The sequence below is a fragment of the Prinia subflava genome, chromosome 16 (assembly GCF_021018805.1).
Source record: "Prinia subflava isolate CZ2003 ecotype Zambia chromosome 16, Cam_Psub_1.2, whole genome shotgun sequence".
Classification (NCBI taxonomy): Eukaryota; Metazoa; Chordata; class Aves; order Passeriformes; family Cisticolidae; genus Prinia; species Prinia subflava.
In genome coordinates, this window is record NC_086262.1 from 17,399,089 (window position 1) to 17,541,901 (window position 142,813).

At 51.1% G+C, this 142,813-nt stretch overlaps 2 protein-coding genes across 3 annotated transcripts in view; one reads left to right on the forward strand and one right to left on the reverse strand.

Moving 5' to 3' along the window:
• The window catches only part of ARHGAP26 (Rho GTPase activating protein 26), a 103,680-nt gene extending 81,874 nt beyond the window's left edge, over positions 1-21,806 (forward strand). Inside the window, exons 21-23 of one of the 2 annotated variants that reach the window (XM_063413946.1) lie at positions 15,524-15,634; positions 17,498-17,589; positions 19,290-21,806. In XM_063413946.1, coding sequence (XP_063270016.1) covers positions 15,524-15,634; positions 17,498-17,589; positions 19,290-19,378 — 292 coding nt within the window. In that variant the 3' untranslated portion in view covers positions 19,379-21,806. Of the gene's footprint in view, positions 1-12,691; positions 13,667-15,523; positions 15,635-17,497; positions 17,590-19,289 lie in introns of those variants that run through there. The other variant, XM_063413947.1, reaches the window with a different exon arrangement.
• Positions 21,807-27,083: 5,277 nt separating this feature from the next.
• On the reverse strand, positions 27,084-88,657 carry NR3C1 (nuclear receptor subfamily 3 group C member 1). Its single transcript, XM_063413122.1, has 9 exons — positions 88,338-88,657; positions 85,358-86,546; positions 52,674-52,837; positions 48,122-48,238; positions 43,347-43,622; positions 40,786-40,930; positions 34,977-35,107; positions 32,014-32,171; positions 27,084-31,149 (listed from the first exon to the last, which is right to left on the reverse strand). Exons 2-9 carry the CDS (start codon positions 86,530-86,532, stop codon positions 30,997-30,999), a joined length of 2,319 nt encoding a protein of 772 aa, XP_063269192.1. The 5' UTR covers positions 86,533-86,546; positions 88,338-88,657; the 3' UTR covers positions 27,084-30,996.
• Positions 88,658-142,813: the final 54,156 nt, after the last annotated feature.

Here is a 142,813-nt window from a genome sequence, read left to right on the forward strand (position 1 = left end):
TGCAATCAGTCCCATCCAATTCCCCCAACAGGGTGGCTTTGGTTTATCCTTCAAAGGGGGGAAAGAATGGTGTGTCTTATCACAGAATGAGGTTTGTGAGCCTGGGTCTTGCTGGGAATTGACAAGGATTGGTTGCCGAATTCACAGTTTTTCAGATTCCAAGAGTTGCCTTTTCCTAATGATTTATTTGTTAACAGAAGTTACAAAGGAATTCACAGGATAACCCAGTTAAAGGTGTGTGAGGCTCTGGGGAGCGGAGGCACCGTGCTGTTCCCAAGGGATTAGGTGAACAGGCTGGCACTGAACCAGGGGCTTGTGCCAGTTACAGAGCCCTGAGCTCTGTGAGGTGAAACAGGGCCGAGCAGGGCAGCACTGGCAGCTCGTGACTCTGACAGTGCTGGTGCCATTTGGTGCTTTTCCACAAGCCCAGTGATTATGACAGAATTTCTGCACATGCAGGAACATACAGGGTTTTGGTCTGTGCTGAGCTAAAGGTTGAAATATGGATCCTAAGGGGGCTTATACCACAGGGCAAATATTCTCTGTGACCTCAAAATATTTAAATCAAATGTCTTTAATCCAATCTTTCAATGAGAAATGAAGCATCTGACTTGATTTTATTCTAAGTGTGTGTGGATGTCACTCCCCTGCTTGCCCAGGAGCAGAGGCTGTGCCTGTGTTTTGAGAGCTCCGTGGGGTTGTGCCCTCGGTGGGCCTGGTTTGCAGTGGTGAGGATGAGGAGGGTGAGGAGGGCTGCCAGCAGGGTCTGTGCCCAGCCCTGCCCTGTGGGGCAGGGTGTGTGAATGGTGCCAGTGTGCAGCCGCCCCGTCCCCGCTGCTGCCCAAGTAATGTCTCCATAAAGACACTTCTGTTTGTCCAGGCAGCTGAGCAATGTGGGCTCTGCGGGCAGCCTGGGGCTGTGCCCTGGGCTGGGGCAGCCGTGCCAGGGCTCTGGTGCTCCCCTGGGACTGCCGGCCCTGCAGTCAGGAGCTGTGGCCATGGGCAGGGTCTGGAGGAGCCTTGGGGTCTGTGCTCCTTCAAACACTGCCAAATGCTCTGCTGGCCCTGTGACACCTGTCCCTGAGCTCTGCTTCGGGACTTTGGGGTTTTTCCTTGTGTTCTTCCCAATTTTCTGTCATTCTTAGCTGTGGACCAGGGCTGTTGTGTGGGGGAGCTGTTCGGGAGGGGCTGGCTCCTGGCAGCCCCAGTTTGTGCTCGCCCAAACTGGGAAGCTGCAGGGAGAGGAGGTGGGTAATGTGATGTTCCTTGTTCCTGCTAAGGAGTCCTGGTATTCCTGTGGAAATAACTCCTGTGGGTTTCAGAGGGGGCTCCTTGGAGTGCAAATGTTGAGGTGTGCAGGCCTGGGGCGTTTCTTGGGTCCCGTTTGTGGCTGTGAGCAGCAAAGTGTCCAAGGTGGCCTTTAAATGTGCCAGCTGTAAATTGTGAGCACCATCTGTGAAACGAGAGATGTTTGTTTGAGCTTCTGTTTACAAAAGCCCTTGGCTCCCTGCTAAATGCTCGTGTATCCCCAGGTCTGCTCTGCCGGGAGCTGCGCCAGTTCCCAAATCCCCCGTGAGCCAGTGTCACACCCTCCCAGGCCCTGCTGCTCGTGCCTCTGTGGGGCTGAGCTCCCTCACCTGGGGGCTGTCCCCCTGTCCCCTCCCCGGGCAAATGGGCTCCTTCTGATGGGCTTTCCCTGGAGCACACTCCAGAGTCTCCAATCCAGAGGGAAATTGTTTTGCTGCAAGGCTCAGGCTCTTCCTTCCCAGCCACCAATCAGGCTGTTACGATGGGAATGCATTTATTTATTAGGGCTGGGTTTATTTTTATGGAAGGACTGCTCTGGGCAGGAGTTGTACGGGGTGAGTCAGCAGGACTGCTGTCCCGTGCTAGGCGCTGTCACTGTGGCCAGCCGGGCACCGGGGCCACCCAGCCCTGGGCAGGGATTTGTGTCCAAAGCCGTGCTGGGTCTGTGTCCCTGCAGGTTCCTGTGTCCCGTTGGTTTGTGTGTCCTGTTGGGTGTCCTCATCCTGCCCCTGCAGACAGCACCTTCCTTAGAAAGCAGCCAGGCAGGGGGCAGAGAGTGCTGTGTTTCCAGCAGTGTCCTTCAGCTGAGGCAGGGGAAGGACAAGGGAATGGCTTCATACTGACAGGGCAGGGTTAGATGGGGTACTGGGGAGGAATTGTTCCCTGGGAGGGTGGGGGGCCCTGGCACAGCCCCAGAGAAACTGGGGCTGCCTCATCCCTGAGAGCTTCCAAGGCCAGGCTGGACAGGGCTTGGAGCAGCCTGGGACAGTGGAAGGTGTCCCTGCCGTGGCAGGGGTGGCACTGGGTGGTTCCAGCCAAGGAGATACAAGCATTTAACACCCTTCCCTGTTCATCCGTGCCCCCAGGCCTGCCAGTGTTCCCAGTGCTGGTGCCCATCCTCACCCTCAGGCCCAGGGCACTGGTGGATGGGGCCATGGGCCAGGCTGAGCCCCACACTGCCAGCTCTGGCCCAGGCTGATGCTGCTCCTCCTTCACCCCAGGGACTTGGCATTTAGGGAAATAATAACCTTGGGAAACTTAGATTTAGTCAGTACATGTCTATTTGCATTTAATTTCATTTTCTCACTGACCAAGTATGGCTATTTCTTGCCCTCTGTGGGTATGGAAAGAAATGAGGAGCAGATCTAAGGTCTAGTGGTCATGAAAAAACAACCCAGTTAGTCCAAGGAAGAGTGGTTATTCCCACATAAATAAATCTTCATTAGGCATCCCAGTTAAAATTGAACATTTCTCTTTCCATGCCTGAAAATGAAAGACATTTCAAATATTACTGTCTCCATCAGGGACTTCTCCAAGTGAATGGGAGGGAGCTGTGGGGCAGGGGCAGCACACCAGAGCCGTGGGACTGATGCTGCACCTTCCTCCCATTGCTGTGTTCCTGTGCTCTGCCCTCACCATCCCAAATCCAAGTGCAGCATCCCAGAATCACAGAACCACCGACTGCTTGGGTTTGGAATGACCTTCAGACTCCTCCAGGGACACCTTCCACTCTCCCAGGCTGCTCCAAGCTCTGTCCAGCCTGGCCTTGGACACTTCCAGGGATGGGGCAATGGATCAAATAGGAGAGGGTAGGATTTCTTTTGGAAAAATGGTCTCTTAAAAATGCAGGTAACTTTGACAATTACCAGCTGGGACACATGAAAGCAAAAGCACGTGAGGTGAAGCAAACAGACCTTGAAATGCTGCTGGTTCCTCTGCTGGGGAGCTGGACAGAGCTGCAGGAGAGACCAGGCTGTGCCTGCTGTGCTGTGCCTGCCATCTGTCCTCATGCAGAGGTGAGCCAGAAATGAGTCCTTGACCTGCCTGACCTCCAGTTCCTCTCCCTGTGCTCCCAGGCCCTTGTTCTGCTGAGCTTTCATGGCTCTCTGCTCGGTGGCCCCTGTTGTTTATATTCCTGAAGAATAATGGCAATTAGAGGTGCAGAGGCACAGGAGCGGGTCCCACCCTCATCCTGCCTTCCCGGCAGCCACTTTGGGAATGTCCCTCAGAAATGACATCTCTGGGACTTCTGTTTAAGATATTTGCTCATAAATCAAGTGCTGCTGTCCCTGAGGAACCTGGATTCTCACCCACTCTCCTCCCACCCTGATATTCAGCCCCACTTTAATTTGGAAAAAGGCCAGGAAAATGCACTGATGTTTTGTTTTGTTGTGTGTCACTATCAAAACAGTGACTTGTGCTCAGAGGGGTCCAAATCAGGAGGAATTTCTCCATGGAAGGGGTGGGCAGGCTGTGGAAGGGGCTGCCCAGGGAGGTTTGGAGTGCCCATCGCTGGAGGTGGCACTGATTGCTCTGGGCTGGGGTCAGGGTGGGGATCAGGCACAGCTTGGATTCGATGCTCTTGCAGGTCATTTCCAGCCAAAATGACTCTGGGATTCCGTGTGATCCTCCTGGGGGGAGAGCTGGTGCCCAGGAGGGGTCCCAGGGGACGGTGGTGGCAGGGATGGGGCTGCCAGGCTGCCCCAGAGGCTCCAATCTTGCACTGGGCTCTGAGGGCCCTGAGTGGTTCTCGCTCTAGCAAAGACGTTTCTATTTCACTTTAATTTCATTTTCTGGTTCTCTGTTCAATGAAATTGCAAAGCAGAGCCTGTGCTCGGCGCAGGGGCTCTGCCAGGGCTGGGAGCTGCCGGGTGCATTTGGGGTGGGAGCGTGGAGCTGCGAGGAAATAGGAACTTGATTAATTGCGAGGCTTTGGGCAAAACAAAGCTGTTTCTTCTTCCTTCCACTGCATTGTGGCCGCCTGGCCGGGAGCCACCGCGGCTCCTGAGCAAGCCAAGAGCTGGGAGAGGCGTGCTGGGCCAGCAGAGCAGGGCTGGGGCTCCCTGGGGACCTCCTCTGCTCTGTGTCCCCTGCTGCCCTTCCTTGGGAGGATTGATCCCCGAGCCCCCCGTGTGTGCTGGGCACCCGTGGGTGACTGCAGGGAGCCCAGCTGGAAGCTGGGGCTGGGGGGAAGCCTCTCCCTGCATCCTGCTCCCTGCAGCCATTCTGAGCTCAGCCCAGACCCCAAAACTCTGCTCTTCTGCCTAATCTGGGTTTGTTTGGATGGCCAAGGCCAGCCCCGAGGGGCGGATCTTCGGGCTGCCAAACAATAAATGGCATTTTTGGGGGATTAGGTAAAATCTTGTAATCAGAACAGCCTTATCTAAATTGCTCTTTAAGAGGAGCAGACCAGTTCCCAGCTGTGGTCCTAGGCTGGGACAGGAGGTTTGACACCCCATGTCTGTGGTTCCAGCAGGGTGGGATGGCTGGAGCTGGTGCAGGAGGTGCCCTGGGGGGTCCCCAGCCTGCGTCCCCAACCCAGGCTTTTGCTGCTTGAAGTGTTTCCTTCCAGGCAGGGTCAGGGTGCTCAATTATTTCATCTCCCCTCCCCTCGATACCTCCTCGTGTGGCTGCTCAGGGTTTGCATCTTCTGTGCCTCTGACAGGGGTTGGTTTGTGCTCAGGAGGAGCAGAGATTGCTGCCAGGTTAGAACAGAACCCATCTATCTCGCAGTCCTCTTACTTGAGAAAAGCTCCTAAAATTCCCAGTCTGCTGCTTGGCTGATTCCAGATGACATCACATTCAAACTATCTTATGACTTATTTATTTTTTTTGGTGCAGACTGTTGTGAGGGTGTCTGTGTATTTGTTTCTTTTAGAGCAGTTTTAGCTTGGGAGTCCTGGATCATGCCCGTGGTGAGAAAACTCCGTAAACCAGAGTGATTCAGGGCTCTGGCAAATGTTCTTAAACCTGGCTCATGGAAAACACAAGCAGCAAACTCAGGAGACTCCACAGATAAATATACTTGAGGCTTAGTTGCTGATGGCCATATAATCTTTAAATTTGTATCTATCTATATATATATACACATGTATATGTACAGATTTCAGATAGAAGGTTGAACTTTATGATCTTGGAGGTCTTTTCCAGCCTTAATGATTCAATGAATTCTTTCCCTTGTGCTTAAAGAATCCAGGATTTATTTTCTAAGCATCTGTGTCCTTCCTTGAGGTATTTTAAGATGTGGAAAAGAGTGATGCCTGTGGGCAGGAGCAGGGTTGGTCTGGGGAGGGCAGAGGGAGGTGACAGATCTCCGTTGGAGGTGGGATGTTTCAGGCTGTTTGGGTAAGAGAAGCCCCCAGCAGTGGGGTCCCACCTGCCCCAGCATCTCTGTGCATGCTCCAGGCTCACAGGAGGAAAAGCTGGGATCTGTTTTCCTGCTGTGTGGGCTTTCCATGAGCCCTGGAGTTTGGCACATCCACTGTGCAGAGTTTTAGCTCCTTCGCTTGTCGGTCAGCTCTTGGTCTAGAAACTTTCCACAAATTAAACTTGAAAATGAAGCCAAATACTCTCATAAAACAAGTCTGCAGCCCTGTGGCCAGCCCCATGTGACCAGTGGTCATATATCAAAATATTTTCCCCGGGCTCATCCGTTCAAACAAAGGTAATTTGTCAGGAGAGCCCCGTGCTCACAGGAGCAGGCGCCCGTCACAAGCAGGGATGGCTGGGGGGGCTCTGAAGCCCTGCCCTGCCCTGGCTGTGCTCCTCTGGGGTCTGGTGTCACAGGGGGTGTGTGAGTGGCTGCAGATGGACAGAGGGACAGACAGATGGACAGATGGACAGATGAACGGCCTCTTCAGAGGCTCCACACTCCAGGCCACCCCGCAGCTCCTGCACACTCCCACCATCCACAGCTTTTCCCAGTGCTGCCCCTCAGGAGACTCCTCAGATGTTTCTGCCTTTGAAGAGCACTCTTCTATTTGGGGGGTGCTCTGGGAACATCTAAGGGTGCTTCTCACAAGCTGAATTAATTTAGATTTCCTTGCAAGGGTTCTAAAAAAGCACCTTAAACTTCAGTGGCACATGATGCTTAAGAGGCAGCTTTCTGGAAGGCCTTGGGAAAAAAAAGAGATCTTGCACTCCATTGCTTTCCTAATTCCTGTAATTAGTGTGGAGCTCGCTGCATAGCAGCATCTTCTTCAAAGAAACTGCCTCAGACAAATATTGGCTAGTGGAAATTTTACTTTCAAATAGAGCAGGATTTGAAACCCATCCCAGTCACTGTGGGGGGATGGATGCAGGAATCAAAGATGCTCCACCAAAGCCTTCCCCGGGGCAGTCACAGGCACTCTGTGTGCTGAGCTGCTGCGTGGAGCTCAGGAGCATCATCCTGCTGGCCAGGCCCCTCTTCTTCTCTTTCTCCTCCCCTGCATGCCTTCCCTCCTTTGATTTTGGGCTCCTGGGGTGCTCTGCTCAGCCCCCACGTCCAGCTCTGCTCCCAGCCCCCTGCTCCGTCGGCGTCCGAGTTTCCTTTGGGCAGAATCTCAAGTGTGAGCCCAGCCAAAGCTTTCATTGAGCCTGCTGAAAGCAAAGTGATGGTACATTAGGTCTTCCTGCCACCTATAAATGTCACCTCGGATGAAATATGCTGCAGAAATGGCCGAGTGCGTTCCTTGGCTCCCCTTTTTGCAGAGATCAAATTCAAAGCCAGGGACGTAGCCCAGACTCTTTCTTGTAAAAGTCCTTTGACAGCTCTGGGGGTGTTTTTGAGGCAGTGCTGGCTCCAGGCACAGCACCCAACCCTGGCAGTGCTGGAAGCAGGACAGAGCTCTGCTGTGCCCACAGCTCCAGGCACAGCCCTGGCAGTGCTGGAAGCAGGGCAGGGCTCTGCTGTGCCCAGAGCTCCAGGGCCAACCCTGGCAGTGCTGGAAGCAGGGCAGAGCTCTGCTGTGCCCAGAGCTCCAGGCACAGCCCTGGCAGTGCTGGAAGCAGGGCAGGGCTCTGCTGTGCCCGCAGCTCCAGGCACAGCACCCAGCCCTGGCAGTGCTGGAAGCAGGGCAGGGCTCTGCTGTGCCCGCAGCTCCAGGCACAGCTCCCAGCCCTGGCAGTGCTGGAAGCAGGGCAGGGCTCTGCTGTGCCCACAGCTCCAGGGCCAGTGCCAGAGGGAGCCGGGGCAGAGGGGACGTGAGCGGGGTCTGGATGGGACCACCCTGCAGGGCCACCCTCCCGCACTGCCCCGCTCCCAGAGAGGCTGAGCCTTCCTGGGGGACCGGGGAGCAGGGCTGAGGGCACAGAGACATCGTGTCTCCTCTGAAAGGAGATCCCTGTGCCTCATTAATCTCCTAAATTAGCCGGAGCTGTAAGGCCCTGGGGGTAACCCAATCCCGCGGCCGCTGTGCAGACACTGGTGACAGGGCAGTGCTAAGCTGGGACATTGTCACAGCACCAGAGCTGGCACCAGCCCCACGTGCTGGCACCGTGCCCTGGCCTGGAGTGAGGGTCCTGCAGGGAAGGTGTCGGGGCTGGGCACTGGCAAGGGAACTGCTGGGACAAAGGAGCACTCGGCCATCTTTTGGTGTTGTCTGTGCCAGCACTCGGAAAAGCAGGAGTGCCAGCAGCTGTGTCACCTGTGGAGCTGAGGAAAATCCCTCTGCCTGCAGACTGTGCCAGGCTGAGGGGGGCACGGGGGAGAGGGAAGGGAACCCGAGGAGCAGGGGAAGTTTGTCCCCTTCTTTTGCCATAAACATGCTCTGAGGGCTGGAGCCCCTCTGCTCTGGAGCTGGGCTGGGAGAGCTGGGGCTGCTCACCCGCAGAGGAGAAGGCTCAGGGAGACCCCAGAGCCCCTGGCAGGGCCTAAAGGAGAATGGGAGAAGGTCTTTGGACAAGGGCCTGGACTGACAGTGGGAATGGCTTCCCAATGCCAGAGGGCAGGGTTAGATGGGGTATTGGGAAGAAATCCTTCCCTGAATGGATGGTGAGGCCCTGGCACAGGGTGCCCAGAGGGCTGCCCCTGGATCCCTGGCAGTGCCCAAGGCAGGGACAGGGCTCAGAGCAGCCTGGGACAGTGGGAGGTGTCCCTGCCATGGCAGGGGTGGCACTGGATGAGATTTAAGGTCCATCCAGCCCCTGCTCGAGCAGGAGGTTGTGTTGGAAGTGCTGGGTGGGCAGCACAGCAGTGGGTGCAGCACAGGGAGATTTGGGAAAGCACAAGGAATAAGAAGTGGAAAAATACCCAACCAGAAAGAAGAGAATTGAATGTATTAATCTTTGCTGTATTTGATTACTGGGAAGGGTTCTCCAAGGCTTCATGTCCAGCTTGATGGCAGAGAGAGAAGTTGAGGCTGGGCCAGTGAACTGGGAGGGTTGTGGTGCTCACACCTCCCAGCTGGGCTGCACAGGGAGGGGCTGTGCGAGGGCAGGAGGAGAGTTCTGCTGGTTGGAGCTGCTGAGGCAAAAATGTTATTACAAACTTTGGTGGTTTTAAGGGGAAAAAAAAGATACAAAAAGAAAGAACAGAACTAACATGGCATTTTTTTTGATAAATGTGATCGAGTTAGATTGTTTCAGTGTTGTGGTCTTTGGGGTTTGCAGAAATGTTCTGATCAGCTCTGTAACCGGTGTTTGCAGAATGCTGCAGAGCAAAGCAGCACCAGGCCAAATGGACAAAACAAAATCAGGGAAACCGAGAAAATGCAGAAGATTATTATGCAGTGGCTTTACTTGTCCATTATTCTGAAATCACCTTCTCAGGCCCAAGAAATCCCCATTGTTTTTCCCACTGCTGTGCCCTCCGTGGGCAGTGTTGGCTCCTCGTGCTGCAGGGAGGAGATTTACGTGCCAAAAAATGAGAGTTAGAGCCCATGGTGCTGATGAGGCTCAAAGAAACCGTCTTTGTTTTCTGTTAGGATCTGAGCCTGGAAGTGGCCTCCCATCAAGTTATGTGGGGAATATTCCCTAGCCAGGAATGAATTTTTTATTGTGGGGAATAACCATTCTGGTTGTTTCCAGAAATTGCTTAAAAAGTGAAAGGAGCCTCTCTCCCTTTGGAGAGCTGCCAGCCCGTGGGGCAGTTGCTGTGTCCCTGCAGTCTGTGTCCTCCTGAGGGGGTGGCAGGGCACTGCTTTCCCCCCTGGCTCGTGTGGGGCAGGGCTGGGGGATCCCCATTGCCTTCCTTGGGCCACCCAGGTGTCCCTCCTGGCTCCCTGCGGCCAGAGGAGGGCTTGGCCTGGGGAAATCAGGACCAAATGTCCTCCCTTTGCACCCAAAGCCAGGCTCTGGGGGTGCTGGGGCAACACGGGGTGGGTGCTGCAGGGCTGGACCCACCAGAGCCTTGGGCAGGGGTCAGGGCTGTCCTGCCCCGGGGCAGCCGATGGTGGCAGGCAGCAAGGACAGCGTCCTTCTGTATCCTCAGCCTCCCTGCAGCTCCAGGTTCCCAAAAGGAGGTCACCCTCAGCCACAGAGCTCGGGTTTGGCTGCCTGTGGCTGGCAGAGGCAGCTCGGCAGCGCCCGGGGCACAGGATGTGTTTAGCTCAAATATTTGATCCTCCCAAACCCCCCACAGCCGAGCTGGGAGCTGTGATCCCACAGGGACTTTAATTTCCTTCATTTTCCAAGGATCCCATATGGTTGTTGGGGTGGCAGATGGGAGAGTTTTCTTTTCAGGGGGATGTAAGATAGCAGTGCATTGAATGCCAGAGAGGAGTGAGATTTCTGGAGGGCTGTTGAGTTCTGCTTAATTGCAAACAGAATTTGTTGGTGACTAATGCACCAGCCTTGCAGCATTATCTCATGTTAGAAGCTGTGGCACGATGGAGAAGCCATGACTAAGACACTGGCTCCTGATTTACCAACACTTCCCTCCTAAACTGCCAGTTTGGCTCCCTGCTGCCACATTACAACTTTTCTATTAATAATTAAGAGCTTTAACACAGTTTGAAAGCACTCGGTTCAGCATCAAACCCTCCAGCCTGATTTTGAGTCTGCTGAGAGCCTTTTGGGCAGAGAGGAAGAGGGAGGAGGGTATTGATGGAGCAGAAAATGCAGCTGCTGGACAAAAGGTGGAGTGAGATATTGGTCAGGAATCATTCCCTGGCAGGGTGGGCAGGCCCTGGCACAGGGTGCCCAGAGCAGCTGTGGCTGCCCCTGGATCCCTGGCAGTGCCCAAGGCCAGGCTGGATGGGCTTGGAGCAGCCTGGAACAGTGGGAGGCGTCCCTGCCATGGCAGGGGTGGCACTGAAGGTCCCTTCCAGTCCCAGGCTGTTCTGTGGCTCTGTGTCCTGTCCAGGCTGGTTCATGTGGACCTGTGGCCGCCTCCATTCCCTGCCCTGCCCCATCTCCCCCTGCCTGTCCCAGTGCTGGGACCGTGTGAGAGCAGCCACTGGTGGGTCTGTAGCTTGCTGGTGGTACTGGTAATTCTCTGTTTTAAACAAGCTGTGCAGCTGTTACTGAAATGCTGTTCCCTGTTAAGGTGTCACGATGCTCCCGTCACCTGGAGCTCACCTGGCGGGAGGAGGACACCTGTGCTGGCCCTTCCTGCAGTGCCTGCAGCGCTTGCTCCTGCTGAGAACTCACCCATTGCTGACTCTCTGCTTGCTCCCTCACTCTCTCCAGCACTAGCAGCAGGCTCTGAGCCCCGTGCCAGAATTCTGTACCAAAGCAGCCCTGTCATCTCCTCCCTCTGCACCATCGAGCATCGCCCGTCTGCGCTGGGAATGGGGGACAGCAGCTCCACTCTCCTCCCCAGAGCCAGAACTCATCCTGGGCTCTCTCATTCAAGTGGAAAAGCTTTTAGATGGTTTATGAAATGACTAAAGCAGGGAAATATTCCCACACACGGGAAATCAGCCAAGCAGCCAAGTGACAAGACAAAGCCATGTGCTGCGTGTCATCAGGATTACAGAGGGACACGTCCGTGTTGTTGGAAAGAAGATCCCGAAATCTGTGCTGATGGAGATGAGGAACTGGTAAATGGAGATGTGGGGAAGGTCTGTGCTGAAGAGTTTGAGATTTTTTTGCACCAGTTTGGTCAAGTGATGCTGACCACAGGCCATTTTAGCTGCTTCTTTCTTTAAATGTGTCATTTTTTCCACCCAAACAAGCATGCAGCAACATTACGCCTGAGAGAGTAACACTGCAGAGAATTTAACATCATTTTTCTTGCATGAAAGTACCAAGCACAGGAAGAGCCCTGCCAGACTGGAGCCCTGTAAGCTGCTGGTCAGGGCTGGGGTGGTGCTGCCAGTGCCCAGGAGCTGCTTCCTAGAGCCCATCCAGCTTTCCAAGCTGTGCTAGGACCTGCAGCACTGCTTGAGCTCCATGAGCTTCCCAAACCCAGGCTGCTCCCGTTTCATTTAGGCAACAGAGCCATGGCTGCTGGTGAGCTGCAGTCTTGTCCTTGTTTCAGCAGAGCTGAAGTGCTCTGGCATTACATAAAGCTGTAATTTTCTTTTTTCTTGTTACCTTTGAGAAGAACCTTATGTTCTGCAGCTAGGAATAGATCAGGGAGCAAAGGACTGGGTGGTCCTTGATGTGTTTTACTTCTGTCAGGTACGGATCATGTCAGAAGGGGAATATTGTTGTTTATTCTTGAGGTGATTTCATGAAAGGGCTGGAATGCCTCAGAGGGCTCTACCCATCCATAGCTGTGAGATGTTCTGTGGCAGAAATAGCCCCGAGTTCCACAAAAATAAACAAGTTGTACACATGTTTGAAGTGGAACCCATGTCCTCCCAGGCAGGAGAACAAAGCAGCAGAAGTTGTGTGGAGACCTGCTGAGAGGGGCTCCATGCCTCGGGGCCTGAGCAGCGCCGGAGGCAGCCTGGGCGGAGGAACAGGAATGAAAGAGGCAGGTTAGGAGAAGGGATCACAAAGAAATTTTTTAAGCTCCAGCAACTCCAGCAGAGTCTTGAAACAAGAGTTACTGCTTTTTTTCACGTGTTTGGGCAGCAAACTAAACACCTGCATGGGAAAGGCAGTGTGTACGGCCGGCATGGGAAGCAGGGAGGAGGATTTAGCTCCTAAATTCATTTCCAAGGGCTGTGTTTGCTGGAAGAGTGGGATTGCCGGAGGGACACCTGGAGTGGAAGGTGCAGGTGCCCTGCAGGTGCTGTGGCACCGTGCCCTCCTTGCCCTGGCCGTGCCAGCAGTGCTCCCTCCCTGCAGGATCTCAGCCACTGCTTCCGAGGTGCAGCCGGACCAGCAGCAAGGGCAAGAGCCTCAGGATGCCTTGGGCTACAGACTTGTGGAGTTCCCCCAGCTGCTTCTGCTGGGGAAAGGTCCATTCTCACTTTGGAAGACTAATCTGAGCCATTGCTTTGTTTCCTGCTTCTGATGGGTTTGGTTCTTAGCAATTTTCTCTGTTTTGTTTCCACTGTGCACCCAACAGGAAGAGCCCCTCGCAAAGCCCTCCCGAGTAAGAAGAAGGAAAAAAACCATCCAGCTGACATTTGCTGCCTGCAGGCAGCAGCCAGAACTTTCCCCCAGCCTCTCACCACCTCTGCTCTTTTTGTGAGAAACAAAGGAAATTGGATCCTACAAGAAAACTGTTTCCCAAAACGCCTGAGACCTCGGGATAACCCATTCCCTCATGTGCACTGACACCTCCAGCGAGGCAGGACTCGAGTCTGCAGTCACATAAGCTCAGGAAGGTGATGCTCAAGCAGCAGCTTGAAGATAAATACCTGTATTTCATGGGAGGGAGGTGAACCCTTCCTACCCATCACACCCCAGGGTCTGTCAGTGCTGGGAGCAGCTCAGGTGGTCCTGAGCTGTCCATGGGCTCTTCCTGAGGAAGTGTTCTGGAATGACTTGCAGAGCAGCTCAGTCACCACATTCAGGACCAGCTCAGGACCACGTTCATCTCCTCTGGTGGGCACGGGGTGCTCTGCACACCCCAGTGCACACTGGCATTACTGAACCATTCTCTCCGTGGATTTGCTGGGCACAGAGCATTTTCTTTTGCACCAAGGATCCAAAGACACCGAAATCCTGCTCCAAATTAGTGATAACTTCTTACACAGAGGGGGGGTTCTGGCAGGCTTTTTCCCTGATAACTCTGAGAATCCTGCTGGTTGCATTCCCGCTGTCATGAGTGCAGTTGTGGAGCGATGACAGAGCGACTGGAGGAGCAATGAGAGCTGCATTCTTTTGCCATGAGTTCATCTCAAAAAGTGCAGTAGCAATTTCTAATCCTGGAGCCTGTGCCATTGGATTTTCCTTCCTTCGTGCGGTGGAGAGGACCAGGGTCAGTGCCGTGGCACAGTGGCCATCCCATCACTGGCACACCCAGTGCCATGGCACAGTGGCCATCCCATCACTGGCACACCCAGTGCCATGGCACAGAGACCATCCCATCACTGGCACACCCAGTGCCATGGCACAGTGGCCATCCCATGCTGGCACACCCAGTGGCATGGCACAGTGGCCATCCCATCACTGGCACACCCAGTGCCGTGGCACAGTGGCCATCCCATCACTGGCACACCCAGTGCCATGGCACAGTGGCCATCCCATGCTGGCACACCCAGTGCCATGGCACAGTGGCCATCCCATGCTGGCACACCCAGTGCCATGGCCTCTTGCCCCTGGAGCTGCTGCCCACAGGCACAGTGGTGGCAGGGCTGGTGGGTGTTGGTGGCCACTGTCAGCAGGGCAGGCTCAGCCACATTTTGGTCACCAGCTCATTGCCCTTCCAAGTCCCACCTTGGCCAGGCTCCTCTTGGGGAAGGGAATTGCTTGGCCACATCTTTGAAAGAACTGGTTCCTAAAGGGTTCATTCTGGCAGTGTGGGATGTCTTGGTGACCCTGGTAGCAGCTCCTGTTTGGGGGCAGGAATAGATGGAGTGTCTGGTGAGTACCAATGGCTGTCAGGTTTGGTAAAGACTGAGGAAAACTCATTTTTCAAAAGATGGACAGTTTGGATGATAGCAATGCTAAGGATTGTTTTTAAATCGTGATGGTTATTAGCAGAACATTTTGAGGGTCTCGTTAATAGCCTGCCTGACTGCATTCCCTGTTTTCAGCCTCTGGTGAAGTCATGCTGCACTCACTGCTGTATCCCTTTTCTCTACGTGTGTAATCTTCTGACATAATAAAGGTGTTGCCTGTAATTTCAGAGGGAATTAATCAGTGTCTGTTGAATCCAGTGACACAGCTTCTGCAAAGAGTCCAGCCAAGAGTTTGGCCTTAAGCAGAGATGGTCCAGTTTCCACGGGGAACGCATCCATGTCATAAATATCTCCCCGTGGTGGCACCAGAGGACACTGGGCAAGGTTAAACATTGGTCTGAGCTCCAGTTGGGGTGAGATTCTCCACAAGTTCTGGAGCCACCATTCCCTGAATCCCTTCCCTCTACCCCAGGAGGCCCCAGCTGGGGGATAAGGACATCCTGGGGGTTGTGCCCTGTCCTCACCTCATCACGGACCTGTGTGATCAGAGGTACTTCTCTCTCTCAAGGGAAAACATAAATCATGATGTTTTTACAAAACTTCTTGTTTTTACAGAGGCATTTGCAGTGTGGAGAGGGATTTCTGGTGTTTTATCGGGGTGGAGTTTCTAATCTGAACTGGATAGGGAATACCGGTGTGTTACTAAGCAGAGAAGCAGTAAATGAATCAATCTGGTATTCTAGTAGAATAATTGCTTTTTGGTGAACCTTAGAATGACCTGAATCAAACAGTGTGGAAGGACCCAAAAACTTGTGTGTGCAATTCCCAGTTCAGTAACTCCATTCAGCTCCAGTTGACAGCTGTGGCCTCAGGAGTCAGCACAAGGGGGAAAAGGGATGTAAAACATGGAAAACAAGATCAATGGCATTTTTATACACTGCATGTATGAGCACCACAAGTGTCAGACAGAGGGGGTGGAGGCTGCTCGCAGGCAGCATGAACGTCCAGAAACACCAGCAGCTGTTTGTGGGAGCCCTGGGGGAAGCACGAGGCAGGTGAGTGGCCGTGCTGCCAGCACAGACCCTGGCACACGGGGTGCCAGGACGGGGCAATGGAGAGGGGGTTGATTGGAAGATCCAGCTCTTGTTGACCAGACAAATGCGGATCCAGCCTTGAAACACTTCCCAAGGTCTTGGCACTTCATTTCGTGGCTGTGTCTCCTGCTGGGAATATTCCCAAGGCGCTCGCTGTCGTCGCTGCCGTCTCTGTGTCTGGGTTGCTGCTTGTTGCTGTGGTTGCACGTTGATAAGGTCTCTGGTTATGTCTTGCAGCCCTCAGAATCCAAGCCCAACGTCACCCCTCTCACCGTCCTGGCCCATGTTCTCTGCGCCATCAAGTCCTATGCCCACCTCCTCTACGTCCAGCGACTCATCCCCCATCAGGTCTGTTGCACAATTCGCTTGGCTTTTTGTTGCTTTTGCTGTTCCTGTTTAATTTCCCCGGTTTCCCCCACTTCACTTCCCTTTCCCTTGGCATCCTGCTCGAGCCCTCCCAGCACAGCTGTCTGCACTCAGCAAGAGGGGAGCTTTCAATCCTCCTGCCCCAGGAGAGCCCCTTGGAACCCCCCGAGCCCGGCTGGAGCCTGCAGCCCCCGGGCCAGGGGAGCAGGAGCTGTGCCCGGTGTCACTGCTGGGCTGGGCTTGGCTCCTGTGCTGGCTTTGCTCTGCTCTGCAACAGGTAAGAGGTGTACTGCAAGGAGTAAAGAGCCTTTGGAAAGCTCTGCCATCCCTGCTTCTCTGGCCTCGTCTGGGACCCCAGGAGGGTGATGGACAGGGTAGCACAGGCTGCTCTGTGCCCAGGCTGAAGGTCCTTGGGCAGTGCTGGAGCAAATCATCCCTGGGAGCTGCAGATGAGCCAGCTCAGGATTCCCAGAGCCCCCAGAGCAGGGGGTCAGGCTGAGCTGTGTGCCAGCCCCGTGGGGTCCCCTGTGCCCTGGGGTGCCTGGCACCAGGGCAGGCGCTGCCTGGGGGTCCCATGCCCTTGGCACAGCGATGCCATCGTGCCCTGAGTGCACCCTGAGCCTGAAAATGCCTTCTGCTTTTCATCTGATGGTCTCGAGCGCTCCGTGTGAGCAGTGCCTCCCCGGCTGTAAGGACCCTCTGCAGTGTGAGAATTGTTTGCCCATCCTGGTTTTTAAGTGTTTGGGAGCTGCTGGTGTCAGGCAGCTGGAATTTGGAGAGGAGAGCTCTCCATTGTGGGGCTCTCTTTGCAGCAAAGCCATTCCCAGCACCCAGGTTTGGAGGTTGGTGTGAGGGGAACGGCTCTTGCTGTGAGCGTTGCTGCTTCCCTGGGCTCCTGCAGGGAACTCAGGGGAACTTCAAGTCCTTGGAAAGATAAAAATTGGTAAAACTACTGATCTGAAATGGTGACACCTTGTTCCCCACCCCAGCAGCTCCTGCGGGCACTTCATCACTTCCCTTGGCTGTGTCACAGCTGAGCAGCAGTGCTGGATGTGTCTGGCTGCTCGAGTGGCCAGGGCCAGGCTGGGTTGGCAGTGTCACTGTCACCACAGCCTGGCAGTGTCCCAGCTTCCCACCAGCCCTGCTCCAAAGCTGGGAAGGATGGGTGGGGATTCCAGGTGCAAGGACAGCTCTGTGTGTCTGTGCTGTGGCTGAGGAGCCCTGAGGTCCCTCACTTTCTGCTCTCCTCCAGCAGTTTGCTCCATTCCTGGCTCTCCCTGCTCCTATTCCCTCCCCTGCAGCGTGGGCACGCTGACACTTCCAGCAAAATCTAATGGCTGTTAAATCTTTTTTACCTTCACATACAGGCTCTAGAGAAGTGCAGCAAATTCTTCACGGATCTGCTTGACTTTCTGTTTTGAAATAACCTTCCAAAAGTGCTAATTCTTCCTTGTGAAATGCTCCTTGTGGTTGCAGCTGTCCTTGGATGGGTTTGGCAGAGCAGGGCTGGTGGCAGTGGGTCACTGCCAGCACCTGCTGCCACCTTTGCTCTGTGCCCACTTTTGGTCAGTGATGGCCCCTCAGATACAGAACATTCCAGCTCCAGAGCCTGGAGCTGTCCTGGGGGCTCCTGGCTTGGGCTGGGGCTGTCTGGGCACCAGTGCAGGCGGTGCCAGCTGGGCTCAGGCTGGGATTGGCACTGTGGTGAAACGTGGCTCATCCTCACAGCCTTCAGCCTCTGCTGGTGTCCCCTGGCCCTCCCGGGCAGCCCAGGCTGGCACAGCAGCAGCCCCAGCCCTGTGCAGGCTGTGGGTGCTCTGTGCCCACCCCTGGCCTCTCTTGCAGCTCCCCTCTGCGCAAGGCGCGCGCGCTCTACGCCTGCAAAGCCGAGCACGACTCCGAGCTCTCCTTCACGGCCGGCACCGTGTTCGACAATGGTGAGTGCTGAGTGCCAGGGCACAGCTCTGAGTGTCCCTGAGTGCCAGGGCACAGCCCACTCCCACCTGTCCCACAGGAGCTGCAGCCCCTCCCTGGCTCCAGTTCCCTCCTCCAGGTGTACGGGAGGCCCTGGTGGGCTGTGCCTGCCCCGGTGTTGGCCATACCCAGCACCATTCCCAGAGGGCTTCTGCGAAGGGAGATTAGATTCCGGGTATCAGCACCAGAAATACTCTGGGTGATGTTGTTGTAATGTTTTGTGCAGGAGATGCGAAAGCCACGTGTGCTTTTTCCCTCTGGATATGAGCGCTGGAGCAGGTGGGCTTTGCTCACTCAGGGGCCAGGCTAATGGACACACGTTTGGTGTTTCCTGCACCAAGAGTTTGTGCCCTGTGGAACTGAGCAGCTCTGGCTTAGTTATAATCCCAGTGTAAAGAAAACACTTTTTACTGCTTTCCAAGTCATTCTTGGCTTTTAAATGTTAAGCATTGTCATTTGGGGAGCTGCTACCACAGGCACTGGTTTTGCCCTGGGATGCAGAGGCGAGTATAGCAGAAAGGGGAGGAGAATGAATACATGTGAATTAAAGACAATCCTTCTCCGAAGCAACTCCATAGTCATCTAATAAATAAACATGGTCTCCCCTCTGAGGGCCCATGGGAATCAGAGCAGCTAGGAGGGGAACAAGTTTGAATTAAATACATTATGTTTGCTGATAAAAATCAATGGATTATTCAAGGGAAAAAGTACACAGCGTGTTCCAGTCACTCAGCAGCACAGCCGGGGCTCACGTTGGCTGGAGGACGTGAGGTGGAGCCAGCCTGGTTTGGTGGGAGCCTGGCTGTGATCAAGGGGCTTTACAAACCCCAGCGAAGGCAGAGGGATCTTGGAAACTCTTGGAGCCAGGTTCTAGTTTGAGCTTCTGTGAGGCTGCACGTGGCTGAGCAGCAGCTCGATCCAGCTGGGGTTTGGGACAACACGGGGGCACTCAGAGCTCCAGGTCAGCTGGTGCTCGTGCAGCTGACCCTGGGCATGGAGTGAGGGGCTGAGGCCAGACCTGCAGAGTCAGCCCAGGGAGCTCCAGGAGCTCTGGAACCCCGGCTTCCCACCCTCACGGTGGGAGGAGAGGGTATTCCTCAGCCTGCAGGCGTAACCCTGGCCTGGCTCCTGCAAAATCAGCAAATTTTTGGGAGTTGATTGAATAAAGAAAGGCTTTTGAGGACTGATCAGGTTTCTGGTTGCACACAATCAGGTTGCAGGGTTTGCTTTCCCGCTGGGATTGTTCCCTAATGCAATTTCCCTCCCAGCCTGGGCCCAGGCCAAGCCGGGATGTGCAGAGTTACCATGTGATGGAGTTAACCACGTTCTCCCCAACTTCCAAGAGGTCTTAGCTCAAATCTGGAGGAAGTTTTGAGCCCCTGTTTTTATCCTAAATCCTTCACTTCCCTCAGCCCAGCAGCCCCAGGGAGTATTTGGAGCCTGCAGCTCAGTGCTGCAGTGGGATCCACTTGGTGAAGGAAAGGCCAGGGAGTCCCGTGGGGAGCAGGCAGGGACAGAGCACTTCAGCTGCCTTGTGTTCACAGAATGATGGAATGGTTGGGGTCAGAAGGGACCTTGAAGATCATCTCTAATTCTGATAGTTTCCTTTCTTACAAACTGATCACAATTTAAGGGTCTCACCTGCCCTCCCCTGTCTCCACAGTTCATCCATCCCAGGAGCCTGGCTGGCTGGAAGGGACCCTCAACGGCAAGACAGGACTGATCCCTGAGAACTACGTGGAGTTCCTATAACTGCGGGGTGACAGTGCCACTGCCAAGCGTTCCATGGTATCCATGGGGAGTCCTGCAGGCCCTGTGCCCTCTGCCACTGTGTGACCGGGGTGAGGACAGCCCTGTGCCACTGCTGGGTGTTGGTGTGGATTGGACGTGGCCTCTCCTCCCCGGGCTGTGGGGACGGTCCTGGGGACACAGAGAGATCCCCCACCCCGAGGTGGGCGTGCTTCAAGCCCTCAGCCCAGCGATGGAAAACCAGCCAAGGGACAGCCAAGAGCTCCGAGGGGCCGAGCTGAAGAGGATCCTGTGATCCCAGAGCCTCCCCTGACTGCCCCGAGCAGCTGTGGGTGCTGCCAGGGAGCTCCCCGAGCTCTGGGGCAGGGGAAGGGCTGGGGCTGAGCTCCGTGGTGCCCGGGCAGCCCTGGGTGTGCCCCCTGTGCCACCAGCGCCGGCTCTTGCGGGCGAGAGCGAGCCCTGGGCAGGCTCTGCAGGGCTCAGCCCTGGCAGGGCTCAGCAGGCACCTGCTCGGTGGAGAGAGGATGTTTGGGACCAAACCCCTCAAACCCTTCTTGTTTTCAGGATTTTGATTTTGTGGGGTAGCCCTCAGTGTGTGCGAGGTCCCGCTGCACCCCAGACAAACCCCGCTCGTGTTGTTTGGCTGTTTGGTACCTCCCAAACCCCCTGTACAGACACATCCGTGCTCTGCCGGTGCCCAGCCCTGCTGCAGCTGCCTCTGCCTCTCTCCAGCGCTGTTGTTCAGGCCTCCCCCTGCTTGCAGCCTGCTCCGTGCCAAGCCTGTGCAGTGCTGGTTGTGCCAGGTGAATTATTGCCATCCTTGCGGGGCATTTGGCCAGGATGGGGCTGTGGAGAGCCCGGGACCAGCCCTGCCCAGCCCGGCTCCCTCCTGCCTCCATGGACACGCCTCGAGGGCTGGCGGGCCAGTGTGCAAACCCTCAGCATTCCAGCCCCTTTTGCAGGGGCAGGGTGGGAGAAGGAGCCCTGTTTGACTGCAGAGCTGGGATTTTCAGAGCTGGAATCATATTTTATAAAAAGCAAGTCTCAAAAGAGCCCCCAGCCCGTGGCGGTGGGGATGGATGTCGTGGCTTTTTGTAACACTTTTAAAGACTCTGAGTGACTGAATTGCTCTATGTGTCACTTCTTATTTTTGAAAGGATTAATGTATAAATAGAGTATCTTAAAATATTGTGAGGAAAAGATCTATATTTGATATTTTTAGAAGAGCTGTAAGGAGAGAAGCGAAGGACATTTGAAGCCGATCACCGAGAGGCTCCAAAGCCCCCGACCCCCAGCCTGGAGCTGCTGCTTCCTTCACCCCGTGGTGTCACTTTTAGAGAAGGGAGCTGAAATTTCAGCCCTCTTCACGTTTTTGTCCACACTAATTAAACTTCCTGGGCTTTTGTCTTGGGGAAAAAAAAAAGAGGAAAAAGGTGATCATTTTTTTCCTGCTCTCCAGGGTGGGTAGCACAGCTCATTGCCGTGGGATCACACCCTCTCCATAACACTCTGACTCCCTTGGGAACACTCTGGGCCCCTCACATCGCTGGTGTGGTTTGGGCAGGGGGGAAGTCCCCAGGCTGCCCCGTGATCTCTGCTCTGAGGTGTTGGATGGAGAGGGAGAGAGGTTTGTAGGGATAAAATTCGGTGTTTCCCTGGCATGTTGCTGGTTCATCTCCATCCTTGGATTTTGTAGCCAACTTCTGTGCTATTTCTTGGCTTTCCTGAGGGCAAGGATGAGGCCAGGCTTTATCCAGCCCTGGCATCAGATGGGGCTGGGCTGTATCCAGCCTTGGCTTAGGATGAGGCCAGGCTTTATCCAGCCCCAGCATCGCTCCGTGGCTGTGCTGGGAGCTCGGGCGCTGCCTGGGCGGGTGTGTGAGAGCCCCTCCCTGGGGCTGGGAGCGGGATGGGGAGGGCTAATGGAAAGGATTTTTAAAAACCTTTAATATTTCCTCTGTCAGCACTATTTGTTTGTGTTTGTGTCCTGTCCTGAGCCGCTCCTCCTGCCTTCCTGGGACGCTGCAGAGCAGAGCGAGGGCTGGGGATGAATGGGAATTGCAAATCTGCCAAGAGCCCTCCAAAAGGCTTTATTTGGGGACAGGGTATTTAGGGACCTGCTTAGCAATGCTGTGTGAGCACCAGCACTGCTCTGCCCCCGCCGTGTCCCCACAAAACCTTTCCATGCAGGGTCCCCCCTTGGCTCCTTGGATGCTCCAGTTACTCTGAGACTGGAGTAAATTCCTTTTCAGAGGCACTGGGGAGTTTGGGATGTGCTACCTAGAGAGTTTCTGGGAACAAAAGTCCCATGCAGATGTATTTACAAGATGTCTCCTGGAGGAAAGGAAATCCTACTGAGGCAGAAGTTATTGCTCTTACAGGAGAGCCGGTGGAGTATTTTTTCTTAATTAAAATTTTCCAAAAAGAAAAACTTGTCTGGAACTCTTACTAAATGTTCCCATTTTGGGCCAGCTTTAATACTGTAGTAAACATTGGTTTATTCCAAGAGAAATTAAAGATAGGAAATATTTTTTAAACCAGCGTGACACAGCATTTGATGCTTAATATGAAAGTCATCAGTCAAAATGAAACAAAAGCTGGGTGGTGATGCTGCTGATGGGCAGAGCCTGTCCCGCGGCCCCTGGCCGGTCACTGTGGGCATTAAACCAGAAAAAAGAGGTGGTGCAAGGATGTCTGTCAGAGCTGACACCAGAGGAGTCTCTTGGTGCTGTCCTGCCACGTTTCATGTCAATGGCCGAGGTTCCACAAGTGCACCGTGAGTTTGGTTTGGGTTTGGTGGCAGCTGGATTAATTGGGGTGGGCTGGGCTTGGTGTTGGGTTGGGTTTGGTGTTGGATTGGGCTGGGTTTGGTGTTGGGTTGGGTTTGGTGTTGGATTGGGCTGGGTTTGGTGTTGGGTTGGATTTGGTGTTGGATTGGGCTGGTTTTGGGGTTGGATTGGGCTGGGTTTGGTGTTGGGTTGGGCTGGATTTGAGGTTGGGCTGGGATTGGGTCAGGCTGTGGTTGGATTAGTTGGGTTGGGTTTGTTGTTGGGTTGGGTTTGTTGTTGGGTTGGGTTTGGTGTTGGGTTGGGCTGGTTTTGGTGTTGGATTGGGCTGGGTTTGGTGTTGGATTGGGCTGGGTTTGGTGTTGGATTGGGCTGGGTTTGGTGTTGGGTTGGGTTTGGTGTTGGGCTGGGTTTGGTGTTGGGTTGGGTTTGGTGTTGGATTGGGCTGGGTTTGGGGTTGGGCTGGGCTGGGTTTGGGGTTGGGCTGGGATTGGGTCAGGCTGTGGTTGGATTAGTTGGGTTGGGTTTGGTGTTGGATTGGGCTGGGTTTGGTGTTGGGTTGGGTTTGGTGTTGGGTTGGGTTTGGTGTTGGGTTGGGCTGGGTTTGGTGTTGGGTTGGGCTGGGTTTGGTGTTGGGTTGGGCTGGGTTTGGGGTTGGGCTGGGATTGGGTCAGGCTGTGGTTGGATTAGTTGGGTTGGGTTCGGTGTTGGGTTGGTTGGGTTGGGCTGGGTTTGGTTTGCAGTTGGACTGGGGGTGGCTGGGATGCTGAGGCCGTTTCCTCTTGTCCTGTCACTGGTTGCCTGCAGAAGAGGCCAGAGCCCAGTTCATGGACACCAGTGGAGCACAGGGATGATCAGGGGTAGCTGCAGGGAGAAGTCACCTGAGAGCCAGAGCTGGGGATGGAGAGATGTGTTAGTGAGTGCCTGGTGGTTTAATACTCCTCACAAACCAGAAACCTCAGAGCAATTATACTTTGTACATTTGGGCTAATTCAGATTTTTGGCTTTTGGGAAATAACGATTAAAAGCAAAGGGTTTTTAAGAAATAGCCATTTACAGCTCTGTTCTCTGGGTGAGCAGCTGATTGTTTGCAGACTGGCTCAGCTGGTAATTTAGCACGATGCTGACAGCTCACGAGGTAGCACCTACCTATTACTTATTGTAAATCCTCCCTTCTGCTAATGAAGCTTATTCTGCTTCTAAACCTCAGACAAAAGGGTCTAGAAAATCACACCTGGGCTCTAAACTCACTGACGCACGCAGGAAGGGGAAAAAGTCTGCAGCAGGCGGGTGCCCCGGAGACCAGCCTGGCTTGGATTAGGGGATGGCAGAGCAGGGAGTGTGGGGGAGCTGGAGCAATCCCATCTCCACAGGGAGCTTTCTGTGTCCCGTCTCGCTGGGAGCCCCCCACAGCCCCAGAGCTGCTCCCCCAGGCCTGCCCTGCCCCAGGACCCAGCATTACCCCGGGCAGTCAGATAATGGAACATCTGCAGATTGCTCAGAGCGTTTGTTTGCAGCCACCTGTGAGCGAAGAGCAGAGCAGGAGGGACAGGAGACGGGAGAGGCTCTGGGGATGAGCCCTAGGAGGGCTGGAATGTGGCTGGTAGTGAGGTACCACCAGGGTGAGCATCTCCAGGGGGCTGGAAAGGGCTTAAAGCCCCTCCAGTGCCACCCCTGCCATGGCAGGGACACCTCCCACTGTCCCAGGCTGCTCCAAGACCTGTCCAGCCTGGCCTTGGGCACTGCCAGGGATCCAGGGGCAGCCACAGCTGCTCTGGGCACCCTGTGCCAGGGCCTGCCCACCCTGACAGAGAAGGATTTCTTCCCAGTCTCCCATCCAGCCCTGCCCTTGGGCAGTGGGAGCCGTTCCCCTTGTCCTGCCCAGAGCCCCTCTCCAGTCACACCAAGGTGAGTGCTCGTTTCCAGGCCATGGCACCGTGTCCCCGCTGTCCTAGCAGCCAGCAAGGAGCTGGGATGGACAAGAGGACAGGGCTGGAGCAGCCCTGTCTGCCCTGTGTCCAGCTGCCCTCCCTTTCCCACTTCAGAGATCCTGGAGATGCTTTGTTCCTTTTTTAAAGGGTATTAATTTTGCTGCAGCCATTATCTGTCATAAATATTTCTGAGTCTGGGAGATGCACCTGCTGCTTCTGCCTCTGTTTCACTGCTGGGTATTTTTTACCAAGTTTGGGGTTGGCTGGGCTTTTTGCTCAGCCCCTGGTGTTGTTTTTGTCCAGTTTTTGTTCGGTTCTGTGGCCCTGTGTGGTACCTGGAGCGCTGCAGGGGCCGCCCCGCAGCCCGAGCAGAGCCAATGACTCTGCGCCATCCCCATCGTGCTGCTGTTTATTATTTATTTCCCCAGCAACGGGGATATATTTAGCCCGGCAGCTTTGAGCTGTTTCAGCCCCATTATGCTCAGCAAATGCAGCAGCCTGGGGAGCGAGGGGTGGCCGAGGGGCAGGAGCCCCCCGGGGGACCCGAGCTGGCCTTGGCCCGGGCAGGGGCTGCAGGAGGGGAGGCTGTGAGAGCCACAGCCCCCGGTTCCCTTGGACTTGCCAAGGCTTGGGTTGGGTGGACTTTTAAAAATTATTTTTAGCGATGGCTGTGTTTGAGCCTCGCAGGCAGCGCTGTGTTTGTTTGGGGTAGGAACACGTGCGGCTCAGCCCAGCTGGAGAAACCCTGCCTGCGAGCCAAAAAGGGGAAAAAAGGAAAGGGTAGGAGAGAAATGAGGAATTAAAAATGCTGGCCTTTAATTCTGGCTTTGCTCTTGCAGGAGCCCAGAGAGGGGGGTGCTGGGCCCAGGCAGGAGCCCAGGGTGACAGGAGGGCAGGGACAGCCCCTGACCTGTGTCACTGTGTCCCCCCGTTTCCCCTCTCAGCTCCTCAGGGATGCAGCTCCCCGTGTGCAGCCCCTGCAGATCATTGCCCCTCCAGGCTCTGCTCCCTGGGGACTCATCCTCGGCCCCCTGCCTGGCCCGGGCACTCCAGGGCACAATTCTCTGCAGGAAGTGTCACCCTGTCCTGCACTGGGAGCACAATTAGTGCCCACAGCTGATGCTGCCTCAGCAGTTTTGCCCCAACTTTTTGATGTGGTTTGATCTCAAATCAACAGATCCCATAATTAGAAGGAATCCACTTACTTTTTATTTTTTTAACCTAAGGTTCCCTGTTGTGACCTCAGACAATATCCTTAATTATGCTCTGGAGCTGTGCCAGGCCTGTGATGGATTGGATAAGGATATTTACTGCCACCCTCCTCCAGGCTGGGTTTTATCAGCTGATCCATGGGCTCAGGCACTGGACATCAGTGAATCCTTTCTGATGGTTCCTCTCCATGCCGCTCCTCCAGCCAGACTTTGACAAGTTCAATATTTACAGTTTTTAATTTTGAAATCTCAACACACTGTATATATATTTATATATTTTCAGGTTCACCAATAATTGGAGCTATCAGTAACCCTGATAAGAAAATGCACCAAACTTGCTGGACGCTGGCAGGAGCTTGGCAAGAGCACTGAGAGCAGCTGGGAGCTCCTTTGAGATAACCAGTAACATAGAGGCAAGGAGTCCTTTATTCTGTAAAACCCCAGAATTTGTGCCTGACAGGGCACAGCTCCATGTGCTCAGAGCTCAACACGAGCCCACGCTGCAGAGGGGACATGGCCAGGGACAAAGCAGCCCTCTGGGACCATGCTGGGGGCAAACAGCAACTCCACAGCTCATATCTGAAATGTCAGAACTGTAAAAATGCATTTGATGGCATCTTGTCCTAACCAGTCTGAAATGCCATCATTTTACTGGGATAATGTGAACACAACAGAAATCACATGCTGGGCTTCACCCGAATTTCTTGGAAGCTGAGGACAGAGCCCAAGAAAGTAAATTAACAGCAAAATGGGTGGCAGGAAGGTGCAGAGGGAAGGGGCAGAATTCCTGCAAGGAGTCAGATCTTGGGCCACGGATAATTCTGACATCAGTGCTTTTGTAAATGGAATGGGACAAAGGGGATTTGGGGTGGAATGTGACCACACTAGGACTGGATGCTCTTACGCTGAGCTGGTGCCTGTCAGCCATCAGCAGTTCTTTATCTGAGTGTCTGATGGCTCCCTTCAAGCATCTTTCCAGAACTGCTGCCCGAATAAACGTGGGTATCGTAAATCCCATTCTTGTCTTGCCTCTGACCCCGTCCAGCTTGGGAATTACCGAAGGGAAATTTATGTAAGCTTTGTTTTAATTGCAAACAATTCAAAGAAATCTTTCCCTGCTGGGAACTCGGCCTTTTCTGCTGCAGTTAAAGGAGATTTTATTACAGCACGCCTGGCCCTGCGGCTCGGGGAAGGCTGAGCTGTGCTGGGGAAAACCGCGGCGGTTTCGGTCACCGAGGGCTGGGAACGCCGAGAGCTGCAGCGGCCACACGGCAGGGAAGGAGCCTCACAGCATCATCTTCTGTTCCAGGAGAGACTTCCTGAACCAAGTGTAGCCTCTTCACAGCCAGGGAGAGGCTCCCTTCAGCACTGCTGATTTACCACGGCCTTCTCCCTTTTTCCAGGGATTCAGTTTTCCAGGGGTTCAGTTCTGTCTCTGCTCAGGACCCCAGGGCAGCTCAGCCCCAGCACCCGTCCCTGCCCTGGCTCTCTGTCCCAGCCCACACCTGGGCAGCCCCAAGGCTGTTCAGAATATTTTATTTTTCCCTCTATCACTGATGTTTGGCAGCTGGCACCTGCCTGGGGAGGGAGCTTTTATCACATTCTGATGAGTATCAGGCAGCTGGGAACCACTGCACTGACAGAATACATTTAAATCACAGAATTAAAGAGGGATTGAGGTTGGAAGGGACCTTAAACTCACAGAGTCCCTCCCCTGCCATGCCAGACCCAACCCTCTCCAGGACCACAACAAAAACTCCACAAAAGCATTTTGGAGCCATTTAATGAAAAAAGCAGAATTTTATTATATGGTTTCTGTCCATTATTCGGCATTGCTGTAAATGGCTCACATTTACTGCAACTTCTGTACAGATGTGTGGCTTTGTATTACCAGAACAGCAAATTTAAATGAAAAAATAAATGTTCAACAATTCCACACAAGCTTTTACAGTCCAACATTTCACTGAGTAGGTGAAAACTACAGACTTGTTACTACAGAATTATTCAGCATGAATAAAAAACTACAACTTTTATTTTTAAACAGGAGTCACTGGTTTAATTTTTTTTTTAATGCTGTTTAAAATTGCTGTGATAAAAATAATGATTTTTTTTAATAATGCCATACACTGGTATGATATAGGATTTGTCCCCAGTATATATCTTTTTGTTTAATATACAAAATAGAGTAATGACCCATCGCTGCCTCAGCTGTGGGCGGGGGGCTGGAGGTGGGGTGTCCCCACACACTCCCAGCCTCCCTCGGACACGAGGCCTCTGCCTGGAGAGGCCTCGACCTTCACGGAAAATTTGGTTCCTATGAGACGTCGATGGCTCAGCAGGCCCTGGCTGCAGCCTGGGATGGGGCAGGGCGTGCCTGGTCTGAATCGGGATATCCCAGACTGGATGGGCTGGAAGGACCCTAAAGCTCATCTGTTCCCCCTGCCACGGCAGGGACACCTTCCACCAGACCAGGCTGCTCCAAGCCCCGTCCAAGCAGGCCTTGAGCGCCTGCAGGGATACAATAACACAATCTGTATAAAATCTCCCTCTGAGTCATGTCCCTGAAGTCCTCCCTCTCTGAGCTGGGCCGCAGGAGTTTCCCACAGCCCCCGTTCATGCAGGCACTTCCTCCTTCCCTGCCTTTCCCGGTGGGAACGGCGGGGTCGTGTTCAGCATCGGTCCCCAGCCCGTGTCCCCCTAAGGCCACGGCGATCCTGAGCTGCCCCGGCGCGGGGGATCCGTCACTTGTGATAAGGCACTCGAGGGCCAGCGCCGCCTCCCCTGCCCACGCAGGGACCCCACGGATAACAGGACACGGACTGCTCGCTGCTGCTGCAGCACCACGGAGCCCCAGCGAGGGCTGCACTGAACAGCACGTACAGGACGATTCCTCCGCTAACATCACAGTTTCCTTTGTTTTTCCTTAAATCCAGAGACTGAAAATGAATATACAGGCAAACAGACACAAGGGGCAGAGAGCCTCTCCTCCTACGTGACCCGTTCTCTCACGGGGGCATCGCAGAACCCCGGAATTTGGGTTGGACGGGATCTTAAAGCTCATCCAGTTCCAATCCCCGACTCCACCACCTGCTGGAGTTCACTGCAGCTGCCTCTGCTGGCAAAAATGACAATTTGGGGTCCCTGCACCCCGACCCGCACGCGCTGTCCCCAGGCTCCGACCGGGGGCTCTGGGGATGCAAGTTTATAAAACATTCTCCGAAGTAAGAGCACATTTCCCCCACCCCCAGAGCCCCCAACCCCACCAGTACAAACTCCTATCTGTATCACAAACGGGCACGGGAGGATTCCCAATGACTCGGGCTGGAAGTTGTAATTAAAATCCTGACCTTTACCTATTACAAAATGTACATAATTCCTTACAGATCAAAGAAGAGAGTGATTATTTTCTTTTATTAAAGATGCTATTTTACTCCAAAGTACTGAATATAGGATCTTTTTTAATAGGTATAACATTCAAAAAGAGCTTTAAGAAAGGATGAGAATTGAGTTTCCTATTTCAGTCGGAAACCAAGGTCTGCTCAATGTAGAAATGTGCTGTGAACACCCCACGCTCTGTATTTACATATTGCTGGCACCTGGATGTGGATTATTGCCCAATTTCTAAGCTGTTTTTGCAGTCAGAGCTGTGGCAGTTTTGCAGCGGGGTCCCGAGCATACAGATAGGAGTATCCCACCCCAGACCAAGGGGAATTTACACAGTGATTCAATGAACACAACCCAACCCACAAACACCACGGAGCACAGGATTCCCCTCTGAACACAGCATTTCTTTGGATACCAACACCGGCAGCCCCGGCGCTGCCCCCGGCCAAACCACTCAGCATATCTGTGACCCCTACAAAAAATATAATTACATGTATCATGATAAAGCAATCTGTCATCTAAAAATCATCCTTATTATACACTATACAAGCTATTTTACAATCATTTAATAAATTGCTTTTAAAGCTGCAGTAGCCCTTCCCTTTTTTTCTTGGATCAGCGAATATACCGATTATACATATTTGAAACTATAACTAAATATAAAAATATATTAGGTTTTGTATTTTCTCAGACGATTTTTCTCATTTCTATTACACAAACGATCTGGCCACTTTGAGTAAAAATCAAATTTTAGAGTGGCGTAGTAAATATTTCAGTTTTGAGATACAGAAAATTGTTAAGGTGCACATAGAAAAGGCTACTACAGCTTCTAAATGTCAAAAATATCCTCATCAATGGCAACAAGGAGAAATCCACAAGGCCTATGGGAATTTATGGCACGCCAGGAATTCAATGTGAAGGGCTGCAGCCTTACAAAGACAGAAAGTTTGACGGACAACTCTAAGACCACAAACTCAGTAGCAGAGCTCTGCTGCTCCCCAGGAGAGCAGGGAGCAGTCAGTGAAGGTGGAGATGTGGAATTGGGTCTCTAACCAGGCGAGCTGGGAGCTGGGACATCCCGTCCCAGCTGGACAAGTCCCCGGAGAGGAGCACTCCGGAATCCTGCAGGAGAACAGCCCCAGGGTGCACTCACACCTCCTCCCTGTCCGTGGGGTCTCCAGAAATACTTGTGTGATGACAGCTTGAAGTGTATAGAAAACAGAGTTTCTCCACACAGAAGTAAACTTTTCTGAAGCTATGCATATTTTCCTGAAAATTTCCTGATGGGCAGTCAGGACTGATCTTCTTGGCATCAATGCAGCCCGTGACTCTTTGAGTTATGGCTGTTGCATCATATGCAAAAATCAGGCTTCTTTTTGTTTTTTCAATATATAAAATAACCTGCTCATTTACATCCAGTTAGGACTGGGTTAATTTTCTATGAATCTGCATATCCAACACTTCTGCAATGTACCAAAAGGATTTGTTTCATCTGGATCTACTGAAATGAGATTTGAGTGTTCTCCCACCCACCCTGGCCCTTAGAAAAAGCCCAATTTTTATGGCCGGTTTGAAAGCATCAGGTTAGAAAAGCCCAACCCAGTTTCACATGAATCTACTCGAGTATTTACTGTCTAGAGGTCGTTTAGGAAAGCTACGAGCTGCCCCACCTTAAAAAACCAGCTGTACAATAGGCATCTTGAAGTATTACAAAAAAATTATGTAAGAAAAAATGAACAAGCCGAGTTCACGGTATATAAAGTTAAAGGAAATTGCTAAAACCAGACAGTAATAGCTATAAAAGGCACAACTTCCCTTTTCTGATATACACTTGTAAACTTTCTTCAGGTTACATGCATAAACCAAAATACTACCTTAACTTTAAAAAAAAAAAAATCCAAAACAGTTTACTTAAAAAAAAAAAAAAAAGAAAAAAAAAAAAAAAGAAACCTAAAAAATTGTCTCCAGCCAACTGCAGCAATTAATTAATTAATTAGCAGAATGTTCGTAACAGCCTCAGAGCTTGTCACTGGTGGTTTGATGCATCCAGGGATGGTGCACGAGGGGAGAGAGAAAATTTCTGCCAAAACCGAGATTTTTTTCCTTTCCTTTCTCCCCAATTCCTTCCCAAACGCGAGAAATCCGCTGCTTCTCCAGCCTAACTCTTGGCCCTCTGTAAACCACATGTAGTGCATAATTACAAAAGAAACACCTGCGAGGACAAAAGGAACAAGTTCTGTAGGTTTTCTCTTTACAAAACAAAGCTATCGTGTGACGGTTTCTTAAGGCAACCCTTTGTGTTAAGGCAGTCACTTCTGATGAAACAAGAGCTTCTTGATATTTCCATTGGAATATTTTGGTATCTGATTGCTGATGATTTCTGCCAACATTTCTGGGAACTCAATACTCATGGATTTATCCAAAAATGTCTGGAAGCAAAAGCTCAGAAGATTTTCAACCACCTACGAGTGACAAGACAAAGAATTACTGGCACATGAAGACGTTCAGAGAACATTCACCTCCCTCCTCCTCAACTCCTGCCCACGGGATGGGGCTCAGGCAAGACACAGGAATCCTCATTTAGTTCATTAATTATTGTCCATATAAACCAAACAGACTGTGCAAGGCTTTACAAACACTGAGGAGATTTGGTGCCAATTCCCATTGCAGCTGATAAATAACACACACATGGAAAAGCTAAATGAGATCCTTCCAGGTGCTTGGTACAGTAACAAGAAAAAAACCAGTAATTTTGAGGTCTCAAAGTTACCCTTGTCTTAAACACTGCTTTGTGCTACATGTGTAATTAGAATTAAACTGCCAAAGGAGACAGTCTGAATTGGAAATTCCTTCAAAATTAGATCACTGCTAACACCACTCATAGTGCTGAGGCATTGTTTTAATGGAATTGCAAACTATTCCATAAATTCTTTACTTCTTGGGCACTGAGATAAGAGTGCTTTTAAACATCACATTTCTGCTTCTCCTGCAAAGTCAGCTACAGTTCCTGAGCTCCTCCTTTTTAAAGCAATGCAATTTTTAAAAACGGGAGAGACTGAAAATGAGATTAATTATACAATTACTTGCTGTGGATTGCACTGCAGAGGCAGCCTGAGAGGACCATGCTCCAGGCTGTCAATCTGCCTTTCGTGAGACGGCCGAGGAGCATGACCTCCTCCTCCTCCTCCTCCTCCTCCTCCTCCTCCTCCTCCTCCTCCTCCTCCTCCCTGATATTTGCCCCTTTAAATAACAGAGCTGGAGGAGCTCGCTGTCCCCGCCCCAAACGTATTTCTGTGGAATGCCTCAGCATTCCTGTCAGGACTTACATCATGCATAGAGTCCAGCAGTTTCGTCAGTTGATAAAATCGCTGCCAGTTCTGGCTGGAGTTCCCCTCCCTCTTGACGATGGCCTTGCCCAGCTCCTTGATGTACGTCATGCGGATCTCCTCGAACAGGGACTGGCTCTTCAGGCCCTCCTTGGGAACTGCAACACGGACAGCAGCCCTTAAACACTGCAAAACTCAACTGGGACACGGTTTGAGTTCTCTTCCATTAGTTACACTAATGTGGGAATCTTTATCAGGAGCTGTCGTGACAGGACAAGGAGCAAGAGGGGAAATTTAGGTTAAAATATGGAATTCTTCCCTGTGAGGGTGGGGAGGCCCTGGCACAGGCTGTCCCTGGATCCCTGGAGGTGTTTAAGTCCAGGTTGGATTGAGATGAGCTTTAAGGTCCCTTCCAATCCAAACCACTCTGCAATTAGTTGAAGATGAGCAAAAGAAAAAGGACTTGGACTGACTGAAGTGACAGCAGAGACAAGGAGAGAGCAGGATGGGACAGTGACCAGCTGAGCACAAAGCACAGGCCTGCTGCAAAATAAAAAAAACCCTCTAAAGGTGTCTCAAAAACCAGTGGAAAGGGAACTGGACCATGGAGGCAACACCACGCAGCCCTGGAAGCACCCTGATGCAGAACCACCAGGGCTGGAGCTCCTGTGTTCTCCAGGTCTGGGGAGATGTGACATTGGGAGGGTTCCATCAAAATTCTGCGTGCCCAGGGCAGAGCAAGGGCGGGATCACAGGACGGCTTGGAAAGGATCTTGAAAGATCATCTGGTTCTGAGCCTCCTGACACGGATCAGGTAACGGGACCAGGCAAGGCAGTGACACAGAGGACAGCAAACAGACCACAGCAGCCACGGGGAGTCTGGGCATGGACACAGCTTGTCTGGGACAGGGACAGGACATGGGGACACTGCAGGCACATGAGGAGCTGGGACAGAGACCCCGGCCTGGGGATTCAAATCCAGCTTGGCTCCTGTGCCTGTCTCCTCCTCGGGGATGGTCCTCCCAAAGGCAAGGACCAGCCCGGACACACGCAGCTCCACAGGTCCTGAAGGTGCTCCTTGGAGGCCTCTGATCACCTCGGGGAAGTGGAAGAGTTGAAGACAGGGAAGAGAAAGAGCTGAGACAAAGGTGACCAAAAGCACGACAGGACAGAGGCCATAGAGCACATTCCCTTGGGAAATCCAAGGGAATCCAGGAATCCTTCCCTGCACTGGCAGCTTTGGAGAGACTCTGGAATGAAGTCTCTTGTCTGTCTTGCCTACACAGGAGATGAAACCTGTCAACTGTTTCAATGTTTCACATGGAAAAGGTCTCTGAGCTACATCTGTGTGTGAGCTACAAGTCTAGACCTGTGTGGGATTCCTGTTTTACTCCTCCTCCTCCTCTTCCCTTGGAAAACTTAACACAGAAACACAATAAACAGCTTCAAATTGTCAAGTCGTGGATTAAAGAGCTATAGAAATCTCAAGCTATTCAATTGCAGAAGTTCCCCGATGTACCCTCACACAATGTATGTGCTTAACAAAATGAAGATAAGTTGTGTCCCGCTGGAAATGGAGCAGAGAGGCCTCTCTGGGCAGGGCCAGCTCCCGCCCGGCCCCGCTGCTGCAGGGCTGAATCCTGCCACTGCTGCCTCCTCTCCACTCCTGCCATGGAAATCTCTCCATGGAAATTTCCAGCTCCTGTGAAGAAAGTTGGCCTACACCACACCCAAAACACTTGAGGAATTTTTGGGAGAGATTTCAGAATCAAACAGGAACTGTTTGAAATCTGCAGTTTCAGGGAAGTTTTAAGTTCCTACAAAGCCCACGGCCGTGAGAGGCTGAAAGTTTCCTCTGAAAAGAGTCCTTGTCCCAGTTCTGGGCTTGGCAGCGAGGCCGTGCTGGGCACTGCCAGGCTGGTGGGGCACTGGGGGACCTGGCCATGGCACCCTCACTCTGCCCTGCCCACACCATCACCCCCTGCCCCAACACGTGAGCAGGGCTGGGGTTCCCAATCCTCCTGCTCCTACCCAGAAAAAGCCCAAGGTGAACAATTCTCATTTCTGTGTAAGAATCAATGCTGTTACTCACTGGAAACATTAAGGATAAGGAATGTTTACACCCTCAGTGTAATAAACTTCACAATATTTACTTTTCATCACATTTCAGGTCCCTTCCAAGCCAAAGCACCTGACGAGGATGATGCACAAGTCCTGAAGTATGTTGACAGCTCCTTGCTTGCTCTGCTGCTCTTGCTGCCTTTCAAACACGTGGGCACCTCTGTCCCTGCTCTGAAGCAAAGCCCTGGTGCCAGGGAGGAGCAGGGACAGCTCAGCCCCTGCCTGAGGCAGCTCCCTGGGGACCCTGTGCCGTGCCATGGGACAGGACGGGACTTCCCAGGACACAGAGGCTGTGCCAGGCAAGGCGCCTGCCTCACACCCACCCCAGCACACTCACACTCACGCTCACACTCACACTCACGCTCACACTCACACTCACGCTCACACTCACACTCACGCTCACACTCACACTCACACATTCACACTCTCTCTCTTTGCTGTGTGAGTCCCTGGGTTGCAGCCGAGCCTGGGCAGAGCTCAGAGCCTCAGGGAGCTCCAGCCCACTGAGCAGGACAGATCAAAGTCACTGGCTACCAGGGATACCAACAGAGGGGAAAAGTAACCCTGTGAAAGGTTATAACCTTATAATCACTTATATCAGTTATGCTGTCTCAGGTTAGTTTATTTCTGTATATTCTAAAAGGATTAGACACTGCACTTTGAACTTTCATTCAGTACAGACAGAATTTACTAAGTTGTGACTTGTTTAACTCCAGCATATCCTACCTAAAGATAAAAACCAGCATGTAGCATATTGTATAAATCTATCTCACAGTATCTACTACAAGTGCACCACATACTTCTGTAGAAGCAGAAAGTTTGGTATTGAGCTGTTCACCTACTTGTGGAGAGGAGAAGCAACGTCTTCATGCAGAGATACTCCTCGTAGGAGACTTGGAGCCGGGACAGCTCTCGGGCCACCATGAGCATGTGTTTGCATTGTTCATACATACACGGGAGATTCATCCTCTGCCTGAGGAATAAAAGCACAGGGATTAGTGAAATGCCTGGCTACCTGCACGTGCTGGGTCTGTTTTTCCACGCTGCAGATGAGGAGCTGTACGTGAGCCAGGGCACAGCAAAGGACGCTGCAGCTCCCAGTGCACCCTGACTGCCCTGGTGGCACAGATGAAACTGGCCCTGAGTGCAGGAGGAGCACTGTGACATCCTGAGCCCCAGTGCCTTCACCAGGGGAGCCTGTCTGCACCAAGGGCTCAGCAGCAGCTCTATCAGCAGCCATGGCACCAACGTGACACACAAATCAAGTTCAGTCCAAGTTCCCCGGGACTGGTGGTCCCAGAGTCCCTCACCTTCCCAGGGAAGCATGATGGAGTGCCCCACTACAGCTGGGATTTCTCTAGTTCTTTTAGTACCTTTGAGAAGTGCACCTAATTCATATTTATATATTTAGGAGTATCCTCCTGTAACTTCTCAGTTTTCGAAGTGACTTTATGCCATAGATGTGCCCATCTATGTTCCTGAAGCAATGGCCACCACTGCAGCTAAACCTCATTCTCAGTACTGTAACAAACTTGTTTCTAACCATAAATGGAAAGTTATGTTGGCAAGCAAAGGCAAGTCCTGAAATCAGAATAACAAACATTATGTTTCTGTATATTTTTTTCCCTATTTCAACGAAGCCTTGCATCAAGACAGGAACTCCTTTTATCTAATACCTCATCTAACACAGCAATCTTGCTTGTGTGTGCTCTTACAGCTGGTTACTGTGAATGCTGCAGAATTCATTTTGAGTGGGAAATGAAGAACAGACTAATTCTGAAGAGAGTAAGACAGATTTTTGCTTTTCCACGGGTTTTCTTTTGTAGAGAAAAAGACAAGCAAAATAACCCCACACAATGAGTACACAATCTCTCTGCAGTAATGCCAGCACCTCACTTTTTGTTAATGATGTGTCATCTTCTCTTGGTATCACCTATAGCATTACAATCTACCCAGAGACCAAATGGGATCCCTGTGGGAGTTATGAGTAAGATTTGGTTATGAAACAGCAATTCCTCCAGAGCTGATCGCTTTCCCATTCTCCCTCCCCTGGCCCTTGGGGAGGATCTCACAATCACCCTCACAATCACCCTGAGTGGCAGCAGGGACAGCCCCTTCTCCAGGTACAAAAACCAGGGGGAATCCCCACGGCTTTTGACAGACAGAAGCACAAACTACTGACACTGTATTAAAGCAGACCAAGCAGAGGTGTAAACCCCCAGCAATTCCAGCTGCTGGACAATTCCCTCCGTGTGGAACTGGGCCCCGTGTGGCACTGCCCATGCCTACAGCTCCAGCCGTGGGCACTCACAGCGACCCACAGAGCCCGGCCCCACCTCGGGACTCCAGCCCCGAGCACAGCACACGGGGCACACGAGGTCACCCTGCCTGAAACAGGAGCAGGGCAGTGCTGGGCTCTGGGATGCCTCCCAGGGCACCTGGCACAAAGCCACCCCTTGGCCAGGTGGCCAACGCTGCCCCGGCCCCTCTGGGCTGCACCAAAGGGCACCTCACAGACTGCAAATTGAGCAATTTAAACCCATCCTCTGCCAGGGCTCAGCAGTTTTCCTCATGTAAAACCGTGCCTGTTTCTGGGCAGAAGGTTAAAAGAAACATTACGGAAGGGGTCAGCCCGCTGTTTGTTTCTGCCTGCTGGGAATGCAGGCCCACCACAAGGACCCAGAGGCGACACCCAGCTTTGGGCAGTGCCAGGGCTGCACAAGCTGCAGCTCCAGAGCACGGGGCAGCCCCAGCCCCTGTGCTCTGCCCCGTGTCAGGGCACAGGAAGGCTGATTCACCACCCTGGCCCAGAGCTGGCACAGCCCTGGGAACAGCTCCCAGCCAGGCCCATCCTGGCCAGGGCACATCAGATGATCCCAGCTGGCACAGGGAGCTGTCCTGGGGACACAGACCGGGACAAGGGCAGGGCTCAGGGCTCTGCCTGCTCGGGATGCCAGCTCCCCTCCCTGCACAGGGCATTCACCAGCCCCACAGATCCATCACCCACACACAGAGCAGAGCAACACTTCCCGAGGTGCTACACTCAGCTCATGAACAGGCAGTGCTCGGTGTGCTCCACACATCTGCCTCGCCAGCTGAGCTACCACTGAACAGGCTGCTCCCCCCTGACCCCCTCCCTGTGCCCTGAACCCCCCTCCCTGTGCCCTGAACCCCCCTCCCTGTGCCCTGAACCCCCCTCCCTGTGCCCTGAACCCCCCTCCCTGTGCCCTGAACACCCCTCCCTGTGCCCTGCACACCCATCCCTGTGCCCTGCACACCCCTCCCTGTGCCCTGCACACCCCTCCTGTGCCCTGAACACCCCTCCCTGTGCCCTGCACACCCCTCCCTGTGCCCTGCACACCCCTCCCTGTGCCCTGCACACCCCTCCTGTGCCCTGAACACCCATCCCTGTGCCCTGAACACCCATCCCCTGTGCCCTGAACACCCCTCCCTGTGCCCTGAACACCCCTCCCTGTGCCCTGAACACCCCTCCTGTGCCCTGAACACCCCTCCCTGTGCCCTGAACACCCCTCCCTGTGCCCTGAACACCCCTCCCTGTGCCCTGAACACCCCTCCTTGTGCCCTGAACACCCCTCCCTGTGCCCTGAACACCCCTCCCTGTGCCCTGAACACCCCTCCCTGTGCCCTGCACTCCCCTCCCTGTGCCCTGAACACCCCTCCCTGTGCCCTGAACACCCCTCCCTGTGCCCTGAACACCCCTCCCTGTGCCCTGCACTCCCCTCCCTGTGCCCTGAACACCCCTCCCTGTGCCCTGAACACCCATCCCCTGTGCCCTGAACACCCCTCCCTGTGCCCCAGCCCAGGCCTGGCAGCGCCCAGGGCACAGGGATGGGCACGGGGATGGCCATGGGGACAGGGATGGCCATGGGGACAGGGATGGGCACGGAAATGGGAAGCACAGCAGTGTCTGTGCTGCTCTGGGTTACCCAGTTCAGCACCAAGGCCCAGCAAACAAGATGCTGCTGTTCTGAAAACCAGACAACACTGGCTCCACACAAGGAGTTACAAAAGAATGCTGGGGAAAAATTCGGGGAACAAGGGAAGTGACAACAGCTCGCTGACAGAACTCCCTCACTTGTTGTTTTGCTGTTCAAAGGCAGCAGCACAGGAGATCAGCAGCACAAACCCGTGACCTCACCCCCAGCAAGGAGCTGCAGTGATGAGCACAGAACCAGAGTCCAAACCCCGAGGCCCAGGACTTCCAGGAAATTCTGTCTCAAGCTGGACAGCAATTAAATGGCATCTGCTACTCGATGAACACAAGTGTGCACTGTCACTGTGCTCACTGTAATTTTGGGCACCCTGTGACATACCCAGAGGACGAAAGCTGAGACAGAAGCAGTGCCAGTTCCAGCAGGGCATGTTTTCAATCACACACTGGGGAAACAGTTATACAATACTGCAGAATCACAGGTTTAAACCCTTTCCAAGTACTCAATAATGGCCTAAAGCCCAAAATTTATTCTGCTGCCAAACTTTTCAACAGCTTGAGTCAAGTTTCGTGTGTGTGTATAAAAACACAATATAACATATATATAATTGCCAGCTAGTGTAGACATACCTCCATAAAAAAAAAATAATTATAGGAGTACAGACATAAAAGTGGAATATTCACTAAATATTCAAATTTTAGGAGAAGACTGAGCAGATGACTAATATGCCAGTTTGAGACATAAGAAGAGAATTTAATCCTCTTTCCCACCAGACTGTGAGCTACTGGATGTTGCTGCTCCATGTAAGTAGCAGTAAACACACAGGAACACACTGGACAGGGCTGGCACAAGGGTAAATGCTTGAAGGACTGATGTTGCTCAGATGCTTGAGTATATACATCTAATTAATAAGAATCTAATTAATAATACATCTAATTATTAAGAAAGTCTAATTAACCCCATGAAGAAATCAATCAATAGCTGCAGTTATGTCCAAGTGAACATAACTGCAAGGTCTTGGAGACCCCTCAGAGATGGAGTTTCCCTTTGTGAAGCTGAAGAACACGAGGGTAACTAAAAGCTCAGAAACAGAATAAATGGTTTTTAAATGCCATATAAACCCCAAAGGGAATTAAGCAGGGGTAGCTGCCCCTCCCTGCAGCCGTGGCAGTGGCTCTGCCCCAGTGGCAGCAGCTGCAGCCCCAGCTCAGCACCACTCCCCAGCTCTCACCTCACCTCCCGTGGACACAGCTCCTCACCCACACCAAGGGGATTTATTTTTGTCTGCCTGCCCGCAAGGTGTCCCCTGCAGGGCTCTCATGTCTCACTTGGTGTTTGTCAGGCTTTACCCCGAGCTGGCTCTGTTTTATTGAGGGATGGGACATAAAAAGTTACGACCAGAGAGTTTTATGGAGAACCTGTAGCTCACTGGAAGGAACTGCAGTGCTCTCAGTCTGCTCAGTGTTTTATTGAAAACAAATGTCAGTCTGATCTACGATTCACCAAACTGTAGCTGGAAGGAATTTGGGAATTACTGCTTGCTGTAACAGCATTGCCCTTTCATTTCTGGGTGTTTTCAAGAGCTCCAACCTAGCACTGAAGCTCTGTGGTTTTGACCCACTGATAAAACAGCAGGAGACCTCTGACTTACAGCAAATTAGATGCTATTGCACTTAGTGACAACATCAATTATTTCAATTCCACCACATAGAGACTGTTCTGATCCAGGGACACATTCTAAGCACTTTAATAAACACAAGTACACAGATGGGCCCTCACCTGCCATCTCCTCCTCAGCCTTTTTTAAAAAAAATATTATTATAAGGCAATGATTACAGTTTATAAAAGCCTGGATAAATATTTACAATGGAAAAAAAAAAAAGCAAGGGAATAAATAAACATGATAAACATGAAATAGAAATTGCTGATCCCACAGAAAATGTAACAATTATCATTTTTTGAAAAACACAAAATATTTGGGAGATCTGATTTTAAAGTGAAATACAACCAAAAATATTAAACTGTGCCAAAACAGGCTCAAGGTATTGCCTTCATATCAAAACCAGAAAACAGACACATGAATAAGATCCAATCAGATCAACAATCCCAAATTCCCTCCTCCCCAGCACAGAATTACTGCACAACACAAACCTGGAAAAATACAAGGAAAACGATGTGTGGTGCAAGAAAAAATATGTTCAAACATTCCACCAAATTCAGCTTGCTTGAAAGTTGACAACAAAGCTCAACAACAAAAAAAAATTAATCAGGCAGGTTGTTCCATCTTTAACCTTGTCTTTTCAGCCCTAATTCCATCAGATCAGACAGGAGTGTTTCACTGTGGCAAACTCGTAGGGCCATACTGCCCCTTTGATACACTAAACAGACAGAACATTATGCAATTTGCCAAACTTTTCTCTCCATCCCAAGCATATTTTTAGCTCTGTGTTGGCTCTGATAAAATGAATGATTCCAGTGAATGGTGCAGGAACAGTCACAATATGGAACGCTGAAGCACAAACACCTCCCACAACAACTTCTGGATATAAATACACTTAATATCTCAATTACCTTCCGTCTGACTTAGCGAAAACGCTAAGCAAGCTGCTGGAAAAAACAAGTGGGAAAGGAGAGGCTGCTGTGGGGTGTCTGGGAGGGTCCAGCACCCCGGGGTCCCCCCAGGCACAGCCCTACTCACTCGTTAATGATCAGGTCTGGAGCAAAGCACAGCAGGTTGCCATTGGACTGCTTGTAGGATCTCCAGCCCAGAGCAAAAGCCATCAGGAACATCCAGGAGTACTGCAGGAGGGTCATTTGGTCATCCAGGTGCAAATTTCGGAAACCTGGAGAGATAAAAATTGAGGGGGGGACGGAGTCAGTTGCAAAAAAGCAACCAAGGACAGAAAAGTTGCGTGACTTGGAAAAGGAGAGGGGTTATGAGCAGCACAACTGCTGTGTTATCAGTGCATAGGTAAAAGGGATGTAGTGTTAAAAAAGCACAGTACATATGTATGTGGTTATCTGGAACTGATGGTCAGTCAGATACATCACAAAAGGCAACAATTACGGTTCACATACACTGTAATTCACTGGGCTGCCTTCCAAAAATAACAGGCTTAGCTCCTTTTCACAAGAGCAGTCTGCTAGACAATAAATGATTTAATATCAAATTCTGTTCTTACTCAACAACATTTGCACTCTGAACCTACAAAGTAAGTAGTGCATTAGTTACCAGCATCAGCTACTTCTAATCTCACATGCAGCATGATCAGAGCCAACTGAACAGGGAGGAAATGAGTAAAATCTGACAATTGGTCCCTCAAAGAGTCTGAAAATGCCACCAGCTTTGGATTTGCAGCACCAGCTCCTATCAGATCAGCCTACACTTACCAAGAAACCATTGTGCCATATGGAACCATTATTAGAGCCTGAATACAAGTTGATTTTATCTATTTTTATTAAGCATCTGACATCTAAAGAGCTCATAACATCTAAAGAGCTGCTTCCTGAAGCTGTGCCAACAGACAGAGCCAGTGGATGAACGTGTAACAAACTTGGTGGGTCTGAACACAGCCCCTGCTTTGGAGTCACCAGGAACAACCAGCCTCTAAAATACAAAGAAAGGGTTTCAAAGTGGTTCCAGTCTTGCTGGGCCAAACCTTGAAATCTGTGCTCAAACCCTCCCCAGGAAAAGATTATTTTGGAATCCCAACTAAAGGGTTTGGCACGGAATGCTGGCGTGCTGTCAGCATGGCTGATGGGCTACAACCAGGAGCAGGATATACAAATTAAACACTCATGAGGAACCACCTCAGCAAACAAAAGGAAGGAGATAAAAATGATAAGAACAGTTGCTGTTAATGTGGCTATTAAAGAGAAGATTGGCATTTTCATTGAGAGCATGAGCTCTAACCTGAAGGGTTTGGCTAATTACAGAAACTGCTCAGCAGAGATGATGAACAGAGAAGTGTTTTATAAAATGGAATCTAAATCTGGATCTGGGAATACCAGATGGTCTCCCAAAAACCTGTCCCAGAAGGAAGTGTGTGCATGTGAGCCTCTCCTAGAGCAGGCTGAGCTAATTCAGCACAAGTGCCCAGTGCAAACAGCCCTGACACAGAATGCCAGAATCACTGAGGTTGGAAAAGTCCCCCAAGATCACCGAGTCCAACCCGTCCAACCTGCTCCACCTTGTCAACCAGACCCCACACAAATCTCTCCAGTCACATTTCTGCTGGACACAGATGTATTTGAGTTTTCCAGCCTTTCTTTCCCACTGTTAATTTATTTCCCCTGCTCAAAGAAACAGTTATGACTCATAAATCTCATTATCAGGCTTTTTTCTTTTTTTTTTTTTGGCAGACCTGTTCTGTGATGTTATTTTTGGGCAACCTATGCGTCATGGAGGTGTTTTTGCCAGGGTTTTTGAGAACAGGTAGTGAACAGCCCTGACGGGAGAGAGGGAGGTGAACACTGGCTTTGTTCTGTGGGAACAAACATCTCCAGCTCCCCTTGGCCCCGGCCTCTACAAGACAAATGCCATGTGTCACATCCAAGGCTGAGATCTCACATCACTTCTTGAGTGTCTCACCATGTCTTTACGTGGGGGACAAAATGGCAGCAAACTTCCCTCTCTGCCCAGGTAAGAGTCAGCTTGAGCAGAGCTGGAGAGAAAACAACACCTCCACTTCCACCCTGGAGCTGGCCAGTGAGGGGGAGCCAGGAACGCTCCATCCACGAACACAGACCCAGCGAGCCAGCACAGTGAGAACCTCACTGCTAAAATATTCAAGAAATAACTGTTTACTGCCCAGAGCAGCTGTGGCTGCCCCTGCATCCCTGGCAGTGCCCAAGGCTGGGTTGGACACTGGGGCTGGAGCAGCCTGGGACAGTGGGAGGTGGCCCTGCCATGGCAGGGGTGGCACTGGATGAGCTTTAGGGTCCCCTCCAACCCAAACCATTCTGGCATTCTGTGAATCTGAGATGGAGATAGAGCTAATACACACAGCTCTCTGTGGTACTTACACAACAAATACTCATTTAAATTAATACTCAGTGGTCAAAGTGCTCAGGTGAAATGACCTCACTGTGGTAAACAAATATTTGCATCTGCAATTTTTTCTGCTCTGGAAGTACTTGAGCCACAAACAAGCCCTGACACCACCCACACTTCCCCTGCAGAGCTCTGAAGGCAAAGCAAGGTGGGTTTGGGTTCAGCAGGGCACCCACGGGCAGCGCCCCCCGTTGCCAGTGCCTTACCTGGGATCGCCTTCGCCCACTTGACCGCAGCCACCACCTGGCGGCCGCCCAGCATGTTGAGCGTGGAGAGGATCCTCCAGCTGGAGTCGGGCAGGGAGCTGTCGTAGCCCGAGTAGAGCACCTCGGGCTCGATCACCTCGAGCAGGGACACCAGGGTGGGCGTCAGCTGCGGCAGCGTGGCGGGCACCATGCTCTTGCTGCCGGCGGCCTCGGGAGCCTCGCGCGCGCCCGCCGCGCCCTGCTGCAGCCCCTTGATCTTCTTCTTCGTCTTGCGGGCTGCAAGGGGTGGGGAAGACACAGGTGAGGCCACGGGAATGAGCACCAGAGACCAACACGGCAGAGGAGCGGCGCTCTGCTCCCCGCACAGCCGGCTGTGAAACCTGCACGGCACAGCCACGAGCGTCGCGTTCATTCCAAACAAACCCCGGTGAAAGAAACCCTTCACATTTTAATAAAAGTCACGTTTGTGCCGGTGCTTCAAAATGTTCAGTGATGTCTGCAGGTCCCTTACAAGGCTGACCCTAAAATATCAGGCTGACCCTACAATGCACGGCTCAGTGCCACCACTGGAAATATCTGCAGCATTGCATGCTTTAAAAGTTCCTTTAAAAGGAATCTTAGGAAGTTCCTACCAAGCATAGAAACTAGGCAAAAGAAAGGAAAAAAATATATTTAATGGGTAAGAAGTTACTGGATCTCTCAAGCCAGGGAAAATGGGGGTTTTTTTAAAATGCTGGGCAGGAGGAGCTTTTTCTCTTGCCAGCTCTCTTGCGTATAAATCACTGCTGCGTAATTAAACCATAAAACTCACTCGCCAAATAAATAAAACATCACACAGAGATGTTGACTGTAAACTACAAAAAGTTGGAGCAACACTTTTATTAGCATCTTGTCCCTAATGGAGTCTCCTGCTTGGCTGTGGCTCCCCTGGATGCAGGCGGCCACACGGAACTCGCTGGTACACGCAGACCAAACGAGCCCAGCTCCCTCCCTGGCTGCCTCTGCTAATTAATTGATTGCTGCTCTGGAACTTCCCAGATAAATCTGTAGCCCATAAAAGCATCACGTAACGTGGCCATGCATTCCAGGCTCCTCCTGACCTGTCCAGGATCCCTGAGCACACAAACTGCACCAAGCCCACAGTGCCAGCACACAAACCCCTCCTGGAGCCGCTTCTCCCTCTGGCTGCAACAGAGCCTGTGGAAAACAACTGCCAGAGACAAGGAATCCTCTACAGGCCTTGCAGAAATTGCATTTTCCCAAAGTTTTGTAGGCTGGCCACATGTGCCAAGCCTGCCATGAGGGAATAGCAACAGTTGTTTCCTTGGAGCAAAGAGCTTCTTGTTATTCTCGTCTCGATTTTGAAATGGCTGCTTCAAAATCCTTTCATATTCTGGCATTTTCTGCCCCATTATCCGTGTTCTGAAGAGCAAATGAACTGCTTTGACTTAAATTTAGAAGCACATGCCTTCAGCTTCCTGCAGACACCTGGATGGAGTATTTCCAGCCCAGAAAGCCTGATAAAATTATAATCAAAATAAACAGATCTGATAAGACAATTATGTAAGAATTTTTATTAGGCTGTTACCTGTCCTGACTTAGATATATAGCTCTATCTCACAAAAAAAAAAAAAAAAAAAAAGAAAAAGAAGGTTGAGATAATGCATTTCTTTGCAATTAATTTTCAAATAATAAAAAGACCACTAATTTAAAGCCAGCTCCTTAAGGCACGTTACAGGAGATAACCCCCACAGATAAACTCAGCATGGAGAGAAAAGCATCCAAGGTTTTCTGTTCCAAACAAAACCCCCAGCCCCAACCTCCTGCAGTCCACCAGGCTGCAGAGGCTTCCTCCTGCCTGCCTGGGGCAGATGGCCCCAGCACCTGAGCCAGGTGGGCGAGGGAGCTGCCACCCCCGGGCACCAGGACCTGCCCACTGCAGGCAGAGCAGGGCAAAGAATTAGAGAGAACTAAAGATTCCTCAAAAAACTGAAATAAATTCCAAGTGAAGACTGCAGAAAGAAACTAATTAATTGCCAAGTTTAACTGTAAAATGCGGCATGAAAAGCCAAAAAAATTTATGAGACTTTTTTTTACAGGCATAAAAGCTAACAATAAATCTTTTCTTCCAGCACATCACAGAGAGAAAGGGTGCCAAGGAACACCAATTAACGGTGGGAGCGGAAATGAGAACTCAAGGAAATAAAGGCTGGAGAACAAAATATCATCATTGTGCTGTGTAAATCTCTGGTACCTGCAGCTTGATAGTTTGATGTTTTTTCAGTCCCCTACGCCCCAAAAACACGCAACAGAAAAAAGAAAGTTCCAGAAAAGGATGCTATGCAGGGTGAAAGGGGTGACTGATGCACCTCACGTCTTTTCCAACCTTAATGATTTTATGGTAAAAAAGACTAACAGAAAATTATCAAGTGACTAAAAAGGGCCACTTTTAACTCAGGACATGAACAGGTCAATTAAAATATTGCATGATAGAATAAATGAATGAATTCATTAATTTTAAAATAAATTCGTTTTCTACTCAATACCTAACAGTGAAATCCACTGTTGGCACTGGAAACTGCAGTTTTTGAGAGAGACCCAGAATGGGGCAGGCTCCTGGGATCTCCTCTGGCCACTCACTGCTTTGCCTTAACCACTGTTGGTGCACTGAGGATGCAGCTGGGGACTTTTCAAAAAGAAATTACTGTCTAAAAAACATGCAAATGTAATTCTCTATTAAAGAACAGTCATTCCTGAACTGTGACCCTAAAATAGGTAAGATAAAAGAAACTGGATTTTAGTCTCTTCTGCACTTTATGCTGCCTCCCAGTTTGCTTTTCTGCATGACCACTTCTCCATCTGTCCCAAAAATCCTTGTTTTCAGGGTGTTTTTCACCCTTTCACACTACCTGGGTTCTTCCATTTTGTGCTGCTGAGTTTCTAGATTGTTCTTCCCTCCCAGCCATAAAAGCTTCCCTCTCCCCACCCTTCTCCAACAACTTATGTAACAAAATCCATCCTCCCAAACCTCACTATTCTCTAGGATTCTCCGTGCCAAAATCCAGACAAACCAGGCTGGAAGGGCTCCAACCTACGCGTGGAGAAGTGACAAGAGCCCCACGTCACCCCAGTGCGTTTTCTGTGCTGCAGGAAGGGCCAGGCTGCACAGGGCTGGGGAGGGGGGGATGCATCAGCTCTGAGGATCTTCCCAAAGCTTTCCACAATTCTGATTCTGTGTCCTACAGCCACAGACAGCAATGCTGGTGTCCACTGAAAGGATGCAGGAGGGAAAAGCTTACAATGGGAGTACTAAACCTGCCTGTTGAAGAACTACTCCTCACTATGAGAGCACTTTTTCACACAGATAAATACATGAATATCACAGATGTATTTTGAAAACAACTCTGAAGAGAAAAAATAGAAATCAACCTTCACCAAAATGCATTCTTTTCCACCTCAAACCCAAACTGTGGGGTTTGGCATTACTCAAGCTGCCTTCAGGCTCTGCTGCTTCATGTCCTTGCTCCCAGGCACACCGGCAGGGCAGTGACCTGTCCCCAAGGCCAGCAGAGCAGGCAAGTGGCCTGTCCTGCCCTGACCTCTGAAGAATGAGGTGCAGCCCACTGGGAATGTCCAAAACCTAAATGGAGCTCCTGGAGACACTCCCTGCCCTCCCATGTCCTTCAGGGGATCATCTCAGAACCCGCGGCTGCAGGGTTGGGCTGCAGCCTCCCCTCCTGCACACAGATCACAACAGCTCAGCAAAGGGAGCAGCAGCAGCCCACCCTCCCTGGGCAGGGATGTTTCTGGAAGGGCAGCTCCAGCCCTGCAGCCCAGGAAAGTGCTGCTGTGTCCTGCTGGGGCAGGAGAGGAAGGAAAGTGCTGCTGTGTCCTGCTGGGGCAGGAGAGGAAGGACGTGCTACCACAGACACCAGCCTGTGCCTCACTGATCTCCTTAACTTATCACTCACACCTCACCAAGGAGATTATCACTGACTGAAATGAAATTCTGTTCATCCTTGGAGCTGACAAATACATCCCTGACATTTTTATTTTATCTGACAATTTTGATTATACAAGTACCACCAGGATAACTGCACTAGTAAGTGCTGTGTTAATCTCTGCTGCTCAGGGAAAAATAGCAAACATAAAATGAAGCTGACACTAATAAAAGTGTTTTATGCCATTTTACAACTGCTGCTAAATCTCTGGTTGATGTGGCCTTCAGATTCTCACGAGTCACTCAGGACTCAGCAGAGAACAACGATGTGGTGGTACATTAAATTTAACCTACGTTTTCTAGAGAAACTTTGACAGATATTTAAGAAGTATCCACAGTATGAACAAAGTACTTTAATTTCCTTCAGCTGGAAGATGCAATCCCCACTCCCATCCCTGCCCTCCACGGTCTCAGTGCCAGGCACACCCTCCCACAGGCCTTGCACCTCCCTCCAGGTGCTCTCCAGGAGTTCTGCTGCCTCACATCCCACGAAAAAGCCCTGGGACGTGTGTGCAGAGAGGAATGAAAAACAAGCCTTGTTTGTGTGCACGACTCACTTGTGCTGGCCACACAGAGCACACACAGGAGAGCACAGACAGGAGAGGCTTCAGCACAGACCCTGCTGAAGCCCACGAGGTGCACACAGACTGAGCTGCTGCTCAGCCTGCTGCCCCCAGCAGCTGCATTATTACTACATGGTTTTTTATTAATTAAATTAATATTTAATTATAAATTCTTTTAATGTTGTAATTTTATTTTATTTTTAATGAATTACCTTCCAGGTTCATGCCCGCCTGCAGACACTTGCGGTAGCGGCACGCGGGGCAGTTCTTCCTGCGGATCTTGTCGATGATGCAGTCGTTCCTGCCCGCACACAGGTAGTTGTGCTGCCCTGGGCACAGACAGACAGACAGACAGACATCAGCTCTCCAGGCAGACCCCTCAGGCCTCCCCTCAGGGACAGCAGGAGCACAGAGAACCCTCACTCGCTGCACTGTGTCCTACAAAATCACCACTACGCTCCTGACCTCACACAGCCAAAGCCATTCCCCATGTTTGCACCTCAAAACCAACACATTTGGGTAGAAATATTATTTTCTATTTGTTAACACCAGGCAACCTCTATTTTTAAAACTATTTCCCCTTGGATTTACCAAAGCAGCCTTCTACAGCACGTTTCCCATTTCTCTGAATAGTCTGACAAGAGACATAAATAATGTGCACAAACACGTTCTGAGAAAACACCTGTAAACATTTCCACAGAGCACAGACACAGCTTCACCAGCTGGGCAGTCATGAAACCTTCCTGCAGCTTACAGCCTGACCCAGACAAAGCTCATTCTCTGACACTTTCATGGATTCACAGATTTAGAGCTAAACTGGTCCAGAAAACACGACATGTACATAAATTAAAATAACTATTTCCTAGCTGTTTAGAGCAGGGCAACAGAAGTATCTCTTCTTAATCATATGAGTTATGTGAATGAATGTCTGACTGTAACTTATTTAGGGAAAGGTATTACCAAAGAATAGACTCTTCTCCTAAATAGAGGCCAACGAGCTTGTTTTTCCAGAGGGCAGAAAGCTGCAGCCTGGGCTTTTACACTGTATTGCAAAGTACTGAAAGTACAATATTGTGGGAAACAAATAGATTTTCCAAAACTGAGTTGTTAACAACAGAGTCCAAGAGTTTTCTCACAGGAAAACAGCTTGGAGAAGGAATTTCTTACAAGTCAGCTGTGAAAATTATGGGCATGCAGAGTTCATTCCTATGGCTTTGGCCAAACTTCTCCTGTGAAGTGTCTCAAGTTGATATTCCAAGGAATGTTTTACTGAATGACCCCCCCACCTCTTCCACTCGGGGAAGAGGAGCCCTCCTGACCCCTGTGCCAGCTTTGTGTTTAATTAACCCAGACTGCAGATCCTCGACTCCCCGTTCTGGTTGCCATTGGCACCCTGACACACGGACACACGTGTGGAACATGGGCTGATGGCCACGTGCCAGCACTGCAGTGGGGCAGACACACACGGAACATGGGCTGATGGCCACGTGCCAGCACTGCAGTGGAGCAGACACACGTGTGGAACATGGGCTGATGGCCACGTGCCAGCACTGCAGTGGAGCAGACACACACATGGAACATGGGCTGATGGCCACGTGCCAGCACTGCAGTGGGGCAGACACACGTGTGGAACATGGGCTGATGGCCACGTGCCAGCACTGCAGTGGAGCAGACACACACATGGAACATGGGCTGATGGCCACGTGCCAGCACTGCAGTGGAGCAGACACACACACGGAACATGGGCTGATGGCCACGTGCCAGCACTGCAGTGGAGCAGACACACACATGGAACATGGGCTGATGGCCACGTGCCAGCACTGCAGTGGAGCAGACACACGTGTGGAACATGGGCTGATGGCCACGTGCCAGCACTGCAGTGGAGCAGACACACACATGGAACATGGGCTGATGGCCACGTGCCAGCACTGCAGTGGAGCAGACACACACATGGAACATGGGCTGATGGCCACGTGCCAGCACTGCAGTGGAGCAGACACACGTGTGGAACATGGGCTGATGGCCACGTGCCAGCACTGCAGTGGAGCAGGCAGCAGCTCCGTGTCCCTCCAGCTGTTTGATGAGCTCCACACAGCAGTGCACACACTTCAGGTGAGGGTTCTCCTGAGCTGCCCTGTTTTATTCCTAACAAAGAGCTGCCTCTCTGCCAACGCTTGGTGTCTGGTATTTACTGCTCACCTATTCTTGCCTTTCCTAGGACCAAGCTGCACTATTTCTTTACATTATGTGACATCAAAGGCCACATGACCATTTTTGGGGAAAATGAAGGGGAGCTGGTGCTCCATGTCCAGCTGCTGCCCAGGGATGTGCCAGCGGCCAAAGGAACGCGCTTCGGTTCCGTTTGCTGCTCAAACAGATACTCCACAAACACTCTGCTAAAACCAGGAGGGAGCCAAGGCAGGTGCTTCAGGGGAACCTGGGGCACACAGGGGCATTTTTGAGAGGCTGGACAATCCCATCCCCATCATCCCCATCCCCACCTGGAGCTGCCCACAGCCCCTGCTGGCACCACGGCTCTGACGCACTGTGACGCCACCAGCTCTGTGCCCATTGGAGCACAGCAGCCTAGAAAGAGGCTGGGAATTGCAGACACAGGACTTGGGAGGATGGAATGAAAGCTGCTGGTGAACAAGGGCAATCTGGAGGAGAGCAGGAGGGAGGGAGGTGTGAGGAGCTGTGGCGAGGCCAGCAGAGGTGGGCAGGGGCAGGGAGGATCCAGGCTGGTGAAGTGCTGGGAGCTGAGCAGGGCTGGGGCTGGGGAAACTCAGTCACGAGGGCTCGGAAACACCATGAAGTCAGAACTAGAAAAAGCCATCTCTGGCCAGCCTGGGCTCCTAAGGCCTGTCTGCCTGAAGAACTGCACAGCAATCGACAGCTGCTGTCCCACCTTCACCTTTTCTCTTCTCTGCTTCTACTCTCTGATGAAAAAATGTACTTATATTGATTTTCTAGTCACCGACACTTCCAGTTTCTGTGACTATTTCTGTCATAGTACACAGGCCTGGAGGCAAAGGTGGAAAAAAGGGCTTTGGCTAAAGGCCGGATAATGAGTGTGCAGAGTCAGCTTGATCTGAATGCTAACAGGTGCCTGGCAGCCACTAATAAAAAGGATATTGCAGAAACAAATTCTTTTTACATGTGTTCCCAATAAGAAAAATGCCTATAAAAGACAAAACCAAATTATTTGTTCCTTAACATGAAGACTAGGACTAACAGATCCTGGAAGCAGTCCTGCAAACATCCATGACATCCAATGGAAGGGCTTGGGGTGCTCGGTCCTCGGTGCCATGGCCCATGGACATGGGGATCCATCAGCGGCTGGACCTGATGATCTTGGAGGTCTTTTCTGACCTTAATGATTCTGGGATTCTGTGAAAAGTGGGATAACTTGTGGCACAATCAAAGTGGAAGCAGAGGTGAGCCCTGAGGAACTGATTGCCACAAGCCAGCTTACATTTTCAGTATCAAGACAGCTGATTTATGGTGTGTCAAAAGCAAAAGGCATCACTGGGGTGATTCCTTCCTGTATCAATACTTTTGTGATTTATTTAAGCTGGAGAACAGGCAAACCCACGGCTGTGGCACACGTCCAGCTGCCTCATAAACTGTCTTCTGAGGGATCTCTGGTGACCATGTTTTAATCAAAGGCACGGATGATTATTTGCTTTGCACTTGAGCTGATACTGCCCTGCTGCACTTCAGCTCCCACAGAGCCAGCATCCCTCTGTGACCAGCAGAAACCATGACATGAACTTGACTTTCCTGATCCCTCCGAGAGGCTCTGCCCTTCCACGGAGCCCCCAGAGCACCCAGTGAGGCAGGAATTGGGGAAAGTGCTGCTGCTGAGGACTGAATGGTGGCTTGTCTCTGTCAAACAGCCTTCCTCTCCTCCAGTGACCCCAGCTTGCACAAATGTCAGCAGAAAGAGCCTGGTTCAGAGAGGGCTGCTCGAGGAAGGCACAAGACAGGAAAGCCCGAGGGGCAGAACTAAGAACAATGTTCTTCAGACCTGAGGAGTCACCATCTTCCCAGAAACACTGGGAATATGCTCCAGCTCTTCTGCATGTGATCCTGAACCACAGTCAGATCTTGAGGTACAACACAGTCCCTTAGAGAATGGCTACTGACCCACCCAAAAATCACACAGTCCTTATTCACATTGTTTTCCATCATCTCTGTTTTCCCGAATGATTTTCTCTAATCACGACTAGAGAGAAATCCCAGTGATCCAATCCCACACACGTCCCTGGTACCCAGTGTCCCTGCAAGTAACACCCAGGGACATGGATGCAATTCAACCAGCATTGTTTACAGGAAGAACTGTAAAACTACAATAAACTCACACAAAACCGATTTACTGAGTTCCATGTAAGTTTTCTACACCAACTAACCTTACATTGAAAAATCACAAACTTTACAAATCTATTGCACAAAGACAAATATCTGTATAAAAACGGGACGAATAAACAAAAACAACAGTGAGAGAAAATGAAAGAGACAAAAGCCAAGGCAACAATAAATTCTTTTACACAGAGTGAATGGGAGCATTTATCAATGTGAATGGAATCCATGCTTTGGATAATGCACCATTATCAATGTGATTTACTATTACACGATCAGTGATCTCATGGATGGGATGTTCAGCAGGGTTCTAGCAACACCATGGATGCTGGCTTTGAAAATGGATGATACGCATGGGGATTTTATATTTATAAGTAACAAACTGATCCAGGTAGGTCCTACCTTCCACTGCCCTTTTGAAGAACACTTTGCAGCTGCCACACGTCAGGACACCGTAGTGGCACCCGGAGGCCTCGTCAGAGCACACCAGGCAGAGCTTGGGAGGTGGTCCCGTGGTTGCTGAGGCTGTGGATGGAGAAGAGCTTACATCTGACCTCATTCCAGGGCTGAAACAAAGCAGAAAAACACCTTTAATTGGGACAGAGGCAAACACAGGGCTCGTACCTGCCAGGAACAGCTTGTCCCCACCCTCGGTGGGACAGCTCTGCACACAGAGCACACCTGAAACAGTTAAACCAGGACTCCTGTAAAACCCAAGGAGAGCTGTATGGACTTTTCACAGCCTATTTGGCTGCATCAGGATTCCTTCCCTTACACGCTTCTGAAGCCAAGTTTCTTGCACAATTATCCCAGCCTTTAAAATTGACTCTTAAAACGCGTTCTTACTCCATATTGTTTCCATTACTGCCACATTCCCTGCAGTCTGCACAAGGGCTCCCTTCCCAGCACCACCAGCGCTTTTCTACTGGGATACTGTTATGCAAGAAGCTGTGCAAACTGGGCCATATAGTAACAAATATCCACAGTAACAATCATTCCACACCAGCAGTTTAGGAGAAGAGTGAGAAATATTCCTCCTTTCAGGATCTGCATGTAAACACCCAGCCCAGCTACAAACGAAGGGTTACTTTGTTAAGAAAAAACCCAAATCCCTCCGAGAACAACAATCCATCCTAATCACCCTGGAGCTGCTCTCAATCCTCAGGGCTGACCCAGCAGTGCTGGGCCAGAGCTCAGGGGCTGCTCCTGCAGAGCTGCAGCCCCAAGCACGGCACTGCCCCACAGCTCGGGAGGGCTCAGATTGTTGAGTTCATCCATGTGAGGAGGAACTCCCCTCCATGGAGGGTGGCAGAGACTGGGAGAGCTGCCCATGGAGCCCAGGTCATGGAGCCTCCCTCTCTGCACACATCCCAAACCCACCTGGACACGCTCCTGTGTCCCCTGCTCTGGTGACCCTGCCTGGGCAGGGGTTGGACTGATGATCTCCAGAGCTCCCTTCCAACCCCAGCAATTCTCTGATTTCCAACTGAATTTGAAACTCCTAAAATACTATTTCTATACTGCCTGCTTCACTTGAAACTGATTTTCACAGAAAATCCTGTTCACCAGGGTTCCAGCCACTCTCCAGATGAAGCTAGAAAAATGACACTTTTATTTAAGGTTTTGGTGCCTCTCCTTGGAAACTCTCCAGACCATCCACGTTCCCTGATGTGGGCTTAACATTTGTATGTGGGACAGCTTTTGCATGGAAAATTCCTTTTCCTCTCCTCAAGGAAGTCTGACCAGATTTGGTCACACATTTAAAAAAACCCACAGCTCCAACACGCTCACGCAAACCTTAAAATTCCATCCCAAATGAAGACATTCCAACACCTGGGAGCCCTGCTTTTGCACAGGACCATATGTCCCATCCCCAGAGAGCACCTGAGAAATGACCTTTGACGTGATCCAAAGGACTTGGCCATTGTGTTTCCTTTTTCTTTTAGGGATTGAGGCCATCAAAAGACAAGAAGCAGGATCCTCCCACTCAAATACAGAGGGATCAAAGTCAAACCAGAATAAATGTGTCAATGAAGTTCTCACTTTGACAAAAACGGAACCAGAAGGCAGAGAGAAGTGAAAATTACTTGCGTTAGGGGGAAAAAATGAGACAGCACAGGCAGGCAAAGACCTAAGGGATGTGTAGACCCCCCAAAACCAGTGTCTGGGCTGGGGAGAAGCTGAGCTGTGTCTCAGGGCAGAGGAGAAAGCCCCAGACATGACACAGCACCACCTTCAACGTGCTGGAAGAGCAGTGGGACGAGGACAGCAGAGTAAGACCAAAACAAGGGTGGTGCAAAGCCCTCAGTAGGAAAGGCTGGCAGCAGGAATGGAAGAGAATGAGTCAAACTTGAGGAAAAAGGGAAGAAAAAGGCCCCTCTCTTCCCAAAGGGAAGAATGCTTCTCTCCAGAACTTGGACAAGAACTCGAATCTGTCACATCGCTCCTCTGCACTCAGCAAGTATCCGTGGAATGCTGCAGCACGTCTCCTCCACGGCCCTGCCAGCCCCCACAGCGTCTGTCAGCTGCAGCAGGGCTCACCCAGGGACTGCACCCTGCTCACCAGCCACGGCCTCTCCAATTAATGTGCCTTCTTTTAAAGAGCAGCCAGCTTTAATAAAGCCCTCTGGTTGCACAAGGAGCCCTCAGCATCGGAGCCGTGGCAGGATGTAACTCAAGCCGGTGCCACCTATCTGATGTCCGCAGGAACACGCATCTTTAATTACAGCTGATGCTGCTTTCTGCCCAGCAGGCCAGGCCTGCCTTCCTCAAGTGCACAGACCTCTAGGAACAGCTCTGGAGGGTGCAGGGGCAGGCTCGGCACTGGCGCTGCAGGCACAGGGGCACGGAGCTGAGACCCACATCCACCCTGCTGTGCCGGCCCTGCCAGGGCTGTGCCCCAGGAGACCTCAGAAGGAGCCCAGGGACCAGAGGAGAACCTCAGGCTTCAGAGCCTTCCTTGGTTCTCTGCTCTCTCACAGCTTTCCTGTCTAACCATCAGACAAGTAATTCTGACCTCAAAGCTTTGCTTCCTTTCATGTGATACACGTATTACTGTCTTCTTCTGGTTTTTTTTTTCTTCCCTCCCCAGCTTACTGATACATTTGGAGAAAGAAATTTGTTTCTCTACTTTTAGACTGTCATATGCAAAAAAACCCGATTAAAAAACCCAACACTTACCTCAAAACCAAGCAAAACCCTTCTACAAGCAGCAATCATTGTCTGGCTACTCCAGGATGCTTTATTTTCTCTAAAGGCTCAGGCCCAGCAGCTCCTTTTCTAAGACTAAGTATCTCAGATTAAACACTGAAGTATAGGCTGAGAGCTATGAGTTTATACAAGGAATATATAGCTTGAGAACTTTGCTTCATTAAAATTATTATAACCAGAAAAAGATGGAAATATCTTTCTATGTATAGTTATGAAGACAGCTAATTTAGATACAAAAATAAAACTCTTTCTACCTCTCAAATTTCTGACAAAAGCATTTTTAAGGAAACATTCATCAGCTGCCAGGGAAACCATGACAGTGCCAAACATATTCCACTGAAACTTTTCAGTCACCTTTAATTTTTAAACAGGGCTCATTTTCTGTACCAGCACCACAGAAAATGTAATATGAGAAAGAAAACAGATGATATGACTTAGAAAACTAAAAATAAATGATTACATTGATTAATAAAGCAGTAGCCAGCAATCTAATCCGGGCTGCAGGCATATCTTCCCAGGCTGGCTGTATCAGATAAGGGCAGTATTTACTAACCGTGTGGAGAGCTGCCAGACAGCCCCGCTGGTAAAACACCACCAGGAGGGACTGCAGGGCTCCTGCAGCAGCCACAGCCACGCTGACATTTCATACACACCTCTCACCTACCGAGTCAGACACACTAAAAGGCAAATGACCACTTCCTAAGGAAGAGGTAAGGCAGGGAAATTATACTCTGAGCTAATATAATAGCAGAATAGCTTTCAGTATTTGCAGAAATTGCTTTCAACTCAATTTCAACTCAACTTTCAACTCAAAACCCTAATAAACTATGAGTCTTATCCAGATAAAATAAAAAATAAAGCAGCATAGGTGAGAGAGGGAAAAACCTCCCAATTTTCAGGGTTCCAAATCAGTAAAAACTTTGATTAAATTTCATTTTGGGAGACAAGGTATTGGTATGGGGTACTAAACTTAGTACATTCCCATGTATTTTTTAGACACTATTAATATATAATCTGATTTTACTTATTTGCATGGGCGTGTTTATCATTTCCAGTCGTGGGAACATATGGGGTCAAAATAGGAGACCTTAATGAAGGGGCTGAATTGGGAAGTCTTAATGAAGGGGGCAAAATGGAAAGGCTTAACGAAGATGCTGCCCCGGCAGCGAGCTGTGCAGAAATCAAGGTGTTTAACTAAAGCCATTCCGGGGTTAATCATTCACCAGAGACTTCAACCCCGGCTCAAGGGTCACCTGCAGCACGGCCGGGTGTGGTGACACCCCTGGGGAGGGCTCCTGCCTCGGGGTCCTGCTGGGGGATGGTCACACCCCAGCCTGGACAGCAGGGACACACGGACAGGACACACAGACAGGGACACACACAGAGGGACACACAGACAGGGACACGCACACACAGGACACACACACACAGGGACACACACACAGCCCCACGTGCTGAACCTACTAACACTATAATATAATTTAAAATATATACCACCCTGCTGTTACTTTGCGTTATTAAATGACAATCAAATGGTACAAAAGTATTGAACTTTCAAGAGTAGGTTTACATTAGATATTGTGCAGAAATCCTTCCCTGGGAGGGTGGGCAGGCCCTGGCACAGGGTGCCCAGAGCAGCTGTGGCTGCCCCTGGATCCCTGGCAGTGCCCAAGGCCAGGCTGGACATTGGGGGTGGGAGCAGCCTGGGACAGTGGGAGGTGTCCTTGCCATGGCTGGGATGGGACTGGAAGATCCTTAAGGTCCCTCCCAACCAAAAACCATTGCATGACTCTCTGATCCTATGAAAAACAACTCTGGTGAGACAATGACAAGGGGAACACTTCCAGGAAACAAAATCACTGAGCATTTCCAGCCGGCAGCCTGCACCTCTGTCCATCAGTGCACGGAAGGGATGCTCAGCCTGGATCACATTCCCTCAAGAGGAGCTCACTCCTGACACACCCAGACACCAAAACATGGCCCACCACACATCCTGGCTGTGCAGCTCAACTGAACCAGCTACTGGGAACATATTCCTAAAAGCAAGTTACTTACTGGTGTAAATGGTATCACCACACTAGGAGTAAAGAAACCATTTTCAATGTCATTGCCATCTGGGCCTCCTCCTTATCTTCCAGCAATGAGAACAATGTAAACACCAGGCTGTGGACACTGCCTGATTACATTTTTTGAATTGTTTATTTATTTCTTCATTAACTACAGAAACTATTAATTATTTTTATATCCTCTTAGGCAGGGAAGTAGTTTTTAGTTCAAGCAGGAAAAAAATTTTAATCCAAGGCTGTTGACACTAGACTTGTCACGACTATTAAAATAGAACTGTGTTTGCCAATTGGAAATAATTCCAGAAAGGCATTTTGCTGAGAACCTGAACCATTGGTTTCTTCTGTCTCTTGAAATGTTTTCACTTCATTTTGAAGAGACTGAAAATTGGTAAGAACCCAGGTTTTCCTCCCAGGCTGCCTGAACCCTGCATACACAGAGCCAGCCCTGCTGGCTGGGTGTCACAGAGCCACTGCCACAGGCACAAACCACACGGTGACAGACCCCAAGCCAAGGTGTCTCGGGGTGTTGACTTCTCACAAAGCTACAAATCCTCCCTTCACATAACTTCCTTACAGACCCACCTACTCTTCAGTTCTCTTTCCTATTTTCTGTTTAAAACAGAGACCTGGATGGTTTTGGTGGGAGTGCTGGTCTTGACGACAAGCATGTCCTCAGTGGTGCCGTAACAAATGAAAAATCTACTCTGGAGTGTTTAACCAAAGCCTGTAAACAAAAGCCCCCAGCATTTCTGGTTTCCAGTTGCTGTGAGAACCAGGATGATGAGCACGGTTTCCTTTTCGCACACCCAGATAAACACTGTATTAAAAAACCCCTGATAAGCCAGGAAATCAGATTTTGAAGCAACGGTCTCGTTTCGTGCAACATGTCTATGACTTGGCCAAGATAATGCCACCGAGAGGGATGTGTCACTCCGGAAGGCCAAGCCAAATTTCCTTCACTGCTGCAGCCAGAAACTCATGGCAGAGAAACTCGTGGTGTGCAGAGGGGCAGGAACTGTCCCTCCTCCCGACCCTGCCACAGTAAATGTTGCTAAGGGACTGCCAAGGTTCTAAGAGAAAAATTCAAAATACGAGAGATACCTCAAGTGTCGGGATCACCGCCACCTGCAGAACTCACCTTTTACCATCCCTTCATACAACCAGAGCTGGCTGCAGCATTTGTGGGTTTGTACAGTCAAACAAATACTGCTGGCAGATGCCAAGAGCACGGAAGCAACACACAACACACGGAGCAAACCCACTCTGGCAGTGCCGGCTCCCCTCGGCCAGCGGCGCTCCCAGCCCTTCCCACACCTGCAGCACGGCTGTTCCCAAATCTGCAGGAGCACCCACCCAGGGGGCTCTGGGCTCCCCAAATCTGCAGGAGCACCCGCCCAGGGGGCTCTGGGCTCCCCAAATCTGCAGGAGCACCCGCCCAGGGGGCTCTGGGCTCCCCAAATCTCGAGGAGCACCCGCCCAGGGGGCTCTGGGCTCCCCAAATCTGCAGGAGCACCCACCCAGGGGGCTCTGGGCTCCCCAAATCTGCAGGAGCACCCGCCCAGGGGGCTCTGGGCTCTCTGGGAGCGCCAAGGAGCCGCTGGCAGCTCCAGAGGCGCCCTGGCCCTGCTGTGAAATGGTGCCCGCTCCCATCTTGGCATCCCGGGGCGGCCGCGCTCCCCTGGAGCCTCTCCAGAGCGTGAAGGCTTCAAGGGCACAGGCACAGCCTTCTTGGAAGGGATAAATGGTAATTGATGTTGCAGCTGCAACCTCAGCCAGAGCTCTTGGGATTTCAAATGTACTACAGACCTAAAGCATTCATGGCCAGAATATGATAATTAAATTATATGTTCTAAACTTTTATATTTATTACAGTGCTTCAGTAAAGCAGCCAGAAAGTCTTACCTTCAAGGGTAAAATTCATTTCTATATGAATCAGTTTAGGAATACTTTTCCAAAGCTTTGTGCTGCTTTTTAAATTTCATTGTGCACCCTTCCTGCCCTAAATAAAGAGGCAGCAAAAGAAGAGATCCGGACAAAAGCCAGTACCTCTATACTTAAATACAAACTTTACATGGAAAAATATGGAATCAAGTTATCCTGGGCCACATAAGTTGTTTATGCTTTGCTGGATGACAGAACAGCCATTTGACCCAGCTGTACTGACAGCCCGTGGCCCATCTCAGCCCTGCCTTGCAGGGTCGGTGTCACGGACACATCCCAGGCACAGGGACAGCTCAGTGCTCACAGCCCGAGGTGAGCCAGGACCAGGACAGCTGCAGAATAATGCACTGTGCAAGGAAGGGAAAAAGGCTGAGTACAATTAGAGTGGGTTTTCTTTTATTTTCAGTGCATCCCAAGAAATGTCTCAGCCTGGAGAAAAGGAGGCTCAGGGGGCACTTTCTGGCTCTGCACAGCTCCCTGACAGGAGGGGACAGCCAGGTGGGATTTGGCATCTGCTCACAGGGAACAGGGACAGCAGGAGAGAAAAAGGCCTGAAGCTGTGCCAGGGGAGGGTCAAGTTGGACACCAGGAGGAATTTCTCCATGGAAAGGGTGGAGTCTCCATCCCTGGAGGTGTCTAAGGTAGGACTGGAGGTGTCACATGGGCAGCTCTGGGCTGGGGACAATGTGGAGATCAGGTTAGACTCGATAACACTGAAAGTATTTTCCAACTTCTGTGGATTCTGGGGTTCTGTTTCAGATCTAAGCAGCCTCAGAGCTACTTCACCTGTCTTGGAAGCAGGTTTTTAGTTTCCTGAACCTTGCAAAGTAACCAAGAGCCAAGATACTGCCCAAAAATGTATTGTGTTAACACTGACCCTTTAACACACTAATTCCATGGGCCAGCACTTGGAACTCAACAGCAGCAGAACTGCACTGAGATATTCTGCCGTGATCACAAGAGATCCATGAGCTCAGAGCAGCCACAGCATTTTGGCTCTTCCTCCACAGTCAGCATATATCAGATCCGACCCCTTATTCCAGCACACATTAATGTTGTACCAGAGGAACTGAACTTAAAATATTAAACAGGACTTGTTCCATTAATGACCTCAGTGTGAGCCGTGTCCAGTGCTCGTGTCAATCACAGGACTGCACGCAGGCTGCCAAAATGATGCTGCTAGGAAAGGAGAGACATCTGGAAAGCTGATTCTAACATACATGGAAAAATATTAATGGCACAGAAAGAAAGGCAGTAAAAGATTAAACTAAACTGCAGTGGAATCATAGAATCCCAGAATGGTCTGGATAGGAAAGGATCTTAAAGACAGCCTGCCATGGGCAGTGACACCTTCCCCTGTCCCAGGCTGCTCCAAGCCCCGTCCAGCCTGGCCCTGGCACTGCCAGGGATGCAGGGGCAGCCACAGCTGCTCTGGGCACCTGTGCCAGGGCCTGCCCACCCTCAATATCCCATTTAACCCTGCTCTCTGGCAGGGGAAGCCATTCATTCCCCCTTGTCCTGTCACTCCTTGTCCAAAGTCTTCTCCACCTCTTTTGGAGCCCCTTTAGGCCCTGGAAGGGGTTTCAAGGTCCCTTGGAGCTTTTTCCTCTCCAGGCTAGAAAGCATCAAAGCTGCAGTATAGTCCTTCCACAGTCAAATAATCATCAAGACAGAAATAAATTTAGACGTGTAATTAGGAAATTAATTTCTTCTGTTCTGAAAAAAACACAATAAAATCAAGATTCTCCTGCTGCCAGTGGAACATCTGACAGCAGTCTGGACCTGGAGTTGTATCAATGTGGACACACAGGCTTATTCACAGGTTCACGCTTTTAGCTGCACTGCAGAGCTAATTCCTGCTTTACAACAGCAACAAAAATCAGGAGAAATACAAAGAAAGCAACTAAAAGTAATGTAACTCAAACACAAGTAACAGAGTAGAAACAACACCTTAACTCTGAGCAGGAAGAAGAAGAGGAGAAGGCAAAGATGAAGAGAGGGCAAGAGAACAGAAAGGAATGTTTTATATTCACTCCTCCAGCCCTTCCAGGAAGCTCTGCTCAGAGGGAGAGGCCACTGAGGCTGTTCAATTCCTCGGTGCACAAACTCCATTTCCCTGTTTCCCTGTTTCCCACCCCTCCGGAGGAGCCCTGCACGCTCGGGTCCTCCCCCTGCACGGCCTTTCTCAATGGGAGGCACACATCTCCACGTGCAGCCCTTCATTATGGAATATTAACCAACATGTTGCACCCTGGGCTCTGCTTCAGTGCAGATCTATGGAGAAGAGGGACGGGGACCGCTGCCAACTTTAGGTTTTGGCCTCGGTCCATTTGGTGCAGGGCCAGGATGACTTGGTTGACTGTTGAGTCATCGGTTGGTTCAATTGACATTATTTTACATTTGACTGGTTATTGTTCTTTAAACTTTGAACAGGAGTCCAGAAGCTCAAACAACACCAGTGGACCAAAAAGAAAGCGGCCAAAACAGAGTTTAAACAAGGCACGTAAGCAAGAAGAATACTCTCCTTAAATGACATTTGCTTTTAGCAGAAACTGCTAAAAATCAAAATCTACCTCGTGGTTTAAAACATGTCTGTTACATTCCAAGTATCTGTAGGAAGGAAAGCAAACTTTTTCCCCCAAAATAAATCAATGGGTAAATAAGAACTGTATTTTTAACAGCAGCATATTCCTGACATTTTGGATGGTCAGTGGGCACCCTGGTCATTAGCTTCAGCCAATGCTCGAACTACAACTGAAGATAAAATGATTTAATCCCCAGAAGTTACTGCTTCAGCACTGTTTGGCAGAGGAGATGACCATAAACTGTACTGGTTTGTTTCCACATGGATGTGACATGAAATGAACTCGTTACACAGATAATTTGCATTTACCAACAGGAATTTGTACTGAAGGTTCATTCCTGTTGTTTTCTGTTTACTAAACTCACTGTGTTTTCACTCCAATTTCAGGTATGTGTTCAGTACGTTTTGATCCCCTGAGAGGGAGATTCATTGTTACATCCACTTATTTTCATCAGCAGCTAAAGCAATGAGCCGAGGAGGAGCCTGAGCTGGCTTTAATGAGAAGTGCAGTGGGAAGGGAGACTGGGCTTTGCTACAATAAACCCGCCAGGATGGAATCAGCTTTCCTGACGACTTCCAAAAGCATGAAAAACAAACAAAACCCAATAAAAAACATCATATCCTGGGTACTTTGCTGGAAGACAAAAATACTTGTGATGATTTTGAGATCTTAGTCACAAGGATGACGACTGCAAGCCGCTGTCAGCGCCACGGGCCCGGGCTGAGGTGCAGCGCCAGCTCGTGTGCATTATGTTCCCCTTTTAGTCAAGAGCACTGACGTCACTTGAAAGGGCAGAGATTCTTTTTTACCATCTTACAAAGGGAATCGGAATTCTTGCAGGAAAGACAAGGAGCAAATTCAAAATTCCTGGTGACTTAAAAATCAGAGAGTTGCTGACGGACAAGCACGGTGATGGCTCAGGGCCCTGAGGGAGAGGCCAAGACCTCCCCTCAAACCCTACAAAAAGCTTTCCTTTCCTGTTTTACATTTAGTTCTTGGTGCATTTTATCTTTCATATCCAGATCTGTGTGTCTATGTAACAGAACTTAAAACTGAGCAAATCTGTTTAAAAAGCATTCCCCAAACTCTTAGAGCCACTTGTACCACCCTTCAGAGCACAATTTCACTTCACTTTAACCGGCCTCTGACACAGTGGAAGCAAAGAACAAATACGAAACCACTCTTCTCCGCGTGAACAGGAAGAAAAGCACGTAGTAGGTTTGTTTATTGACACAAAATCAGCCACAGAAACTTGTGTCATATTCTCAGAAGGCCAAGCAAGGAGTAGCACCCCAGACCTGTATGACGTGTGCATTGTATGTAATTTCCAAGGCATTTTTAAGTCAACTTTATTGAATTATCCAGTAGAGTGCTGTAATTACTTTTGTCAACACTGTTAAGCAATTACAGATACAATTTCTGCTATAACATGCACACACAGTAGGTTATTACCTGCTTTTATTTCCACTTGGCAACCATGTCACACACTCAAGACTACAGAGATGTTTCACCACATCCCTCCTGCTGCCCACACCCAGCCTGTACAGGCAATTCTCACCTTGGGGCTTTGGGCTCTCTCGTGGTGTGCTTTTTTCCCCCCATGATACTTTTAGCTCTTGCCTCTCTTTCTCTCTCCTGGGCTTCTGGCATTATTTTATCCCCTTTCCTCTGTGCTCTCCCCTCCCTGTCAGCTGAAGGAAGCTCTATTCCTTCCTCGCTGAGCCTCGCGCTGTTTCCTGGCCACATTGTTCGTCTCTGCCTCTTTGTGTATTTTCTCTTCCTGAGAAGCACTGCGAACCCCTCCCAATTAAACTCCATCTGTAAACTTCATTAATGGGCTGTTTACCTCTCCCACACAACCACCATGACAGGGACAGACAGACAGACCCCGAGTCCTCCACACCATCCCTCTTCTCCTGTGTCTGTGGGGCTGAACTTACTGCAGTGTCCAACAGCAGCAATTCCAGCACTCTTTCTGAAAAGTATTAAACTTCCCTGCTGGGAAACTCTTTTCTTTTCCTGAATTAGAATATGTCACAACAGCTCAGATCAAACATTTTAACTATGGGCATTACTCAAGATTTACTCAATGGAGTATACATTGCATTCACAGCTGCAACAGGTTTTGAAGTCATCTAAAGACTCCCAGTAAGAGAGCTATAGTATTCCTTATGGAAAAATTACTGGATGTTTATTACTGAAATATGGGAAAGGCACAATTCACTGCACGCTGGGTTTGGGAGGTGAGCTCACTCTATTCAGCACCTGAAGAAAACAGGTGTTTAATGCAGTTTTAAGACTATTAGTCCCTAAGTCCTTATCTCCTTATATAAGCATTATTACACAGGAGGTAAAAGAACAGGTATGGCATCAGTTTCTCATATTACTGATGAAATCAAACAATATAAAAATACCAAAAAATGCTTTTTGAGCTGCAACTAGGAAGGGTTTGAAAGCTGTGGGCACCTGAAAAAAGCATATCAGAGACAAAATTCTGACAAAGCTAGATACAGGATAGGCTAGGAAAAAAAGAAAATTCATCAGCCAATTCCTTCAACCTGTCAGATGATCAATCAGTCCAACAATCCCACGTTTTAAAAATATTAACATAAAGCAAAGGAGAAAAAAAAAAGATCCATTTCAATCAGACATTACTGAGAAGACCTCAGTCTCAGCTTTATAATCGGTATTTTCAGCAGCAAGCACCAGAGAAATGAACCAGAGCAGCACTGAAGCTCCCAGGGTGCAGACCCCATACAGGTGCAATCACCACACCGAACAAGCTTTTAACTCCCAATAACAGGGATGCTGACATACAGAAAGCCTTCAGTTCTCAAATGAAAAGCACCTGGAGCTGCTTTTATCTAAAACACAACATCCTGGTTTAAACAAGCATTTCTGCATTGCTTTAACAGTACAACAACTTCAACTGCTGCTGCATCTCTGAGACACTGATCCAATGGCTCAGCAAACTCCAGTGCTGGGACGAGGTTCCCTCAGACAAAAGCTTTTCTACCCTTGGAAAGCTTCTCTCAGATTCGTGGGGTTTTAGAGAAATTAACCCCAAAACAAACGATCTTTAGGAAACAGCAAAGTGGTTAATCTTTCCTTATTTTTAACAGTGGTTCAGACGAGGCACACGTGAGAGTCCGGACACGTCAGCGCAGCCAGGGCTCGGCCAGCAGAGGCTGGGCCAGCCTGGCTCCCAGCACAGCGCTCCCAGCCAGGCTCTGAGCAGCCCAGGAGGGGCAGCTACCCCACGAGTACCTTTAAGGAGCAATAAATACACGCGTGACCAAAGCCTCGCTGTATTTCCAGGCTGAAATCTGTCCGACAATGCCTTAACCGCTCTTATGTCACCTACATGTTCTGTCTGAGAAACATTAAACAAAGGTCACGCTGACAAACACGTCTGCAACAGGAACAAGCCCAGCTCTGAGTGCACAATTAACTCCTTGTGTGGAGAGGGCTCTGCTTACACCTGCAGACAAAGCCTTGCTGGGACAGGGGCTCCCCTGTGGGTCTGTGGCTGCAGGGCTGCCAGCGGGCCTGGCAGGCAGGAACGGGCTGTGCTGCCCCTCTGGGAGGGAAGGAGCCCCTGGTTTTACAGAGCCACCCCACTGCCTGCCTTCCCCAGAGCATCTGCAGCCCCTGGTTTTACAGAGCCACGCCACTGCCTGCCTTCCCCAGAGCATCTGCAGCCCCTGGTTTTACAGAGCCACCCCTCTGCCTGCCTTCCCCAGAGCATCTGCAGCCCCTGGTTTTACAGAGCCACCCCACTGCCTGCCTTCCCCAGAGCATCTGCAGCCCCTGGTTTTACAGAGCCACCCCACTGCCTGCCTTCCCCAGAGCATCTGCAGCCCCTGGTTTTACAGAGCCACCCCACTGCCTGCCCTCCCCAGAGCATCTGCCCTTACAGAGCCATCCCTGCCCCTCCCAGGAGAAAAGCAGCTCCTGGTTTTACAGAGCCATCCCACCACACACGGGGCTTTTCCTTTCCACCCTGCCTAGGGCAGTTTCCCCACCCGATCTACTCGTGCAAGGTAATGAAGGATCTGGCTGAGAGACAAACCAGGGTAAAAGTTAAGACAATATCTGGATCACGCAGGATGGGTACAGTCATAACATTTCAGTGTCTCAATGACCAGTCTGTAAAGTATAATTGAGACTATTAACAAATCAACCACCACCACAGAAAATGAAAAGTAAAAGAATCAACACATCCTAACAATAAAATATTAAAGAAAAATCTAGGGTCAATTCTGCCCCCCAGAATAATTTCATCTTACTTCAGGAACCACAAGAGGTACTAATTTTAAAAATATGGCTGTAATGAACACTTACCTGGCAATACAGAGCAACACTGAACAGTAAAGTACAATCCAAGCCTGTTTCTCCTCCCCACTGCCTCATGGAGAAAACTGAAGTATAGATAATTATGCTCTTAAATTTGAGTCCTCAGCACATCTGAATTTAGATGAGATTAACCAACGCCTGAATATAAATTATCATAAATTGACAGGAAGGAATGTTTTAAGTTTTGTATTTTCTTGTTCATGACTCTAAACATGCCATCATTATCTACAGCTTTTCCTGCCTGTAATACAGATCTTGCTCTTACCCCTATTCTGTATGTGGAACCTGTAGTTGTTTCTGGAAGAAAAACCCAGGAAGCACCACAGGAGAAACACAGTAAATGATAACATGACGAGAGCAGACCCACCAACTTCTATTACTCTGCTACTTCTCAGTATTTCAGAAGCTGTGGTGCTTCAAAAAAGCGTGGAAAAGTCACAAGTTAACCCATTCTCCCCTGCAGCAATCCATAAGGGAATCCCAGGTGCAGGTAAAAGGCTGCAGCTCCTCACCTGAGCTGCAGCTGGTGCTGGAGATAAGCAGGGCAGCCTTCCCAAGGAGACAATGGTGAGTGTTTCCCTGGATTGCAACTTCAGTCACAAATCCTGCAGCATCTGGCACTTCTCCTTCAGCTTCACTTAAGGGCTGACAATTAAGAGAATCTGTCTTTTCTCAGAAAATCTGCTCTGGGCTGAGAAATGTGTGTGCAGAAGAGCTAAAGAACAAAGCAGCACTTCTGATTTCAACCAGGGAGAGAAAACGGGCTTAAACTGCTGCACAAAGAAAAGAAAAAGAAAACATTATTCCTGCCAGCTCCTGGATTGTTCAGCCTGGGATAATGGATGGATGGTTTGGAAGGAGCTGCCCAGGGAGGTTTGGAGTGCCCATCCCAGGAGGTGGCACTCAGTGCTCTGGGCTGGGGACAAGGTGGGGACTGGGCACAGTTTGGACTCCACAGTGTTGGGGGTCTTTTCCCACCTCAGTGATTCTGGGATTCTGTGATCTGCATGACCCTTTCTCAAAAACCTCAAAAGCTTCCTTCCAAATCGCCCAAGCCCCAATATCTGAGGAGCTCTTTCCCTAATTTTAATATTTAGGCCAGGAAAGCAATTCAATTGGAGGAAAAAAAGTTTTATATTTTGCATTTTTAAAAGGAAATTACCAACTAAATCGCACAATTAGGCTGAGCCTCAAACCATGACCTGGTAGTCTTTTCAAGCTTTGTAAGAAAAACTTGAAATATTTTATGGACTTTGATGGAGAAAGGAGCAAATTCCACGGCTCAATGCTAACACTAGCTCTGTGATGCCCACTGCTCCTGGGGTGCAGAGGTTAAGGACCATCCCCAGGGGAGTACCTGTGGCTGTGTTCACCTGCACAGCCCTGCATGTATGGGCAGATATTTTCCAGATATTCGGTGTATTATGGGATGGAACATGCTCAGATGCCTGAAGCCCTGCAGGGACTGCACATGGCAGCCTGGCAGAGGACTCGTTCCAGTCTAACTGCAGGCAGGAATGTGCTCCCAAGACATGGAATAAACCCACGGTTACTGCTCCCCTGCTCAGTACCAGCCTCTTCTTCCCCCAGCAGGAGCCACCCAAGAGTGCTGCAAAGTCAGAAATAACCAAATTCATTCCTCCCAGACTCACTTTTCCTGCTCGACATTTTTTAATAACACCACCAAGCAAAAAACAGTTTTATAAATATCACAGGGACTGTCATTTACAGAAAGCAAGGCCTTGAGAAGATCAGAGAAACCACCAAGTAATCTCAATGTGATGATGGAGACGGGAAATGGACTTGACAGGCTTTAAAGTGCTCAAATGGAAAATTAATATGGAAGAAAACCATTCAAAATACTCAAAACCAGTTTCCACTAAGTATTATTGCTTTCAAAACCAGCCTTTAGATTCAGTCCTGAATTACAATATGAAAAGAATGTTTTCACACACTTTTTAAAGGCAAGCTCCCCCACACCCTTGGTGTGTAAAATAAGCATTTCACTTGACATTTATTGGAGGCAGCTGGAAAAGAAGGTGGCTCCTATCATCAGCCTTCCCTCTCCCACAAGCCTCCGCTGTTTTGATTTCCCAAGATACAGAATGCTGGATCTCAGGCTCTGTCCAGCCTCTCAAGAAGCTCAGAAGACACAGCCATATGTTCCACCCCAGACTTTCCCCCAGCACTGTACCACAGGCAGGGGCACTGTGGCTGTGTGGAGGCAGCTCTGGCACCCCAAGGAGGCAAAACCAGCCCAGAAGTTTCCAGAAATGCAACTGCTATTGCAAAACAGCATTACATGGACAGGGACAATAGATCAGAGGGAGAGATAAAGCTAAGTTGGAAATAGGGTTGTGTAGAATAAGTAAATTAACCCCAAGATCACCTGTGCTGCTGTTTCAACCCCATTGCCAAGGCACCCTCTGATTTCTTTCTGACCTCAAACCAGAGCCAAGAAGAGAGATGCTATCTAAGATGCTGTGTAAGCAATGAGTACTGGGAAGTTCCCTGCAGAAGCAGATTTACTCCAACATCCAATTCCTTGGTATATGTAACCCTGGTGAAAGGATGCCATGAAAATCACTGAATCATTTCAACGGGGGAACACCTCCAAGGTCATGGATCCAAGCTGTGCCCATGCCCACCCTGTCCCCAGCCCAGAGCACTGAGTGCCACCTCCAGGGATGGGCACTCCAAACCTGCCCATACATTATCCAGGCTGGAGAACACATGAGCTGGAGGGAATAATGCACACATTGTGTTGGTGCCCTTGAAAAAATCCTCCTCTGGTCAAAGAGGGGAGCCACAACCACGAGCCTTGATCCATTTGCTGAGGCTTTCCCAGCAGAAGGATTTAGTTTTTGGAGCTTCTGAGCACATTTTGAGGGGAGAAGGAAAGGAAGCAAATTTCCTGGCAGATCTTTAGTATAATAACCAGCAAAAAGATCAGTTACAGGCTAATTATTCTCCAGCTTACAGCATGGACATTTTTAATTCCACATTACAGGAACATGCTCACTCAAATATTGGAAGAAAACTAGTCAAAGTGATGCAAAACACCAGGGTACTGTGGCCAGGTATGTCCCAGGGTGCTTCAGGTCATGTTCTGAGCTGCCTTCCCCACCCTGGAGCTGAAAACACGCAGAAACCACCCTTGTGAAAGGGGATTTTCCAAGCAGAGGAAGCTCAGCCTCAGGGACACAGCCCGTGGTCAGGGCTCTGTGTGCCCAACACCTCCCTGGTGGCAGGCACAGCTGCCACAGACAATGCAGGCCTCAGCCAGGGAGAGAAAATCAGTGTGAAACTCCCCCACAAAGAAAGGGGAAAAAAAGAGATGAATTTCAAGCCCAGTCACTTCCCAGCCCAGCATCTGCTCAACTGCTTCTTGAGGGCTCCTATGCAAACTCAAAAGCTTCTTCCCAAATTGCCCAAGCCCCAATACCTGAGAAGTTCTCTCCCTAATTTCAATATTTAGGCCAGGAAAGCAATTTAATTGGAGAAAAAAAAAAGTTTTATTTTTTGTATTTGAAAGGAAAGGAAATGACCAAGCAAACAGGCATTCTTCTGGGGCTGAAAGCAAGTCCCGAGCTGCCGGCTGCCAGGGCCAGCTGGCCAGCAGCCCATGTACAGTACGTGTTTACTTGTTGTCTAAGCACTGATAACTCCAGAGTGCATCCATGGATCCAAAAAAGAACCAAGTCTTCTGGTCAGGGAGGAAGGAAGAACAAAGCAGACAATAATAAAAATACTCACTGCTGATGGCTACTACACTCACTTCTGAATCTATACAGTGAATAAAGAATCCAGAATCAAATCTCTTACATATCAAACTGGCAAGTGCATTAGACACAAGCAGGAATGATACTATTATAGAGAAGGAATGCTGCTGTGTACATGCCCCCATGTGAAACTCCAGCTTTCAGGATTCCATGCTCCTCGAGCAAGCACAAGTACAGAGCACATCAAACCTGAAGCAGACACACAACACAGATGTTTTTTCCTTCCAAGAGTTCTCAGGTATTTAAGTTTAACCTTGTGATTCAAGTTAAAAGCCCTGCTGATGGGGGCTGGCAAATATTCCAAAAGCCAAGGCCTGTAGTGCACACAGAACACTGCCACAGCACCTTCACCACTCACGACATTTGGGAGACAGTCCTGGTGTCCAGGTCACAGCTCCACCAGCTGTGTGCCAGGAGCTCTGCCCTAGCACCCCGGGCTGGCAGCAGGGGCTGTGTCCCCTCATCCCCGGGCTGGCAGCAGGGGCTGTGCCCCGGCACCCCCGGGCTGGCAGCAGGGGCTCTGCCCCCTCATCCCCGGGCTGGCAGCAGGGGCTGTGCCCCCTCATCCCCGGGCTGGCAGCAGGGGCTGTGCCCCCTCATCCCCGGGCTGGCAGCAGGGGCTGTGCCCCCTCATCCCCGGGCTGGCAGCAGGGGCTGTGCCCCCTCATCCCCGGGCTGGCAGCAGGGGCTGTGCCCCGGCACCCCGGGCTGGCAGCAGGGGCTCTGCCCCCTCATCCCCGGGCTGGCAGCAGGGGCTGTGCCCCCTCAGCCCCGGGCTGGCAGCAGGGGCTGTGCCCCCTCAGCCCCGGGCTGGCAGCAGCCCCACCCCGGCTCTGCACGGTGCCAGTCAGGTCCCAGGGGCACGGGCAGCACACGGCCCTGCTGTGGCAGCCCGCAGGGCTCCGTGGCTGTGCAGGGACAGCCAGCAGGCTCTGATCCCTCGTGGCTGCAGCAGCAGCAGGTGCTGCAGGGCTGCAGCTGCACCTGAGGTGCCAGCCCAGCTAATCCTGCCCCGTGATTCCAGCAGCGGCTGCGGCAGCGCTGATAAGGAGGAGCTGGCAGGGGACACGGCTGAGCGCTGCCCTGCCTTACGTGGACAGTTACAAAAGCCCGGGGTTGTTCAGAAAAAACCTCGCTCCTCGGCCATCTCTCACAACCAGACACTCTAATCTTGTCCCACAGGCTGGGACTGACCAACAGCCCTCAAACCTGTGACTCAAAATGTTTGTCTCACATTTGCATGTCTACCCTGACACAAAACCGGCAAGCTACTTCTCTAAAATACTAAACATCAAATACAGACCTTCTGCATGTGCCTTCTAATCTAAGTAAATACAAGTTTCATACCAGAAAAATGAAAACGTTACTTGCATATGGTAAGTGATATAATCCCAGCTGGCGATTTAACAGAAAAAGGCATCACTAGGATGAGAAAGCAGTTTTCATGGGCCAAAAGGCTTCACCAAGTGAATTCCAACATGCCTGTCTTGTCAAATGCAAACCCAGACACTGCTTATTTATCAAAGGCAATTGCACAATCCAGAATGACTAGCCTGAAAACTGAAATCTGGACTGGCAAAAGCTTACTTAGGAGACAAAAGTGCTTTCCTTTTTCACACAGGCCTGGGGAAAGGCTTTAAATGACAGAGAGAAGGGTTAGATGAGATTTGGGGTGAGGCCCTGGCACAGGGTGCCAGGAGAAGCTGTGGCTGTCCCATCCCTGGCAGTGCCCAAGGCCAGGTGATAGTGGAAGGTGCCCTTGCCATAGCAGAGGTGGCACTGGATTGGTTTTAAGGTCCTTTCCAACCCAAGCCATTCTATGATCCTGTCTTCATTGTGCCAGCAATAACAAAAAAATAAAGTAGAGACTTCACCAACTCAGGGAACTAAAATAAAAAGTGATTGTGTCAGTTCTGGAGTGCTACAAAATTATAATCAAATATCTGACTCCAATTTTTGAGATGAAGGATGGTAACAGACACAGCTTCTCCCCAGACAGCAGCAGCTTGGTGAGCATGATGCTGCAAAGGCATTAATAAGGGCAGGTGAAAACTCAGACACCTGCAGAAAGAGGAAAGTAAAAACGTTCTGCCATTCTTCCATGAACAGAAAATAACAGCAACAAACCAACAGGTTTGGTTTGAACAGGTCCAAGGAGTCCAAAGAAATTCAAGTGCTCAGGCTGTGAGAAGGAGTGTCCCAGGTAGTCCAGGGCAGTGAGAACAATGGAACAGCTCTTCCTTGAGAAACTGCCCCAGTGTGCAGTGACACAGCCCTGCTCTTTCCCTTCTGTGCACAAACTGTGGCATCCTACAGCACTGCCCGACCACTGACTTAAACAAAAAAAAATACTGCTTTTGAAACGATCTGAAAGCCCTGCCTGAGCTCCAGAAATAAGAGCAAACAAAGTGCCCTGGAGCAGAGCAGCAGCCGGGGAGGACGGAGCCATTAGCTGCTCCCAGCCTGGTCTCACGGGCACAAAAAGGTCCTCAAAACACAGGCTGCAGAAGCCAATAATTGTCATTTTAACACAACGTCTCCCAGCGCAGCGTCTCATCGTCAGCTTGTTTGTATTACTGTTAATTTTCACATGTTGAGCGAGGTTAAGGCAAAGAAATTAAAGCTCTGCAGTATGTGCACGATGACTTTCTACTGGAAAGAATCAGAAACCCCCTCAGGGCAGAAACACGCAAAGGATTCCCAACACCATTCCCCGCTCCGGCATCGAGAACAGCTTTATTCACTAAAATGACAATTCTGGGAAAACTGTTCGGGCTTCATCACCACCCTGGGAAATGTACAGCAGTAACACAATGTACTCACACACGGAGTGTCTGAGGAGGGATCTGTGCCCTCGGAACAGCCCTGCCCCTCCAGACCCCAGCACAGCCTCCTCCACACCCAGCCAGGGCCAGCTCCCTCCAGCAGCTCACCTGGAACCCCTGGGATCCAAGGCACCTCCAAACCAGGAGGGTGAGGTACCACAGCAACGAAAACATCATCACCTTCCCTGGGAAAGAATGAGTAGAGAGAGGAGAGCACCGATGTCTATCCTTGGCAGTTAGAAAATAAAGAAAAATAAACTACTAGAACATGGTCAAGTTCTCATTTTTCTTGAGCAATTAAAGTTCTTTCTTGCTGTGTTTGTAGAAAATACTTTGAAATATTACATTTAAGTTACAAATTTGAATTAATTCTATTAAATTGATATTTATTTTCTTTACTACAATCTCCTTGTAGTTAAACTACAGAAAAGAAATTGATTTTTGCCCAACTGGGGTCTAGCTGGCTTTTGGTGGCACATTCATGGCAGCAGCACAGGAGGGAAAAGAACATTTCTGAGTGCTGGTACAGCAGTCCAAACATGTGGGGATGACAGGGACAGCCAGGAAAACTACTGATGGTAATATGTGTGACAGGGTAACCCATCTTTATAATAGAACATTTTAATTTCCTAGATGTCTCTGGAACGCTGACTACAGCACGAAAGGAGTGAAGGATGGCTTTCAAGCCCTTAGGAATTTCCCCAGGCACCATCAGGAAGAGCCTGTTTCCTATAATCACCTTGATTTATTTGGAATTTTATAGACAAAGTATGGAATTTAACACAAGGGGTGGGGGAATACACACACACACCTGTGAACATCCCAGTATCAAAAACGGGGAGAGGAAGAAGAATTGTGCAGGAAAATATCAGCACAACCACCCTGGATTTGTCGCTGTCCCCCCTCCACTCTGGCTCTTTATCTGGTGGTGTCTGGGGATAATTTCTCAAGCACTGGAGCCAAACCCATGCACAGAGGTTCCCTGGTAGCCAGTCAGGAACGCCTGGAGCCCGCTCAGGGTTTGTCACCTTCCTGGTGACAGACACCCTCGTCCCCCTGCACACTGAGCCCAGGGTGGCCCAGGATGATCAGTGACAACCCAGAACCCCTTCCCGAGTCCCAGCTGCCAGCTCCGAGCTCCATCCCGTGCAAGCAGTGCAGGGATAACATTCCCAAGGCTCCCAGCCTCACATTCCCAGCTGGAGCTCCCTCTCTGCTCGGCTCTGAGCTCGCACAGCTCCCCAGCCTGGCGCTCAGCACCCGAAATAGCTCAGCTCAGCTAACCCAGAAACCTGTGTGCAGGCTCCTGCCCAGCCCAGGCTGACCCGCAGGGACCAGCGGGGACTGCTCAGCCTCAGCAGCCACCCCAGACCCAGCAGGGTCTGCCCAGCTCTCCATCCCACAAGGGAACTGCTCTTCCAGTTCCACAACAGCCTGGGCGTGCTGGGTTCTGGCTTTGAAAATGGCCTCTGGCAAGGAAGTGTGTCAAAGTCTTAAAGGAAGGAGAAAAAGCAATGCCAGCCTATTCAGGTCTGCTGGATTTCCAGCTCACCAACAGCCCCAGAGAAGCCCTGGCTGAGGGGATGTTCTCCTTCCAGGAGCAAGGACAGCTCTTTCGCAAGAGCCTCCTCGTGCTCAGTGCCCTTACAGGTTTACAGCCCTCCCTGCCAAGGGCTGGGCTCCCAACCCACACTGCTGCAGGTCCTCCAGCAGCCCTGTCCCGGTGCTGGCAGCTCCTGCAGGCCTGCTGGGCACAGCCACCCTGGCACTGCAGTGACCCCATGGAGCTCTCCCTGCCCTGGCTGGAGGGGCCCAGCCCGTGTGCCACAGCCCCACTGGGCTCCTTGCACCACCTCCCGCCCTGGCTGGGCTTGCAGAGCTGCCTGCCAGGTAAAAATAGGATGGTTTGGATGTTTCTGATAAAATCTGGAATTGCAACTTTTGCTGTCTCCATGAAGTTCAGGGCTTCCCTTGTCACCCCTGTTTCGTTTGGAAATTAGGACAGTTTTAAGATGTCCACACCTTGAAAGGCCGCATGCAGGAAGCCAGTGCTGGTAGCACTTACGAATACTTGGAAAGATTCAGAGAGCTGAATGCTGCATTTCCTTTAAAGCTCTTCCTCGGTTCCGAGGCTGGGGTCAGCCAGGAATAGAAACCCAGTCACTTCCTCCTCCCCACTGGTATGCTCTCATCTGCAACACGGAACAAGCTCAGGCACAGAAATAAGTGGACTTAGAAACCTCCAGATTGTTATTTAATAAAATATCAGATGTCCCAACCTTTAAGGTGTTAAAAGAGTCTTTAAAGATTTATCTTTAAAGTGATAAAATAAGTCCGAGCTCATTTGTCAAACCAGTTGCTCTGGTTGGAAAGGAGCTGTCAAGTATCTCGACGAGTCAGGATGTTGCCGTGCAGGCATCCTGATATTAACTGCTCCCTTCAGTGAGAGCTGAAAAGGGAATGCTCTGCTCCTCATAACACACAATTCCAAGCACTCAGGTTCTTACAACACATTTTAGATGAGGGAGTTTCAGCACTAGATTTTTTAATCAAATCATGCACAGAATTTGCAAATCACCTGGCACTGCATGAGAACAGACTTGTCTTCTCCAGCTACGGAAACCAAGTCAGCACAGAACTTGTCAGATGGGTTTTGCTAAGAAAGGTGTCAGGGAAGCTTCCTTTTCAGTTCAGAAAATGGCAGATGTGTGGGGCTCAGCAGAAACACGTGTCCAGGAAGGGCAGAACTCACACAGCCACATGAAAATGAAACCACGGGAACTCACACCACAGCAGGACTCGGACCCTCCACCACAGAACTGCCCCCACACCCAGGGCAGCCAAGGGACCTCTCAAAAGCCTGGGCTGGGCTGGGACAAGGTAGGTCAGAGAAAAAGCCTTTGCTGAAATATAGATTAAAACAGCAGTGCTATTCCAACTGGGAGAGCCTATCTGTGATCCAGGATCACGGCTACACTTCCTGCTCCTTCAAATAACAGCATAAATTTAACCTTCAGCTTTCTTTTAAACCTGAAGCTTATCAGGATTGGTTGGTCAAAGCAAATACCCCCAAAAGCATTACAAGTCTTCATTTCCCCCAAACAGATTACATAATTTATTAATCAGAAGGCAATGATCTAGGATCCTCCTCTACAAACTAATTTTAATTCATGCCTGGAAATCGCAGTAAGGTACTGAGAACAACCTGGACGTGGCACTCAGTGCTCTGGGCTGGGGACAAGGTGGGGACTGGGCACAGCTTGGACTCAATGGTCCATGGGGGCTCTTCCAACCAAAACGGTTCTGTCTGGAAATAACCTCTGAATAAAAGCCAGGCCTGGGGAACCCCAGTGGCCACTCCAGTGCCATGGCTGGGGTCACTGCCAATCCCTACCAACAGGCAATGCATCCCCCAGTGTGCTAGTACTTCAATAAACATGTAATAAACATGTATTAGCTTACCAAAATTAAGGTGTCAAGTGAAATTAAATTCCACGCATCTTCAGCATCCAAAAACTATTCTGCATACAAACTTTAAGATTTCTAATTTTTAAAGCTGTTTTAGAAGTCTGTTTTCAGATACGACTGTTTTTCTCATATTGGCTTATGTTCCAATCTAGTCCATGTTTTAAGAGAACCAAGATGCAGAGTTCCTTGTTTAAAAAAAAAAAAAGGTCTAATTATATCTATTCTCTATATGGGGTGCTATATGGGGACAGCACAATTGATTTGGGAGCAATTCATATGGAACACAAGATTAACAGAAATTCAACAGGCAAAATAAACCATCAAAGACCCTGGCAGCAAAAGAAATGCACAGAAAGAAATACAAGAGAGAAAACAACAGCCGGGTAGTAGGAAACTGAAATCCACATGAAACTGTCAAGTCTGCCAGTTCTTCTCTTTATTTAGTTTTGGTTTTTGTTTTTGAAGTTAACAAGCCTGGACTACATTCTTGCAGAACAACTCCACACGTGTGCATGCAGAACATGCACGTTTTCAGCATGGATTTATTCAAAACCTCTGCTGATGGCTTTAGGAAGTTATTGCTTCAGAAAGGTAACAAAAACGATTAGGGGAAAAAAAATAAGCAAGAGGAAAAATAAAATGCGAGTACACAGCAATGGACAGCGTGCCTGTGGATTGGTGTGTTGGTTTCAAATGCACCATTCTGAATTTACAGCATCTGACCAACTGAAAAGCTACCGAAATCATAAACAAAATGTAGAGTTTAATACATTACAGCTGTATTTTCTCCCAAACCCCCAAACCTCCGAGTGGTGCAGGCTGTGAGGGCAGGGGAAGCCAAGGAGACACCACACAGGCTTTGGAGAGCTGCCAAGGGGCTGAAGCCCAAAGCAGGGCCAGGTGCACACACACCACAAGCTCCCATGCCCTTCCCGATGTCCAGCTGGGAAAAAAGAGATCCATGGAAGCCCCCTCCTGCCATACCCAACTCACACAGCTGGAAAGGAGCTGTGTATGGCTGGAGGATTCTCATCCAAGACCAAAACCTCATTTTCTAAAAATTTCCCAGAGTTTCTAAGCCCAGATATCCTGTTTGCACTGCCCTCTCCCCAGCGAGACACAGCTGAGACACTGAACTGCCTGTGAGCAAAGGGCTCACCCGGGCTCCTGCCCCTCTTCTCCACCAGAACTGCCACTAGAACAGGCATCCAAACACCCAGGGACAGAACACATCAAACCACACACACCAAACCCACACTGGGACACAGCAGAGACACCGCCTGCCTGTGAGCACAGGGCTCACCCGGGCTCCAGCCCCTCTTCTCCACCAGAACAGGCACTCAAACACCCAGGGACAGAACACACCAAAGCACACACACCAAACCCCCAGCAGGACACAGCTGAGACACTGAATTGCCTGTGAGCAAAGGGCTCACCCGGGCTCCAGCCCCTCTTCTCCATGAGAACTCCAGCAGAACAGGCATCCAAACACCCAGGGACAGAACACACACCAAACCCCCAGCAGGACACAGCAGAGACACTGAACTGCCTGTGAGAACAGGGCTCACCCAGGCTCCAGCCCCTTTTCTCCACCAGAACTCCAGCAGAACAGGCACTCAAACACCCAGGGACAGAACACACATCAAACCACACACACCAAACCCCCCAAACCCCCCTGCCTGCAAAGGTAAGACACGACTCAAGTCCCTGCTGCACCAAAGTGCACCACAAGGGATATTCTGGGTAAGGACAATGACAGGACCTTTCCCAGGTTTCTTGGAAAAGTGAAAACCAAGCCAAGGAGCTATGAAATCACTTCCACTATTCGCTTCTTGAATAGATGACAGACTTCACTGGTACGCCAGGATTTGCTCCTCCTTGACTCTACAGCACATTTCTGAGTTTCCCAGGTGCTATTTTGAGGCAAACTACGCATTTGCGCTCTCATTTGTTTATAAAAAGTCCCGTCCTGAGCAATACTTGCTAACTTTAAACTCAGCTACACAAATAAAAGCAACGAGAAATAGTAAGTATCTGAATAAAGCAACACAAGAGTAAATGGTGCCCTGCTGCTCACAAGCTTCATATTAAATCTTGTGTGACCGTGGTGCAGAAATTTGATGATCTCCAGCTGTTTTCTGACACACAGTAACTGTACAAACATATTACAAATAGCATGAAGAATGTATTACTGTAAAATCCAATATGAAACTCTTTTTCTTTACTAAATTACAGTAGCAGTGAACTGAATTCAAGAAAGACATGAGAATTCCTTCCCCAACAATACTTTTGCCTTTGCAATCTCACAAAAACCAAGATCTTTGATCCAAAAGGGGAAGTTGTGTATGACATTGCATCCCCACAGCAAAGTATCATCAGGCTGTGGGATATTAATTTCCAAAATACATCAGGATTGTGATTTTCTAGGAACATTTAGCACAGACTGGGAGCTCCACAGGTGGAATGTGGAGGTTTGATGGTGACCCATTGGCAGTGGCTGGATTAAAAGGCAGGGGGCTGGTACAGAAACATTCTCCACACACCATGTCAAGATGACTTCTGAAGAGCACCATTTCCTCCAGAAATCCACACAATTGTGGTGATTATTGATTTAAGGCTCCAGGATTACAGAACTCTACATGATATCCTGGGTAAGTAACAGCGTGTCCTGGAGCCTGAACTCTCCTCTCACACGCGAGCAGAGAGCAAACCTGACCTCATCTCCATCCCCTGCATCCACAGCCCAGCTCCAGGCTCGGCTCCCCGAGCCAGAGGAGCTGCAGCTGCTGCTCCTGCTCCTGCCAGACACCTCTGGGACACGGAGGTGACACAGCCAGCGGGACAGGCCACGGAGAGGGAGGAAAATCCCTTGTCAGGGTGTTCCACAGCTCCACTTCAAGCAATACAGCCACAGCCTGAGCACAGGGAGCCACCGCTTCATCCAGGGGTGGAATCCCAGCAGGAACCATCACGGCAGAGGTCTGTGGGAGCTGAGTCAGGCCAGCCTATGGGAGGCACAGGCACAACACCTCCTTTGGAGTGAAGATGAGGTAAGAGGAAAACCCCCAGGAGAGACATGGTAATTGTGCTGAATTGTCCTCCCAGCCCAACCCTGCACTTCTGGGGACACAGCTCCTGTTTTTACAGGGACACCCCACTGCTGGTTCCCCTGGCCCCAGGCAGCAGGAGCTGCATGGCAGAGTCCCCCAGCTGCCCCTCCAGCCTGTGGTACCAAGTGCTCCAAGCCACGGATGGAGCTGGCTCCGTGCAGGTGACCCTCTGCAGGTGACCAGCAAGGCCACAACTGGTCACACCCTCACATATGGGCAAAAAAACCATCGAGTCTGTGTTTTCTTTTTTCCCACAGATAGCCCAAAAGAGCTGCTCTGGAGTCAGAGCCAAGACAATGAGATGAAATTATTCTTTTTTTGCGTGTGTCATCTATTCCAGCTGTACTGGTTCACTCCTGTCCCAGGGGGATGAGGCCATCCACAGACAGCATCTGACCAGTATTTCCAGAACCCAGCAGTGAGAACAGGATTAACTCCTGCTCTGCGAGGGCTGGGGCTATTTAAGCAAAGGCTGTGCTCTAACAGGGCATCAATGGATCTCACACTGCAGTGGCTGTTCCAAATGGTGATCAATGGATCTCACTGCAGTGAATCAGGCAGAAAATCCCCGGGATGAGAACAATGATCTGTACATGCAACAGTGCCACACATTAATTCTTCAGTAAATAAGATTAACATCTGTGTGTACTTGAGACTCTGGGAGACAAAGGCTGGGAAACCAAAGAGAGCTTAACCCAATGTCCTGGGTCTGGTGCACAGCACTCAGCACATCCAAGTGTTCCTCCCAGAACCACCGTGGTGCACACACACTTGTTCTGTGCTCCCGAGTTCCAAGCTGATGGCTTTACAAAGGCATTTATTTCCAAGTTCATTTCTCTACACCAGAGGTGACACTCGCAGTTACTTCAATAGCACAAACCCAAAGTAATTCTAACTACAGCTCTACAAAGCTTTTCCCATTGCTTGTAACTTGGACTGCAATAAAATAACAGGGTGTTATTTGGATGTTTTCCTCAAGACTGATGCCATGGGGACCATTCACAGGATGTATACGTGACACTACAGCAGCACCTCGGGGTGGGACAGCAGCTTGGACAGGCTTCAACCACCCCAAAAATGAATGCTACCCCAAAGCAGTGCCTTGGGATGAGGAAAGTTGCCACCACACTCAGCAGTGGGGATAAAACTGCACCCAGGAAGACAGGAGGACTTGGGAACCTTGTAAAGTGCAGAAATAATTCCAGTTTGCAGCTACATCTACATACAGAATATGCACCACGTTCCAGAACCAGCAGCAAAAATCAAAGGAAGAAGCAGAATTTGCTTCCCCCAAGATAAATTGCTCTCACTGTAAAAGTAATCTTTAGCATGGTAAATATACAATGTAGGAGTTGGATAATACCTGTGTTTCACATTTCTGAGAAGATTCGTGAGTAGGACTTATTCCTAAGGACTTATTCCACAGCTTTGCCTTCACTGGCAGCAGGAGAGTACAAGGGGTTTAACCATGGCGATAAATTTTAAAAAAAATGGTATGGACAACAAAAGTAAGGTTGTATTATAAGCCAGAATTAAGTTTAAAATAGAGATTATTGTAGGGAGAAATAAATTTGCAGGAGTTAACCATTTGGAGTGGACCTACAACAACCTCCTTGGCTATGAGCTTGATGGAAGGATCAGCCGAAACTGGGAAAAGTGGATTACATCTTCCATGACCTCTCATTTATCTAGTTACCTTTTCACAGTGCCTTAGAGCACATTCTGCAGGACATTCCTGATTCATCCCCTTCTGCCAAAACAACTGGATTTTTTTGCCATGTACTACCAGAGTCAAACCCCCAAGTACAGTATTACACTAAGCTGACAAATCACAACACAGGCTACTGGAACCCTGAGCACTCCAAGCACCACGCCTGGGTTTTATATCAAAATAGAATTATTAAAAAAGCCCCGATTCCGGATGTCCCATACATTACACTCTGCTGAGTCAGGCAGCCCTTAAAGCGCTGCCTCCAGCCCTGCCAAGCCACCGGCCTTGGCCAGCAGCCGAGGGAAACAAAGCGGGAAGACAAACGGACAAGTGACCTTTACCACTGCTGGCAAACGAGCCCTTTTCTTTCCCTTCCTTCTCACACAGCACCTGAGCCCGAGAAGAATCCCAGTTAAAGAGTTAAGGGCAGAAGGGGAACTTTTGGAAGCAAGGCTTTGGACTGTGACTGAACAGCAAAACTTCTCCCCCTTCCAGACTTTCCTCCTCTTTAATGGCTCCTCTCAGCTCTTGCCCTTTCTTAAACTTCCTTAATGATCCTTATCCCCCACAAGCTTAAGTACTAGGAATGATTTCAATTGTAATAAGAGAAGCCCTAACAGTGCCAGTGGGGCCCAGTTTCTGTGAATTCTGGCTGTAGGAGCAAACCCTGCATTGCTGGGCTGGTTCTCAGCATCCTTCACTCCCCCCACAACAAGCCACATCTCCAGGAAGTCAGAGCAACAGGAGTTGAGGGAAAGATTTAATGTATATACCATGCAAGAGCCTCACAAGCGTGTGTTGCTAAAACCATTTCCTTGAAATGGAGCTGTTTTCCCCGGGTTTGTTAACAAATCACAGAACATCCCATCGGAGACGGACGCCAGCAAACCCTCCAACCCCTCAGCGAAGCACTGCAGCGTGACCTGCTCCTCTTCCAGCTGCTGCCTCGCTGCCATTGAGGACAATCTAAGGTACACTGTCTGTTAGTTTACTTTCTCCTCGCTTTTATTCTGTCCACCTTCCTTATTTCTGCACTTGCTCAGAGGGGAGACCCCAGAGCCACCCCAGCCATCTGCTGCCAGCCAGAGCCTCCCGTGCTCAGGAGCTGCAGCTCAGTGTTTCAGCAGCTCAGCACAGGCACCAGCTGGCTCCTCCACCAACAACAGCTTATTGATTATTGCCAATTCATTCCCATTAATCAAATTCCTGAAGTTTGCATTCTGCTTGTTAACTTCTGGATCCTCCTGCAGCTCCCTGCAATTGATTGGTTTTCTTGGGCCTGATTGTCACTTGTCCCATTAAAGCCAGCATGCTGGGCTACCTGGAGGAGCAAAACCACTCAGAAATGGCATGACATCAATTCCAGCCTGAGTGGATAAAAAGGGACATCCCAGGTTTCCCATTAAACAGGCAGATTAAATACTACCTAAACACCAGGGCTGAACTGCAGCTTCTCCTCCCCTATGCTCAGTCTACAATTAATATGTGATTAGTCGACAAATAATTCTACAAACATCAAGAAGTATTTCCTCCTGGAACCTGAAGCTTCTCAAAATCCCAGCCTCCACCTCTCACATTCAGTACCTAAAAAAAAACCAGACCACGGGAACCTGGCAAGAGAGTCCTTCCTTTGTTTCTAAAACAAATGCCAATTTTGTTAAGTCTTCTGCAAGAAAAACAAACAAATGCACAATACATCACCTTAAACTAACCCAGTTTAGACCAAATATTCCTGGCAAGGCTCAAGAAGAAAGAAAATTCTTGCTTCAAACCCAGGGTTCATTAATACCTCAAACACTCTAAAAGGAAGATGGAATTGCCTGAATGTTATAGAATAAAAATAATAAAGCAAACGCAAACAATGGTGTTTTAAGAACTGGACTTTGTAGTTGAAGTATATAAAAATCCTTGGGAAGTAAAAACAGCTTCCACAAAGCTCTGAATAACGCATTTTATGCAAAGCTCAACTAGGAGCCACCTCGAAATTCTTTACACATTCCATAAAGAAAAAAAAAATCCATTATCTTACAGCAAAAAGGAAGCAATAAAATATAAGATGACCCTGCAGGAAGCAAGACCGCCTGTGCCGAAACCCCGGCGTGGATAACCCCGGGCACCGGAGCAGGGATGCTCCAGGACGCTCCCCGCGCTGCCCCGGGCACCGCCGGCCCAGAGCGCAGCAGGACGTGTCCCCCTGCTCGCCCGCTCCCCCAGGGGCAGCTCTGCCTGGCTGCCAGCCCGAGGAGCCCCCATCCCCCGGGATCCCACCGGGAGCACACCCGGGAGCACACCCGGGAGCACACCCGGAGCACACCCGGAGCACACCGGCCGTGCTGGCCCCGCCGGGCCGCGCACACACCCCGGTGTCAGCCAGCCCTGCACGCCACAGCCCGGGCAGCACCTCCTCGCAACCATCCTCAAAAGGGACATTTCCAGCAGCTCGGGGGAATCTGCTTATTTAAACTGTCCCTGAAATGCTCCTCCCCGATGCAGAAACGCTTCTTGCTTTGACACAGAGTTTACGATTATCATTAAAGATACAGTGAGAGCAGAGGAAATAAACTCACCAAAAATCCCCAGGAAACAAATTGAACACAACATGAAATTAAACTAGTTATGTAAAAGATTAGCATCGAGCATTTCTTCTCTGTCAAAATAAATGGTAAGACACACTCAGTGTTCAAGTATCAAGGTGGAATCCAGCCACAGATTTTGATTTTCCTTTCTGGATCTCTTACATTTCAAATCGCTTTAAACACTTCAAAGAAAAAAACATGTACAACAGAATCATAACCTACGAAAGAAATTGAGAATGAAAGCAAGCTAAAAGCTGTCTTCCTGAAACAAAAAAGAAATCCTCACACACTTCATTCCAACCATGGGAAAATGGAGCAAATATAGTGCACGGAGAGCCCCGGGACTGGCGGGAACACCCTGGGGATCCAAGTGTCAACAGAGCAATAAACCCAGCATGTTAAACCAGCTCCTTCATCAAACGCCTGCAAATCCTGGGTTTGTGTAGAGGCACTGGCAGGGCCATTTTCTAACAGACCTCACAAAATCCCCCTCCTCCGAGGAGGCCACACACTGCCGGTGCAAGGAGTTAAATACACAGCAGCTGGAGAGACAACCGGGTGTTCCCCTGGGATGGGAACTGTTCCTGCGGCACAGCCGAGCACAGCTGCCCCCAGAGCTGCCCCCCAGAGCTGCCCCCCAGAGCTGCCCCCCAGAGCTGCCCCCCAGAGCTGCCCCCCAGAGCTGCCCCCGGAGCTGCCCCCGGAGCTGCCCCCCAGAGCTGCCCCTCTGCATCACTCGAGCAAACACAACCACCCAGGCACTGGCCGCAGGTAGAAGCAGCTCCCCACACCCCCTCCCGGCAGCCCTCCTGCCGTTCTGCTCAGGAGTTAAATTCCAGGTGTGCTTAGGTCTGGCTGCAAATATTCTTATCTCTTCTAAAGGCAGTTATTGAACAGGCTGCTGAGTATTTCCCACTCGGAATCTTCTTGTCCATGTAAGGTAAATGCGATACCGAGCACAGTGAAAACTCCAGTTCAGCTTAAATGCAATTCTAGAAATTTACCCAGCAACCAAGTTATTTTTGTGCATAACATTTAAGTAATGCTAGGAAGGAAAAAAAGCCCACAGTGATTGATCCTCTAACCCCTGGGAACGAGGGAGCTTTTGTATACACTTAAATACTTCCTTCCATACTGCCTGTGTATGGATCCTGCTACCACACGCTCGATTTTCCCTCTAGGCTGTACCTTGGAAGTTTTATTTTTGTTTATTTACTTTTTAGAGCGTGCCAGCTCCCTTCCCCTTTTCTTCCCTTTAATACCAATAATTGAGTAGTTGCTTAAAGCTGCTGTTGTACTGTGGGATAAACATTCTCCAGCGATGTCTAATCAGCCACACATACCAAATGGAAGGGGGGAAAAAAAGGACAAAAAGCCCGAGCAACAAACCAGCATGCATGGAGTTGTGCTGAACACACTTGTAGCGTTTTAATCAAGAGCAACAAAAACTAATTACCTTGAATAGCCATTAGAGAAAGCAGGTCTGCCAGAGAGGTTGAGCGTTCCCAGTGGAGCCAATGCCTCGTCCCCTGATCCCTGGCACCTATTCCAATTTTCTGACCCGGCAGGAAGAGATGGAATGATATTAAAAATTGGTTTCTGATCCTGCTGCTGCGAGAGAGACGCAGTATTTAAATCATAATGGTACATCTGTCCCCCAGAGGTGCTGACTCCGTGGATGGAGATGGCCGAGACTTTCGTACCCAGCAGGTTTGACCCGGAGAAGTTGGCCTGGCAGTAGAGCGGGCCCATGTTTTCCTGCTTGATGCCGGGAGTACACAGTTCAATGAAGTCTTCCTTTTCTGTTTTCACTTGAGGCATTGGCATTTTGGAACTGGGTAAAAGGTCACCACGGTCATTAATTTTAGGTTTAGTGTCAGATAAAAGTGGAGGCTTGCAGTCTTCACCGAGACTTCCTTCCAGGAGAAAGGCGTCATCCGCGGAGATGGGGGAGAGCAAGCCACCCTCATCCAGCAACGGGTCCAGCCGCCACGGGCTCCCGTTGGGCTCCTTGCCCGGCGACACCGGCGGCAATTCCAAATCCTGGAGGATATCCAGGGTGCTTTGGTCGTCAGAGAACAACTTCAGGTTGCCACCATTCGAGCCCACCTGGCTTTGCACGGCAGCTCCCGGCTCGGCGGGGACGCTGCGCCCGGCCATGCCTGGGAAATCCGGCTCGAGCGGCGCCTCAGAAGACGCGGTTCCCTTCGTGTCCTCGGCCAGGCTCGAGGACTTGTTCAAGCTCGCAATGCTTTCCTCCAGGAGCCTGAAGTCCGTTTCTCCAGAGGAGATGCCAATTTGGCCCTGGTGCGAAAATCCAAGGTCGTTTCCCATCACTTTTGCGTCTGTTTCACCCATGTACAGTCCCATGGAGAGCGACACTGCCTTGGAAAGGTCTGGCTGAGGCACATTGTTTCCTAATCCTTTTGGAAAGTCAGCCAAAGCAGGTTGCTGACTGGAATCCGACTGAGAAGATGCAGGGAGAGGGGATGCAGACACAGGGGCTTGGACAGTAGCTCCACCCCTGAAGGGTGGATGGAAGTCCATCACGATCCCTCCTTTGGTACTGATGAGTGCATTTTTCCTGGTTTCGTCTTGATCCGACGGGTTAAGCAATTCTTTGGAATCCATTACTTTACCATTAACTATAAAAAGATGAGAAGCAGTCAAAGTCAGCACAGCAAGGGCACATTAATAACAGCTTTAAAATAAAAAGTCTAAGTCCTTTGCCTGGCGAACCTGGCTCAGCTGCTGCGAGAGCGAAGGCACGGCTCACCACACTCCGGGCTGACACGTGCCACGTCCCTCAAACACACTGCGCGTGTTTCTAGGGGGGTTTGGGGTTTGTTTTCTGTCTAGTGAGGAGGAACTCTGCATTTTAAAGCTTTGCTAAAGGTGGATGAGGGGGTAATGCTGCCTGCACTCAACTCAAGCTACAGCACATGAGCTCTCTGCACGCACTCCCCAGCTCGGTCACCCATTCCCACACTAAGGAACTGTAAGAATTGTTAAGGGACCCGGTTTACAAATATTGCCAGGTAAATTTCCCTGGTATTTAACTACACCTTGAGCAGGGGAAAAGGACATTTGGCACCTTTCCCAGGCAGCTCTCCCCTTGCAGAGCAGGTCCGGAGCTCCCGGAGGCGGCAGCTCCGTGGTTTGGCATTCCCCAGGAGCCGACCCGCCACAAACACAGCGTTCGCCACCCTTGCACGGGATCAGTCTTAAAACCCAACCCACCCATCTCGCAGTAAACCCCGCAAAATTCCTTAAATACATCTCAAGTTTATAAATAAAATCCAGCTAAAAACAAAGCAGGATTTTTACTAGCTTCCAGCACTCTACCCGTTCACGGCTGCTCTGCAAACACACCCGACACTGAAAACAAACCTCGTAACTTTCAGATGTTTGTGTTTGCTACATGTCTTTTTTTTTTTTTTTCAGAGGAGAGCATAAACGTTTGGAGAAACACCGTAAATTCTCCGCCAAACTTCCGACACGGTGTCCGGCCTTCCGCCGTGCCGCGGTCGGGGGCAGAGCCCGCTGCCAGCCCGTGCCCTCCCGCCGGGACAGGGACAGCCCGACGCGGGCACGGCGCGGCTCCCGGCGCTGGCAGCGCGGCCCCGCCGCTATTTCTGTGTGCAAAGTTAAGGCTGCGAGCGCCCCAAAGGCCCCACGTGTAAAACCTTAAGGTGGCCCGGGCCAGCTGGTCCCGGGCGGGGGCGGCCCGGCGGCTCCGGCAGCCCCTCGGCGGGTGCGGGGTGCCCGGGGCAGCGGAGCCCCAGCGCCGCGCCCCGGGAGCCGCAGCCCGGCCAGCCCGGCCCGGAGCGGGGCAGCCCCGAACTGCCGCGCTGCTTAAGGTGGACACGCAACAGCGACCGGAAAAAATACAACTATCTACCTCCAGCGCTGCCTTCTTCCTTTTTACGCGAAGGGGAGGGAAAAGGTAGTTATTTCATTTGACAATTCCCCCAACGCCCAAAAAAAACCAAGGCAGCGAATCATCCAGGGTAGGAAACGTGTCAAAAATCAGCTGCGAGAGTCTGCCCAAGGGCGGAAAACGCTGCAAACACTTAAAACCGCCGGATTGCGATCAATTCGCCTTTGCAAAGTACAGTTTTCAGAGCAATGTGTCGGGACCTGTTGAGCCGTCTCCCGGCACACCCACTCGTGCGGAGCCGGCCCCGCGCGGGCTCGGCCGCGCTCCCCGCCCGCGGCCCCCGCTCCCCCGGGACGCGGACACGGGGGGCCCGCCCGGGGGTCCCCGCGCCCCGCCGGGCCGGCCCCGCCGCCTTTCCCGGCCCTGCCCGGGCTCCTCCGGGGGCGGCTCGGCTCGGCTCCCCCCGGCCCGGGCATTCCTGCGGGGACCGCCGCCGCTCCCTCCGCCAAGTTCCCGGGGGGAAGCGCAGCCCCCGCGGGACCCCCGCCGCCCTTACCTCGTCCGGGGGAGGGCGCTGGGGCTCCTTCAGCCGCCCACGGCCATGGCGGCCCGCGGCGGGGGCGGCAGCCGGCGGGGGGGGTCAACAGCCGCCCCTCGGGGCCGCGGCGGCGGCACCGCTCCCCCGCTGCCGCTCCGCTGATGCCGCTCCGGCCGCGGCCGCTGCTCCTCCCGCGGGCCGCGGGCCCCGGACCCCGACCCGTCCCCGCCCGCCGCCGCGGCGCCCCCTCCGTTAATTAGCGCTAATTGCCTGCGCGGACCTCGCCCCCCCGCGCTCCCCGCCCCGTCCCTCCGCCGGGCAGCGCCGCGCTCGGCAGTTCTGCCCCCGCCACAAAATGGAGGACGGCGGCGGCCGCGCCTCCCCTTCCCCTCCCTCGCTCCCTCCCTCCCTCCGCCTCCCCGACGTGAGAGGGAGTGCAGGCAGCGCGCTCGGCCAGCGGCGGCCGCGGCCGGAGCTGCTCCGCGCCCGCCTCGCCTCGCCTCGGCCGCGCCGTGCCCAGCCCGGCTCCGGCCGCGCCGCCGCCCGGCCCCGGGGCCAGCCCAGCCGAGGGGGAACGGTGCGACCTGTTGGCCGCGGCGGGAAAGTGCAGCCGGGCCGGGCAGGGCAGAGCAGGATGGACAGGGCACAGCAGGATGGACAGGGCACAGCTGGGCACAGCGGGCAGGGCACAGCAGGATGGACAGGGCAGGGCAGAGTGGGCAGGGCAGGATGGACAGGGCACAGCTGGGCAGAGCGGGCAGGGCACGGCTGGGCATGGCAGAATGGACAGGGCAGGGCAGAACGGGCAGGGCACAGCAGAATGGACAGGGCACAGCAGAATGGACAGGGCACAGCTCTGCAGAATGGACAGGGCACAGCTCTGCAGAATGGACGGGGCACAGCTCTGCAGAGCGGGCAGGGCAGAGCTGGGCAGAGCAGGCAGGGCAGAGCTGAGCAGGGCAGGGGGAGATGCTCCTGCTCGGCCCTGCCGCCCATGTCCAGCTCCGGGCTCTACTCTAAAGCCAAGACGCTACTGGAGAGGGTCCAGCGGAGGCCACGAAGATGTTGAGGGGTCTGGAGCATCTTTCTGATGGAGGAGGGACTGTGGGAGCTGGGCTGGGTTAGTCCGGGGAGGACTGAGGGGGATCCCATCAGTCCATACAAACATCTCCGAGGGCTGGCAGAGGATGGTGCCAGACCCTGTTCAGTGGTGCCAGAGACAGGACAAGGAGCAATAAACTCCAACACAACGAGTTCCACTCAACATGAAGAAGAACTTCCTTCCATGGAGGGTGGCAGGCGCTGGAACAGCTGCCCAGGGAGGGGCTGGAGTTTCCCTGTCTGGAAACATCCCAAACCCACCTGGACACATTCCTGTGCCACCTTCAGATGACCCTGCCTTGGCAGAGGGATGGACAAGATGAAGACATTTTACAGCACCATTATATGGCCTTTTTTTTTTTTTTTTTTTTTTTTTTTTTTTTAAGTTATGAGGTTTTTTATAGGCAACACTGACTTTTGGAAGCTGTTATTTTACTTTTAAAATGCAAAACACATGCACACAATGTTACATTAACATTATTTTTTCCCCACAAGTTATGAGAAATGGTTCTAAAAATTGTAGCTCTTCCCCATTTTTGAAAGATGTGTTTAAAGCAGCCTTCAAAACTGTCTTGTGGTGCATTTTGAATGATGCAATGGATTTACAGCTCTCAGGAAACGCTTCTTCCCATGTGAGGGAACCGGAATAGCAGAAGTCAGAGTGTTCACAGAGACTGTGAAACCTCTGTCACCAGAGCAGGGCTGTTGCAGAGGTCCTGGCTGTTCAATAAAGACAACGTCTCTCAAAGCATGAAATCCAAAATTGCTGCTGGGACTACACCTGGCAAATTTACACTATTGCTCTGTGAATGTTCTGCTGCAGAAACTGTCCTGCATTTGAGAACCCTTCTTCCCCCTGCAATTTGGGGAACTCAAATATTAGGGTACATGTGGGAGAACATCAGCCTGGAGGAGAGCTGTAGCTCCTTCTGTAGTTTGGGGAAACTGGAATAACAAAGCTGTTTATTTCTAAGACATTTAGATGAGAACATCTGTTTATAAACACCCGTTCAGATGCTTAATTACAGCTGGGTTTGTGCAGTAATGGGTAGGACACTCCTTCTCTAATGAATAATTCTTTATCTTAATGTCATCTTTGATCCAAAAGAACCCAATTTTGGATTATTACACAGAATTTTACTGTGCCCTGTGAGGGTGGGCAGGCCCTGGCACACATTTCCCAGAGCAGCTGTGGCTGCCCCTGGATCTCTGGCAGTGCCAGGCTGGGCACTGGGGCTGGGAGCAGCCTGGGACAGTGGGAGGTGTCCTGCCATGGCAGGGGTGGCAGTGAGGGACTTTTAGGGTCCTTTGGGGGCCGAGGCGTGCTGTGATCCTGTGAATTCTCTCGGCAGCCCCCGGAGCGGTGCCGCTGCCGCTGTCCCTGCGGGCAGGGAGGGCAGGGGGGCTCTGCCGGGCACGGCGGTGCCCCTGCCCAGGGCTGCCGCTGCTCCGTGCCCGCTCTCCCGGTGCCACTCCCGGTGCCACTCCCGGGCTGTGTCCGCAGCTCCGCTCCGGCTCCACACCGGAGTCTGTCCCTCAGATCAGTTCCCTGTGAAAGGGTTTCTGTTGAATGGAGCGGATGAGAAATGTCAGATGTTTTCTGCCTCTCTGTAAAACCGGGGAAAGAATGTCACAGGTTGGCCTCCTCCGGGTGCTCCTCGGCCGGGAGGGGCCAGAGCGTCCCGCGGGCAGTGACGGGGATGTTCCTGTGCCTGGGATGCTCCTGTGCCTGGGGATGCTCCTGTGCCCGGGGATGCTCCTGTGCCCGGGGATGCTCCTGTGCCCGGGGATGTTCCTGTGCCCGGGGATTCTCCTGTGCCCGGGGATGTTCCTGTGCCCGGGGATGTTCCTGTGCCCGGGGATGTTCCTGTGCCCGGGGATTCTCCTGTGCCCGGGGATGTTCCTGTGCCCGGGGATTCTCCTGTGCCCGGGGATGTTCCTGTGCCCGGGGATTCTCCTGTGCCCGGGGATGTTCCTGTGCCCGGGGATGTTCCTGTGCCCGGGGATTCTCCTGTGCCCGGGAATGTTCCTGTGCCCGGGGATTCTCCTGTGCCCGGGATGCTCCTGTGCCCGGGGATTCTCCTGTGCCCGGGATGCTCCTGTGCCCGGGGCTCTGCTGCTGCACAAACCTCTCTCACACAGGGGTCCTCTGAGCAGGGCACCAAACCACCTCCCCTCATTCTCCTTCCCTAGGACACTCCCGCACTGTAAAAATAAATGTAATATAAAAGTGGATTCTGGCTGTTCTACATCATTAACGTGTATCCAACACAGAACAACTTCAAATGTGTGGTGTGATGATGGGCAGAGTTAAATACAACTCATCTTTGCTAGTTTATACAGACACACGAAGTAAGTTAGGCTTTAATAAACTTGTGATTTTTTTTTCAACTAAGTGCAGGTCTGGTGGGAGCCAGAGCCCCAGGAATTTTGGGGAGCCACAGGGAGAGTGGTGCCCATTGTCATACTACAGATGTCAAAAATCTATAAATGGCTGCACATTCCTATGCCACAATGTAAGAATACTGCAGAGATAATGAGCCTTGACCTTAACAAACACTAAATATAGACTTTTACAGAAAATACAGAAGTGGAGAATATTATTAAATCATTACAACATAATTATGGCTCTTATTGAAGTGATCGGGCAATTCATGGAAGCAGGAGCCACTTTGAGCTTTGTGTAGAGCGTTCCAAAGGTCAGAAAGAACATCTGAAGCACCGAAAGGAACTCCTGTGGCTGCCAGATGCTGACATAAATCTGCCTGGGGTCAGCACGGACAATGGGGGCACCTGCAGATAAGCAGCTCCTGTCACATCTGACTGAGGGGAGCGTGCAGAGCGTGGGCCACAGGAAGCATCTCGGTGTGGAGTCACACGGGGAAAGATCAGGGTCTGCACTCATGGAATAAAGGCTGTGTGGAGCCCACACATAGCAGCTCATAAAGTCCTAAAGCCTCCTTGGAAGTACTTCCAACAGTAAGGGTTGTGTTGCCTCTTCCTGTGAAATGCCGGTTCTGTAGCTGTGCCTCAGACAGCTCATGTAAAACTGCATTTTATAGGAGGAACTGCTCCTCCCTCTGCAATCTGCTCTCTCCCAGAAGGGCAGTGACGTGCCCATGTCTAAGGCTCTTCCCAAGGCCAAATCTTTTAAGATCTTGGTTGCCTTGTAAGGAGCTGTGTTTTGTTTCCTATCAGCTTGAGAGTAATTCTGTTTAATTCTTGAACATACATCAAAGTCCCTCAGCCAGTGCCTGCAGCCTGTCAATAGCTTTGCAGGGAAGCCAGAATGGGATAAGGATGTTCCCCAGCTGTGGCTCCCCCAGCTCAGGAGCTGCTGCTTTACCAGCAGGACATCACAGCGTCCTCCCCGTGTTTGTCAGGGAGGCTCCTGGCTCTGAGCTCACCCCAAGTGTGCTTTTGCCATTAGCTGTGGTCAGACACAGACTGAGGCACAGAGGGGCTGCCCATGTCCTCCTGCCTCCTCCTTGCAGTAATGACTCCTGGTATTTTTCCTATTTTTACCATGTTTTTTCCTGGATTTCCCATCACAGCCCTTGTCTGTTTTTTGTCTATTTTGTGCCTTGATTTCCCACCAGGTCCTTCACTTCTACAAGAACCCCTCTGTAGTTCTCCCTCTGTGCCATCCTCCTCCCCTGCTCCTTCCCCACTGCATGCATTGATCTCCTTCATCCTGAACCCCTCTGCTCCTTCCCTTAGAGGATCATGGAATATCCTGGCTTGGAAGGGACCTTGACTCAACCCATTCCTGTGGGATCTGTCACAAAGGGCTGGAACTCCAGGGCGCTGGGACAGACAGACAGGGAAATGCAGTGGTCAGCAGTGGAGGGGGGAAGGGGAGAGGAATTAATTTGGTTAATTGACGAGGAGGAGGAGGAGCACTTTGTGACAGGCATGGGGTGAAGTCATGTGCAAGTACACACAAACAACTTGGTTGTTTTGAAGCTTTGCAGAAACATCTGGCAACAACATGCAAGGAAGAGGAAACCTTTGGTTTATGCATCAAGACCTCTCTATGAAAAAAGAAAACTTGAGCTAATTACAGGATGCCTGCAAGGAGAGAACCACCTTTGATTGCAGCTGTATTTTTTCCTGCAGCACAATGCCTGCTGGAATCCGGGAGCCAGTGGCACACAGGTTTCAGGGGAGCCTGGGCTCTGTGGCATTGCCAGCCCAGCCCCTCCGTGGGGTTCCCTGTGCCACCAAGACCCGATGGCAGCCTGGGAGCTCCCAGGCTCGTCTTGGCTCAGCCATCCTTGGGGACAGGGAGAAGCCACCTGGACAGGTGAACCAGTGAGGCCTAACCTGGCTCAGCAGCTCCTGGGACAGCCCATGAACTGCCGTGTGCAAGGAGCCAGGCAAGTGCCAAGGATGCAGAGCAGTGCTGGGGGTTCCTTTGGTTGTTTGGGAATGTTGTGCTGCTGCTGCTGCTGCAAGGGGGCAAATTCCCCCCAGCACCAAGGCAGTGCTGCAGCGGGGTGCTGAGCCAGAGAGGGCACAGAGTGCATTCCCTGCGCCCTGGAGCTGCATTCCCAGTGCCTCCAGCACAGCAGGTCCCATGCAGGAGTGCACCCCACAGCAGGCTGACACCTAGCCTGGTTTAAAGCAAGTCCTATTTCCCCATGCTGGTGACTCCAAACCACGCTCCATAAATCCAGGGCTTGTCAGCAATAAAGCAGAGTTATGTGCAGCTGGGCTCACTAACGAAACAAATTCAGCTGTGACACTGGCACAGCTTTCAGCTCAGACTCAGGAGTGAAATGTGTAAGTAAAGGTATGAACAAAACAAAAATGTTACCACTAAAAGCGTGTTTTATGAAATGCCACATGCCTTTTAAAACATCTGCCTTTACAGCAAGAGATCTGGTACCTCTTCAAACTGAAACCATAATTCTAAACTCTGCCATGTTTAATACCCTGGATGGGCCCTAAATCAGAGCCTGAGGCAATCCCAGGGGCCAAGGGGAAGGATTCTTGGACTTGCAGTATGAGCACCATATGAAGAAAGGATTTATAACCTTTTCCTAAATATCACATACCCAAAATCGAGAATTTAAAGGGAGTTAGGTAAGGAGCTGGGACATAAGAATTAAAATGCTTTTTCTGGAGACAAAAAGGGAATATGGTAGAAATTAATTCGAAGCAAGGTCTTGATCTTTTAATTTCTAATGGGAGAAGTGCTTAATTGTCCTTATCCTTTGGGCTCCATCCTCTTTACTCTCTGTGTTTTGTTGTTCCGGTATTTACATGGATATAACTTTCAAAGCCTGTTTTAAACAGGCTTTGTCTGTCATTTAGTTGGGAGATCTTATAAAAAACCAGAAGACTTACCAAGGTGTTTCCTCTGTGGGATTGCACTTGGCATCAGACTGACATCACAGAAATTGTGTGAAAAGAGAAAACAAATAAAAAGAAAATCATATTGTCTTGTCTTACTTAAAGATGAGCTTAGAGACAGCCTAAACATTCTGGTAACATAAAGCTGTCCAGAACAGGTGGTTATTTTGCCACCTGAGAGTTTCTGCATTGCCAACAGCATGGAAACCCAGATTTGTGAGTGGCTCTGAAACACTTGAGTGTAAATAAGCAGCAGCTCTGTCAGAAACAGCCTCATTTAAAATATTCCAAGGAGCAGGGCCTCTCCCTCTTTTGCTCAGGAATAGCCTGGAGCCAGCCCCTGCAGCTCCTGCTGTCCCCTGCAGCCTGTGCTGGGGCTGGGGCTGGCTCCCAGTGTCCCCAGGACGTGGGGCCCTGTGTCCCATGTCACAGCCTGTGTCCCATGTCACAGCCCGTGTCCCGTGTCACAGCCCGTGTCCCATGTCACAGCCTGTGTTCCATGTCACAGCCCGTGTCCCGTGTCACAGCCTGTGTCCCATGTCACAGCCTGTGTCCCGTGTCACAGCCTGTGTTCCATGTCACAGCCTGTGTTCCATGTCACAGCCCGTGTCCCGTGTCACAGCCCGTGTCCCAGAGCTCCCAGGGGCACAGGGATAGCAGCACCACACAATCAGGCAGCAGTGTGTGCTCTCCAAAGCTGGTGTTTTGCTCTAATCCTATCTTTTGATCTTTTCTACACCTTTTCATTCTAGGACATGCTTGCTGAGAGGGCTGAGCAGATGCACACACTACACAAGACATGGTCACACCAAGTTCTTTCCTCTCCTTCTCTCATCGTTCTGAGCATTCCAGCTGATTTTTCTGACAGCCAGCAGGGAGTTTGTTTCAGAAGAACTCTGTATCTCCAGTGGCAATACCTAATTTACAGCTTGTCATGGCACACACTCATTTGTTTTTCTTGCTTTCCCTTGTGTGCATTATAATCTTCAGTAAATTATAAATTCAGCCTGGCATTTGATCACCTGCTCACTCTCAGGTCAGGCACTGGTCAGGTACTTCTGCAGCTCTTTACAGTTAAATTTTGGGTTTATTGCTTTGAATAATGTCTTTTCAGCAGTCAACTTTGTCACTTTCTGCCACCTCCTGCCACCTCCTCTCCTTTTCCAAGTCATTTATGAGTATTTGGAATGGCAGAGATCTCTGTGGGACTCCACTTAGCTGTGAAATGATCTATTCCTTCCTACCTTTTGCTTCTGTATTTTAACCACTTTTTGACCCTTTAAGGAGTCCTCTCTCTTCCCCTGGGCAGCTCAATTTGTCTGACATGAAAGGGGCAAGAAAGCAGAGAAGGAGCCTGACCTTTTATTAACACCCCAGCAAAGACAGATGAGGGGCCAGTTCTGCTGTGGGTGTCAGCACAAGAAATCAGAGATTCCTGCTGGGAGGAACAAGAGCCTGGCTCACCCTGCAGACAAAAACCCCCAGCTGCAGCAGCGAGGAGGGAGCAGGGTTTTTGCCAGGCACAGACTCGCTGGGAGGATTTAAACTCCTCAGTCTGCACACTTCCCCCAAGGTTCACTGGCTTGGAGGCACTGAGGGAGCTGCAGGTTTGGACTCTGCTCTATCAACGCAAAACTTCCCAAAAAAAAAAAGAAAGTCTCTCCTGTGAAACAAGCCTTCTCTGGTTTTTCAGGTATGGTGTGGAACTCCTCGGTAATGAGCAGGTAGGAGCCAGCCACACCCTGCTGTCACAGCCGAAGGGGCTGCGCGGTGGCAGAGGTCCTGCAGCTGGGAGGATTCACAGGGCTCAGCAGAGATGGAGAGAACTCGAGACTCAGCACTCTCTGGGAATTATTACAAAAGTTTCCCAGGTCTCAGGAGCTGAAGCTCCCTGGGTGCTCTGAGCAGTCCAATTTGAGCCTTGCTGGGCCATTTTTCTGCAAGAGGGGGTCCGACATCCACAGGGGTGAGTGGTGTGTTAGCATCCCTGCCATCGGCCTGCGTGCACGGGCACAGCCTCTCCAGGGCACTCTGAGGGCTCACAGCGTGCAGTTCTTTTTGGGAAAGCTGAAGGAAATGTGAGGAGAATTAGAGAATCCCAGGCAGGTTTGGCTGGGAGGGCAGAAAGGACGAGTTTGGATCCAACCCCCTGCCATGGACAGGACAGCTGCTCCTTCAATGAGCAGTGTAAGAGGATGCTCCCAATGAATGGATGGGACTGGGAAATGTTTACTAACAAACCAATAAATATGAATTTAAATACCTCAGCCATCATCAGAGAGGAAGGAAAAAGCAGATTATGAGCAGTAACTTTTATACAGACTTGTGAAGAACTACAGGAGTCCTCAGGGGTTGTTGCAGTGCCCCAAAAGGCTCTTTTGTGCTTACACGAAGGGTCAGTGTTCGACTTCTTCCATTACTGCTTAACAAGGAACAGGACCTGAAACAACTGCAGAAGGCAAATAAAAGCTTTACAGCGTGCTCTGCTTGCCAAAACTCTGCTCTGCCTGTAGCCCCTGAAGGGCTGAGAGAGAGGCAGCAAAACTGGAGGCAGATGAGAGCAAATCCCACCGCAGCTCCCGGGGGCCCGGGGGTTCTGCCCGCTGCCCCCAAAGGGCTGCAGCAGCTCCCACGGGGCTTTTGAGCTGCTTTGTTAAGGGATTTCTACAAAGTGAAACTGCCTGGGAGCATCTGTTCTCCTCAGCAGAGCGAAAGTGAAACTCCCCAGGTTAATTCTGTCCATGCCCTCAGCCCTTGGCAGCCCTGGCCACCCCAGGGGTGTTGGGCTCACAGGAGCAGCCCCAGAGGGCCTGGTGGCTGTTTTTATTGAGAGGCCTCTCTAAATGACTGACAGAGGATGCAGGAGACCAGAGCTGTGCAGAGGGATGCAGGTTCCCCTGCCCGCCCCCTCTCCACGGGGTCCTGCTGCCTGCTGAGCCCCAGTGGGGACATCCAGGAGGAGGTGAAGAAGATGCCTTGCACTGCCCTCTCTTTCTGCCTGTACTGCCCCTGCCAGGCAGGGTGTTCCCTCAAAATCAGAATCAGAGAATCCCAGGATGTTTGTGCTGGAGTCACCTCCACACCCCCCAGTGCCACCCTGCCCTGGCAGGGACAGCTCCCACTGTGCCAGGGTGCCCCGACCCTGTCCAGCCGGGCTGGGACACTGCCAGGGACCCGGGACAGCCACCCACAGCACTCACCCAGGCCAGTCCTCACGAGTTCACCCTTCAGACAGCGTTCCCAGGCAGTTAAAGAGGAATGCTCATTGTTGTGAGGGCAGGGAGAGCGGGGCACACTCAGGGTGACCCTGGCAGGGACAGGGGTGCATTAACTGGAAGAGCAGAGTGCTGTCAGTGCCTCCCCTCTGCATCACACACCTTGGGCACTGGGAAACAGCTGAGGGCAGGGGAGCAGTAACAGGGATCAATGTACAAATTCAATTAGGAAGAGAAAATGAAAATATTATGTGGATTACTAAACTAACCTGATATTTTAGCCTTGAGTTTAGAATTTGTTTGGTTTAGAGGAGAAGTTCTAATCAGATTAAAAGAAGGTTTCAAAAAAATTACTGCCAGATGTGAATGAAATAGATAATGATTTTCATTCCTGATTATGTGACCAAGGTTATAGATGGGAGGAGGGAGTTTAATGGAAATAATGTGGCCATTATGTGTGCTTAAGTGTGCTTGTGCTTTTCTGATAAAGATTAACTCTTTGCAGTTTCTCTCACTTAGCAATTGCCCAGTGATCCAGTCCTGACTGACCTGAAGCCAGGAATGAGAATTGACAGCCTCAGTTTCTGCCTGCTGTGCTCAGAATGTGATCAGTGTGTGAAGGATGTGATTCCTCCTGTGGAGGCCAGAACACCCTCCCAGAGGGGAGCAGTGTCAGGGTGATCTTCACTCTGAGAGGATGCTGCATCTTCAGCCCAGCCCACGAGGTGTCCAACTCAGGCTCAGGGCACACACAGCCCCAGCCCCTGCTCTCCACAGCCAAAGCTTCCCTGAGGGAATTGAACTGTTAGAGCCCAGAACAGAAAAATTGAAGAAATCCCCTCTAGAAGCAGGGACAGCCAAGTGCACAAAGCCCTGAGGGAATCTGGGAGCTGTCAATTCAGGGAAAACTGAATTTCTGGAACTGCTTCATTCTGCACATGGAGGAAGAGAATCTGTGGCTTGTTGCATTTTCCTGATAAGCACAACTCGTGCAGGGACTCACTGCTGAGACACCATCACTCTCCTGTCATTCCTCCCACATCCAAAAGGAGAAGAAAGTGTTGGTAGAACCTCTCCACCAGCCCCTGGGTGGCTGAGGAGCCGTGGTGGAGGGGAGTGCTGGATGCTGAGGGTGAGAGCATTGCTGTGGAGCGTCCAGGACACCTCAGCCAGCAGCTCCAGGTCCCTGTGTTCCAAATAATCCCCTGGGAGCAGCACTGGGCTGGCTTGGAAAGCCTCGGTGGGGCCAAAGGGCCCAGGGTGTGTCTGTGTGCCCTGGGCTCCGTGCCAGGGAGCACAGCCCTGCACCCAGAGCGCAGCTCCCACCCCTGCCCTGGCGGAGAATTCCTGGGACTTTGCACACTGTGCTTCTCAGATCTTCTGTCGTTCTTGAAACTTCTCAGTTTCAAGCAGGAATTTTGGTAAATGAGTCAAATCTTGTCTTTAGAACCTGTTCAAGCGAACAGCCTGAGGGGTAAGTGATTTCAGCCCTCCCTTCCCCTCCCGTGTCACATTTACTTGCTTGTGTTTTGCATCTTTAAGCTTTGGAGTGAAGAGAGAACAGAGACAAATATGTTGTTTGTTTTCCCAATGCCAGATGGATGGATTCAATTTTCAGATTCCTTAAACTGCCAACACTGCAAAATTGTAAAGAAAAAAAACCCAAAATCATTTGTTTTAAAGATCTGTTGTGGTTTCTATAAACTGCATAGAAAATTTTTTGGCATTTATAACAGAATTGACGCCACATGCACATTCTATCACTCACATACTTTAGTGAGAAGTTTAGGTAAGGTAAAAAGGAGCCAATATAGCGCTTCTTTTTTTCCTACTACCTTCCTTTACCCACAGAGCTGCAGGTAAAACTCCTCCCACCTGCCTTGGTGTGAGTAGCACACCTGGGCTGTCCAAACCCCACCTGCCAGGGCCCTGCTCCTGTCCCCCGGAGCTGGTGCCACGTGGAGCCCTTCCCATCAGCGGTGCCCTTGGCTCTGATCTAGCTTTGCACAGATTTTGTTCTTTTCCTGTGTCTCTTGCTTATTGCTTGCTTGATACGGACACATAATAAATCCTAAGTCTGCAACTGGACAGAGCCCCATCCTGTTTGTGAGATCCTGACTGAGCCCACCTGCCCACCCTGCTGAAAGGGGGCAGAAAACTGCACGGAAGAGTTATTTCCAAAAGTGTATTATTCCCAAACAGGCTCTGTAGCCTGAAGAGCATTTGGAGAAGGAGTTCTCTCTAGCAGTCTACTGAAGTCTTGTGTGAATCACTAAACTATCACAACAATCTGGAATAATTGGCAGTTTTCCACTCAAAACCCCTATTTTATTCTGCTTCTGTCTGCTGGGTCTGAAGAGAGCTGTTTTTGTACAACATCCAGAATTCCAGGAAAACCTGCCGTTCCCATTACACAGCCATTTCTGTGCTCCCAGAAACAATCTGTCACTCCCCAGAGCCTGCCCCATCACTCTGCTGGCCTGACACTCCTGCCTGTCACGGGGTGTTTGTACCCTCTGAGATGTGCCCAGCTCCTGCACGAGGTCAGACTCCTCCCGTGGCCTGGCAGAGCTGGCCGGTCCCAAAAACATACCCCCAAAAACATACCCCCTCAAAAGAAACCCCAAAAAAAACCAAAACCAAAAATAACCCCGACCCTCCTCAAATCCCCGGAGGGCAGAGAAGAAAAACCAAGGGCTGAGACAGGGGGCACAGGGGGGAAAGGACCCTGGGGTGTCCCCAGCCCCAGCCAGAGCCGCAGCCGGGGCTGGCACTGCCCAGGGTCGATGCTGTGGGCATTTCCTGCTGCCTCTCACACACCATGGTGACAAAAATACCTCACAAATAACCTGCAGAACATTCTGTGCATCAGCCCTAGAACAGAAAAATACCGCGGGAAGGATTGGAAATTTTTTTCTTCTCCCTGGAGCTGCTGAGAACAACGGAGGGCAAACAGGCTGGTGCCAACACTGCCGGGCATCCCCTGAGGAGCAGCTGTGGGGTGGACCTCTGTCCCTGTGCCATCCTGTCCTGATGCCATCCCTGTCCCAATGCCATCCACATCCCAATGCCACCCATGTCCTGGTGCCATCCTGTCCTGGTGCCATCCTCTCCCAATGCCATCCTGTCCCGATGCCATCCCTGTCTTGATGCCACCCCTGTCCCCCTGTCATCCCTGTCCCCAAGGCTGGTGCCCTCAGGGCAGGTACAGCCCGGTGTGGCCCTGGCTGCCCTCTGTCCTGCCCACTGCAGCCCTGGGCTGTGGGAGCTCAGTGCTGGGTCCCCTCAAGCTGGCAGAACGTGGAGGTGCCACCCCTTGGCAGCACCAGCTGCAGGGACACGCCTGTCCCTGGCTGGGGAGTGACAGGACAGCATGGGCAACACAGTGTTGACCATTTGAAGTGTATTTTACCATTTTTTCTGGAATAAATAATCTCTGGAGCATTAGGAAGTTGCTGAACAGGACTGTGCTAGGGAGAAATAATTGCCTTGCCATCAAAGCAAATGCAGATGCATGAATAACACAGTATTTATATAATTTCTGGGATCATATAAATAGAGTTGCTGTGCAGAGATGGAGCCCGTGAATCACTCATTTGCTTTATGAGACTGAATAATCTTTGACTCCATCAGTGTTATCAGCTCCGAAGAAACAAGCCTGATGCTGTAACCACAGATCCTTTTACTGGAATTATTCTTTCCAAGTTATCTCTAAAGCAAAATACATGATTTCAAATTATGCCCAAAATTAAATATTTCCTACTAGGTTAAACATAACACAGGAGATGCTTCCAACCACAGCCATGTCTTCAATTCCTTAGGAAGCTTTACCTGTGCTTGAGGTCAGTGGAACTCTGAATTAGGTGGAATTAATCATTAAACAAAAATATTATTTCCGAAGTGTGCCCCATGGTTTGTCAGGAAGGTGCATCCCTAGAGGAAGGCTATTTGCAGGTGCCAGCACAGCTCACGCTGCCCCTGAGCTGGGAGAAGCAGCCAAAAAGAGGCCATTGAAAAAAACCCCAAACAAGACAAGTCTCCACACACTCGTGTGGATCTGTGTCTGTTTTTTGTCTCTATGAATAACCACACTTGGATGTGAGTGCAAACAACCCCTCTGTGGTGTTACCTGCAGGACATTCCCGGGGGAAAGCCCTTGGAGGGGTCAGAGCCCTGCTCCAGGTCTCTCCCCCAGCACAAAGGCTGAAACACCTTGAGCAGGGTTTGCTTCCAGTCCCCTAAACCCTGCAGGGCCAAGGCTGGGGCGTTCCCAAAGGAGCTGCTCCCTCTGGATCAGGGAATGAGCTCTCTGTACCTGCAGCCAGGACCTGCAGCAGAAGCTGGGGCAGGCCAAGGGTGAACACCTGAGAGCAGGAGAGTCCCAGAGGTGTCACTGAGCCCCGCCAGGCGGGGGAGCTGCCCCTTGGACGGGCTGGGATCCTCACAGGGGTTATCCCACACACCAGGGGTGTGCCCAGGTGGGACCCCTGTCCCAGCTGTCCCCAAGCTCTGAGGACCAGAGGCTGTATTTTGGGGAAGGAAAGGAAGAAATCCTCTTGGATTTCAGGGTGAGCTCTGACCCCGCTCCTGGTGCTTCCTGGGCCCTCTCCTGGGCACAGAAAGCTCCCTTGTGTTTCTCTCACAACATCCTTCCATGGAGCAGAAAGAGATCCCAGCCTTAAATCCCAGCCCCAAATCCTATCCTTAATCTGGAATGTGGCTCCAGCCGTGACAGGGCACAGGGATGGATGTTCCCCCTGGGCTTTCCTGCCGGCAGGAAAATCCTCTGCCCCAATTTCCACTGCCCAGGGCTGCTCCAGCACTGCCCTTGCTCCCACCCCACCGGGGCCAGGGGCAGAGCTCTGCTCCTTGCCCTTCACAGCCCTGTGCAGGCAAAGCCCCTGGCAGATTTTAAAATCCCAAGATATTCTTAAATTATTTTCTTAATTAGGGCTTGGAATTTTTTGAAATTATTTCTGGCTGCCTGGGATTCTTGTTCATTAGAAGGAAAAAGAAAGGAATCTTTAAATCTGCAGTGACTTACAGTACAATTTTATTGACTTCATATTTGAGGTATATTACCTGACTCCAACAAGGCTGCAGAGGGAATTACAAGTCAGGCCAGAACATATTTCCAGCTAAGACAAGCATAAAAACTTTTTAAAATCCATAGTTCAATACCAAATGCATCATTTAGAAAGAACTGCAATAATTAGCCAAGAGGGGAGAAAGCCACGGAGCCATAGGTGGAAAACAAACGTCAGAGCCGTGTCCTTGGAGGGCCAGCAGTGCTCGTGCTCTGCAGGAGCACCAGGCAGCATTTCAGGGAGCAGCAAGCAATATTTCAATAAATATTCGTGTATGGATGGGCTCAGGCATGATGAGCTCCATGTGTGGAGTCACTGAGGATGCACAGGCTGTGCTCAGGGTCCCCTCCTGATGTCCCCGGTGTCACAGCCCAGCCCAGACGGTGCCACCCCCCTGCAGGGCTGCTCCAGCACCTGCCCTGAGGGGTTTGTGTCCCCAGAGTGAAGGGCACCAGCCCTGGGACAGCTCAGAGTCACCGGGCCATGGGCTGGGGCTTCCCGGGGCGAGGGACCTGCAGCTCTCCCTCAGCAGCACCAGCTGCTGCTGTTTGGGGTCACTGTGCCCGTCCAGGAGCCACAGTTTGCATATTTCCCTTTTTTTTCTCTCCCCAAAAAGCATTTGGTTGTGTTCAACGTGCATTGCAAACAAATTTCAGGCTAAGAGTTTTCCAAAAAATGACATTCTTGTGTTCCAGCCAGCCCCGCTCCCTTCTGCAAATACAGTATTTTGATAACACAGTGAGGGCTCAGCAACAAATTGGCCAAGAAATGAAACTGATTTCAAAATCCCCTCTTCTGAAGAGATACACTTTGGGAAACTCTTTATGTTCTCCTAGAACCTGAAGAAATGAGTTGAGTTTTTTATCACTTTTATAACTTTAGACAAGCAGAGAGAAAAACCAGTGTTTTATGAAGGCAGAACTGCTCCCCTCAGAGCTCCTTCACCAACCCTCCCTCAGAGGGGAACTGAGACACTGCAGCTCTCTGGGCAACTGAAATGTAACTGCAGAGCACTGGATAAAGATTTAATTGGCAGGAGGAGTTTGTGCTTTGCTCAGCTCAGCAAGGAATTGTCTGCAGGTCGCGGATGTGGGGCAGGGGAGCGAGGTGAGGAGGAGCCCCACGGTAAGGACACAGCAGGGCGAGAGGAAATCCAGTCCTGGGGAGGAAATGCACTGGCAGAGGGAAGGGGCAGGGGGAATTCCCAGGCACAGAGGGGGAAATAGCTCTGAGCAGAAAGAGAGGGCTGGCATCAGCACTTGGTTATTGTTTGTTGTCTGCTGTGACCCCCAGCCCCAGGGCGTGCCCGTCCCCCCAGGCCTGGAGGGGAACCCCTTCCCTGTCCCTCGGGGGTCTGGGGGCACACAGGTGGGAGCTGGCACAGGCTGCAGGGACAGATGCTCTCCCTGAAGGAAAACTCCAAAAATAACATGGAGAAAAGCCCACCTGAGGTTTGGAAGATCAGGTCAGTGGGAACAGCTCTGCAGAGCCCCCAGGAACCTGCCCCAGAAACTGGAGACAACCCAACTTCAGCCCTGGTTATCTGCAATGCAAGATGAGTTACAGGAACTATAAAACCCAACTGATTTATGGTCCATAAAGGCCAGTGATGCTCAGTTCTGCCTCCCCACTTTGACTATACATGGTGGGGATCAGAGGGGCTGCAGACCTGGAAGGAGGATGGGATTAGGAGAGAAAAGGAGACTTCAGAGCTGAGAGCTCGGCAGGGGTGACACACTCCAGACCCCGTGCCCCATCCCAGCAGAGGTGCCAAGCTCCTGGCAGCAGCTCCAGGGGCTGCAGGGCCCAGCACAGCAGATGAATCCTTCTGGAAGATGTACAGTACAGCTCTCACTGCTGCCAAGGGGTGAGGTCATCTTGGAAGGAATCTTATTTATTCAGGAAATATTTCTGGAAATATTTACATGTCAAGACTACATGTTTAAATTCTTTGAGAAAGCAAGCTCTGGGCCACTTGCAGAATTTCTGAAGAGCTTTGCAAGTATTTCTGTAGGTTTTTCTGCAGACAAAAAGCTTTACTGCATCACCACTCTGGTGGAGGCAACAATCCCCTTTTCTAAGCTAAGGAGATGCAGTTCTGTGCTGGAGACTCCAGTGTGAGCAGGAGGCTGCAGGTTTTATTCTGTGCAGGGACATGGAGCGGGAGTCACCTCCCGTGCAGGGCTCGGGGTGTTTGCAGTGCAGAGCTGTGAACACAGGGACACCCCTGCCCTGCCCAGGGACACCCCTGCCCTGCCCAGGGACACCCCTGCCCAGCACAGGGACACCCCTGCCCAGCACAGGGACACCCCTGCCCAGCACAGGGACATCTCTGCCCTGCACAGGGACATCTCTGCCCTGCACAGGGACATCCCTGCCCTGCACAGGGTCCTGCCTGCCCCACATCCAGCTCAGGAAGCCCCGGGAAGCTCCCCTTGCCCCAGGCATGGTTCATATTTCGAGTTATTGACAGACCCAGGCAGTAATATGGGAGAAGTGATTATGTCTTCTTTAAACAAATATATATAATCAGATCATTTTCAGCTCTGCAAGGCTGTCCCAGCACGAAGGGCAGACCCTGCAGGGAGCCCCCCTGCCCTGGCACAGGCATGGTCTGTCCAGGAGGGCGGCTCTGGGCTTCCCTGATCACTGCAGGAGCAGGAGATGAGCAGGGCTGGGAGAGGAGCAGGGAGTGACCTCAGCCTGCAGGGCACCGGGAGGGACGAGCCTGGAGAACGGCAAGTGGGGAAGGGAAAGGAGCACACCTGGAGTTACCCAGCCCAGGGCCACCAGCCAGCGCTGGGAGGAGCCCAGGCTGCACAGAGGGGATGTGCCAGCTCCTGCCCACCCTGCTCCTCTGGGGACATCCCCTCTTCTCTGCTAAATAACAGCGAGTACGTTTTTGAAGCCAGAAAATGAAGACAGAATGAACTGACAACTATGTGTGTTGGTTGTGATTTGCCAATATGCTGCAAAATCTACTGTACTCTAAACTATTGCCTAATTCATGAGGTCGAGGTGAAATTCCCAGAAGCACAGAGGAGTTGTGGCACAGCACCATCTCATAACAGACTCAGCAGTGTTATTCCTGGAGTCACACACAGTATTCCTAAAGTTACAGCCAGATCCATACTCTGCCTGAAGCACAAAAAAACCCAGGCTAATTAAATACCAGACAAGAAGACACTGCAAGGTAGGTGAGATTATTCATAGAGCTTCAGGCAACACCACCTTATCTGGTTAATGATAAAATCACAGCCATTCGTGTGAGAAAGGAACACAAACACTTCTGCAGGCAGGAAAGCCTTGGACTCAGCCTCACCCAGCACAAACCCACCTGGAGCAGACTCAGATTTATACAAAGTGTTCACAGAAACCACATTTTTTGGAAGAAACCCCGAACCACAACAAGCACAGCACCAAAGTAACTCCCACGTTTTGTAACACGGGGATGGTTTTGCTTTGCCCAGGAATTTGCCCAGGAATTCTCAGGGAGGCATCCAAACCATTCCCACCTGAGGGGCTGCACACAGTGAGGATTTTCCCCTCAGGCTCCCTTTGGAGGCTGCAAAGAGCACCAGGCAATTCCTCTCTGTGAAAGCAGAAATCTACAGGAGGGAAGGGAGCAGGGCTGGCCTGTGAAACAGCCTGTCCTGGACATGTGCAGGATGCCAAATGTACCACGCACAGCTCCTCACACTCCCCTGGAAACTTCTGGCTGTGCCTGGGATGCTCATCAGCATTATTTATGGGACACATATGAAGATAAACACAACAATATATTCTTGAAAGAATGTCATTCTGATGAGACTGGGGAGATGCTGAAATACAGGAGCCCTGGGATTAACAGCCTGAACTAATATTGCGATTGTCATCGCATTAAGAGGCTCTCAGGAGACAGGAATATTGATATAACTGTGGTGTGAAATCAAAATCTTGTCATTTATAAAGGGGAAAAAAAAGTCCCTGGCATGCAGACAGCTGGTTAGGCTTGAGTGTAGCACATACAAACCACAGCGTTAGGAAAGCCCCAGGAGAGGCTGCGACTCTGCCAGCACAATAAAATACTCAATATACCCAAATGGAAAAAGCTCATCTTTACCACACTCCTCAATCAGTTATTTACATAATTTCAGCGCTGTTTTCCTGTTTCTCCTTTGATATTCCTCCTTCCTTATCAGCACCATTTGTGGTAATTGAGGTGCATTTGGGAGCTGAACATAAAGAGAAGCTGCTGCCTGCTGGGCAGGGAGGGACAGCAGCCCCAGGGTCTGTGCCACACACAGCTCCCCCCGGGACCCCCAGCCAGGCCCCGGGCCAGGGATGCTTTCATTGCCCTCCAAACACAGCCATACCCCCGGCTGCACAACCAGCTCCACAGGCAGCCCACGGAACATCAGCAAAGCTTCACCCAAAGGCTCACCTGAGCAGCACCTCCCTCACCTGAGCAGCACCTCCCTCACCTGAGCAGCATCTCCCTCACCTGAGCAGCACCTCATTCATCTGAGCAGCACCTCCCTCACCTGAGCAGCACCTCATTCATCTGAGCAAAACCTCACTCACCTGAGCAGCACCTCCCTCACCTGAGCAGCACCTCACCCTGCACATCATCTCACTCTGAACAGCACCTCCCTCACCTGAGCAGCACCTCCCTCACCTGAGCAGCACCTCATTCATCTGAGCAGCATCTCCCTCACCTGAGCAGCACCTCACTCACCTGAGCAGCACCTCACTCACCTGAGCATCATCTCACTCATCACTGCCACCTGCACCTTGGACTGCTGCCCCCCACTGCCACCTCCACAGTGTCACCTGCACCCCCCCAATGCCACCTCCACCTCCACACTGCCTCGGCTGTTTGGGAATTGCTCCTCCTGGTCACAGCCCCTCCACCCCCAGCCACTCCCCTTTCACAGGGCAGGACACAATCCTGAGCCCCGGGGTTTTGCTTTGCCCAGCCAGGTTTCTGTTGCCCATGGGAGGCAGAAGGCCAAATGTCTTCCAGCATCATGACAGGGGATGCAGGAAAATGCAGCAACTTGGATCCTCCTGGAAATGGCCCTCCTGAACTACTGGCTGAAAATAGGAGGAATTTGAATAGAAATGCTAAATGATACCTGTACCCATTACATTTGCTCAGTCCTAATTATAATATAGACACAAAATCCGGATACTTAACTTAGAAAATGTGCATCTATAATGAATAGAGCTGACAAGTAAATGAAGAAAGTAAATTAAATGCTCGTTTCTTCATGACTTGAAGGTAAAATGAGCAAATAGGTATTTCACCTGCTGATATGTAATGCAACCTAAAGCTAAATTATTATATTATTGTTGTATTATATTGCCCAGAGCAGCTGTGGCTGTCCCTGGGTCCCTGGCAGTGCCCAAGGCCAGGCTGGGCACTGGGGCTGGAGCAGCCTGGGACAGTGGGAGGTGTCCCTGCCATGGCACAGGTGGCACTGGGTGGGATTTAAGGTCCCTTCCAACCCAAACCATCCTGTGGCTCTGTTATTCTATTCTAGTTGCCACCATCCTGGGTGACAACAGCATTATATTAAATATTTTATTTATATTGTCTCCTCTTGGAAAGGAGGATTTTGAAACTCTGATTTTTCCATAGGCAGGGCCCTGTGGAGCTGGGAATACCAAGGTCTATGGATGGAATAAAGTGCTGCAGCTATTCCAGGGCACTCTCACAGGAACACGTGGTGGGAAGTGGAAATGCAAACACCATGTGCTCTTATTGAGGTTGTAATTGATGTATTTGGGAAAGGAACCAATGTAAATTATTTTTCATAACAGTGAGCCTTTATGTAGGGTTGGACTCTTTAAAAACCTGCCCACTGTGTACAGGCAGTGAGGGAAATGTCAGGCCATGTTTATGAACAGTCAAGGTTGAGTTGATTTTTGTCAAACTCTGCAGTAATGGTTTCTAATTCTGACATGCAGGAGCTCAGGTCTCCCCACAGCCAATAAAGCATCTTTAAATCCAGGTGTGAGTTACTCTCTGCACCCTCGGGCTGGGGAGGGCTCACCATGCCCATGCCAGGCCTGAAGACACTGGACAGGCTGGTGAAAGTTTTAGTGGAGCTCCTGTTCTGCATACTGGCACAGGCTGCCCAGAGAAGCTGTGGATCCCCATCCCTGGAAGGGTCCAAAGTGGGCACAACTGAGAGAGGGGCAGCCAGAGGCACCTGCTGGGATGGGTGTCAGCTCTGCAGGGAGCTCCATCCATCCATCCCTCCATCCATCCATCCATCCATCCCTCCATCCATCCCTCCATCCCTCCATCCCTCCCTCCATCCCTCCATCCATTCCTCCATCCCTCCATCCATCCCTCCATCCATCCATCCATCCCTCCATCCATCCATCCATCCATCCATCCATCCATCCATCCATCCATCCATCCCTCCATCCCTCCATCCATCCCTCCATCCCTCCATCCCTCCATCCCTCCATCCATCCCTCCCTCCATCCATCCATCCCTCCCTCCATCCATCCATCCCTCCATCCCTCCATCCATCCCTCCATCCCTCCATCCATTCCTCCATCCCTCCCTCCATCCCTCCATCCATCCCTCCCTCCATCCCTCCCTCCATCCCTCCCTCCATCCCTCCATCCATCCCTCCATCCATCCATCCCTCCATCCCTCCATCCATCCATCCCTCCATCCATCCATCCTTCCATCCATCCCTCCATCCCTCCATCTTTCCATCCATCCCTCCATCCCTCCATCCCTCCATCCATCCCTCCCTCCCTCCCTCCCCTGGCCCTGATCCCTGATCTCTGGTGGGGATGGGCAGGGCAGTGGGAGCAGCCCCCAGCAATGGAACCCGAAGGAGCAGACGATGCTCGGTGCTTGTCCCCATCTGGAAATTTGTTACTGGTGTTCCCTGTGTTCCAGTCTGGTGAACTGTGGTTTTTGTAAGAAGTGTTTGGGGTGCCCTGGCTGCACTGGCTGCTGAACTCAGCCAGGGTTAAGTCCAGGTCTGTGCAGGCCCAGCTCGGGTCCCGACCCTTGGCCCCCAGCACAGGCTGAGCCCAGCCTGGCCTTGCAGCAGCTCCCCAGCCCTGGCACAGACAGCCCAGGAGAGGGGAAATCAGCATTCGACATTTCATGCATCAGAAGATGATTAATTTTCTCCCAGCTAATTAGTGAAATGAGATAATTTTCCACCTCCTGATCCGGCGTCCAGCAAGATCAGCAAAAGCCTCCCGTTGACTTCCGAGGACTTTGCACGGTGTCGTGTCATGGTTCAGTTCAGCAGGATGATACATTCCTGTTGGGAAAGGGAGCTGGTGGGCTTTGCTAGGAACAAGATCATTTTTCAGAAAGAAGGATGTTTACCTACATTTTCTCTGCTGCTACGGCAACTGAAGGAAAGCGTTGTTGTTTTGGTTTTAATTAAAGTTTTTAACATTCATCTCAGCCACCATATTGGCTTTTTAATCTATGAATAAATATTAAAAAACACATACATTTTATACTCCCTGCTCTGCATTTATTCACTGCAATTCACAGGATTCTTTCCAGCACTCTGAGTTACACATTTTCAGCAGCATCCTGCCACATCTTAAGAGAAAAAAAAAAAAAAAGTAGGGCAGAAAAACCACCAGATTAACCCACAAGGTCCCGAAATGAGCTGTGCTGGCTCCCAACGGCCCCGGGGGGATCTGCTCCTGTCTGCAGCGAGGAGCCCACGGCATTTCTGAAACATCCTGCAAACGTTCAACCCCTGCACTGCCCGGGCTGCAGCACCAGAGAGCTGCGTCCAGACTGGGGGGATTGATACACCCCAAACATCCCAGAGACCCCAAAAAACCCAGAGACCCCGAGATCCCAAACAACCCAGAGACCCCAAACACCCCAGAGACCCCAGGGACCCTGAGATCCCAAACAACCCAGAGACCCCAGAGACCCCAAACAACCCAGAGACCCCAAACAACCCAGAGACCCCAAACACCCCAGAGACCCCGAGATCCCAAAAAACCCAGAGACCCCAAACACCCCAGAGACCCCAGACAACCCAGAGACTCCAAAGACCCTGGACACCCCAGAGACCCCAAACAACCCAGAGACCCCAGACAACCCAAACCCTCCAGACATCCCAAACACCCCAAACAACCCCCACACCCCAAAGACCCCAGATATCTCAGACATCTCAAACATCCCAGACACCCCATGTCCCGCCGTGATGGGCCCCGAGGCACAGGCGTGGGCAGAACCCAGCGTGGCCCCCGTGGCTCCCCCGGGCTGGGGCTGCAGACAAACTGCAGAGTTTGGGCTGAAAACCTCCCTTGGTCAGAACCCAAACAGGCTGGAGGAACCTGCAGGGTTCGAGACATGTTCCCGAAGCTCCTCAGCCAATTGCCCTCTCTCCTGAGCTCCCCAGGGAACGGGATCCCCCCAAACCTCCCAAAGGCTGGCTGGGCATGGGGCTGCACCAAGGCACCCCGAATTTTCAGCCTGAGCTACCTGAATATTCTCAGAGCTGCCTCCTTATGCCTGTGAATAATTAGCTGCAGATGGATAAAGATTTCAGGAGTTTCAGTTCCCCCAGGAACAGGTTTTCCCTGTGAACAGCCCGGTGGTGCTGCCCCGTGTGCCCACCTGAGCAGGTGTGGGACAAGCTGGCAGTGCCAGCTCAGGTGGGGACAAGCTGGCAGTGCCAGCCTGGCCGTGGGGCTGGGGAGGGCACACGGGCAGTGTTAACGAGGGGATAAACTGGGGAATGGACCGGCTTCGTGTGCAGAGGTTAATTAAACCAGCCAAACTCACAGGCAGACCTGCCACGGCTCTTTTCCCTTTAAATATTCTGCACACTGAGGAAAACTTCCCTCCCCTCCCTGCACACGCACAAATAAATAAATAAATGGAGTGAATCAAGTCGCCCATAATTCCAATTAGTCCCAGCTGTTATTTCCCCGTCCTTTATGGCCCCGTCTGCAGCGCCTGGCAATCGCTTACACATGGCCTCGTGCAAGGAGACATGAAATAATTGCTTCAATCTGAGGCAAGAGTAACTAATTTTGTTCATGTTTTATTCAGAGTGACAGGGACATTACTGCAGTAATTCCTGCCTGGTTCCATCTTCTCCAGCATGGTGGATAAAAAGGCATTTGCAGCCACACGAAGGGGATGAGCCCAGCCCCACCTTGCCCTGCTCCCTGTTTATTTTTAACAACATTCCCAAATCACACGGTAACGATGCTGCTTTTCATAGAGGAGGTTCATTCTGCCTGGAAGGATGAGGAGAGCTCTTCCTGAGCCAACGTGACCTGCTACTGATTTAGCAGAAATAGATGATGCCACTGGAAATAAATGATTCTTTAGTATTTCTTCTTTTTCTCCTAAGGACAGAAAGAATGACTTTGGTAAGTCAGTCAGCAGTAAAATTAGGAAATGACTGTAAGGAAGTCTGTTGGGAGAGGACACCTTTGGATGCCAACAGATTTATTTATTGGCTGTTTATGGCTGTGCACACTGCAGCCCAACTTTAAAAAATGTGCATTGTGATTTACTGACCTGGCAATGCATTTAAAAAGAAAGGTGGTTTGAATTGTCACTGTTAAATACAACAGAGAAAGAATAAAAGCAGGGGTAAAAATAAAAGGGAAATCATAAAGGTCCAGGACATGAAGGATGACAGTGGGTGGACTTGGACATGCTCCTGTGTGTCAGCTTTTTAATGGAAAGGAAAATGATAAAAACATTAAATAAGTTTCTTTGTATAAGCTTTTAAGTTGCCCTGATTTGAAATCTCTGAGACTGGTCAAATGTTGAGGTTTTCTCCTCTTCCTCCCCCATGTACCCATTATCAGGCATAGGAGCAAAAAAAAAAAAAAGAGCAAAAGAAAGACCAAAATTCTGGTTTTGATTACCAAACATAACCCGGACACAGTCTGAAATCTTGTCCAGGAGGGGTGACAAGGAGACCCAAGGGTGTCCCAGGCCGGGGTGGCTCCTGGGCTGGTGGCTCCCAGCTCTGGCTGCTCTCCTCGTGCAGCTCGAGCCCTCTGGAACTGAGCAAGAGCCCAGCAGAAAGAGCTTCAGCTAACCAGTCTGAACACTTACTAATACATCGTTAATAAATTAGTAATATATTAGTAATATATTACTAATATATTAGTAGATGTGTTGGTGAGTGAGTTAGTAAATAGATGAGTAGATGTGTTGGTGACAGGGCTCAGAGCTCACCCAGAGTCAGACAAACAGCTGAGGCTGAACTGCGTTCCCCACACTTCAGAGTGATGCAGAAGTTGATCAGGCATTAGAACCAGCTGAAAACAGCCCATTTCTTCCACAAGCAGCAGTGCTGGTGGGCAGAAGCGTGTCAGGGCCTGCACACAGAGGGTCAGGTGCTGCTTTCCAGTGGTTCCTGCTGACTAATTACAGCCTCTGCACTTACCACAGGGCTGCTAGGATTCCTCAGCACAGAAACATCTTGTTCACTCAACGCTGAAATGTTTATTTACTTATCACATCTCTTTCAATAGCTGAGCAAGAAGGAGGCTGAGGGTGACCCAGTTTCTGTCCCCTGCACAGTCAGATGGTCCTTCAGCACAGAAAGGTCAGGAGCCTGCTGAGAGAGAATGCCTGGTCTGTAAAACCTTGTTCTCCTCCCAGAGCTTGCTCACACCAGCTCAGGATTAGCTCAGTGCCAAAGTTCACCAGGAGTTCTCTGTGGAAAACGGGAGCTGCAGGCTGGGGCTGGGGCTGGGGCTGAGGGACTGAGGGACAGACGGACAGACGGACAGACCACCCAGCTGGGAAAGCTGAACCCAGCTCCTCTGCGCTGCCCTTCCCGGCACAGGGCTCCACTGCAACTCAAGGGCTGAAGAAATGGGTTAAAATGATACATTGTACTAAAACCAAAATAAATTCCTGTATTGCATGAGTCTTGGCAACAGAGCTGAGGAAAGTCCTGTCAGCTGAGGAAGCAGTGCCATGAAATTCCTGATAAAATCTCGCAGGCGGATGTGGTCGGTGTCAGGTTGGAGAGCAGGGGTGCACCTTTGCTGCCAGACCATTCCCAGCTGGATGCTGTGGGTGCAGACCCACGGCCCCAGGGCAGAGCTCTGCTCCTGGTGGGGCAGGTCTGGTCCCTGCACATGCTGGGAGTTCTCCTGCCCTGTTGCACATCCTGTGGGATATCACAGGGAGTGAAGCCCTGTGCTCAGGCACCTCCTCTCCTCTCCACTGTCAGAACTAAGCAGTGGCTTTGGGGTTCCAGGCAGGTCCCAGGCAGCCTCCTGTCTCCCCCAAGCCCTCCACTCCTGATGCCAAACCCCAGCCCAGCCTGTGTCCCCCTCATGTGGCCCAAGCAGCACCTCAGGGCTGCCCAGGAGCCCCGGAGCAGCCCACACCCACCCGGGGTCCCCCTGCAGCTCAAACCCAGGCGGAGCCCTGAGCTCAGCTGCAGCAGGGCTCTCTGTCCCTTGTCCCCCTGGAGCCAGGCCATGCTCTGTGCCCTGGCAGCAGCACGGCCCCCTCGGCTCCAGCCCAAAGGGGAGCTGGGGCTGGGCTGGGGCAGTGCAGGATGGGCTGGGAGCCCCCAGCACCTCTAGGAGCTCCTCCCCAGTGCCTGTGCAGCCCTCTCGTGTCCCTGGCCTCGCAGGAGCCTCCCCAGGGTCCAAGGAAGGAGCCCCTGGCACGGCAGCCAGCTCTGCAGAGGGATGGGGTCCCCTCTGCCGTGCCACCACGGCCTGGGCTGGCTGCCACAGGGCAGGGACAGGGGAGGAATGAGGGGTTTCTCCCCAGAGGTACAACTGAAGGGTTTTTCTCCTGGTGACCATACCAGGGCTGTGTGACCGGCCCCTGGCTGCTCAGAGCTCCATGGCAGTGCTGGAGGTGCTCGTCCTGCTGTGGCTCTGAGCTGTGCCCCCTCCCAGGGTGATGTGCCACGCAGGAATATTGAGTTATGTTTGCTTCAGGGGCTGGCACTGCCCTTCTCCCCTTGTCTCCTCTGTCAGCTGCTGAGAACATTCTTACAGCTATGTCAGGTAAGGCCTTATTCCTTTAAAAAATAAATTAGAAAAGCCATCTGGAGTATCTTTTTCAAATGAACACGAACTCCTCCAGCTGTTGGGTGACCTCATCCTTTATTAATTTCTGTAGACTCGCATTTACCATTGAGATCAACCCTACAAGTGTATAATTTCCTGATTTCTTTCCAGCTCTTTATTAAAGATTGGGGTTAGAGATTCGCCCCCCGAGTCCCTCGATAACCCTCCTCTCTCACAGGAGTTGTTAAGGAGCAGATGATGCATCACAGGTTCCTCCATAGCAGCAATAATTGTTCTGCTTCAGAAGCGACCGTGCCTTATATACTGCCTTTCCCTGAAATTGTTTTTCTTCTTTCCCTTATTGCTAAGGAAGATATTGGCACCAAAATGTGATTTGAGAGCTCATGTTCCCTTATTTTCTCCGTACCTGAGCCAGTGCAGATGCGGCGCTCGCGGTGCCACCGCTGACATCTGCGTAACCCAATCCTGCTCATAAACAGGAAGCAGAAGTGACAGCAGCAATTTCAATCGGTGCTTTTCTTCTGCTGGAGCCATTACTTGGGACAGGATGTATAAATCACGGCGTGTCTGATGTGGCCAGCTCTGAGCCCCAGCCCTGGCCTGGCCGCCTGCCCCGAGGCTGGGGCTGGGCTGGGGGAGGAAAGGGAGGGGACGGTCACTGCCCAAGGCCACGGGATGGGTCTGGGGTCTCTGCAGCAGCAGGAGGTGCACACGCTCCCAGTGCAGGTGTGGGTTCCATAGCCAGCTCCCTTCCTCCTGACAATCTCTACAAACGGTGACATCTCACTGCTTCTGCCCTGCAGAGGTGGGAGAGGCAAAGCCACCTCATCCTGCAAGGGCACACCTCAGGCCAGGGTGAGAAACTGCAGCAAAACTGCAGCGGAAAGGGGCTGGGGGGCAGGATAGTGCTGGGTGGGCAGAGGGAGGATGGCACTGCTGGCACTGGAAACTGGCAAATGACTTTGATTCCACTGCATTTAAACTCCTGCAGCTTTGAAGGGACCTTTTTTTTCTTTTTGGCAGTTCTGTATTCCCAGTGCATCACAGAAAATTTTAGGAGGACGTCATCCTGCTCCTCTGAAAGGCAGGGGACTGCAGCCCTCATCCCAGAGGCTGAGCAGGATGGGAATGTGGGGATGAGGGATGTGGGGATGAGGGATGTGGGGATGAGGGATGTGGGGATGTGGGGATGGAGGATGTGGGGATGGGAGGTGTGGGGATGTGAGGATGGAGGATGTGGGAACATGGGGATGTGATCCTGGCTCCCCAGGCAGCCCAGGACACACCTGAGGCCCCACCAGCACCTGTGTCCCTGCTCAGGAACGATGGATAAGGGGCAGAGTTTGTTCAGGCCTTACTGGAAACATGGAGGTTGTGTTTATCACATCAACAGGCAAAAAATGAAAGGGTGATTTATAAATATTTGCATGCTATAATTGTCTTTAGGAAAGATCAGCTGTGCTGAGCCGCAGCGGGGCCGTTTGTCAGGGGGAACAGCCGAGCTGTTCACAGGTTTCATTTCCACCACTCAAGCACTTAATGGGCAATCCCTCAGTCTGATCACACTGCTGCTTCCAAATGGCACTCCACGAGGGAGCACCTCCAAGCCAACATGTTCCTCCAGCCTGGTGTGTGGGAAGTGGCTTCCAGACAGCCCAAGGTTGCTGGGATGAGTCTGAATGTCGGGGCTGGCACTCCTGAGTGATGGGAAGCACAGCACACGGCTCTTTGTGGGGAAGAGCAGGCAAACAGCTGGAGAACAATGCGGGCTCAGCTGCTCATCTGCCAGCTCCTGGTGGGAGCAGTGGAGGGGGTCAGAGCTCGTCATGTCTGCGTGGTTTTCTGTACCATAACACAGGAGAGAGCTGCATCCTGCCTCGTGTTTAATTCTGAGTTTAACAGATCCACTCCAAACCGGAGCTGAGGCCACTCTGAGGGGGAGCAGGGAAAGCAGCACTGCAGGACTTTCCCCTGGCTGGGAAGGGATGAACCTCTGAAACTGCCCTGAAGACACAAAGCCACTTATGGACATGAACAAATATTTAAATCTTCTTCTCTAGCTGTTCTCTCTCTGCTAGGAGGGCTTTTCCGAAATTCCAAGCCCTTTTGTAGTGGGATGCACGTGGAGAGAAGCAAAAGGCTGTGAAAGAGGTGAGGACAAGGTAACCCTGACACAAACCCGAGGAATATGTTTGTGTTTAGATCCCAAAGCCAGAGGAGCTCCAGCACAAACCACCGAGCCTGAGGGAGTTTGGGTGCAAATGCTGTGGCTTGGGCTGACACCAGGTCAAGGACAGGGGATGGAGGTGCTGCAGAGTTTGCCCAGCTCCCAGTGGTGGCTCCTGCAGTGCTCACCCTGCACTGCCCACGGCCGCAGCACCAGGTGAGAAAACTCGGCAGGACCCAGGGGATGGAAGAGCTGTGGTAACTGAGACCTTTCCTCTGTTCACACTAAAATCAGCACTGTGGAAAGTGGCCATAAATGATACAAGATGTGGTAAGAAAACAAGAGCAAAGCCTCCACCCTTCAGTCAGGGAATGAACAAAATTTGCTTCCTTCAATAAGCAACAGGCAGAAAGTGGAGCTTCTCCTGAGGAGGGCTGGGTGCCCTCACTCCTCCTGTCACCATTGACACCCCTCACACATGAGGGGACATTTCACAGGTTTAGGGTTTCCCCTGAGGGTGAAGCTGCTCCAGGGCACCCAGCTGAGTTCTGGCCTCTCAGCACAGCCAGGGCCTGGCACTGCTCTGCTCTGCCTCTGCCAGGCTTCGCCCTGGACAGAAAACCTGTTGTTGATGTGACTGTGGGAGCACCATGTCGGGATGAAATACCAAGGGAAAATTGAAGGATTTTAATAATGCCTATTTTTATTTCTACTAGATGCCAACCATCTGAGCTAATAGAATGTAATTGGAAGACTCAATTTAGTAATTTTCTTTATTATTATGTCTTGATGTACTTCTGTCAACTCCAAAATACTCATTACATGTAATTAGGAGGAAGATCAGAGTGCCGTTAAGATGTGGAATAATGATGCAGCTCAACAAGGGCCAGTGGAAAAAACAACCCACTCAGGAAAATATCTCCAAAGGGCTGAGCAGAGGAGGGCATTTAAGAAACTGATAAAGGTGAGAGCTGGTGTCAAGTAATGAAGATGAGACTTTGAAGTGGGACAGAGTTGATCCAGTGAATCAAAGCCGTTGATGACTCTGCCTCCCTCTCAAGTGAATCCCTCATGTTTATTTGGATGGCTGAAGTGACATTAATAAGATAATTCCCTAAGAACCACCTTCTGTCTTTTTCATAAACTCCCACCCCAAATAGCATAATTAATTTTGATGTTTTACAGAAGAATAATAATAAAAACCCCATCCTTTGGGAGGTAGGTGGTAATTTCTATCTGATGGAAACTGAGATTAGACACAGCACATAAAACTTTTTGATAATTTATTCACCAGAAATTGCAGTATTATACCTATCAGAGAGCTGGTCATATGAAACTTAACAAGCTGATATTTCACTCTGATTTCCTTAAGCATGATCAAATTTATTAAATCAAAATTCTAGATTAGCTTTAATATGAAAGAAGATTTTTATATTCCAGACTAATGTATGTCAGAACACACGAAGCCGATAATGGGAGCCCTGACAGGAGTTAAGTTTTGTGCGGCACTGGGAGACAGGTTCAGAATGAAAAGAAGAAATTTCCCCAAATTTCTGAACATTTCTGTCAACCTGGGGGATAAAAGAGGAGAAAGGAGAGCGAGGCTGTGTCTGCAACACGGGCCAGAGCAGCACACCACGAGGCATCACCGTGGGGGAAGCTATTTCTGGTTCTATCATCAACTCCCCATATGACAGAGAGGAATTATTTCAGGACAGAATCGCTTTTCCAATGGAATAAATAGAACAGGAGGTGCTGAGGAGCCCTTGCTGCTTCCTGTCTCCCTCTCCAGTGCCTCACTGCACGCAGGGTCCCAGCACAGCACCACCAGGTGCTGGCAGTGGGTGCCAAGGGTGCTCCCCAGCGGTGCCAGTGCCCCCCGAGGGTGGGGTGCCCACCGTGCCCCCGGCCCCTGGAGGGCTCTGCACAGGCCTGGCAGCTCCACCTGCTCTCTCCTTTCTGCTGTGCTGGTTTGGTGATTCCGTGATGCCCTGGCTGTGCCCACACGCCCCCGGGCAGACACCCAGGGACCGCCAATGTCCTTGTGTCCCCTGGCCCCAGCGTGAGCAGCAGCAGCCGGCTGGTCCCTGCCGGGCAGGACAGCTCGGTCCGCACAGGGCACAGAGGGGACCCAAACACAGCCGGTTAACCCTGAACGCCTCCGGGGGAGCAGCCACGCCTCGGAGCCAGCGGTGCCACCAGCGGTGCCACCAGCGGTGCCACCAGCGGTGCCACCAGCGGTGCCGCCAGCGGTGCCGCCAGCGGTGTCGCCAGAGCTGACATCAGCGGTGCCACCAGCGGTGCCACCAGCGGTGACACCAGCGGTGACACCAGCGGTGCCCGAGCCCGGCCGTGGCACTGCCAGCGCTGGGGACGGGGACCCGGCAGTGTCGGACGGCTCCCGCTGCAGCCCGATCAATCCCCTCCGCTTGTTTATAAGTATCTGTGACTCACAGACGTTTTTCCTGCTCCTTAATTGCCAGTTTCCTGAGAAACCATGGCAGGAGCCAATCGGCTGCACAGCTCTGACTTAGACACTGGAGACAACTGGGAAAAATAAATCCGGCGTTATTGGTAAATTGAACGGCACTTTCCTAAGTACAGCACGTATTTATAAACAACACATCTGCAGGAACCGAGAGCCCCTGGCTCTGCTCGGGGAGGTCTCTGGAGCTCTGGTCCTGAGCAGGTCCTGTGCCACCCCGGGCTGGGGGATGCCCGCAGCGGGAACCGCTGGCCCGTGCCGGGGCAGCCTTTGTCCCCTGCTCCCCTCCCTGCTCCCCTTCCCTTCCCGGGGGTTCGGGGGGGCTTGCCCGGGGTGCTGGGGGTTCACACCTGGGCACAGCAGGCAGGGCAGGGGCACAGCTGCGTCTTCGGAGAGCACCCCTCTGTCCCTCTGTCCCCTGTCCCTGTGTCCCCTGTCCCTCTGTCCCCCCGGCTGTCCCTCACGTTGCTCAAGCCTGATTTGAACGCCGGATCTCCCCAGCCATTCTGCCTCCCCGAGAGCCTGCACAGATCGGCGCAGCAATTTTAATAAACAAACTGAAATCCTTGGAGAAGCCACAATACAGTACTGGTAATATTATTCAGCATTATTATAAAAGTGATGCACGAGATCTAAATAACAGAAGAAATCTCTGCACTCAGAATTAGTCACTGCTCAATTAGAGCTCGATTCAAAGCCATTCACTGGTACAAAGAAATCAGCCTATGAAGTCCCCCTAGCACAGGCTGTGCCCTCCTTTCTGCTTTTAGTGCACGATGCTGTTTGGGAAGCTCGGAAGTCTTTTTTAGTAATCAAAAAGTGGCATTCTAATAGTTGGTAAAAGGCTAGGAAACACAGAGCCGGTTAATTTTGGAGGAGTTCACAGGGAACTGGGGGAAAGGATATAAAAATCTCCCAGCACAAATCTGGGGCTGGGCTGGAGGAGCCGCAGCAGCTGTGACACTGTGGGCAGGGCACAGAGGGCTGGGCACAGGGATCTGTGTCCCACAGCCCATGGCAGAGCCCATGACAGACTCCAGCTGTCCCCGGGGGCAGGGGAAGCCTCTGCTCCCTCCTGGAGCCGGACCCCACGGAACCGCCCCAATCCCTGGTGCTGCGGGCACAGCCGGGAAACTGAGGCACGAGCCAAGGCAGGGTCTGGGGGGCAGGCAGGAGGGAATCCTGTCTCCCTTCTCTTGGGCTCCGAGCAGAGGCGGGTGTTGGTGGGGACTCAGCACCGAGTCCCTGCCAGGTGAGCCAGCGGTGACACCGAGGGCTGGGGCTGGGGCTCCCAATCTCCCACCCTGGAGCTGCAAGTCTCTCTCTCATCTGTCTGAAATTCACATCTCTGCTTCAAATGCTCAGGACTGTGTGCTTTGAGCACAGAGCAGGCAAAGTCTACTTGGAATAATTCCAGCAAGGGGTCTTGGAAATGAGGAGTTCAGTTTCTTTCTCCCCCTGCAGCAAATCCATCATTTTTCTGCAGGGTGACACTTAATCTTCGTGTTTGCCCTCAGAGCCAGAGCTCCCACTGTAGTTCTGATCAAGATCAAACTAATTTCAGCTGGCCAACACTCACCATTTGACATTCCACCTGTTTGAGGCAAAATTGGAACTGGTATTTATGATGAAGATTAGCTCATGGCCATTAAGTGCTCTGGGCTGAAGATAGATATTTGCTGTCAAAGTGGTGGTGGTGATTTATCTCAGAAAAAAGTTCCCTCAGCTCTCTGAAGTGACTGCCACAAAGCTCTCCTGGCACAAGAAACCCGGGAACGTTCCTGAGCTGCATTTTTGCAAAGCTGAAGAACTGACCCCGAAATGCTTTTGCAAAGACAAGAAGGGAGATCTGGCTCTTTCCCTTTCTCAGCCTGTCTGAATCACTTGGTACTGGAGCAGCATCAAACAGATGGTGGAAAAAAAGATAAGGAAACAAACTTTATTCTACAGTCTTTGTTGGTCAAAGAAGACGGGGATTAAACCAAATCTGACAGTTGCAAAAAATTCAAACCAGGTCCTAAGGTCTGTGTTTAAATCTTGCCCTGCGAGTGACGGCAGCCGCAGCCAATCCATGCTAGGTCAGTGCTTGTGGCCCAGGGCTTCCAGAACCTTCTCTCTGCCACAGCCCAGCCCTTCCAGAACCTTCTCTGTGCCACGAGCAGGGGTGGGAGGGCTGAGCTGGGCTGAGTGAGGCTGGAGAGGGCCGTGTCCAGCTCAGCCCGTGCCCCAGCGTGGGGCAGAGGGAGAGGGAGCAGAACCACACGGAGACAGCAGGGCCGTGCCCCCCTCGCTGCCTCAGCACTCCCAGCCTTGTTCCAATCCAATCTTATGGAAATGCAGTGGATGGGTCTCCCCACACTTCTAAAAGACTCTTCAAATGTCTGATTTCCCACATCCCAGACTGTCAGCAGGGCAGATTCCAGTGGGAGCAGGAAACCATGGGAACAGGGGATTGATCAAATCCTTCAGATCACCTGAGCCAGAGATTTCCAAAAGAGACTGCTCCCTTCTTTCCCACTGCAGCGTTTTTGAAAATCTACCACATTTTTCTTTCTAAATAAACCAGCCCAAACTGCCTCCAGAGGGTTTTGCCATCCTTACATTTACTCCAGCAGAGTAATCTTCTAGGAAGATAAAATACCACAGCAACTCAGGGAAGTGCTGAGCAGACAGGCACAAACCTAAAGATGGATATCCAAGTTCAAGCCTTTCAAGCCCAGTAAATAAATCAAGATGACAACGGTCCCAAAACATCAGAAACCCTCAGACTTATGAAAGCCAGAATACCATAAGTGAATACATTTCCAGCTCAGATGTCTGGAAGCATGAGCTGTGTTGGATGTTGCACACAGGCTGCTGGTGTCCCGGGGGACACGGGGCACGCGGGCAGGGGGCCAGCAGGAGCTGTGGGGTGGTGGCCAGGGGAGCTGTTCTGCCCCTGTCAGGCCTGGCAGGACCCAGATCTACCCCGGGTTATGCCCTGGGTAAGGGAGCACCTGCCCTCAGCCCCGGCAGGGCTCTGGGACCCTGCTGCAGGACGATGCACAGAGCCCTCACTGGGCCTGACACACACCTCTGTTCCTGGAAAATTCTCCTGCAGAGGATATTAAAACTGTCTCTTCCAATTCAGTTCAGGGGCTCTGTAACCAGTGTGTCAATAAGGGCACATAATAATAATCAGATGTTTCAGCTTGGCCCGGATCAGTGAGCTCCTGGAGAGCGGCCAGGCTGCTCTCATCCACCGAGGTCAGATGCCAGCTCGGAATGAGGAGGGATGGGAAGAGCCAAATCTCTTCAGTTTCATCTAGAAGTTAAAATTAGGACCCAAACCAAAATACATGTTCTTGGGCAAGGTCATACTGATTTAGTTTAGGTTTGGTTACAGAGGTTGGAATAAAACACATAAAGATATTTACTGAACACAAACTGTATCCAGTCATGTCAGGGAAGAACCCCCTGGAGCCCCATTTTCCTGACACCTTTCCCAAGCCCTCAGCTCTGTGCCACCCCCTCAGCCAGCCCAGGCACCTGTGCCTGAGCCTTGGCTCACCTGAGCCCCTCGTCTGTCATGTCCAAATGCCCAAATTACAGCTGGTCTAGTCCAACAGCCTGGAGGCAAACCCTCCACCTAGAGCAGTTTGATGTTTACAGTCAAATCACAGCTACTGGCAGTTTGGTTGCAGAGCTGAGGATTCGTGGTATGATTTGGGTTTTTATTCCCCTCTGATTTCTACAGGCCCTGCACAGAGGGATGTGTGACCTCCCCGAGTTTAATTCTCGCCAGGCCAGTGTTTCTCATGCAACGCCCTTGCTGTCCCTCCTGTCACCTTTATTAGCACTGAGCACAGGCAGCCAAAGGCTCCCAAGCACCAAAGAACTGGAAAGAAACTGAGAAGGAGTTCAGGGAATGATGTTCTGAAAGGAGAAGGAACCCCATTAATACAATCTCGGATTTTTCAGGGTGCCTAACCTGGAGGCACAGAATAATTAGAAGGTCATACAGTGGCAATCAGTAAAAGTGCTGCAAAATTTGTGTTAATATCATCATTTGATTGCTCCTCTATTTAGACTTACACTAAATATAAACAAGCAAATGGAAGAGAGCCCTTCTGAAATTCCTGCCTCAGTATAAATTCCTCATCAGTCACTAAAGCAACCAGAGCACTGCAGGTGCCCCAGCCACTCTGAGCTCTGCTTTACACCTCCTACAGATGGGCAGAGTGCTGGGTTACATTCGGAATAAATGCTCAATGAACAGCAATTTCCATCATTTTGCCTCTATTCCATTATCACACCACTGCTCCCCACTCCTCAGTAGCATTTCCTCAGGCCTTTCACAGGGTACTCTGTTAAAATTACCTTTAAAAACCTATTTCTTTGCATACTTCTCCCATCATTTCCTATCAGCCTGGCTTGTGCAGATGGAAGGGGAGGTAATTTAATACTGGCATCAAAGGATGGGCAAGAGCTGTGGCTGTTGTGACTTTGCTGATGGCAGAGGGTTGCAAACACAGCGTGTGACAGGGGTCTGCTCAAAGCTGAGACTAATCACTCAGCCAAGTTCAGCTAATTGCATTGATTAGCTGTGCATCGACAGCAGTTACTGGGGAATTGTTTGTGTCTCTCTCCTGCAGCATCCCTTGGGTTTGGGAGACACTAACAAGTACTCAGAGCCAAACAAAGCTGCTTGCATTTGACTTTTACCCAGGCTTGATCCAGTGCTGGGTGTCCAGGCAACAACTATGAAAAGCAATTTGAATGTTGAATTTTAACTGCCATAAAGATTCTGGTATAATGTTTCAGTTTGGTTGTTGTAGCAAACATAATTAATTAGAGGATGCACATCAACGTTATTTATGACTCTTTAACTGAGCCCTGAAGGACCTGATTCTGTTCTTCTGTTGCTTTTGCAGAGGGAACCTCCAAGCTCTGCTCCTCATGTACAAACACTGAGATGAAATGTGTGTGGAATCTGCCTGTACACTGAAATTACAGCTTGCAACAAAAACTGTCTTGGACTGGAGGATTGGGGAGAGCAGCAGTTTGAAATAATCGTCCATCACACAGGAAAACATTCAGCTGTAGAGCTGAAGTAGAGACCTTCAGGCATGGAGCTGCATAAACACATTGGCTGAGGTCCACCATTAAGATTGTCAGAGTAAATATTAAAGAGAGTTTTGTGTTCAGCTAAAATATCTGTTTACAGATTTCTTCTGCTGAAGCCGCATATTGTACAATGAAATGAGAGCTCCAAACCCATTTCTGTTCTAATAACTTTATAAATTCTGCTATGTATTTTATGGAGTTTGAATGTATGAGTGGTTGGCCCAGAACTCCTTCTGCAGGAGATTATTGGGAGAAAACATTACCATATGTCAGGAGGATGGCAGCATCCCATCGATACTGGAGAGGAGCTCAGCCCAGCTCTGTGTTTATACTGTGGCAATATTTCCATACTTCATATATTGGTACCTCTGCTTGTATAAACAACATTATGGCCATGGTTGTCAAAGACACTTAGAGGATTCCAATGAAAATAAAAGTGAATTTCTTCTCCCATATTTTCAAAGCCTCCTGCTCCTGCTAGCACGGCTGTGCTGGTGAGAGAGCCCGTGCCAGGCTGGCAGTGCCAGGCTGGCAGTGCTGGGCAGAGGCTGGCACAGAGCCTGCCCTGGGTGTCTGTGTGTGCTGCTGGGTGTGCACGCCACAGGCTCTGGACATCTTCCTCCTCTGGACACCTCTGTGCTCTTCCCCAGTGCCACAGAGAGGGGATCTCTGTCCTCCTGCCCTTTCCTGGGGCTGGGGACAGGCACAGGGAGCTGGGGCATGGAGGGGAACCTGACCCATGGCCCAAACTGCTGCAGAGGAGGAGCTCAGTGCTCACAGAGAGCAATTTCCCATGCACAGGGCACAGCTTCCCTTTGCTCAGCACTTTCCATGGCTCTTGTTGAACCAAACCAAGCCATGCAGCTGCACTTCATTCCAAATCCATTAGCAATTCTAGTTTCTTGCCCTGTAGAATTGGAAAACCCAGTAAGAAATGGCTTAACCAGAGCTTTGTCTCCTAAAGGAACCTAAAGGAGATGTTTTCCCAGCTCCCCAAAACACACCTGGGCACGAGTGGCCAGTGGTGTCCAGGACACACACAGCTGGCTCAGGGTTTGCTGTCAAAAAAGAACATTTGCCATCACTAAAGGTTAATAGTTTCACAAGGGAAGCTCAGTCCTGTAATTGCACAGCTTATGCTGTGCCACACAAGAACAGACAGAAGCACTTCTTTGGGAATAAAACATCTATTTGAGAATCCTGAACATTGTCTGGACAAGCAGAACAGCTTTTCCCAGAAAACAAATATTGTTCAGTGTGAAAAATGATAAGGAAGTAACTTGTGAAGTCATTTTTCAGCAAAGATATGAAAAATGTATTTGCTAATAAAATAGGATGGGAAAGAAAACCCTGAAAGCACCCAAAAGTGCCAGTTCAGACTCTTGAGAAAAAAAAAAACCCTAAAGGTTCCCAAAACCATCTTGGGGGATTCACAGACAGCTCTTCCTTCCAGCAAAGGCAGAGGGAAATTCTGAGGAGCTGCTTTATCTTATAAGAAAAATAAACAGGTTCTCATTCTGGTAATGAAGACCTGAACTTAGATTTTATTGGTTTCTATTTGGCTTGTTTGGGATTGATAAACCCAATTAAGAATGCTAATTAGTATCTGATTCTTTTAAATGAAGTAGAAGTCGAGATTGGGAGATGTTGATGCAATTAATGTGACCTTTCTGTGTAAATTCCAGCAGTTCCCTGAGGATGAAGCGTGGCCTGGCAGTGCCCTGTGCTGTCCTGGACAAACACCCTTTGTGCAGGGTGGTGACAGGAGGATCGGGCACATCCCTGTCACCCTGGGTGACAAGGGCAGGACGATCCAGCAGCTCCTGCTCCCGGAGCCCTGTCCCTGGCTGGTTTCCCTGCTGTGCTGAGGGCTGGGCACTGCACTCCTCCTTGTCTCCAGGAATAATTGTCTGAGGCAGGAGCCAAGCGGGGGTCAGAGCTCGCTTCCTGTGGAGATTATCCCTACTTCAGAGCCAGCCTTTTCTCCTACTCAGCATTCATTACTGGGCCAAAATTCTTCACTTGAGGATCAGAGCGACAGTGAAACCCTCCCATGGCCCTTCAACAAAGCAACAATTAAAGTGTCTGTGATCTAATGGGTTCTCTGAGCAGGATCTGCTCCAGCCCCAACACCACCACTTTGGTACAACTGCAGTGAAGCAACAGGAGAAGTGATGTGAGTAAAATTAGCAAAAATTTACTCAGGTCCGAATTCTGGGTGTTCTGGGTCTTTTATAAGAGTTTGTTTGTGACGCTTTGCTCCTTGTAATGTAAATTATTCATATAAGTTGTAGCTTTTTAGATGCGAGGGAATTACAATTTCAGACCATTTACTTTTGTTCCTCTGAAATTTCAGGATCATTTCTTGGCAAGAAAGAAGTTTTTGTGCCTTGCATTACGTTTCAGTGACAGAAATCCCAAAGACGTGTGACCAGCCACTGCAAACAAGGGCTGATGTTTGGGCATAAATCTCACACTGTGCCTGGGCCTGGCAGGGCTCCTGACACAACACTGAGAGCACTTGGCAGGTGGGAGGTGAGCGACCTCAGCAGCAGCGTGCACAGAACTGCTGTGATCAAAGGTTCACCTTCCCCCTCAGAGCACACGGAAAATGCCAATTACCCGTGCTGGTGAGACAGCCAGGATCCGGGATGGCCACAGGGAGCATCTGTCATCCACAGCCTGCAGCACTGCCCAGGGAGGTGATGGAGCTGTCCCTGCAGCACTGCAGCACCTGCAGAGCTGCCCAGGGAGGTGATGGAGCTGCTCCCTGCAGCGCCTGCAGCACCTGCAGCGCTGCCCAGGGAGGTGATGGAGCTGTCCCTGCAGCACCTGCAGCACCTGCAGCACTGCAGCACTGCAGCACCTGCAGACGGGGATCTGTCACCTCCCCCTGGGACAGGCTCCGGGCAGGGACAGCAGCACCCGGCCCAGAAGGACTCTGAATGCCCCAACTGCCTTGGAGGGAGGGCTGAGACAGCAGAGGACAAACTGGTGCTCAGGAGGCTGTGGGAGGAGCAGGGGGTGCCACAACCGAAAGGGCACGGGCAGGTGAACGCTCAGGGTGAGTGTGTGCTGCTTTGGAAAGCCCTGGTGCGTGTTTCCTGTGACTCTGAGGTCACCAAGTGCTCCTCAAGCGTTTCATCCCCCAGCCCTGTGTTGTGGGTAATCAGAGAGCACCAGACAGAAGCAGAGAGAAGCAGAGAGAAGCAGGGAGAAGCAGAGAGAACTCTCTGCTCGTGTTTCCCCCGCAGCTGCTGCTCACAGCACAGACCAAGGGCAGCCAGGCCCAGGGAGCCTGTCCCAAGCACAGGCAGGGAATGGAGCTTGCTGCATTTTGGGTGCTTCTGCTTAATCAGAGGCATTTAGAGGAAACTGGAAATCAGGCAGGAAGTAAAATAATGGAATATCTGGAGTTGAAAGGGACCCATAAGGATCACTGTGTCCAACTCCATGTTCCTTGCAGGACCACCTGACCCATCAGAAAGAGAAATCTGTTTTATCCATGCTCTGCACTCTGCCAGTTGAGCTGCATTCAGGAACTCAGAGGTGTTTGTCCAAGCCCTCCCCACTCCACAGTGTTGGTGTCCCGTCCTGTGACTCCTTATCAGAATACAGTTCTGAACAGGTGATAATGGCACTTCCTTAGGGATGGCACAACACTCCTTGGTGTGCTTTTCCATCCTTTGGCTGCTGGTGCCTGAGAGAAAAAAATTATTTGCTATCAAAACTGCCAGAGAGCAATGTCCCATGGCTGGGTGGCCTTTCCATGTGCCCACGTTTGAGGATTCCCCTCGCTCTGGTGCAGGAGGGGGAGCAGAGGCAGAGCACGCCAGCCCGTGGGAGCTGGGGCTGTGTGAGATCCCTCCCAGGATTTCCTCAGCTCTCCTGATGCACATGAACTGAGCAAGCCTGGGGACAGTCCAGAGAGTCCCCCAGGCCGTGTCCTTCAGCCCCTCTGAAGCTGCTGGGACTTTTGGACACGAGCAGCTGGCAGTGAGTGCCTCTGCTCCTGTGTTTTCCATTAAAGCAGTCAGACCTTCCACGGGCTGTTTCCGTTGGCAGCCCTGGGACTGTCCCAGATTTCTCCTCTCTCCTCAGAACTGGCACAGATAACAGCTCATTTTTCACTCCAGCAGAGAGGCCAAACACACTTTACATGGTGCAAAGACCACAGCTTATCCTCAGCTAGGCATGAAAGAAAGGAATGACCAGAGGAGATGATGAACAGCCCGGAGCGTTTTGAATTGGCTCCAGGCAGACACAAGAACCATCCAGGACCTGGCTCCTCCCGAACATTCCCCAAGGTGAGGGAGGAGCTGCCTCACCTGGGTGGTGCTGACAGGATTTACCCCACAGAAGGGAATCCTTGGTTTAGTGTCTTTGGATCACCCAGGGGAAGACATCAGACAAGATAAGGACTTCTGTTCCTCGGAGCTGTCACCAAGAGAAATGTGATGGCTCTGGAAATAAGGAACAGGCCACTTGCTCCATTCCTTGCAGGAGATTAAATAGACGCTATACAAAAATAGCTGATGTGCATACTTTTCTCTGGAAAATGGACACAATTCCAAAATCAAAGGTGTCAGCCAGGGATAGAATTGATGCTGCAGAGGCAGCACAGGCAGTCAATGGAGCTGGGAGCAATTTTCATAGCAACCCCCTGGCAAAACATCTCCCACTTTGGCTATGATCACAAACCCAAACTCCGCTCAGGCTCGTGAAGTTTTCAGCCAAGCTAAGCCATATAAGAGAGAATTCCTGCAGGATGCTGCCTGCCTGGGCAGCTCCAAGCCCAGGAGTGGGGGAGGAATAGCTCAGCACTTCTCCATGGCCTCCCTTCTGTCCCCTGCAGCCACAAGTGTCCCGAGGAGCTGCTGGAGGCTCACAGACCCTGCAGGGAAGGACTTTGGCCACAGCCCTGCAGGAGTTGATCCCACTGAGCAGGATGGACCAGGGGTGTCACTCCCAGCCACGGTCAGTCCATGATTCTGTAGGATTTCATTCCTTTCCCTCTCCACTAATCAGTAAATGAGAACAGAAACCTTTAATAAGTCCTTTTATATTTCTTTTGTTCCTGTGGCCCATTTCTCGCCCAAAGCACGGGGTTCAGTGAGCACACAATCATTTCCACAGCTGGGAGCTGAGATGTCACACACACGGAGCATGATGGATTCCAGGAGGGAAATACACAGGGCTGGATACCAGGACCGAGAAATCCATCAGCAGTGTGAGTCAGGAGCAGAGGTTTCAGTCCCCCTCACATCTGCTTTCATCATTTCTCTCCTGTGTCTGAGTGCCTGAGCTCTGCTGGGATGCCAGAGCCCGAAGAGCTCAGGAGAGCCTGGCTCTGGCTGGATAACACAGAGCTCCATGGACAGTAAACCTCTTTGGAAGCCTGGCTTGTAGGTACCAGCTGTGTTTGGTCCTGGTCCTGCTGCTCCCTGGGGCAAACCAAGCGTGGCAGGAACTGGACACAGCCATTCACTAAAAAAAGGAGAAGATGGTTTTGCACAGAACATTTCACCTCCCTGAGGTGTTCCACAGCCTTTCAGGACTGAGACAGTCTGAGGTGGGACATGAGCTCTCAGGAGCTCCTGGCTGCAGGTTCAGAGTGCCCAGGGCTGAGTTCTGCTGGACTCAGTGAAACTATAGAGAGGTGCAGCAAAACTCTTTCACTGTTACATGGTTATAACCTTTACACACTCTTCCCCCTTTGCTTGGCCTGGCCTGGGTCACTGGGTTTCATTTTCTGAAAAGCATCCTCGCCTGGAAAAGCTGCCGGGAAATAAAACCCAGAGTGGTTTTATTTGGCTAAAGCTCACCAGGCAAGTTTTGCACATCCTGAAGCCAAAATCACTTGTGTGGTTTGCCTAAATATTCTAATTCCAACTTGCAAAGTCACAGGGATTTGGAAAGTAACTCCAGCTTTGGCCCACCTCTGTCAGGGAATATGACCTGGGGTATCTGCTGTCAGGGCTGCAGACTCCTGTCACTGCAATATTTCAGCCTGAATGAAGTAAAATGTCTGAAAGGAACCACATATGTGTTTGGGAGACGACACACAGCAGTTGTGACTGGAGGAGATCTGGTTACTCTGAACACCCCCAGTGCCTGAGTGGGAACCTGAGGTTCCCATATTCCACACTGCTGGGTCTGTCCTGCCCATCCTGCAGTCAGACACTCGGGATGAGCCCCAGCACTGTGCAGCCTCCTCTGTTGGAGGCATCTTCATACACGAGGCTGAAACGCTCATTCTCAACACATAAAGTGAGACAGATATATCTATGTCTGTATCTAGCTATCTCCATAGAGTCTGGAGAAGCAAATGTAAAGAGTGACTAATATAACTGCTTTTTTAAACTAGAAAATGAGCAAATGATACGTTTCATGGAGGTTTTTCAGGTCAAGCACATTATCAGCACTGTGCATCAGTTTTGCTGTTAGTCACTTCACTCGAGGAGTTAACAAACTAGCCCTGAGACAACAGCCCGAGGCTGAGCCCCCTCCTGCTGCTCACTGAGTCATTTTCTGAATGCTCAGCTCTCCCTTTAACTTAATTTTAACAGAATTTGCTTAAAGCCCTCTCTGTTCTAATTCCTATTTGTGGAACTGAAGGGTTGGCTCAGCCTGGCTCTGCACAGTGGCTGCAGCTCCTCCTTCCAACCCCATCCCCACCATTGGCTTCTCTGGGGAAACACCAACCCAAGTGATCTCTGCAACACAACAAACCCACCGAGCAACAGGAGAGAGAAATCTTTAAATCTTTAAATATTTAGAGAGGTGGAGCCACATTCCCAAGAGGTTCAGACCTTGACATGTGCGAAATTACAAATTGTGTTCAACTATTTGCACGCTCAGTTGAAATGTAGTAAAAAATTCCCCTAGAAAGAGGGGAAGGAACATTTGGTAATACTGAACCATCTAAATTCAACTCTATTTTTTGAGAATTTCTTGGAAATCATGCAAAACAAGAAAGAAGAAGTCATCCAGTCCATTCTTTTGCTCCAAGTCAAGATCAATTATAGTTAAATCATTCCTGATAATAGCTGCCAAAATTATTCTTAAAGACTTCCCATGATGGAGTTTCCTTAAGCTCTCCTGGCAGCCCAGGCCGTGCCTCACCATTTTAATCATTAGCAAGGTTTTCCTGATGTCTGGCCTAAACTGCCCTCGCTGAAATGGGATGTTTCATCAGATCTGCTCTCTCAAATAAAGAGCCCGATTATATTAAAAGGGATCTGCAAACACAAATTAAAGATTTCATTTGTAGGAAACTGTTCCATCAGGAAAAACGTTCACAGCTGCTCAATGCAAAACCAAGGAGCTGCACGAGTGATGCCAGGCCTGAGCTGGGGAACCAGCGTGTCCAGGGAGCCAGGCTGCTGCTGTGCCTACAGCTGACCCCCGAGGGGAATCCATCCCACATTCTGGAATATTCTGGGTTGCTCTTTGGACAGACAGGCTTATAACCTGGCCCCAAAAGAGGGGGTTGGGATAGGAGAGCAAAAGGAGCTGGAATTACTTCTGCAGAGTCGTGTAAAGCTCAGAGCAGTTTCCTCGCAGTCAGTGGGACTGGGACAGCCTGAGCACAGCCAAGCCCAGTGGGGACCCCGCAGCCACCACCTGCACAGGCAGAGCTGGGGGCTTAAAGGGTTTGGGGCTCCTCTGGCACAGAGCTTTAGTCTGACTGTCCAAACTGCTGCAGCAAAGCACATAAATACTCTTTGAATCAAGATTTGGAATAATGATAAAATTAATGCTTTAAATACCATTTTGTGGCTCTCAGCCTGCCCCCTCCTTGTTCAGTGCCTTTCACGAGACAGTTGCTCTTGGATTCCTTGGAAATGAAGAGAGGCTGCTTTTGTACTTTCAAACCAGTCTAGGAGAAGAAAATTGCAAGAACATTTTCAGGTTAATGAGTCTGAATTACAAAATCCAAGACGAACATGACACTAATCACTAAATCAATGCTGCTCAGAGCACGGTTTCATCCTGCAAGTCTCTTCTTCTCGTTATTGTGACAGCGTGCAAAGAAGCATTTGTCAAATAAATGATATTTTTAAAAAAGAACATGGATTTCAGCAAATCATGCAACAATTATTATGTTACCAGTCCCAATGAGAAGCACTTGGGGCAAATGATGATGGATTTGGAGATAGCTTGGGGAGGATCTGGTGTTCTCTCCATCAGACTCTGCCCCATTCCCTGGGCCCTTGTTTGTGGCAGATCCCTCACTGTGGAGGGATCCCCCAGAAACCAGCCCAGAGGATGAGCAGCACCCAAAGCAGCAGGTGACACACTGGCTTGTGTCACCCAAAGCAGGTGACACACTGGCCAGGCTGCAAGGACACCTGAGCAGGCCAGCAGAACCCCTTTGCTAATGGTGAGACGTGGCAGAGAGGCCATGAGGACCTGCAGGGCTGAAGGTGGGAGAGGGAACCCTTCAGTGCCACGGGCACAGCCAGGGTGCCACAGGCACAGCCAGGGTGACACAGGCACACCAGGGTGACACAGGCACAGCCAGGGTGCCACAGGCACAGCCAGGGTGACACAGGCACAGCCAGGGTGACACAGGCACACCAGGGTGACACAGGCACAGCCAGGCACAGCCAGGGTGACACAGGCACAGCCAGGCACAGCCAGGGTGAGTGGGATGCCGGTGTCAGGGCAGGGGGACAGGGGTGCCAGAGTCCCTCAGAGCAGTGGCTGGACCAGCACACGCCACTGCCGTCCCCTCCCGCTCCCAGGCAGCGCAGGCTCCTCAGGGCTGTGTGCAGGGCTGGCAGGGCAGGGGGATCCACGCCCAGCCGGGGGGATCCAGCCCAGCCGGGGGGATCCATGCCCAGCCTGTGCCCCCTGCCAGCCCAGCCGGGGGATTCACGCCCCTCGGGGGATCCATTCCCGGCCGGTGGATCCATGCCCTGCCGGGGGATCCATTCCCAGCCGGTGGATCCATGCCCTGCCGGGGGATCCATTCCCAGCCGGTGGATCCATGCCCTGCCGGTGGATCCATTCCCGGCCGGTGCCCCTTGCCAGCCCAACCGGGGGGATCCAGCCCAGCTAGGGGGGATCCATGCCCAGCCGGGGGGATCCATTCCCGGCCGGAGGATCCATTCCCAGCCGGTGGATCCATGCCCAGCCGGGGGATCCATTCCCAGCCGGGGTGATCCATTCCCGGCCGGTGCCCCTTGCCAGCCCAACCGGGGGGATCCAGCCCAGCTAGGGGGGATCCATGCCCTGCCGGGGGATCCATTCCCAGCCGGGGGGATCCATTCCCGGCCGGTGCCCCTTGCCAGCCCAGCCGGGGGGATCCATGCCCAGCTGGGGGATCCATGCCCTGCCGGTGGATCCATGCCCTGCCGGGGGATCCATGCCCTGCCGGGGGATCCATGCCCAGCCGGTGGATCCATGCCCAGCCGGGGTGATCCATTCCCGGCCGGTGCCCGCCAGCCCTGCGGCACAGCCCGGCCCCGCTGCCATTCCCGAGTGCCACCTGCCGGCCCGGCTCTCCTGGCCCCGCAGCTCCCGCAGCTCCCGCGGCTCCGGAGCTCGGAGCCGCCCCGAGCCCGGGGATGCTGCGGCCGCTCCCGGCCCCGGTGCGGGGACAGCCCGAAGGAGGCTCCGTGCCCCGGGCTGTGCCTGCTGCTGAGCCCAGCCGGGCACAGCCCCAGGCACCAGGGCAGCTCCTAAATGCGAAGTGAAACCCGTGTTCTTCCTGGGGAAAAGCGGGGTAACCCCGGGCTCTGTGTCACCCCAGGGAGAGGCAGGGGCTGCTGGCACGGCACAGGGACCCTCAGACACCCTGAGTGTGCCACGGCCACGCCACCACCAAACCTCATCGTCCCTTGGCACGGCTGGAAACAGTAAACCAAACCCAGCAAACGTGGAGTGGCCCAGAGCCCCCAAAGCCATTACGGAGTTGGGGTTTTCCTCCTAAGAGCTGAACGTGGCACTAAAGGCAAATAGGAAACTGTTCTAGGGGATAGAACCACAACAGAACTCCTTCAGCTGCTCCACAGATTGCTGACGTTTCCAAGGACTCTGTATTTTGAAAATATCATTCAATAAGTGGTATTCTCCATAAGTATTTTTTGCATCTTTCCCTCTACCCAGCAAATGTTTTTCTCCAGCACTTTTACCAGGAGAGAAGTGTCTGGTACTAGAGAAAATTCAGTTTTGCACTTTCAAATGCAAATATTAACACAAGCAGCCTGGCTTCTCTTGCTGCTTTTGGCAACACAACATGAGTCTTTTCAACTACAGGCAGAACTGTCACAGTCTGAATAGCAAATATTAAATAACCACGGAAAAATTCTCAGAATTAACTCAAGGAAATAAAAATAAGGAAAAAAATATTATCCTGGTGTTACAGAAGGAGGAAAATAGAGTAAATTGGAAAAATTAGAGCAACAGAGATCAAGTTCCATAGCTTAGTTCTAGAAGACACTTTCCAGGTTGGTGCATTCCAAAGGCTCAGCGGTGTAGGTCGGAACAGTTGGTTTCTTTCCCATTGGTTGGGTTTGGTTGGTTCTCCCTCTCACTGAGTACATTCTGCTCTTATTCCATACAAGGTGAATGGTTTTTAGTCTTTTCAGTCCCTTTTGTTCTACTCAAATGTGCTTCTGAAGCCGAGCACGTCAATTTATGTACAACAAGCCTTCTGCTTGTATTTTCAGTTTCTAATTACATACAAACAGGGACAAAAAATTCCCCCAAGGATGAGCTGCAAGATTATGTTCCTGTAGAGATGCACTGTGATCATCTTTTCTCAGAAACCACCGTTTTCAGTGGCCCACGGGGAAGTTTGGTCCCTTCAAGGGTAAGAGCTGGGTTAAAGGAGGGACCATGGTGGTGCTGGAGCTCCTCTGCCACCACAGCACCGAGAGCTGCCCCAGGGCAGCACCAGGGCAGCTCAGAGCCCTGCTGTGCCTCAGCCTGGGCTGGGTGTGCCCCCTGTGCCCTGGCTCTGGGGATGAGCCCCAGGTGTGCCCTGGCTCTGGGGATGAACCCCAGGTGTGCTCAGGTGTGCCCTGGCTCTGGGATCTGCCCCAGGTGTGCCCTGGCTCTAGGATCTGCCCCAGGTGTGCCCTGGCTCTGGGGATGAACCCCAGGTGTGCCCTGGCTCTGGGGTTTACCCCAGGTGTGCCCTGGCTCTGGGGTTTGCCCCAGGTGTGCCCTGGCTCTGGGGTTTGCCCCAGGTGTGCCCTGGCTCTGGGATTTACCCCAGGTGTGCCCTGGCTCTGGGGATGAACCCCAGGTGTGCCCTGGCTCTGGGGATGAACCCCAGGTGTGCCCTGGCTCTGGGGATGGACCCTGGGTGTGTCCTGGCTCTGGGGATGGACCCCAGGTGTGCCCTGGCTCTGGGGTTTGCCCCAGGTGTGCCCTGGCTCTGGGGTTTACCCCAGGTGTGCCCTGGCTCTGGGGTTTGCCCCAGGTGTGCCCTGGCTCTGGGATTTACCCCAGGTGTGCCCTGGCTCTGGGGATGAACCCCAGGTGTGCCCTGGCTCTGGGGTTTGCCCCAGGTGTGCCCTGGCTCTGGGGTTTGCCCCAGGTGTGCCCTGGCTCTGGGATTTACCCCGGCTGTGCCCAGAGCTGGTGCTGCACACAGAGTCTGTGGGTCCTGCCCAGGCAGCCCCGGCTCCCAAGGGAGCCCAAAGGAGCCCAAGCCTCTTCCCAGAGAGGGGAGGGCTCCTGGGGCACAGGGAGTTTTGCAGAGGAGCCATTCCCAGGCTGTTTTCCCTTTGCTGCTGCAGCCTCAGCTCCCTGCTCGGGGGATGCTGTGCTCCTTTCCTGAGCAGCCCCAGCAGGATGGGCCAGGCTCTGCATTTATTTATTCATTATTTATCCATCCCTGGTGCTGCTGGGGCTCTCAGCATCGGCTGAGAGGGGAGGACACTCGAGGCCAGAGAGGCAGCAGGGCTCCCCCCTGGGGCAGGGCACAGGGAGGCACCTGCAGGGATGGATGTTTGCCCCCTGTGCACTCAGGGTGTGCCCAGGGGCGCCCAGGGGTGCCCGGGGGTGTCACCTGCACCTGCAGCCTCAGCAGCTCCTCATCCCCAGAGCTGGGTCTGCACTGGGGCTCTTCAGAACATCCTTCTTGATGTTCTCAAGTCAGGCAAGTGCTGGCCCCTGCTCACCTGTGTCAGTCAAGGGAAAAAACTATTTTCAGAAGGCAGAATATAATACTTTTTAAACAATAATTCAGATTTTGTTCTGGTGTGATACATTCCATGTGCATGCCCATGAAATATATTTACTCATGTATAAGAAGAGCTGCTCCAAGCTCAGGTCTGGTGGTGGCTCAGGAGCCTCTGTCCCTGTGCTCCCAGCTGCAGTTTCACACACTCAACACTCAGACTTAAATTAAGTGTTGATGACAGCAGCATTTAGTTTCGTTTTGACTTTTGCATCCATAATAATTTTAACCACAGATTCACCCTCAGCTCTCCTCTCAGGACTCAGCCAGAAGAGGCTGGAGAGGAGCTCTTCCCTCTCCTCAGCAGGGCCTGGCTGAGGCTGGGGCACTGCTGGAACTTCACCCAGTGCTCACCTGTCCATCAGGTGATTGTGATGGAGCTTAAAAACCTGTCCCCCACTTGGAACAAATACTGTGCTTAGCTTTTGAAAGAATTGAAGTTGATCCAGAGGACTGAGAACTGGGAACAAACATTCATAAAACCATCTAGAAACTCAGGTGTTTTTTTTTTTTTTTGCCCCCTGTGTATCTATTTATGATGAAATAAAGACCTTGGAATCTGAAGATGCAATTTGAAGAGTTGGGTTCATGGTCATAGAGGAAGAAACATGCCTTTCTATTGATTGCCACCGTTACTCATCATCCTTTTACTGTTATCAACAAGACAGGAATAGAATGAACAGACAGCTAAACAATAAGGCAAAGTTCTGCAGCTGCTTAAAGCCAATAAAATAACTTTTATTGACGAGGTTATCAAAATGTCAGATGTGCCAGCTCGGCTGGCATTCTTCTCTGCCTTTTTATTAAAATCTCGTAACAAAGTAGAACAGGCAAGTAGAGCTCAGCATTCAGAGCCTTTCCTGACCTAATGGTTTAGGATCCTTTTAAGGATTGGTTTTCAGTTTGCATCTGTACATAAATAAAATGCACAGATGGATGGGGCTTTATTTGGGGTTTGGGGCTTTATTTGGATTTTGTTTGGGGCTTTATTTGGGCTTTTCTGCTGTGCAAGAATCTTGTCTCTGCTGCAGATGCACATTCCCACTTTCTCTGTGCCGTGGCCCCAAAGGAACAGCAGGACTGGGGAAGAGTTTTCTGTTTCTGGGCTGTTTGGAATGGATGTTACTGCTGAGCACCAACACTCCTAAAAGAACCTGCCTGGCCCTTCAAGGGAACCTGCCAGGTCCTTCTAAAGGAACCTGCCTGGCTCATCCAGAGGAACCTGCCAGGTCCTTCTAAAGGAACCTGCCAGGTCCATCCAAAGGAACCTGCCAGGTCCTTCCAGAGGAACCTGCCTGGTCCTTCCAGAGGAACCTGCCAGGTCCTTCCAGAGGAACCTGCCTGGCTCATCCAAAGGAACCTGCCAGGTCCTTCTAAAGGAACCTGCCAGGTCCTTCCAAAGGAACCTGCCAGGTCCTTCTAAAGGAACCTGCCAGCTCCTTCCAGAGGAACCTGCCAGGTCCTTCCAGAGGAACCTACCTGGCTCATCCAGAGGAACCTGCCAGGTCCTTCTAAAGGAACCTGCCAGGTCCTTCCAGAGGAACCTGCCAGGTCCTTCCAGAGGAACCTGCCTGGCTCATCCAGAGGAACCTGCCAGGTCCTTCTAAAGGAACCTGCCTGGCTCATCCAGAGGAACCTGCCAGGTCCTTCCAGAGGAACCTGCCAGCTCCTTCCAGAGGAACCTGCCAGGTCCTTGTGTTCTTGGTCTCCACCATTCCCTGAGTCAGTGAAACCCCAGCAGAGCCCAGCCCAGCCCATCTGAGCTGAACCAAAGCTCCAGTGCCAGGAGCCCCCCGTGTCTCTGTGAAAGCCCCAAAATGTGCAGCTCCCAGCCCGGCTCTGGCCGGGTCTGCACCGGCTCTGGCATTGCCTTGGCAACATTTTTCATGCTTTGATTAAGGAGCAACTGATGCAATATTTCAGGAGACAGGGGGAAAATGGTTTGATACTGAGAAAAACATTCTGGCTGTTCTGTATTGTCCTTGAGGACTTCGGCGTGTGCCGTCACCGAGTGCTTAGCAACAGATTGGTAGTGGCTGCAAATCAATCTTTGCAGAGCAGAAAGCACAGTTTACAATGCAGCGTGTTCCAATTCAAGAGATGCTAGTGGGGAGCTATATAAGCATCAATTATGGGTTTTCAGATGGAGTTAATTATAGCAGGGAGAACTCTGATCAGAAATCAGCTTTCCATATTCCCCCTTCTGCCTTTTAAAAATCACAGGAGAATTACTATAGATTAGCAAATTAGAAATCGCAAAAATGTAATTATCCAAAATTAAGATGGGTTGTCAGGCTCTGTTTCTAAATGGATTTGTGCCAAAAAAGTGAAGAAAAATAAACTTCCCATCCTTTAAAAAGTTTTAAATTGAATTGTAATTATTCTGCGGTTTGGTTTTTGATTTTCTTTAATGTACTATTAAAAACTATTTTTCATTAAAACTATTTTTAAATAGGGCTTTATTCCAAAAATACACACAGACTTCAAAGCAGAATAAAAAGTGGACAGCACAAGGGTATGGAATGAAGCTGAGAATAAACGCATCAGAATGAGACACATCCATGGGGCTGGGACTCACTGCTGCTTGCCCAGGGGTGAGGAGCTGCTCCAGGCACAGGCTCCATCCCGGGACAGCCACGAGTTCCCCGCACGGCTCTGATCAGTGCCTGGATCTCTGCCAGCACCTCCCCTAAAGTGTGAACGCTCAGAGCCCTGCAGGGCAGCGGGCACTGAGAGCCCCCTGTGCCCTGTGGGGCTCCCCTGGCCCTGGGCACGGCCAGGAGCAGCACTCGGCTCGCGGGGTGCTGCTCCCTCCTGCTGCAGGAGGAGAAAGGACCCTGCTTGTGACAGCACAGCACCCACAGCACCCACAGCACAGCCCCATGGACAGCACAGCACCCACAGCACCCACAGCACCCACAGCACCCACAGCACAGCCCCATGGACAGCACAGCACCCACAGCACCCACAGCACCCACAGCACAGCCCCACAGCACAGCCCCACAGCACCCACAGCACAGCCCCACAGCACAGCCCCACAGCACCCACAGCACAGCCCCACAGCACCCACAGCACCCACAGCACCCACAGCACCCACAGCACCCACAGCACAGCACCCACAGCACCCACAGCACCCACAGCACCCACAGCACAGCACCCACAGCACCCACAGCACCCACAGCACCCACAGCACAGCCCCACAGCACCCACAGCACCCACAGCACCCACAGCACCCACAGCACCCACAGCACAGCACCCACAGCACCCACAGCACCCACAGCACCCACAGCACAGACCCACAGCACCCACAGCACCCACAGCACAGCCCCACAGCACAGCACCCACAGCACCCACAGCACCCACAGCACCCACAGCACCCACAGCACCCACAGCACAGCACCCACAGCACCCACAGCACAGCCCCACAGCACCCACAGCACCCACAGCACAGCACCCACAGCACCCACAGCACCCACAGCACCCACAGCACAGCCCCACAGCACCCACAGCACCCACAGCACAGCCCCACAGCACAGCACCCACAGCACCCACAGCACAGCACCCACAGCACCCACAGCACCCACAGCACCCACAGCACCCACAGCACAGCCCCACAGCACAGCACCCACAGCACACACAGCACCCACAGCACAGCACCCACAGCACCCACAGCACAGCCCCACAGCACCCACAGCACCCACAGCACAGCCCCACAGCACCCACAGCACAGCCCCACAGCACCCACAGCACCCACAGCACAGCCCCACAGCACCCACAGCACAGCACCCACAGCACACACAGCACCCACAGCACAGCACCCACAGCACCCACAGCACAGCCCCACAGCACCCACAGCACCCACAGCACAGCCCCACAGCACCCACAGCACCCACAGCACCCACAGCACCCACAGCACCCACAGCACCCACAGCACCCACAGCACAGCCCCACAGCACCCACAGCACAGCACCCACAGCACCCACAGCACAGCACCCACAGCACAGCACCCACAGCCCCACGGACAGCACAGCACCAAGTGGGATTTCACATCCCTCTTGCTTTTGATAGAGTGAAAATAGTGGAAAGGTGTTTGACACATTGAAGTCTCAGGGAGAACCTAAAGAACCCAGCAATGTGTGAGCTTACAGATACTCCCCTGTGACTTCGTTCCCAAGGGCTTTCTTGGTTGGTTCACATTCTGGCTGATTAATAGTCGGACAGAAAGAACAAAATAAGTAGAAATTACAGTGCGTTAACATAAAGGAATCTCACTTGTGCAAATGTATTCAAAGAGAATTTAATTTCTCTTTTGGAGTTTCTCCTGGTTTAAAAGCTTGAAATGGAGATTAAAAGCTTCCCTTTCCTGGCTGCATCTTATCAAACACGATTTCATATCTCTGCAGCATTCTGGAATCCCTCAACTATATCCCTTAAATTCTGTGCTAATTGAATTTAAAATTAGTCCCCAGTGGGGACTAAGTAGAAGCCAAGTAATTTAATGGTCAGACAATTAACAGCTCTGCATTAACCAGAGCTCTGAACAACAACTGTGTTGGGCTCCTCAGGCAGGCTCTGCCTCCCTTCAGAGGAGGGAGGACACAGCTCAGAGCTATTACTGAAAAATGCCACTTTTACTGCCACAGGATGATTAAATGGTGTTTTTTTCCCAAACAGAAGCAGCTTTGTGGGCCCCCTCAGGTCGATTTTATCTTAGCACCTTCTGGCTCTGTTTTCATGTCTGATAACCATATCTGGGCCATTTTGAAGGGTTTTCATTGCAGGCTGGGCAAGATGTGCTTTTGTAGCAGGCAAATATCTGGTCATATCCTGGTATTAATTCCAGTCAGCCCTGGAAATGGAGTTTCCATCTACACTGAGTGTTCTGGAGCCGTGGAAATGTCAGCAGTTTTTAAAACAGGAGCCATCCCACATGGATGCAAATATACCAGCATCCCTGCCCCTCATGTGGCTACGCAAAACCACCTCTAAAACTTCAAATAAACCCTCCTGGAGAGGCTGTTGCTAAGAGCTGCTCCTACAACAGAGGCTCCCTCACATCTCTGAGGGACCACGGCCCCACACCCTCCCTTCACCCCAGTCACCAGCAGGGAAACCCAGCCCGGCCCCAGCCACAGCCGGGGCCTCAGGGACCATCCCGGAGCCCTTCCCCAAAGCCTTCCCCACCTGAGGCATGCCTTGGAATCCCAGAATGGTTTGGGTTGGAAGATCATCTCATACCACTCCCTGATACCTGTGTTTAGATACATTACAGCAAAATATTATTTCCTCCAGTGGTTACCACTGTTTATCTGCTGGGCACTGGGGTTCAGGATTGCAGCCCGTGGCCTGGGACCCAGCACAGCCCAGGGGTCCAGCCCTGCAGGCCCCTCAGACCAGGCAGTGCCAGACCCTGGAGGCTGCAGCTTTCAAACAGTCACAGGAATTCCACTTCTTCTTTCACCACTGCTTTCATTTATTTGGAAGTAATGAAGACAAGACACACGCTCAAGAGCCTGAAGGGTGGAAGTGTTGCAGCTTAAAGAGTTATTGGGAGAGTTACAGCCTCCTCCCTGCCTGCTCCACGGGAACACCAAATTCCCTTCCCCTCTTCCCAAAGTATCAAAAACACCTCCAGAAAGTTCCTTTCCAGTGCAAGGATCCAGCAATAAAATGGGCAAACCTTCAGCAGAGTCCTCTCTGACAGCGTAGGGTGCACCCTGTTATAACCCTCGAGCTCTGAAGCACA

Bases quoted from the DNA above. Each gene is read 5' to 3' on its own strand.
- NR3C1 (XM_063413122.1), bottom strand. From the start codon at position 86,532: ATGGATTCCAAAGAATTGCTTAACCCGTCGGATCAAGACGAAACCAGG. The intron at 52,838-85,357 runs GTAATTAGTTTT...GCTTTGTTTCAG, and splicing joins TTCTCTAATGGCTATTCAAG to CCCTGGAATGAGGTCAGATG. The intron at 40,931-43,346 runs GTAAGGCACTGG...TTATCTCTCCAG, and splicing joins GTGGGCGAAGGCGATCCCAG to GTTTCCGAAATTTGCACCTG.